General features: G+C 38.3%; 5 protein-coding genes and 1 pseudogene across 6 annotated transcripts; 3 read left to right on the top strand and 3 right to left on the bottom strand.

The window, feature by feature from the left end:
- The first annotated feature begins 6281 nt into the window (after positions 1–6281).
- LOC134670802 (transient receptor potential protein) lies at positions 6282–60689 on the top strand. Of its 2 annotated transcripts, none has more exons than XM_063528624.1 (21): positions 6282–6357; positions 29122–29285; positions 33010–33154; positions 37910–38005; positions 38562–38704; positions 41257–41458; positions 41918–42091; positions 44335–44433; positions 44836–44971; positions 45967–46119; positions 46732–46877; positions 53665–53905; positions 54207–54330; positions 55203–55398; positions 55701–55865; positions 56620–56842; positions 57910–58075; positions 58298–58458; positions 59048–59227; positions 59666–59767; positions 60090–60689. In XM_063528624.1, the coding sequence occupies exons 2-21, from the start codon at positions 29128–29130 to the stop codon at positions 60587–60589; spliced, it is 3510 nt and encodes a 1169-aa protein (XP_063384694.1). In that variant the 5' UTR covers positions 6282–6357; positions 29122–29127; the 3' UTR covers positions 60590–60689. The 2 variants fall into 2 exon arrangements, with proteins under 2 accessions (XP_063384694.1, XP_063384693.1); XM_063528623.1 differs by lacking the exon at positions 6282–6357 and adding an exon at positions 16853–16929.
- Positions 60690–68225: 7536 nt separating this feature from the next.
- Positions 68226–143951, bottom strand: LOC134670808 (transient-receptor-potential-like protein). The gene is made up of 27 exons (XM_063528630.1): positions 143925–143951; positions 137211–137270; positions 134426–134556; positions 133338–133575; positions 132136–132278; positions 131658–131838; positions 130992–131183; positions 130310–130544; positions 129566–129718; positions 126685–126827; positions 126239–126351; positions 125124–125257; positions 124272–124395; positions 112058–112253; positions 92446–92613; positions 89503–89634; positions 87832–87919; positions 86902–87097; positions 85169–85275; positions 84576–84722; positions 81434–81525; positions 81080–81201; positions 80917–80975; positions 80212–80306; positions 79317–79430; positions 78780–78956; positions 68226–68381 (listed from the first exon to the last, which is right to left on the bottom strand). The coding sequence occupies exons 2-27, from the start codon at positions 137235–137237 to the stop codon at positions 68226–68228; spliced, it is 3663 nt and encodes a 1220-aa protein (XP_063384700.1). The 5' UTR covers positions 137238–137270; positions 143925–143951.
- LOC134670548 (tektin-1-like) lies at positions 113819–115196 on the bottom strand. The gene has a single exon (XM_063528355.1). The coding sequence runs from the start codon at positions 115113–115115 to the stop codon at positions 113829–113831; it is 1287 nt and encodes a 428-aa protein (XP_063384425.1). The 5' UTR covers positions 115116–115196; the 3' UTR covers positions 113819–113828.
- On the top strand, positions 115251–116640 carry LOC134670862 (tektin-1-like; annotated as a pseudogene).
- On the bottom strand, positions 117956–119582 carry LOC134670804 (tektin-1-like). The gene has a single exon (XM_063528625.1). The coding sequence runs from the start codon at positions 119513–119515 to the stop codon at positions 118229–118231; it is 1287 nt and encodes a 428-aa protein (XP_063384695.1). The 5' UTR covers positions 119516–119582; the 3' UTR covers positions 117956–118228.
- On the top strand, positions 120751–122037 carry LOC134670805 (tektin-1-like). Its single transcript, XM_063528626.1, has one exon. It carries the CDS (start codon positions 120751–120753, stop codon positions 122035–122037), a length of 1287 nt encoding a protein of 428 aa, XP_063384696.1.
- Positions 143952–144179: the final 228 nt, after the last annotated feature.

Below are 144179 nucleotides of genomic sequence, written 5' to 3'. Positions count from 1 at the left end.
ACGAAGGTACGTGACAATTTCCGTACAACACAACGATTGTCATCTTGGCTAGACCCCACCTGAAAATATCAAGATATTAAGCTGAATCGAAGAAGTAAGACGAAACAGGAGCTGAGTTTTAAATATTTTAGGTAAATATACCCGTCTCTCTAACGGAAGCGGCTCCTAAAACAAGTGTGATAAAGACAAGGCGAAAAATCCTGCGTAAAAATCTCAAAAATCGAGGTTTTGTACACGACTGTTTGAGGAAACAGTCGTGTACAAAACCTCGATTTTTGAGATTTTTACGCAGGATTTTGGAGGCTCCAAAACTTAACCTATCGTAACCATATTTGGAAATCTAAATGATTATGAAATTATCTGTGTCGAACCGTTTTTCTTTTTTTGGTTAATTGATATCAGTTTTGAATACTACGCCTCTCATTGCGGCATAGTCAATGAGGCCATTTTGGCCATTTTTGAAGGGCTCTAGCGCCTTAAAAAACAAAAATATCAAAAAAAATCAAAACGGTCCGATACAGATATTGACAATATTAATCTGTGTTGAAAAAAACATTGCTCTAGCATTAAAACCCACGGAGGAAACAGTCGAGTACGTTTGTATGGAGAAATGACCACTCCTGTTGGCTCTTAAGGACGTATAAGAGTCAATAATGTTTCCAGGATGGAGCTATGAGAATTACGAAATAGTAACATCATCCGGTTGGCTCATTAGGAGCCTGTAACCGGCTAAAACAAATGACGTCGTATCCGGTCAAATGACTGTCTACCTCTATGAAACGTAACATACCTATCAGATTAGGTATGGGTCAAAAATAGCTACCATTCTCCAATATAGGTAATTGATAAATCTCTGTATTTAGAACAATTACACCTTGGCAGATTATTTTGAACGCAAAGTTCAGAGATATATCACTATTTTAAAAAGTACAGTGACATGTACTTTTGGCGCGTTTTTTTCATCCGCTTCTTATGATACTGACTGTACAATCAATTATAAATTAGGCGCTCTTAATTATCTGAACAATACTTCCTTTATTTTCTTATAAGTACGTATTAAACGTCTCTCACGAAATGCTCATCCTAAAAACAAGTCAATACTATACATATTTAAGCTAAAATATAACAGCTTAAAATATTCCAAAATTCATCAGTTGTAAAGCTTAATCCAAGAGTTTAATCTAATTAAAAAAAACCGGGCAAGTGCGAGTTGGACTCGCGCACGAAGGGTTCCGTATTACCATAATGCAAAAAAAACAAAAAAAAAGCAAAAAAAAAACGGTCACCCATCCAAGTACTGACCACTCCCGACGTTGCTTAACTTTGGTCAAAAATCACGTTTGTTGTATGGGAGCCCCATTTAAATCTTTATTTTATTCTGTTTTTAGTATTTGTTGTTATAGCGGCAACAGAAATACATCATCTGTGAAAATTTCAACTGTCTAGCTATCACGGTTCGTGAGATACAGCGTGGTGACAGACGGACGGACGGACAGCGAAGTCTTAGTAATAGGGTCCCGTTTTACCCTTTGGGTACGGAACCCTAAAAATAAAACGGTACCTAATATATATTTAACAAAATCACTGGTCTCATTCCCGTTACACGTCGATCAATACAAGGCATTAAAAGTCCATTAGTATCCTTTAAATCTTTCACACGATATATAATAAATTGCAAACTATAGTCCAAAAACCACCGCTATAAATTACCTACAATAACGTGAATTTGAATAAAATATGGCTTACTTCTCTGTCTAGCCAACAATGTCAAAAGGAGCCACTTTTTTACCCAATTTTTAAGGCTGGGCGTTCTCCAGCCGAAAAAGTGATTTCCATTCACTCGGGAAAATGGCATTGCCGTATCTGATTATCATAACATTTGAAAGATCGATGTAACTTTTTATTTTAGGTGAGAAATATGGTGGTTTTACCAACTGTGCCTTGTGGATTTTCCGGACGGAATGAACGTAATTCAAGATAAATATATTATTATAAGTACTTGTATTTTATGTAATTTTTCTCACTGAGAGAAATGTAAATTTCTTTGAGAAATAAAGTTTTTGATACCTACCTAATGAACGTCACAATCGCGGCAGTAAGTACACAACTATAAATTTAAAATTACCTAAAGGAAAAAAAATCAATAAATATTTGCTTCGGACAAGACAAACTTGCGACATCTTAGAACAGATAGACTACCGCGAACCACGTTCGACGTGTTATCTCCCTGTCACACCTACTTACGAATTTACAAGTAGGTCAGTAAATGAATGCTCAAAAAACGTTGTAGAGGGAAATGCTTGGAACACAATTTTTGACTCCGTAACTTTGTTTGGACTAGTTAGGAGGTGAACATATCAAAAGTCCCCGTTTGTAGCCCCGGTGCTGGGGGGTAGAGGGGGGTAAGAAGGTCGAATTTTTCGGTTTTTCATTGATATCTTGGAAACTTTGCGTCTTAGCGACATGACTACTAAGACAAACCGAAAGCTGATAAAATTAGTTACAAGTTTTATCCAGTCAAGTTTTTCGATATCTTGAATAGTTTTTGAGATACCGGCTCTTGAAAGTTTATTTAGGGATTTTAATTTTATCTTGATATCTACATCAGTGAAGCTGTTAAAGTGCGATAGAGAGACGTGGTTCGCGGTAGGCTCACAGGCCTGATCGCTCTTAATCAACTGAGCTACCGAAACTTATCAGAAGCGTGTGAATTTTTCTGCTATGCCAGAAACATACCGAGAGTGTGGGCTCTACGAGTATATTGACGTAATCTACAATAAAGTACAGATTGAGTAACCGTGTAAATGGATTGCACATTATGTGCACATGCGTGCAGGAGCTTCGTTTCCGGCCGTATTTAATCTTGTTAACCCTCTGCGGTGCTCAAACTGTGCTCGATACTGACCTATACCGTTGTTGAAGACAGGCCGTTGTCTCTATAGAGGTTCAGTATTAGCAGGCGTGGCTCACTCCGCTATTTCGTCGCTTTGCTACAGGTAGCTAAAAGTACATCCGTTCGACCCCAATTTTGGGTTTTGCCATAAGCCGCGCGTGGCGCTGTCGCCACCTAGCGGCCATATCTGTGCTGATCGTGACAGACGCGTTTTGTTAGAGAGTGAGTCTTCTGTACCTAGTACTATTATTTATTCTGTGGTATTAGTGGCGTGCATGCAGGTAGTACCTAAATACTAAGCAACTTCTGCCCAGCGTTGAAATAAGGGCTTGGAAATAACTTCTGAGTTGTAGTAGCGAGATCCATTAAGTTTAGTACTCTATTGAGATTGAACGGATATCAGAATTAGCCGCAGGAAAAATATGGACAGCTCTATAAATTGTATATGCAGATGTTAATTACAATGAAAAAATGAACGATTATCAACTCTGGCAAGCGTGGGACATGTGTTTTTTTTTATTAAATAAAGTGAAAGGTACTTTCTAAATACCTGCAATTCCTTTATTTTTGAGTAGACATACTAAACGCACCTTGCTGGATATGACCTTTAATAGAGATAAAATAAATGTTGGCGGCCGATCGTAAGATCAGGCAGATCGTAATGTTCCTGTGTATTGTTTTGAGGATAGTCACATTAAACCAATATATAGGTAAGATAGGTTCGTTAGGTTGCTTCAGATGCCCGAAGGGCAAACTGCCCAGAAATAGGAGCCCCGCTCGACTCAGGGAACGAGTCAAAGATTTTCACGTTTCACAATATGCCTAGGGATTTCACGATATGCCTGATCTTACGATCGGCCGCCGACATAAACATTCGTATCAAACACTTGGTTTCTGGAAGTAACATTCCAAAGTTTGAGAACCCCATGGAAATGCAGTGGAAATGTCAATGTTGTAGGAAATACAGGCACGGTTAAGGCCCCGGCCGCCATATTGCATTACCGGTTCTAACCAGATGTAACAATGCCAGGTGGATTACTGTTCATCGTCAACTTTTAACTTTAGTCTGCAACCCGCAACTTAGGTTTTTTTACTACCGTAAGACGGGGTGAGTAGGTTTCGCGGGGAAAGTTGGGTTATGAATGGGGAGAGAAGGTTTGAGAGGGGGGTGAGAAGGGATTTTAAGGCTACAAAAATAATGCATTCCAATTTAAAATGGGGCTATAGTAATACGCATAATAAAAAAAATCGATCCAACAATCTTCCAAAATCACCTTTGTATGGAAAACCCTCTCACCCCAAATACGAGGCACTACGGGGTGAGGTGGGTTTTCCTCTTTATCGTCAAAGTTATGAAATGGAACTACCCAAAATAAAATACAAACGTTTGAACCACTTATTATATACACCATTCAGTTTTCACATGTAAAAATAAAATTGTATCGATGTTTGAAAGTCAAATTTCACCCATCTCACCCCATTTTACGGTATCTACAAATTAACACAAGCACATCTGTGATGAGAAATGAGGAAATCAAAACCGAACAACAGATGAAGCTCACTGTTTTGGTAGCCTATTCAATCTTGTTTTAAAGATCATTTTGGCCTTCTAGTCTATCTATATTACAGACTATGGGCCCGATTCGGATTTTGAAATAGACTTCTATTAGATATCTTTTAGACACCACCAAGATACGATAACGATATGTTTAAGATCTAACCTGTCAAATTTGACATTTGCGCGATTCTGGAGATACTCTTGAACGATATCCTCAGGATAGGTATGACTTAGAGATCCAATTCACATCTAATAGATATCTTACGCTATCTAACGTAAAAGTGACATTGGTTGCCCGAATTGCGCTGCAAAAGAGAACTAGTTGATATCTAAACTATAACGTATCTAGAATGGATCTAGTACGTGTCGTCTCTTGTAAATGTCTTGAAGTTCGAATACGGCAGTATAGAAGCAGTGCAGGGCGGCAACGTTTTTCGTGGCTGTGTAAGCCAATACAGGAGCGGCAAATACGACCACAAGCCTGGCAGGTGTAATGTGCCCGTGGTGAATGGTTGTCGGGCTGAAGGTCTACCATGAGTTCCGTGAATGACAGTCGATAGTGAGAAAGTTAAGGAAAATGTATGGAGTAATTGTACATAACGCTTGGCTCGCTCACTTGCGAGTGCCTTAAATCAAGCTTCATCGTATTACGTCCGTCTACCTACATTTACCAATAAAAAGAAACAAAGGAAAACTAATATTATACAGGGTTTCTTATAAACCTAGATGACGTAAATGACTTATTTATTTATCATAGTAATATGTTAGCAACAACGTCAGACCATTGTTATTTATTTTCGCCACAATAACGCTAACGTAATCAAAGGGTATTCATTCGCTAATGTATTAATTTCTTTATGCGTGTGGATATATACGCTCACAAATTAGACGTATTGGCGAGCGGACTTACTTTAATGACATTAGCGTGGCTTGAGGCGTAGGGAGGGGAAAGTTATCGATAGATTAGTTGATGAGAGATTTATTTGTAGATTATACGACTCATTGCCGCACATATGCTACCTTTATTTTCTTGTGGCTTTCCACCATTAGCCACCATGTTTAGAGGGCATACTTGAGGGCTACCATAAGCATCAAATTTACGAAAAACAGAGATAGAGACATCGCCTAGAAATTACAGCCTAAAGTAATGTAGAGGTTTTCGTAACGTGTTTATGATACGTATCAGTCATGAAAATTGTTTCATTGGTCGATATTACTATCTGAAGGGCCAAGTATGGCGCTCGTATGGAATACCTACATCAATGGCCCATTGCCACCTATATTTAATGCTGTATAGTTTTTTTTTTTAAATTTGGGTATTTTTATGTTATTTCTACACAGAATCATGGGCTTGTTAGATCCCAATAGGATCCCTAAATTGCCATACATATATCCTTGTTTCAATTCCGTTACCATAAGAAGTCCAGTTACCATCATATGAAAAAGTGTATCAAAATGGATGTGAAAAGTTTGGGACACTTTTTTCCTGTTCCTGTTGGATCAAAAGAGTTCGTGATTATGAGATGAAATCGCATAAAATTCACCAAATTTGAAAAACAAAGTGTAGGTGTACAACATTATATAAAATGATCCATGCCTTATCTTATTTTCGCGCTCTTATTTTCTTAGCAAGAATATAATACAATTGTAACGAGGACAAAAGTAAACTAAGTATCTACATACCTACCTACCAGGTACCAACGTACCTGGGTACTTAAATGGTTACACCCAGTCCCGCAAAATGGCGACATCGATATCAGCTGTGCAAACCGCGGCCACCCCATCGATGAAATTCGATTAACATGGACACACTTACAATATTGTCCAGTGTCCCGCTGGACTGGCGAGTCCGCTAAACGGTGCCGGTTAAAATAATGTTCAGCCACTGGGATTCCACGTGAATACGGTAAGTCCATTTTATCTTTTTAATACGTGGGCCATACTAAAAGTTTCTGGATTCTGATATATGAGAAGACTTATTTTTTCTAAGTGGCCAGTCCAAGAATTTTCAGTAAGCCCTAAGTAAGCCCTAATAATATATAAGAGAAAGTTTATTGAAGAAGACTCTGCCCTATGAGCCAAGACATTGGATATAGTTTTTTAATTCTTTTTCTTTCTAACATTTTAAGCGACTCAAATCTTGTTTGCAATACGATAAAAAAAATCTTTAAATTTCGGGACTTTCCACGAGAGTCGATAACGAACGATAGGTATTAAATACTGAAGGGGCATTTCACAAAAAGGTTTAGGTACTTTGTCGGAAACGTGACGCATGTGGCTACCTACCTTAATAACCTGCAGAAATCTGTATTATATACCGTTGACTTTAAAGCTAAGTTATCGAACGTTATCCTGCCAAATATCGACTTCTTAGCTATATCAGAACTGTAGAAAAAATATCATCACGTGCCAGATACTTTTCTGGAACGCCCCTGAATTCGAGAATATTAAAATAGGAGCACATTTCTGGTTTAACACGGTTAAAATTTTAAGCCAAAGCGTATATGGGCCAAGCGGAAATTGGTTTCGTAATTAAATATTTTCACAGGTTGGTATTTGAGTCCTACGCATGAAAAAATACGAAAGTTATCTTTGTTCCAAAAAGTTTAGAATGATCCCTTACTTGTTTTGGACGGTGCTTAATTATTATAAAGATTGGAAGAGAACTGCTTTTACCTACGTGTATTTTTTAATTTTTCTGGAACAGAAGATCGAAGCGTTAGCGAATGTTTTCATTTCGGCTTGGGCAAAATGTTTCGTATGTCTTTCACGTGTCCAGATGGTCTCCCAATTCTCAACCGATTTTCGTGAAATTTTGTAAGCAGGTTCGATGTAAAACAGTTTTTTTTTGTCGATTCAGTTTTTCTATTATTTAAACGGCGGAGTCGTGTATGTACTTATTTGTTCAGTTTAAGCTATCCTCGCGAGGTCTACAGATCACGGAGCCCTAGTGGCTCCTAGGTAGTCCTATTAGGACCTAAATAAGTATTTGTTTGCTTGTAACATCTGCTTTTATTAATATATATCAAGCTGTTTAAACCAAAGCATAAATTCATCAGACCAGAACCAAAAATTGTCTTCCTTTCATTAAAAAAGCTAGAAATATCTACTTAGTACGCACCTACTAAAATACCACCATTACGTAAGTTACACTGGCAGAAGGCTCTAATAATGCGTCATACCTACAGAGATTTATGTTATGATTTCCTGTTTCCGAAAGTTAAAGACATGGATAAATCTATTGCCAACTATTTTGGTACAAGCCAAACTTATGAGCATTTTATGCTTACATTACTTACATAAATCACAAGAGTACCTATCTATTATACCTATAATGAGTTTTTGTTTGTTGCCAGCGTAAAAAAATAACCTGTATTTTCATGTTCCATAATCGTCTTTCGTGATTTCTGCGATACAATAGGCTACATTCCTACTAGTCAAATCAGCTTCTTTTTTAGAACTGTCAAAACAATTTGCTAATATCAGAGATATATATAACTCCGTATAAGATAAATAAAGTCTAAGAAAAAAACGTGCCTCGGATGTCAAGCAAAAGTCACTCTCGAATAAATGGCGCCATATACCTTTGGCCTATTGTCGTTTAGATGGCGTTGGCGACACCGTTTGATATTTAACAATTTTAACACGTATCAGTGAAAGAACATGGGTCAGTGTGGAACAATAAAAATTAATAATCATATATCCGTAAACATATTTTAATTCATTTATACATTTTCAATTTTATTTTAAGTTTTAATCGTGTGTCGATAGATGGCAGTTAATGTACCGTGACTACAAAATTTACTTTGACAGGACCCCTCTATACTATCTATTCTTTTTGCTAATATGGAATTTATATGAAAACGAATGTCGTGACGTCACAGTCAACTCACCTACTTTTTATATTTCAATCCGATTTATTAAATAGAAATAGTGCTTAAAAATAACCGCTGTCTATGTTTTTCTAATTATTATCTGGTGCTTTATTCCGTGCACGGTGTGAAATAATTTATTTTAAGTAGAGGAAACATCTCTATTAAATTTACGAAGCCAACTAGCCTATTGTTAACTACCAACACCCACACAATAAACCTGTTTCGGAACAGTCACTTCCAAACAGTCAGGAAGTAGCAATTAATTAAACTCAACTAACTTTGGTGGCTCCACGTCGGCTTCTATTACTGCATCAAACGCTACTAACTTGTTCTCAAGGAATTTGAACAAAAGTAAACTGTAGCAGGAGTTAATTGGATAATTATGAAGATTTCAAAAACATTTGAACAGTAGACATGACGTTAAGATAGAAATCTACAAAGTGATTCTTCAAATTAAGCGTATCACAATTCACCGTTGAATGTCAAAAATCGGTAAAGAAACATATCTGACCAGAGAAGGCTAATTATTTCAAAAGTTGGCGCATAGTTCGCCATAAAACATGTAGAAAAAACATGTTACAATTAAAGAAGAAACATGAAAAGAATAAAAATTAAACATACTTGACACTAAATACTTTAAGTAAAACTTTTAATATGCTTTCTTATCTGAAGCGTGTCGTTTACTTCAGTCACCTAGTACAGTCTCCATCAGATATTACGGGCGGTGAAGGTGTTCACAGTTTTTCTAGCAGCTTGGCTGCTGCGATATATCTGATGGCGACAATAGAATAACTCCACGGCTAATCTTTTTTTTTATTATTATTATGAATGGGCTTACTCATGGCCACAGACTAGCCGAGGCGTAGACGTGGCCTACGATGGTGCGAGCTCGCCCAGAAGGTACCTGTTCACTCTTGATTTGAAGGTCTAAAGGAAGGAATCTAGTTATAGTAACTTATACTCATATATTTTATTGCATTTCATTGGGCAGTGTAATGTATTATTGTCTGTAAAATAATCTTCATACGCTCAATTTCTTTTTTTGATATTTAAATATGTTTTTTTAAATCTCTCGCGACCTCTTTGAGGTCTTTCAAGTTCGCAGTATATGGAGGGAAAAGGTCCCGAAGAAAATTCTCCTATTGATGGGAGGCACGCAATATTTTTTTACAACACAGGGTTCGCGTCATTTATAATGATTAAAAAACACTGTTAGTACTGTTACGCTTGATGGTAAAAGCGGATAATTCCTTAAATAATTCATTTAGCTATGCATAAGTATGATAGCTTCCTTAAAAGCTAACGCCAGCAGACAAAATATTGAGTAAACACCATCATCGCTTGCCATTAACTGAAACGAGGTCAAGAATACGTCCTTCCTTTTAATCTAATATTCAGAAAATGTCAGTTAAGGTTTTGTATATAGGTCTCTATTGTTTCCCATAAAGTTTTAAGTCATACTTAATGTATTGTTTGTCCACATTTTCGTTAGTCATAATTTGGTTTTTCTCAGAAACGCGTATGTTTTCAGGATTGCCATAAAACAAATCTAACCTATATCTATAGTAGCATAACCTTACGAAAATCCAGAAAAGTTAACGGTTTCAGAATTATGACTAATGACAGTAATGATAATCTAACAATCATTACATTATGACCTTCAATAATTATGTCAAATAAACCCCTTTGTATATACAGTGTTGAAAAATATAATGAACCCTGGAGGGAAAGTGCATTCAGTTTTGTTTTTTTTTTAAATAAAAGTATGTTTTTTTAAGTAAAATGAGCTCACTTAAGGTTTTAAGTCACTTTCCCTTCAGGGTCGTTGTTTTTTTTAATTAAAAGTATGTTTTTTTATAAGTAAATGAGCTCACTTAAGGTTTAAGGCACTTTCCCTCCAGGGTCGATAATTTTTTTCCACCCTGTATACAAGTAAGATTCATCGCTAATAACATTCTTCTTACAACGACTTTAATACGAATGTAGGGATCCGATTCGGATTTTGAAATATACTTCTATTAGATATCTTTTAGACATCACCAAGATACGATAACGATTATGTTTAAGATTTGACCTGTCAAATTTGACATTTGCGCGATTCCGGAGATACTCTTGAACGATTTCCACAGGATAGGTATGACTTAGAGATCCAATTCACATCTAATAGATATCTTACTCTATCTAACGTAAAAGTGACATTTGATGCCCGAATTGCGCTGCAATTGCAGCAAAAGAGAACTAGTTGATATCTAAACTATAACGTATCTAGAATCGATCTAGTACGTGACGTCTCTTGTGAATATCTTGAAGTTCGAATACGGCAGTATATTATCCAAAGACGATATCTGAATTGATTCCGTCACCATAGAGATTCCGGTGCAAAATTACTATTACGATTGTACAAAATACGTGGCTACGAAAAAGCATTCTGACCTCCGTTTTGTATGTTTTCATAGAATCAAATATTATAAAAGCACCCACGTTAACATATTATTTTATGTTTGTTTACGTTAGCGGCCAAGATTTACGTGCGACTGGACCCGCCCAATTCAGATTCAACAACATGTTACGGTTTTGATCTTATTTTGACGACCTTGAAGATCGCTCACGCTGATTGGTGCACGCGAAATGATGTGAAAGTCGTGCGTGAGATGTGCGCCAATCATCGTATTAATACCATTTCAAAACCTTAACAAGTTATTACATCTGAATTGTGCTCTGGATATGTATTTTTACAAGCCCAATAACTATACGATTCTATTCTAAAACGACATATTTGCTTATTAATACATATAAGTTACATCATTTTGGTTTGGCTTTGATGTGTAACGTAAAAACCCATAGTTCCGGTAGATTAGTGCTAAATAAACAAACAGTCTCGAATAACCTCTGTACAGTCACCATCAGATATATCGGAGCGGCCAAGGTGTTCACAATATCTGAACACGAACTCTAACGCCTTGACAATAGAGGCGTGCTCAGATATTAATGACCACCTTGGCCGCTCCGATATATCTGATGGCGACTGTAAGTTCCCTATATTCAGTTGCATCAATATTGGAAGTTTACTTAATGTAAAGATTTAAGTAGTTTCCTTGGCGCCATGTTTTCTAACATCGACATATTAAGGCCAATTCACACCATTGCGAATGCAACACGGCTACGGCTTTCATAGACACGTGATATTACCTATTTTATTTGCCGGAAATCGTTTTTTCCAGGTTGCCATTTATGTCATTCGCAATTTTTATCACTTAATTTTTTATCAATAACTTCCATTGGCATGTTTTCCCTTTATATTTATTTTTCAATAGGTAGCTTATTTTCCTGATAGGTTTTCTAAGGGTCTCCCCAGATATATCGACGCGCATTCGGCAAAAGCCAATAGGAAAAAGCGTTATGTCTGCGCAATAAGAGCAAGGCCTGTTCACTTCCTAAGAAAGTTATGTCCCCAAATAATTGCGCATGTGTGCGCCTGAAGCTTCTATGTGTGCGTTGGCCTCCAAGAAAAAGTTACGAGTAATAAAAATAAAAACATTTTTCTACAGCAACATTGCTCGCAACTCTGATTTAAATTATCACGAATTTTATATATTATTAATCATAAAACGGGACTTAAAACGCTTAAAACTTAATTATACGCGATTAAGTTTTAAAATTGAATATTTGCTTCAAACTGCCTTTATCAAAGTCCATAAAATATATGGAGGGTAGGTACGGCTACCCACCATAATACAAAAATATATTTGTCAATGACTTTGTCCAACTGCTGTGGTTAAAGTTCATAACGAAAATTTTATTTATTAGATCTTTAAATAATAAATACAACGTAGCGGTACTACCACTTAAGACTGTAAGTCTGTACCTACATGGAATACAGCAATGCACATAGAAAATGTGCTAAATGCGGAGCAACGGCTGTTGAAGCAGCCAGAGTGAAATTTACAGCTTTAGTGGGTTCAGAAGGAACCGAGTCATAACGCATCTGGAAAGCGTATTAATTAACCGTGAAGAAATGTTGGAATACAAGTTGGAAATCGTGTAAAATGCCGTGTGTAAAGTGTAGTGTATCTGTGTGTAAAGTGTATAATAGGTAGGCATGCCTAATGTTATTTGTATTATACTGAAAACTTTGTGAATGCGCTTTATTAATGTCTATTTTTTATTAAGTTGCCAGTTGCCAGTTTTCAGTGTATATTTCTATATGTAAAACATTGTTTAATAATTAATACAATGTTATAAACATAAACATGCCTTTTATTTAAATCAATTGATAATACCACAAACAAGGGTTTATTTGCACCTTTCATATATTTCGTGATATGAAGATAACAAATATGTTTATCAACAGAATTACTATATACCTACCTATACCCGCCAGGCTAAACCGGTTGTCAACTTTAGTGTTTGGTACACAACGAAGGTGCTACTAGTATAAACGTATAAACGTTTGGGGACATTTTTTTGTATGGAGTTATCGTTCTTCTCCTAGTGAGTATTATATTCTTTGAATAAGAGCGAAAAAGGTCGGCGTTCGGCTCGGCTCATTTGACATTGCAGTCGACAGCTTTCTCGCTCTTATTGCGTAGACGTAACGCTTTATTCCTATCGGCTTTTGCCGAATGTGCGTCGATATATCTGGGGAGACCCTAATTCTAACCATTCGCGTACATTGGATATATTTTCTTATCTTAATAGAGACACAAATAACTTCTTTTTGTAAATCAATATTGTACAATAAAATAGTCTGTTGGCAGAAATAAATCCCAACGCCCGGCCAGCTTCTGGTGTTGCGGGTGTCCATGGGCGGCGGTAATCGCTTACCACCAGGTGATCCGTCTGCTCATTTGCCTCCTATTTCATAAAAAAAAATCACAACTTAGAAAAAAAATCTGAAATAAACATTCAGTACCTACACGCTCCCAACGTGTGCACGGCTGCACAAGGCGGCGATGTGTATTGGTCTTTAGATGTCAGATGCAGTGGGCCTTTAAAATTTATTTTTTTATACATTATTATGTGTAAGAAGTTAGATACGATGCAGTCAATCTGATATAGTAGCAAATGTATATTCAACTCTCAATAAACACCAATCTAGGTATAAACAGGCCCCAACGTCAAGGCCGGCCATACGGGTACGTAATTCGCCTTACCCAGCCAACAGGCACGTACGGGTATTGTACGGGTTCCCGCCAGTTTTAGGTTTTGTATATAGTTCGTAGTTTTGTAACAGAGCCCGGCGGCTAATCCTCTTGTCTATTGTTAAGTAAAACCGCACGTGCTACTTACCTGCAAAAAAGGGTCATACCTATTCTATTTGGCACCTGAACGTGGGCTAGTCCAACGCTCAAAAAACCAGTGTAGGTGCGCTCTCCGATAACGCGCCTTTGTTACGCATCTCGATGACACATTTTAGACTGGTTCTGTAGTGTTCGACTCGCCGGCACTCAGTAACCGAAGTACGCAGGTTTTTATGCAGGTGGTTGTGGCACGTGGCACGAGCGGTTTTACTTAACAATAGACAATATAATTAGCTCGGGCTCTGTTACAAAACTACGAACTATACCTAAATATACCTAACTACGTACAACTAATATACTTAAACTACGTCCAAGACCACCGGTGGACGGGCAGCAGCGTCCCTCAAATTCGGTGTACTCGACTGCGATCGCCAACCCGCCTGCCAAGCGTGGCGATTATGGCATTCACCCCCCATCATGCAGAAGGAGGTCCAAGGGGGAGGCCTATGTTCAGCAGTGGACGTCTTATGGCTGAGAAGATGATGATGATACCTAAATATTGCCTTGTATAAATAACCTAAACATACACACATAAACTTTGTCACACAAAGCAACACACTAACAAAGGAAAAGGCGACCCCTTTGACTTCGTAAACTAATTGCCTTCTAAACTAACTTCAGATTCACATTAGGGACATTCTTACGAGTCTTCGGAACTTCCCCTTAAGAAGTTCAGGAGGATGCGAAGTGCGAAGTGACTCAGTGACACGTCACACCTATTCCCGTCTCGTTCTATAAAATCGGCACTAAAACATCTTTGATCCAGACGTTATGACTAATTTGTTTACATTGCTATATGGCTCTTCGAATCGAAAAAACATACTGTAGCCTTTTGAACCTTAATGAGAAGACAATACGACCTATATTCGATTGGAAAATTACGTTACTTTTAAGAAGATTTAACAGTATATTTATAGGCCAGGTATAGTGATATATGGTGAGACTGATCGAGATTTAGATCTGGAACGTTGAAAAACGGTTTGTATTCAACTATTACGACTTAATGACTGATTGACAGACAATTAAAATTTGTAAACCATTAGACATAGTATTTTACTACATGTGAAAGTAACTATGTCTGTCTGTCCGACTGTTACCTCTCACTCTTAAACCGCTGAACCGATTTAAATGAAATTTAGTAAAAAGATAGTCTGAGGCCCGAGAAAGGCATAGGGTAGTTTTTATCAATCATCATACATACTCATAGTACAGTCGCCATCAGATATATTATATCGGAGCAGCCAAGGTGTTCACAAATATCTGAACACGCCTCTATTGTCAGGGCATTAGAGTGCGCGTTCAGATATTGTGAACACCTTGGCCGCTCCGATATATCTGACGGCGACTGTACAAGCTTTGCTGTGTTTGGGGCTAGGTCGATCTGTGTAAGATTGTCCCCAATCCCCAAATATTTATTTATTTAAGTACATTTAAACCAAAAACACAATTAACAGATACCAACCATAGAGAAAAAATACATAGAGTGCTCACTAAATACATCAGCAGCGGTAAGTATTGATAATTCCGCTACTCGATGCTAGATGTCGACTGCGAAAATAATAGTCGTTCTGGTATCAAAACGGATGTATGGAGTGAGCACTCTATTCTTACTATATTTCTCTATGGCACCAACTGACATTACTGTCAATAGTCGTTATGATAATAGAGGTCAGAATAGGGACGAGTACTTAATCGAGTTAGACCGATTAAGTTATAGTTCGCCACCAGATTTGCTTAAGGAGCGGCTTTATCGATCGGTATACTCGCAAGCCTAAGTGGATGCATTTCAAGAGAGCCCGCACTCGTGTGGAGTCCATAGCAAACAAATGTAAACATAATAATACATATAATAATAAGTCACCGTCTGCCGGAAATAAAATTGCATAACGTTTTATTAGGCAGGCGTCCGGTTTTTTACCCCATAACTCAGTACTTAGTTCATCGCTTTCACCCAATAACCTAGTTCATTTTAGATTCCATCAACTCTTAATAACCCTTACACCCTGGCGGGTGCGGCCTCTGCGTGCGTCCCATTATGACACGGGTAAGGGCAGCATCCGCTCGGTGTACCCCTTACGTTTCATTAAAGTGTCAAAAGGGACTCTACGTGTTGGCTTCGGCTCCGGGCACGCCTCCCAAAGGTCCGGAACACCATTGTTCCGTGATGGGAAAGACATAGGATTGTCATGCGAAGTTTGGAATATCCTGACAAAGGTCCAGACATCACCCTAAAAATATTGACATTTACTGAACGTTAATAATTCATACAACGACGACGGTAACGTGTACGATTTACCGTTACCACGATAAAGTATAAAATGTCCGATTCGAATTTTGAAATACGTCAATTAATAGATCTAGAACCGATATGAATTAGATATATGTCAGTGTCAAATGTGACGTTTCTTCAAACAAAAACGTCACTTTCGACTAGGGCCGGTCTCCAAAAAACATTTTTTGATATAGCGAATATTCACTTATACAACTAGCTATTATCCATATTTTGAGCCTTAATATATTAATTTAATTCAAATTTATTTCAATTCAGCATCTGATGTCACCCTGATCAGGATGAATTGCATAACTAAAACTATTAACTAATAAACTATATAACTAAAAAAAAATCTTAAAAAACCTCTCCGTCTATCTATGACACGGAGAGGTTGTTTAAGAAATTTGTCATGACCCTTCAGACACAAAGGTGATATTTTTGGCCGGCGCTGTAGATATAGATCAGTCTGCAGTAACTGTGTTTTGATTGACTCAGAGTAAGACGCTCTTTAGTGAGAGCGCACGCGCAGATATCCGGGAATCGGAGTGAGCCAAGATTTAGACGGGTTTTTATATGTTAAAAGTGAATTGTGATTACAAGTGAAATTGAGAAATTAATTTCAGTGCAAATAAATATTATATGTCTAAATAAATACTAAATGCAAAGTTTTTGAGCAAACCACATTTAAACCAATATTACCTAACCATCACTTGTTGTTTTTTTTAAATATGTATTATAAAGATTATAATGTTGTTTAAGTAATAATCATTTTTATAATTGTGTTAAAATTGGTTTAAATTTTAAATCTAAGACAAAGAAAAATAATTAGGTACTAATTGTTCATAATTTTAAATTTCAGCAAAGTTTACAAAATGACTTAGCGAAACAAAATACATACTTAGTTTTAAAAAAAACGTTGAAATTAAAGTGTGAAAAATGGGTTAATGTGCGAAAAGCTAATAAATAATACCAAGATGAGGCGACGGAAAAAAGAACATAAGGTGCGGGTGCGATTCAACGTCAACTCTTTGGTAAGATAACACTTTAAAACTCTCGCGTTTTGTACACATATTTAATTACACAAACGGGTTTACTGCGAAATAATTTTCATTTAATATATATATATATTATTTTAGTGTTTTTTGTTTAAATTTTTTGTGTTTGGTAAGACTCAAAGAAGAATAATATTATGTTTTGTAATAAACTGAGGCGTCAGTAACGAAACCACGAAATATTAAATAGAGGAAAATTTTAGTATCTGAGTTATTTTTGATTTTTTTCTTTTTATTGAACGATTCTTGGCTGACTTATTTATTTTTATTACTCAAAATATTGAGTAACGTGTCTTAATTATTGAAAATAAAATAAACGGATTTTATTTGTAACCCTTAAAAGAACTGAACTAAATAATCCTTACAATCTAAATAGGTTGTGACCTATTTAGAAACAAAAAGGGTATATTTCACGCAAAAATACAACTGCAGTTAAATATACAATAATAACATTTGGAACAATAGAAATTAATAAAAAAAAATACTATAAATTAACTTAGAATTAAAAATTAATAATAAATTAGTACCTACCTAGAATATTTACAGTATAAAAACTTAACCCAATCATAACAGATATGCCCCGTCTAACAGCTCGGACTGCGGCAAGGACCCCATTACACTGGCGGCGTTACCTCTCTGTACCGCTAGGGCGATTCGCTGAGAGAGGTACGCGCCAGCCCTACGGTCCCCTGTGGAATCGACCAGCCGCGCCGACAAAGCCTTCATGAAAAAATAATAAAAAAAACAAAAATAAATATCTATTTATACGCTTTCGATCCAATATCAATTCAATTGCGACTTTTGTAATAAAACTATGACAAAGAAGTAGTTTAATATTTATGGCACAAAAGATATTATATTACACACTATTACTCAAACTATCGAAAATAAATGTTGCAAAATTTCCTTAGCGATAACTTTGTCTTGCTATTACCATTGACTGTGTATTGTGTATATTTGTTTATCATTTGACCTACGTTTATTCAATATGTACTTTAGGTGTTTCGGCTTTTGGGGGAACGGCAGTCGGTCACCATTCCTTGACGGTTCTACCTCGCGAAGTGCTTTAGACTTGTAAGTGGTTCAGTGATATTGAAATACCGGATCTTATGGGCAAATCTTTTTTAAATGCAAGTACCTACTTTTTTATTCATTATAAATGTCAGATTAGATTGTTTAAAACCATAAAAGTAAAATATAAAAATACTTTATAAAAAACCTAAGCTGGGATGCCGCCGGCAGCGGGCCAGTGGGGAGACACTCCGGACTTCGGGCAAACTCGGCGCCGTTCTGCTCAGTATTGCTCCGAACAATTATTAGGGTTGACACAAATTGACGTCCCTTTGCGTGCACGACCACAGATAAGATAATTACTTGGATTTTGACAACCCTAAAATAGTCGAAAAGGATAGTGCCATAAGTTAGGAAGGGATATCATGATTCGACCCTGAATCCCTGTCAAACTTAGGAAGTATTAGGAAGTGTCTTTTCTGTACGGTAGTACTATTACTTAAAATTTTGTAGTTTGGTCCGAGATAGGACATAGGATTAGAGATGCACCGGATATTTGGTTACTGTCCGGTATCCGGCCTATCCGGCCATGATTTTAATATCCGGCAGGATACCGGATAGGGACCTACTATCCGGCCGGATACCGGTTAGTAAAATAGCTTGATTTTGGAATAAACAAAATTGGATTTAAGAAACACGGTCACGATCATAATCGTACTCGTTTATTATTATAAAACTATTTAAACATTCCACTGACTTGCACCCGCACTTATTTGAAACCTAGAAATGAGTCCGCGCCAACGTTCACTAGGGAACAGGTCAAATTAAAATTAAAAATAAATTAAATATCAAAACCTGCACAATGCGCACCTGATATACCGAAACGTAGGTATAGTTCCGCCGGCCGAATATTCGGCCGATGGGCAGGCCGGATATCCGGTATCTAGTATCCGGCCAAACAACTATCCGTTGCATCTCTACATAGGATACAACCTACGTTTTATCAATTATCATCGCCATCATCTTACGGAGACGAACTCCCAGACTGAAGCTGGTAAACCAGAGCCATCTTAAAGTAAAGAAAGCAAATTAAACTAACATTTTTCTACTATGATGATATAAATTACGAGTATGAGTAGGTAATCAAATATACTGTTATACAGGGTGGAAAGATAAGTCGGGCCCTACAGGGAAACTATCTTAAATCCTTAAGCTGTCTCATATTACTTAAAGGAGACATTCCTTTATTTTTAAAAAGAAACAAAACTGCATTCAAAGATTTTCTAAAACTCGCTTGCCTCGTCCGGGACTAGAACCGACTAAAAATTCCAAAAAATAAACACTCGCAATTTTAGTCTACTAGTCGATACAGTTAATGTTAATGATAACATTTCTCCAAGAAACATTAGGTCTTACACTCGTCTGTCGTATAAAATATCCATAAAATGTAATATTTAGTACTCAAGATTTTTTTAGACAAGCCAAATTTAAAAATGAAAGAAAACCTTTGAATGCAGTTTTATTTCTTTTTAAAAATAAAGGAATGTCTCCTTTAAGTAAAATGAGCCAGCTTAAGGATTTAAGGTAGTTTCCCTCCAGGGCCCGTCTTATCTTTCCACCCTGTATACTGTCTGTCCTTCGGGGCCCCGTGTGGTTGGGGGCCCTGGGCACGGGCCCCGTGTGCCCTTATGGTAAAAACGGTACTGCCTATAACGTAAGTACTTACCTTTCTCATTAATGAAAGTAATGGAGCTATAATTAGCTAATTACTTAACGGCAGGTTAAGTTAACTTTAATTTACATACGTCCATAATAAATTCATAATTAAGATATGAAAGGAATCTATTAATTTTATCATTGTGTTCAAAAACAATTTAAGCGAAGACGCGTGGGAAGACGTAAATTACAGTTCTAAACTAGACCGTTTAGGAAATAATCAAATTTTAGCTCCATTATTTAAATTCATCAGAAAGGTAAGTACATTATATTACGATAGATGTAACATGAAGGAAAGCTACCCGAAAGATTTATTGGAAAAGCCATAAATTAAAACACCATATATTAAACTCACGGCCGTAGTGAGTTCGTAAAAACCGCGTGAGACCTAAAATCCGACACATAAAATGTTATCCACAGGAAACAAGTACCTATCATCGTCCATACGGCGGCCGGGGATAAAATCGTTCATCGGTGTTTCGTTATTTGCGTCTCTATCACTCTTGCGTATTCGAGCGATAAAGAGGCAGATAACGAATTTTCAATTCTCCATGTTCGCGGTAGACCCTCTGTTAACTGATAATATACAAGGTGTCCAGAAAGGGTATCGGGTATTTGTTTTAGCGCCATATTCGAAACGGGGCCACGAAAGGGAGCGGGGAGGGGTTCGTGGCGTGCGCCATTTAGTGGAGTTTTAGCCACGATGGAACAGTACTCGGGGACGCATCGCGCATTTTGCGTACGAGCGTATTATCGTAACGGTGATTCAATAGTGACTGCTCAACGTCTGTATTGTGCGGAATATCATACACGCCACGCGCCAAGTGACGATAGCATTAGGAAACGGATCAGGATGTTCGAGAATACAGGTGCGACGGTTAAAATTCAAAACTGTATTCCCGAACATCCTGATCCATTTCGTCACTTGGCGCGTGGCGTGTATGATATTCCGCACAATACAGACGTTGAGCAGTCACTATTGAATCACCGTTACGATAATACGCTCGTACGCAAAATGCGCGATGCGTCCCCGAGTACTGTTCCATCGTGGCTAAAACTCCACTAAATGGCGCACGCCACGAACCCCTCCCCGCTCCCTTTCGTGGCCCCGTTTCGAATATGGCGCTAAAACAAATACCCGATACCCTTTCTGGACACCTTGTACCTTATTGTAAAGACATAAGGTAGTCAGTAACAGATAGTTTAGAATATGCTGTTAGTACTGGAGAGGGAGAATCACAGAAACGGTTAGTTTATTGACCTTTTGGCGTCCTTGTATGTGTTGATTTAAATATATTTATATCTACTAAACAGCCAATGGCGCATATTTCACGATACAGTCACCTGAAAACATATCTTGCGAGAAAAAATATCAATTAACCGTTGAGTATTATGTAAGGGTCTTATCATAAATGGAGAATATCTACATCATTTGAGATTTGCAGATGACATAGTACTATTGAGTGAGAATCCCACAGAGATACACGAAATGATCAATCAATTGGAGGAGGAAAGTAGAAAAGTTGGGCTGACAATGAATTCATCTAAAACAAAAGTCATGACAAATGGACCAAAGGCAAAAATTGAATTAAGAGGTACAAGCGTAGAGTACGTAGGTGAATATGAATATCTAGGCCAGACAATATCCCCAACGGACCAAATGGAAAAAGAGATCAATCAAAGGATTGGTAACTCTTGGAAACGCTACTGGTCATTGAAAGAGATCATGAAAAATAAGGAGATTCCAGCACTAGAAAAAGGCAAGATTATAAACACCTGCATAACCCCATGTATGTCTTATGGATGCCAAACCTGGGCCCTTACAAGCAGAAACATGAGAAAATTAGAAGTGTGCCAAAACTCCATGCAGAGGAGCCTATTAGACATAAAATTAAAAGACAGAGAAAGACTAACGGACATTAGACAAAAAACAAAGGTGATCCCCATAGCAAAAACTATCAAAAAACTTAAGTGGAGATGGACGGGTCATATGATCCGAGGCCCAAACAAATGGTCACAGAAACTAACCCACTGGTACCCCAGAGATGCTAAAAGAAAGAGAGGCAGACAGATACTAAGGTGGGAAGATGATATAAAGAAGGTTGCTGGACCAACTTGGAGTCGGGAAGCGCGGGATAGAGAGCGCTGGAAGGTTTTAGAGGAGGCCTATGTCAGTGGACAAGCTAGAAAAAATAAATAAAAAATAGAGGAAATTAAATAAAACATGAAACTACACATAATACCTAGCAATAAGGGCTATCTTTATCTTTATCTTTATTATGTAAGGCTGCATAAATAGGTACAGTCGCCATCAGATATATCGTAGCGGCCAAGGCGCTCACAAATATCTGAACACGCCTCTATTGACTAGACGTTAAAGTGCGTGTTCAGATATTTTTGAGCACCTCGGCCGCTCCGATATATCTGATGGCGACTGTACTGTTTATTTTGTCAACATCAAGGTGGGATCCACGCGGGAGCGAGGCAAATATTTTACGGCAATATTCAAAACGAGGAGTTAAGGTGACATGCCATTTCCAACTGCAGCTGCAATACTGATCATTTTACTATGGAAATTGACAGTGACAGCGACGCGTTTCCATAGTAAAATGAACAGTATTGCAGCTGCAGTTGGAAATGGAATGTCACTTTTATGCTCTCTATATAAAATAATGAGCCAGGCTCTATATAAGATAGAGAGCAATAATGAGCTAGTTACTTAGATAATATGACACAAATGACGGCGGGCATTGAAAATATAGGTACTCTATACTCTGGCATAGCCACTTTGTTTGTAAAAAAGGCGGCAAATTGAAAAAAATTAAGGCGTGAAGGGTTGATCTCCCATACAAAATTTGAAATTCGCGCCTTTTTTTCTGCTGACAAGTTACCGTCTCTTCAATTTTGAGTCGATACGAATCCATCAAAAATCGACTACGTGCGGATTTTGTGTTTGACCATCGACCAATCTACCAAAAATATGTACACATAGTCGGCCTTAGTATAAAGGCTAGAGATGCAACGAATAGTTGTTTGGCCGGATACCGGATATTCGGCCTGACCATCGGCCGAATATCCGATATCCGGCCGCCGAATATTCGGCCGGCGGACTATACCTACCATTTCGATTGTTCAGGTGCGCATTGTGCAGGTTTTGACCTATTTTGGTTATTCCAATTTTGTTTACTCCGAAATCAAGCAATGTTACTATCCGATATCTGGCCGGATGTTAAAATACTGGCCGGATATGCCGGATACCGGATAGTAACCGAATATCTGGTGCATCTCTAATAAAGGCAATAAGATCGATTATTTTACTAAATTGATCACATGTCTTAAATATTTACTGTACTAGTAGTAAATATATTATTTTAGCAATAGATTGGAACAGAAATGTCCAGAAAGCTACATTTAACAGTTTTAGTATCACAAAGTTGAGACAACTTCCTGTCGATCTTAAACTGACCAAATGATATGACCTACATTACTTTTGGCTCCGAATGTTATCTTAACTCGATGAAAGTCTGGTGTTACTCTAAATCATTCAACGAGATGGATTTGTATTCTATTCTCATTGTATTTGTGAGTGTGATTCTTGTGAGTGTACCTAAATGTGAGATTATAAGAGTTTTAGTGGTGACTTGACTGACGAAATTGCAATTGTGAGGACGAAAAGAGGGAATTAAACTAAAACGGGATATTATCAATAACACGTCTCTACGCTTACATTTATTATTTTTCCTGGCGTTTCAAGTGTAAACGTCTTTTTTAAAAGCTTTTATTATCTTGGCCTGTTATGTAGGTATGTTTTATTAGTGTAGGTCATGAAAATATTTTTTTCCAAAAACTTATTATGTCATGCTGTTTTTAGCAAAAAAAAACAACGGGTTGCACTCCGGGAGTGCCGACAGAAGTGAAGACTCAATGACTAGTCCAAAATGTCTGCAGCACTACACTATGTATACCTAATTATACCTAATTGGCCCATCCCCCTTTCTATTGAAAAACTTTAGTTCCGAAATTGTTGGTTAGTGAGCTTGTAAAGTTACCTTGCAGACCTCGCATCTAAATATATTTGGTCAAGATATTTTGAATTTTGTTCACCAGTACAATTCACTTTTATTAGCGATTTCATCAAGATGTAGCTTTATTGAATTATATTTGAGTGATATAAAGTTAGAATGTAACTGTGAGATCCTCGTATTTCAACCCGTTCAAGATTAGAACCTTTTTCATGTAATGTCATTGAGTTTTTGTTTATAGATTTAAATGCGATCTAAATGAGTGGCCATCTAAACCTTACGGTCACGTGATCGCCTTTAAGTGACATTCCATTTCCAACTGCAGCTGCAATACTGTTCATTTTCTATGGCAATTGACAATGACAGCGACGCGTTTCCATAGTAAAATGAACAGTATTGCAGCTGCAGTTGGAAATGGAATGTCACTCTTACGCTGTCTCGAGTTTATCATTTTTTCCCCACCTCAAAAAGTGCCCAGCGCCGCTAAAGAAGTTTTCACTTCAAAAGTTTCACTAAATCTTTGCTGCCTAGAATGGTAGATTATTCCGTTAACATTTAATTTCAAGAAATTTCATTTCATTTTACTGACGGCTCGGTACGGTCGGGTACAAAAGTATGTCGGTATTAGTGTACCCATTGAAATTGGCGCCTCTTTAATCTCTCCACGCGAGTCTATCTAATATCTTCCATTAAATGTAGCTTCCTCGGGACTCCTTGTTGAACCATTAATTTGATAATTTAAATGGTATGCGAAAATAACCCTGCCTTGAGAGCTTAGTACTGCGTTCAGCGGAAACTATAATTTATACGGTGAACATATACATTTTGTAGTGGAATTAATACGTTTAAAACTTTCGAGTTTTCTACACAGACATACTAAATAATATGTTAGCGTTTTAATTCGTTTACCTTTAAACCTGTGTCCGAAACATCGGAATTAATAGTAGGTAAACAAATTAATTCGAACCGTTATGAACATGTTATTTATAGATTACAATTTTATTTACGTGCTGAAAACAAATAGATTTTAATTATTTCTACGTAGTCATACTACACCTACACATACACAACTACATTAATCCCGTTTCATCTTCACGGAAAGCCAGATAATCCCCGAGCGGCAAAATTAAAAAAAAACCGGTGCTGAACTGCGAGTCTACTCGCGTTCCGAGGGTTCCGTACATAAGTCCGATTCACGCTTGACTGCACATTCCTAATGGGTCTCTATTGGTTCCCATAATTTTTTTGTTCCGATTTATTCAATCCATAACGTTTTCTATCATAATTTTTATTAGTCATATTGTCAATAGTCATAAATTTTAACAATATAAATTGCAGTTCCGATTTTTGCAGGTCATTATTATTGTTAGTCATAAAATTTGTTACTCATAATATTCAAAGTCCAGAAGGTATACCATTACATAATATTGAAGGCAATAAACTTGCTTACAATAATCGTTGTAAGGTCTTTTATCGCAGGTTATAATGATAAGTAGGGGCTCTATTGCATTTCCTAAATTTTAAGTTCCGATTTTTTTAGACCATAACGTTTTCCATCATAATTTTTATTAGTCATATTGTCAATTTAGTTGTAAAACTAAACAAAACAAATTGCATGCCTGTCTACCTACCTGGGGATTCTTTTTTATTTAGCTTACTGATTTCAGTGATTTCCCTTCCATTTCTTATTTTTCATGTAGCTTATTAAGCCATTTCGTCCCGCCAACGAGTCGACGGAGCCCCGCTTCGCGGGGCTCCTATTTCCGCTCTGAGGGATACAAGGTAACTAACGAACCTACCTGAGGAAACAGTTTTTTATTGTTTGGTTTACTGATTTCCCTTCCATTTCTTATTTTTCATGTAGCTTATTAAGCCATTTCGTCCCGCCAACGAGTCGACGGAGCCCCGCTACGCGGGGCTCCTATTTCCGCTCTGAGGGACACAAGGTAACTAACGAACCTACCTGAGGAAACAGATTTTTTATTGTTTGGTTTACTGATTTCCCGCCATTTCTTATTTTTCATGTAGCTTATTAAACCATTTCGTCCCGCCCATGAGTCGACGGAGCCCCGCTTCGCGGGGCTCCTATTTCCGCTCTGAGGGACACAAGGTAACTAACAAACCTACCTGAGGAAACAGATTTCATTTTTCTTTATATGAAGGATGTCATTAAAAATGGCCCTTTGTTTGACATAATTATTGAAAGTCATAATGTTTAATATTATAGCTCCTAAATATTAGAATATTATAGAGGATATTATTTTCTGACTATCGAAATTCGAAACAGTAAGTTTATGGGAAACAAAGAGATGACATAAAACGATAAGATTAACGACCATTAGTCCGATAAAATATATGCCTTAAAATATTTCTGAATAATTATTGATATACCTTTGAATGTTATACTCAACAATTTTATAACTTTTGTGATTATAGCGTTTAATATTATAGATATTTAACATTAGAACTATGAAACGTTATACTTAACAAAAATTATGACTATTGATGTTTATGTCCATAAATTATATGGATATCAATTTCTGACTATCGAAATTCGAAACAATAAATTTATGGGAAACAAAGGGATCCCCATTCCTAATAGGTTTTCCTGTTATCTATAGGTAAAGTACTATTTTGTGTATTTATTTCAAAATTTTAGGCCCAGGAGTTTCAGAGATAAAGGGGGGGAGGGAATGGTCGGACATACAGACAGACGCACGAGTGATCCTATATAAGGGTTCCGTTTTATCCCTTTTGAGGTACGGAATACGGAACCCTAAAAATGGATAAGAGCGAGTCGGACTCGCCCACCGAGGGTTCCGTACTTTTTAGTATTTGTTATAGCAACAACAGAAAACATCATCTATGAAATTTTCAACTGTCACTATCACGGTTCATGAGATACAGTCTTGTGACAGACAGACGGACAATGGAGTCTTAGTAATAGAGGGTCCCGAAAACAACGAATACAACTTCATACCGTTTGGCGTCAAATCCCGTGGCATTCGAGCACAGTTCAAAGGATAACGAAAAGTCTATTTTTTTATTCCGTAGAATAAAATGACATTTCATACTATGAAATTACATTTTATGTCCATACTAGGAAATGTCATTTTAGTCTGTGGAATAAAAAAATAGCCTTTACTGGCAAGCGTATAGCTGGACCTTACTATATACCCTTACCACGACTGCCTTAGTAGCAGTGTCAAAACTGTAAAATATATGTCAAACTGACAGGTATATACGCTAACGTCTGCGTAACTTACTCTCTCTGCCGCGAACCACGTTCGTCGTGTTACCTCTCTGTTCCACTTGTAAATTCGTACGTAAGTGTGACAGGGAGGCAGCACGTCGAACGCGGTTCGCGGTAATCCCTCTGATTGGTTCTACGATCAAGGTCGTATCATAATAATATGAATACTATATCAAATCGTTAGAGAATCGGCTTCCTGGCAGCTTCCTCGCTCAACGGATTAGTATTGCGATACAGCCGTGACATGCTGCCAGCATCTACGGAACCATGTCGCGGGGAAATAGTTTGTATCACTTTATTCATTTTAACAATAGTTTTTATTTTATCCGCCTAAAGCGGCATACAAAAATAACTGATTTGCAAGACCGAAGTGATCCCATAAGTGTTCCGTAAACAAAGTTTTGTACGGAACACTAAAAATGTTAGTCGAAATTGAAATCAAGAACGAAGGAAATTTATTTGATTTTTATTGTGTTTAAAAATGAACGAAAAAAGAAATGCAACTCTGATCCAATAAATAAATAGTTTTTAATTTTAATAGTTTAGTGTATTTTAATAGTTTATTTTAATAGACCACCTGGGGGGTCGCGAAGTCTCTGCCGGCCTAAAAACAATAGATAAGCGAACCATGTTGTTCGTACTAAGGGGTCGTGTCATAAAAAGTTTGTAAAACACTGGTTTAGTGGATATAGGTAACCATGGATGACTAATTCTACAATTACTAGCCCCAATGAAGTTTGTCTGGTTATGGGACTTTTTAATATAAGTAGGTACCAATTTTTTTACAAGAGTCCAACTATTTATAGACATTTATTTTTATTTGTAATTGGGAAAGAGTAAAATCCTAACAATCAAAACGCGATAAACCGTTTTGCTGGATCTCGTTTATTTTTGAGAGAACATTGATTTAAACTTTCGCGAATGGTGTTGAGAAAATAAATTACAATCTTTCAAATTGCGTCACCGGTTTTCTCGAATTCGTAATGCCGAAGTTATTTTTATGTAACCGATGTAAACTTTTTCGATTTTCACGTATTGAGTCATGTTTAGGGAAAATATCGTTTGTGATTGTTATATTTTGTTGCGAATACATGTTTGTAAATTGGCCAATTTTGTTTGTCAATAATAATATGGCTAGATAAATTTCTTCTGGCGCTCTTTTTTTAGCTTTCTACTTCATTTTGCTTGGGGATTAAACTTTTAGGTTGTACTTTGACTTTCAGTTATAGGTAAATTTTGAGATTGACTTACCTACTTGTATTTTGAGATTGACTTACCTACTTGTATTTTGAGATTGACTTACCTACTTGTATTTTGAGATTGACTTACCTACTTGTATTTTGCCTAAAAATGCGAATACAAACAGCAACACTCCTATAACTGTACATTAGTGGAACATATTACAAAAGGCATAAAGGGGCCCACTGATTAACAGTCCGCCGGCCGGTATCGGCCTGTCAGTTGTTCGGAACTGTCAAAATTTTGTTCTAACTGACAGGCCGATACCGTCCGGCGGACTGTTAATCAGTGGGCCTCTTTAGATCCATCGATGTACAGTTAACAGTGTGGGCGATGGTACAAGCACAAATTTTGACGTATTTAGATAACAGAAACCGTAAGTAAAATACTTTTCACCACACCAGCTCGGAAAGGCTTACTTTGCACTTCAAAAACTGATAGCAAAGTTGCATTTTATTCACATGTGAGGCAAAGTAATCAAATGCAAATTTTGAGTTTTCTTATGTTTTCTGGTAGAATTGACTTTTAAATGATGATTTTGGATAATAAGTATTTAATAACATTCATTTGGATTTGATTTGGTTTGATTTTGTTTGATATTTTACATTTAATATTTGCTTTGGGTTGGTGTGGTGAAAAATTTTATGTTTCACTCGGGGGCAAATTTTGTTTAACCCTCGTGCGTTGAAACCCTCGCAACGCTCAAGATCTTTCGCTTGCTCGGGTATCAATATTAGCACGAGCGGTTAAACAACAACTTTGCCCCCATGTAAAACATATAACTATTAAAGGCTCATTCCTTAAGAATATATCTGCGGTTACTTCTAATTGCAAAGACTCTTTAATACATTTTCTATTTAGACCGCAGACATATTTTATAAGAATGACCGTAAAAGTAGTTTCATTGTTTAACAATACTTCTTTTTCCAGGCGAGAATGAACAAAGGTTCAAGAGAGGAGCTGCTGGGCAGCTCGCAGGAGGCGCTGCGGAACAGCCAGCATGACCTGCGGCATGTTCTGGAGCGACCTCTCACTAGGGAGGAAAAGACGTATTTACTTCACGCCGACCGAGGAGACTATGCCACCGTTAAGAAGTAAGTACCTACTCGTCATAACCTAGAGCCATCTTCCACTTTAGGGAGAAAAGTTATCCTTATTGTTCCTAATCGTTAATTGTTAGAGCCGATCGAAAATCTTATAATTTATGGGTAATTTTATCGCGTCAAGTAAATTTTTATTCGCATTATTACGACACATTTTATAGTTTTCGATTGGCGTTTACGACAAACGATCACCATTTTCCGACCAAAGTTTTGTCACATGAAAACACGATATAGTAACAATAAGTTACTGAGCCATAAACAAAAAACTTAAATGTGTTAGTAAACGTGGGCGTAGACACAGTAGTTAAACGTGTTCTTAAAGGTAACTGTAGCATTTCAGTTTTCAAAAACCCAATTGTATTTCTACTTTGACTTGTGTACATTGTTAGAACGTTGCCTGCATTCGTTGATTACTAAAAAACTAGGTCGACATAGGAATCGAACACATCGACAGCTACATCCATTTATAAAAAAGAAAATGTTAGATAACTATAGCATTGGTACTTACTTGTAGCATCAAAACTTGAACCAACTTTTTACCTATTGTCCATTTGTCACCCCAGTTTTTTTATGACTGAGATATAAAAATACTTTGTAACAAATACAGTCGTTTGATTCAAAATTCCAAGCGGTCGTCAACGTAATAAAACACCTATTAAATTTAATCCGACGGGTCAGAACTCTTCAAATACTTTCCCGGATAATATGAGCCCGAAAACCGCCATTATAATTTAATACTTTTGACAAAATTATAACAAAAACTTGAAAGAATTACGTCCACTCGTCGCCATCTGGTTAATCTGTTCGGACTTCCCCGATTTTTGCGATTTGTCGTTAAGTACGGCGATCAGCCGAAGCCGCAAAAGTGCTGTAATCCTATTTAGTGTAGTATGTTATCACGATGCCTCCCGATTATTGTAGCTATGTTTGCTATTGGAGGCGAGAAGCCACTCAAATATCGGAGTTCAAAAGTTTTTACGGACAACCTTGTAATGTCAAATCTGCTATTTGGTACTCCTTCGCGCGTACCTTAGATATAGACACATCATCATCATCATCATCATCTCAGCCATAAGACGTCCACTGCTGAACATAGGCCTCCCCCTTTTGGGGGGTGAATGCCATAATCGCCACGCTTGGCAGGCGGGTTGGCGATCGCAGTCGAGTACACCGAATTTGAGGGACGCTGCTGCCCGTCCACCGGTGGTCTTGGACGTAGTTTAAGGACATACCCGGGTCCACATATATACTTAAATCAATTATGTAAACATATTCCTTTACTAGTTTAAAGAGCTCCACGGACTTGCAATCAAATGCATACGATGTTGTATAGGTAGTGCATTGCCTACTAAGTAGGTGCAACAAAATCAAATGCCGCAATGTCTCGAAAATAGACCACATCTATACTTCTTGTATATCAACTTTAAACTTCGATAGCTACAGATACCTATATCTATATTATTTTATTAAATTGTTATTTAATAAAATAATATAGGTAAATATCGGCTAGATTGTAAGACTTTCATGCTGTGCATGGACGGCTAAAAGGACGGACTTTCTTATAAATAAAATGTACCAACTACTGTAACTCCTTTTTTTGCAAATTAAATATTATGAATTATGAAGGCTACGACCGATAATAATACTCTTAGTTAGTTCTTTTTTTTTCACCCTGAAGTAAATATAAAACCATATGTATAGTATGAACACACACCTGGTTTCATTTCCCCCTAATTGGACCTACTCCAATGTAAATCAACTCACCCGGGTGTGTACTAGCCGTACTGTTTCCTATTGCCTAACTTCGCCCAACTTCGTCCGCCAATCCCGTAAATTTTTCCCGCCGTAATGTCAATTTGGTCTATTCAAGTTATTTCAGGGCTGTGTTCAGTAATTAATGTTGTATTGTACTTTCAATGATGATTGAAGGCTGTTTCAATCTGTCAGTAGGGAATCGAAAACTTTAGGTCTATTATAACTTTATTGTCTAAAAGAATTAAATTCTAATTCAAACTATCGTGAGACATACTACCTTTAAGGACGACACGCAAGACCGGGCCGAGCCTGGGCCGGGGCGTCATCGTCATGACGGCTGATCGGTGATCGCGTGGTACTTTCCATAGAAAACGAAGCGCCGGAAGTTCCGACCCAGTCCGGGCCCGGTCTAGCGTGAGTCATGCTTTAAGCTAATTTTACGGTTTCACTCACGTATGTTTCACTCGCGCGACATGTTAAATGACATGTATGTGTGTGTGTGTGTGTGTGTGTAAGTGACTAAAAATATGTGAGTGTATCCGTAAAATTAGCAAGGTATTTATTATAAATTCTCATATCAGCTGCAATTTGCGTTAGCCACTCTTAAGCAAAAAATACACAAAAAGTTTCACTTTAATAAGCCATATTTTAATAGGTGCCTCAGTTGAATTTATAGCGTAGAATTTAAAATAATACTGCCTTAAATGCAGCTTATACTCAACTGAGCAAAAGTCTGAAGAAGCGTAGGTTCCTTATAGACATTTAAGACCACTTGTTTTCTTCACTTTATGTATATTAAATCAAAACTTAAGTATATTCCTTGATGCTTCGTCATAACATAACTTTAAGTAGCTTTTAAACGTGAAAGAGTTCCAATATAACATGCATTAATAGTTTTATTGGGGTAGTAACTTGCTAGTAGAGATTGTTGACATCTTGTGCGTCCAACGTAAACGTCAATATATGTAGGTCAGTAAACAAGATTCAAGATTCTACAGATTGTTTTAAGGGGGTCACCTGTGGGAGGTAGGGCGATGGTTCAAAACAAAATGTTTATTGGCAAAATCCGTGTACAATTGCACGCGTAGTTCCTATAGTACCTACAACATTATTTCTAAGTCTATATTGTGATATTACAATCCTATTGTTAACCCTTAAATCGATAACGTCCACTATACTGGACATCCTAAGAAAAAAAAATCTGCACCAAATATTAAAGCATGGTGATACTTTCCTGGTAGCGTAAGAGAATAATATGATATTATTAAGTAAGTACCGTAAAACGGGGTGAGTAGGTTTCGCGGGGAGAGGTGGATTATGAATGGGGAGAGAAGGTTTGAGAGGGGGGTGAGAAGGGTTTTTAAGGCTACTGTTACAAAAATAATGTATTCCAATTTAAAATGGAGCTATAGTAATACGCATAATAAAAAAAATCGATCCAACTATCTTCCAAAATCACCTTTGTATGAAAACCCCTGTCACCCCAAATACGAAGCATTACGGGGTGAGGTGGGTTTTCCTCTTTATCGTCAAAGTTATGAAATGGAACTAACCAAAATAAAATAAAAACTAAAATACAAACGTCCGGAACACTTATTATAATACACCATTCAGTTTTCATATGTAAAAATAAAATGTTATCGAGGTTTAAATTTCAGTTTTGACCCTACTCACCCCATTTTACGGTAAATAAAAAAAATATTGGGAACAGTGGCAAAGTCCAACAGAACGCAGAACTTGCAAAAAAGCATCCGACAGGCTGACATTTTTCCCATATTTCAATATTTTTTACATCACAGTATTATGCAGCGTTAAATCATGTATATAACAGGTTACTATTTCTTACGCGGTAGTATGATTTATATAAAAATTTGTTGTATTTATCGTCGGGTACAGTCTATAATAAAACCAATTCCAAGTGGATGATAAACCTTTTTATAATTCCCTCTCTTGTCCACAGAATTATCGACCAGTACACCGGCAGTCCAGAGGTGTTCGATATCAACTGCGTGGACCCTCTCAACCGGTCGGCGCTCATCGCGGCCATCGAGAACGAAAACATCGAGCTGATAAAGCTGCTGCTGACATCGGGGATCAAAGTCAAGGTCAGTGCCAATATTGTCCACATTATCGACCAGTACACCGGCAGTCCAGAGCTGTGCGACATCAACTGCGTGGACCCTCTCAACCGGTCAGCGCTTATCGCGGGCATCGAGCTGATAAAGTTACTGCTTACATCGGGGATCAAAGTCAAAGTTAGTGTCAAGATCAATACAATAGCAGGCTATAGGCAGTAGGTAGGACCAAGCTAACTCTGCATGTCATTTGTAATGACAGTTTGGCATGTCATCATCAGTCATCATAAATGACATATCTTTGTTATCTCACTTTGTTGTATCAATGTCGTGTACCTAGCTGTAGAATTAGCTTAGACCGACACTAACAAAGTGTTTATCTTAAGCAACCACACGTGGGTACTTACGAGTTTATAGGCAGACATGAAAGTCAAGGTAACACAGAGGTTTTGAATAGGTTAAGAGAAGATCGGACCATAAGAAAAAACTGCTCACAAAACAACACTTGGTAAGCATAAATAAATAAATCTTACGAAAAATCTTATTTGATTCACTGAACAACCGCGTTGATTACCGTTTACCTTTATCAAAATAATAAAATTGGAGGCCTAGCCACAATAACACAGTACTTAATAAGGCAAATAAGAAACTACAAAATAGTGTTACATTCAGTCCCTAATGAAAAAATACTGTTGTTAGTGGCAGTTTTCTTTTTACGTAAGTTTTTTCCTTCCCTTCCTTTGGTTAACAAGATTTTACACTTGAAAGGGCCCGGAATAAAATATAACCTATACGTTGACATGTTGTAATCTCCAATGAGTAAGATTGCAATTACTGTGAAGCTTTTACCTAAATCTGACACTGGGATGGTATATTTAATTAATTAACAGGGTGGCCAATAAATAAGTGCATTCCCATTGCTAGAGAGGTTTTGGGATTATACTGAGCAACGTTTACTATGTGACCAACTCCAAACTCGCGAAAAAAAATTCACCCTCCCATAGAGAATTGTAATGATGGGACCCAGGACAGTAGTGAAACACAGGAGTGCCGAGTAAATACTGTCATTTATTCATTAAAACCTAGTATATGTAAACTTGGGAATTTAGGTCATACGTGTTTAGGTGGGGAGGCTTACACATGGTATCCAGTTCAGGTGTCCAGTAGCTTGACCTAAATTCCATTCCTTATAGTCATCTTACATAAATAAATAAATAAATAAATATTATAGAACATTCTTACACAGATTGACTAAGTCCCACAGTAAGCTCAAGAAGGCTTGTGTTGTGGGTACTCAGACAATGATACATTTAATATACAAATACTTAAATACATAGAAAACAACCATGACTCAGGAACAAATATCTGTATCATCATACAAATAAATGCCCTTACTGGGATTCGAACCCAGGACCATCGGCTTCGCAGGCAGGGTCACTACCCACTAGGCCAGACCGGTCGTACATGACTCTTCGTATATGGACTACATTCCTAACCTAATATGGAGGAGAGTCATATTACATGCCTCTCCTTACATATATGTACCTACTACAATAATAGATTATGTTATTTATACCTACATACCAGAATGGACCAGCCAAAATGTATGAATCAGCCAATTTTTTTGTGTGCTTGGGGTTGATCCAATAGTGGTGGTAAAAGTTGCATAGTATAATCCCAAAACCTCCCTAGTAATGGGAATGCACTTATTTTTTGGCCATTACTCGTCAAATGATGAGGAACTTATTTTGTTTCTTCTTTAGGGTGATATTCCACTTAAAATATGCTAAAAACATGTGAGACGAAAATGACGCAATGCACATTGAACAAAGATCTTGGACAAGTGTAATACCACCCTTATACAACTATTTATGGAAATAAATACCACGGGGTAAAAAGTAAGAAAAAAGCACGAATAGATAGATACGCATGTAGGTACCCCTCGGGAAATCAGCGCGGCGGAGCGGTTGATCACATCTTGTCGATATTTACATAATACCGTGCAGTAACTTACCTTACCGCTTTTAGGATTCCTTGCCGAAAGACATAAGTTTGGCAAAAACATATGGAGCATTTCATGAAATTGACTACCGTTTGTCCCGTACAAATGCGAATTTTCTGAAGATTTGCAGGTATAAAGGATAACTTATATTAGACCGGGCCTTGTCCGGGCCAGAGCTTTCGGCGCATCGTTTTCTATGGAAAGCATCACGTGATCGCCAGTCATGTCATAGAAAAGTAAGCGCCGGGAGCTCCGGCTCGGACACGGCCCGGTCTAACGTGAGTCATCCTTAAGAGTTTCTTTTTCTGTGACAAATGGTCAAAAATATGCACAAAAAAAAGGCGCTCAACAAGAAAATGTGTTTGTACGGGACAGCCCGTGGAATGCTCCATATTTGCTATATATAGTCTGTCAAATCAATTTGTGAGTAAGTAGAAATAGAAAAAGAAAAAGGCACGCGAATCATAATTTCAATGGGTTATTGATCCTTCGATTGATCCTTACATTTTTACATACTCTTTCTGACAAAGTTAGCTTGCCAGGGTATACTTACGTAGTTGCTCGCCGCTTTGAGGTCAATTTGAGCTTAATCAAGTGTCAATCGCTGGTAGAAAACACTAACCATAAAACTTAACTAACGTTTGAGAAATATTACGTGATACGCGCTACATTTTTTGTGAGATACCATCGACATTAAAGTCGACATTTTAGTAGGTATTAAGTTATAAAACAAAAAACAAAAAAAATTGTTTATTTCAGACCATGAGATCCATATTTTTGTTATAGATGTAGGCATTTATTGAAATATGAAATAAATGCCTACATCTATAACAATGAAATATGCCAATTTACATCTAGGTTGCTTCACATACTCTCACAAGTCACAATAAAAGAATAACTGGGAAAAAACATTTTTAACATAAAATTTAATTCTCCACCACGTCTCCGTTGTTACTAGGGAAATTATAAGGAAACCCTTGCCATGAATTTGTTCCAGCAAAAGTAGTTCCGAGAAAGTACAGCCTTATTAAGTTAAGCTTTTTATTGAATGTATGTTTTCCTCAGCGTTTATTTGGTATAAATTATTTAGCAAATAATGTCGCGAAAAATACAACAGATATATTTAACTTTGTTAAACAAAATCAACTCTTATATATTATAAGAAATTTCAAGAAATGTTTACCTAATTTTAAAGAAAATTGGAAGTGAGTAAGATGTCATACTAAATAATATAGACCAAATATATTTTTGCCAATAAATACTAACCCTTGTCTCACCTCATGGGAAGTGACGTCACGGCCAAAAATAAAGCTCGCTGTATATCGACTATACTGGAGGACTCGGTCATTATTAGGGTTCCGTAGTCAACTAGGAACCCTTTGTTTTATTTCCGTTCACTGGAACCCTTATAGTATTGAAACAGAAATAATTTTATTCGTGAGCACAAACACAAAATAAAAATTTATACTAAACAGAGAAACATAAAAAAGAGAAAGTGCCACGAAATGGTCTCACCTCAGCATGTTGCTGGCGACTTCCAGCGCTGATCTTCCGATAAGACCATTCGGTGAAACAATCACGACAGGTAACATGAATAACAAGAAAATCAATATATTAAATATATTAAGAACGGGTCACTCACGTATTTTAAGTTGAAAAACGCTCGACATGTTTCACTCCGTACCGAGGAGTGTCATCAGGAGCTTGCGTTTACGGTGACGGACCGGCGCAGACTGCGGGCCGCAGCTCTCCGCGCCCGATGACTCGGCGCAGGCGCCGGTGGAAAACTGTTTTGGGAACTACGTCGGTGGACAGTGTGGACGAACCATTAGCGAATGACGTAGTGAGTGTTGTGTGCAACCCATCATTTGACAATAATGCCATAAACGAGGGTAGTTTCTCGCTCCCCCTGCCGCCACCGGTGCCTGCGCCGAGTCATCGGGCGCGGAGAGCTGCGGCCCGCAGTCTGCGCCGGTCCGTCACCGTAAACGCAAGCTCCTGATGACACTCCTCGGTACGGAGTGAAACATGTCGAGCGTTTTTCGACTTAAAATACGTGAGTGACCCGTTCTTAATATATTTAATATGTCTGTGTCTCACGGAAGTTTTGTTATTAAAAAGAAAATCAATATATACATAAAGAATAACAACAAAATTAATATAACGAAAGACAAAGATAGTAATAAGAATACAAAAGACAAAGATAGTAATTAGTTAAGAATACATTACAATTATTATTTTGCGTGTCCGTCTGTCTGTCCGTCCGCGGTTTTGGCCCTGGTCATTATTACTAGAAGGCTGCAGTTAAGCATGGATAAATATTATAAAAATCTAAGTATTATTTTAAAAAAAAATCTTTTAAATGTGTAACGTGGGATGTCGTTGATTAAGTCTTTAAAATGAATAAGGACCTTTTATTGAAAAAGTGAATCTTTTTGGAAATAATCACTTCGAAAGAAAATCCGATTTCAGTAAGTAGGTATGCAAAATAAAAACGCGGCGGCGGTGTTAAATGTGTTACGAGTACTTCCCTGTTCTGCATTAAATAAGAAAGAAAACCATAATGTGGGTACAGTCGACGACAAAGATATGTTTACACTTTTGCACCTTACTCTCTTATAATAAGGTGAAAAATGTAACTGTGAAATGCCGTCGACTGTACTATATATTACACGAATGCCGGTGTAGCTTTATTCGAAGTTCATAAGCGCATTGTAATATATGCCTACTTGAATAATTTATCTTTATCTTATCTTATCTTCATCTTTATTTTTTGCCGCCAGGACGCGCTTCTACATGCTATCAAAGAGGAGTACGTGGAAGCAGTTGAAATGTTGCTGCAGTGGGAAGAGGAACACCACATCCCCGGGGAACCTTACGTAAGTGGGAGAGATATCTGTGATGAATATCCTAAACGTATTATAATAAACCTTTATCGAGCCTTTATTTCCTTAACTTACAAAAAAAAGTATTAGCCACCCCCATATAATATATCTCACGGGATTGGTCTAAATATATATGTGTATCATGAGTTGTGAATGTAAAAACCCATCTGGAAAATTATTATTGAATATATAATAATAATCAAAAAAAGAAAAAAAAAGAAAATATTGACTCACATTTTATAGACGGGTCTATAGCGAATTTATTTTATTACCTTTTATTACATTTAATATCAATCAATATGTCAATATGTGGTAAAAACGCGAAAGTTTTAAATATTATATTAATCAAAATGTCATGGATAAGTACATATGTACCTCGCATTGTTCTAACACTACGTACCTACTTTCGAATCCCATTGCGGTCGAATGATATAAAGTACCTACCTAAGGATAGTATTAAATGATTTTACGTTATGCATTAGGGCATAAAAAGCAACTTTATATGCGACTTAAGCACCAGCATGATAAGTGTTAAAGTTATTTTTGACAGAGTTGGGAGTCCGTGGAGCCGTCAGCAGCCACCTTCACTCCAGACATCACCCCCCTCATCCTCGCAGCCCACCGGAACCACTACGAGATCCTCAAGATCCTCCTAGACCGAGGAGCCACGCTGCCCGTACCTCACGACGTCAAGTAGGTACAGGCATGATTTACGTAAGTAGATATGCAAACTTAAATACGGCATCACAACTTTTTCCTAAACGTCCTGGAAGGCAGGATTGAAAAAACAAGAGAAGAAGCACCTAGAATTACTTATCTCAGCCAATTAAAAAATAATGTATCCTATGAGGAACTTAAAAGACTCGCACAAGCAAGAAATTAGTGCAATATTAACAAATACTGACCAAATGGAGTCGTGCAGACCTCTCTTTAACCCTACAATGCATGACTTTTTTGTTTATGGAAATAAAATTATATGTGATAAATATATGTGTTTACTATTAGGGAAAAATAATAAAAAAAATACATAACGCATATTTTGGAAAATAGAAGGTTTTTTATCTGTGTTCCATATGTGGAACACCATGCATTAAGGTATAGAGTATATACATTTAAAAATATATGGCACATTTTCGTTTTTAAATATTCCATTTCTTTTTGTAATGCTATCAACCTTTTTTATGGATGTGGATTGCTTTTAAGTGACTTTTGTGGATTTAGCGGCCTTGAATCATGTTTTTGACGAGATTTTTGTAATTTTACTTAGTCCTGATGAGGCCAGCTTGAAGCTCTACTGGTGATGTAATACCAGCATCAGCATTCCAAAAACTTCTGGTATTGTAGCTTGACTTTACAGAATTAAAGTGTAGGACGTGCAGATGATCATGGAACACATTGGTGACCTATTATTGAACTTGATACCAACTCCGAAATTCTGACAGGTGATTCCGATGTATGGAGTTGTGATATAGTTAAAAATAAGTCATATGTAACTGGCGTCAGCTCAACTAACTCGGGACATGACGACCGACTATTTTCTGAGTCGCTAAATTCTTCAGAAGCCTGATTTATTGTTGCCCGCATTATTTCAAAGACGAATTCACTATCGGCACTCAAATATCCCATCATCCAGATCCCAATCATCTTTACTTGCAAAGGATTGATAAAAATGATAAATAATGCTCATTATCTGCATTCCGTAAGGATTTACTTTCGCATCGTCTAAAAACTGTTCATAATTATTAATTAATCAGCTGTTGTGAGCTCTAAACAAAGGTTAACGATTTTGAGCCTTATGCCTTGGACAGAAGTTCTCAAATGTATACATATTTTAACGTGAGTGTGCCGTAAAACCATAAATAACCGTTCCTACAGATTACGCCAAACTAAAACTTATGCCAACGTAATAAAGACTCTGACAGGTGCAAGCGTGCCTTACTTGTTTTGTGTAAGCAATATGAACCTCAATGCATGGTGTACCATATCGGGAACGTTTGAAAAATATTGCTTGACGCTATCTAAACGTTGCAAAACTATAAAACTAAACTTACCATTGAGTAATATACAGATTAACAGTCACAATATATATTTTTTCTTATTCTTTAACTTTAAAATGATTTTTTTGTCGCACTTCGAAACTTGTCAAAACTGATTTTTGCACCTCCCGAAATTTGATCGATTGTCCGTCACCATGGATATTTACTGCTACCTAGCGGCAACACGCCGAACTATTATAGTAGCCTTGAGTGTAAAGTAACCTTCAAGGTATAACAGATGTCGCTGCCTACCTGAATCTTGACGCAATTCGCACATATTTCGGTTGTGCCATATATGGAACTGTATGCATTGTAGGGTTAAGAAACACCAAATACTTACTTTACCGTCAATGTACATCCTCGAGTCATGTAAATTTTTTAGAAAACATACAGAGTTGTTTACTCCGACAGCATCAAAAATCAAAAGGAACAATCGAAATTTAAATAAACTTCAATTACCCCTCTCAACACTAAAAATAGTCGCATCCAGCCCCCACTACATGCTAATAAAAAAATACAACCACCTACCGAACTCCCTTAAAAATACTGAAAAACAGCCGATATTTAATAAACGCTTAAAAACATTCTTAGGCCCACTTGCACCATCCCACTAACCCGGGGTTAAGCGGTTAAACCTTACAACCTAATGTCAAATTGTACTGGTAACCATGGTAACTCCAGGTTTAACTGGTTATCCCCGGGTTAGTAGAATGGTGCAAGTGGGCCTTAGTCGACAAATGTTACTACAATGTAAATGATTTTTTTAACGATAAACACGATTAATAATGTTAATCTATATGCATGTTAGTTTTAAGTATTGCTGTGCCCTTGCAGGGTATCACATGTAAACCCACCTACTTATAAGCTCCACCTAATAATGTGTAATGTGATTTGCAATAAACATTTTGAATTTTGAATTTTGCGTGGCGATTACTCCACCGACAAGAGCAAAGCTCTTAAGTTATGATGGTTGAGATATGCAAAGTCTTCTTAACTTTAGATCTAAATTGGAGAAATGCTAACAGATATGACGTTTTGTGTCTATGAATTTGTGATCACTGATCAATGAGTTTGGATGATGAATCGATTACATATTTCTGGAGAAGAGTAGGTACCCTACTCTCGAGACATCAAGCTTTGGTATATGTTGATATTTTGGCTCCCAAATTCATTTAATTTTTCTTATCTCATTTCTCTTTCCTTCTCCAGATGCGGCTGCGACGAGTGCGTGAAATCTTCCCAAGAGGATTCCCTCAGGCACTCACAAGCCCGTATCAATGCGTACCGTGCCCTTACCTCTCCATCCCTCATAGCCTTATCTTCAGCAGACCCGCTGTTGACTGCCTTCCAGCTTTCTTGGGAGCTGAACAGGCTTAGTAGAATGGAAACGGAGTTTAGAGTTGAATATAAGGTAAATGAAAGCATGAATCACCAAGCCTTCTACTCCTTACAGCAGGTTTGCTACTGGAAGGTTTTTACTCTCTTGGTTTAAGAGGCAGCTAGTTGATAGCAGAGCCTAGAGACGAAAAAGAGTTAAAGGGAGAAGAATGTATCTAAGAAGTGAAACTGCATTAAAGCTCTTGAACTAACTAAGGCTTTTCAAGGTGATACACTTTGGTAACTCTGAGTACAGTTTTTTGTCATTTTATTTATGTGTCACTTCGTGCCTTATCACAGTGTTAAAAAAATAAAATAAAATCTTCATAGTCATGACTTCAGCATATTTGATTCTTTGTTATGTTACAATAATAGCAGGCTATTTGAAAAAAATGTGCATCGAAACCACTGATGGCAAGGAAATTTTTAAATATTATATGAATGCTGTCTTCCGTTAGGCTTATTCTTCCTAATTCCAAACTTTCCATGCCAGGCTTTAAAACAGCAGTGCCAAGAGTTCGCCACCGCCCTCCTGGACCACACGAGAACGTCCAGCGAACTGGAGATCATGCTGAATTACAACCCCTTAGACATCGACTGCTGGGAGCCGGGGGAACGGCAGACGCTTGGCAGACTCAAGCTGGCCATCCAATACAAGCAGAAAATGGTAATTCTTTTACAACTTTAAAACAGCAGTGAACTACAACCCCGGAGACATCGACTGCTGGGAGCTGGGGGAACGGCAGACGCTTGGCAGACTCAAGCTGTGGCCGTCCAATATAAGCAGAAAATGGTAATTCTTTTACAACTTTAAAACAGCAGTGAGTAAGAGTTCGCCACCTCCCTCCAAGACCACACGAGAATGTCCAATAAGCTGGTGATCATACTGAACTACAATCCTGGGACAATAACTGCTGGGTGCCAGGAGAAAGGCAGACGCTTGGCAGGCACAAGCTAGCCATCAACAGACAGTTGGCAGCTGTCAAATAATTTGAAGATGTCCTCCAACGAAAGTTCATCATTTCACCACGTCAGACGTTTATGTTGCTTAATTTCCCGCATCACCAACTTCGCACATCGCACATACCTAGCCAATAGTTACTGTTCCTTTATGAGCGTTTCTATGAAATCATGCTAAGAAATAGGTAGTTTTTTATAGAGCATTTGGCTTCGTCTTTCTCTCGATTTTCGATGCCACCATAAATATGTTGGCCAAGTTTATTAACAATAATCATGTGATTTACTATTGGACTGCGTTCAAGTAGTACTTATAGCTATTACAATTGCCTTCAAAATAAATTCATGAACATGGTAAAGCCACCTGTTTCTTTCTTTGTCAATTTATTTCAAAAAGGCCTTAAGTTATTGAAACCTTTATGTTCATACAGCTTTACAGAAACAAGGAGCGATGAGGGTGTAAAGTTGGTGTAAAGCCATAAATTTTGTCACCCATATTGTAGTGAAAGTGTAAAAGTGTGTTTAACAAGTTACAAGATATAGCGAATTATGAAGTTAATTTTTGAGATTCAAATTATTTTTAGTTAAATTTACCTTGGTACAACTAAACGAAATTAATAACTAGCTTAAATCTAAAATAGGCCCCTGAGGCATTGTACCAAGGATGCTGGCGGCATTTCCCCGCTGTATCGCAATACTGATACGTTGTGCGAGGTAGCCGCCTCTGTATATACTATATTGTATGTAAATAAATGATTTAATTTACCTTTCATGATTATTTGATTGATAATTAATTAAATAAATTTGAAATGATTGGTTTAATAAGCCATTTGCCGGTTACCTGCCACTCGAAGAGGTATTCAATTAAATTTTCATCTTAGTTAAGGTAACCTAGTTTTTGCGTTGTAATTGATTGAAATATGTAATACATTATATGCAGTCCGTTTTTGAGCGCTAGCTATAAACGGAAGCTATTTCAATAAGTATAATTTATACCTGAAACTTTAAAATCCCGCTTATGCTCTAACGTGACCTTACCACATAACTTCTCATCCATTTGAGACCGCAAACTACAAGGTACTCATACGTAATGGTTACTTGCGAAACATGAAAAAGGATTCTGTTTATATCTATTTTTATTTTATGTTATGTGAGTAAAATGCATATTTATTTACACTCCTGTCAAGATGTATGTAGTGCACTCTTATGTTTATTTTATTTAAAATATGGGGTATATGTGTTGGTGTCTTCTTGAAATGCAGTCTTCTAAAAGTTCATTTGTAATGGTTTGGAGAATGGAACGTATAAGAAACGGTAAGAGAAGCGCGAAAAACAGACAACCAACTGCTTAAAAGTCGTCGAAGGAATAAGTTTTTTCTTAAACTGTTATTTACATAAGCTCTTAAACGATTAAAATGTGTTCAAGTAATTTTGTAAACACTCCCTTAACATCCTCTGCGATCCACCTGTAGTACAAACAGATTGCCTGGCCAAGGTTCCGTTACGATAACGAAACGCTTTGCGTCTCTCTATAATTCTTCCATATTATAGTGCGACACTGACACTTCCGTTTCGTTCACTACGGAGCATAAACGATTGGCATGTTGACTACGAACCCTGAGATCTAAGTATGAATTTAAAGGGCCGAAAGAAAAAGATAGCCCAAGGAGACATATACCTATCGTCTAGGTGTGTAAGCGAGTTAAGGATGAGTCACGTTAGACCGGGCCCTATCCGGCCCGAAACTTCCGGAGCATCGTTTTCTGTGGAAAGCATCACGTGATCGCCTGTCATGTCATAGAAAAGTTAGCTCCGGAAGCTCCGGCCCGGACACGGCCCGGTCTAACGTGAGTCATCCTTAAAGAAAAATAAGTAGACCGATCTGAAGTAACTGGGACTAATTATCCTTAAAGCAGTCTTCGACAGTATATTAATAGTGGTTATATATTCCAGTTCGTCGCCCACCCAAATGTCCAGCAGTTGCTTGGGGCGATTTGGTACGAGGGCCTGCCAGGATTCAAGCGGAAAAACATCGTCGGCCAAGCTGTGCAGGTACACAACACACCACATAAAAAGTATACCTAGATAAGTTTAAAAGGGGTCTCTATTGTTTCCCAAATAGTTTTAAGTCATAATGTATTGTTTGTCCGAATTTTCGTTAGTTCGTAATAGATTTTTCTCAGAAACGCGTAACTTTTCAGGATTGCCATAAAACATCTAACTTATCTATAGAAGAACCTTACGAAAATCCTCAATAGTTCACGGTTTCAGTTTTATGACTATTTAACGATAATATGACAAACAATACATTATGACTTAAAACTTTATGGGAAACAAAGGGACCCCGTTTAAAATATTTAAGCTCAAAACATCACCTCGTAAAAATAACAGAAGACCTTATATCTTTGCAATAAGGTTTATAGTCAGTTAACAGTGTCCTTCTTTTTTCTACAGGTCGCGAAATTAGGCGCCATGTTTCCCATATATTGCACAATATACATGCTAGCGCCAAACTCGGAGTACGGACAATTTATGAAGAAACCTTTCGTTAAGTTCATTTGCCACAGTTCCTCCTACATGTTGTTTCTAAGTAAGTAACATTAATAGTGAAAACATTGTTATGGCATTTGCCCGGACGTCTTTGCAATAACCCAGTTTCATTATCAACCCAAACTTCAATACTACGGCGCGATTCGGGAAATGAATTAGAGATTCACTAGATATGAAATAGTAAAGATATGTGACGTTCCACGGCAATAGGTACCTTATGGCGGCTGGCGCTTACACTATTATTAACGCCGCTCCAATATTCAGCCGGGGTAATGGTACCTTTTGTCGTGGAATGTCACATATCTTTACTATTTCATATCTAGTGAATCTCTAAATCATTTGCCGAATCGCGCCTACATAACAAAACATTACGATTACGATACTTAACCAATTTGGAAAACCCATCTTCAAAGTGTTCCGCGAACTATTATTATAAGTGGGAGCTATTGTTTGTGCTTTTATACTTCATGATTCAGCTTTGATCTATTTGTAGGTATCTACGAGTAAGTGTGTATGATCTTATTAGTTTAGGCTGAATTTATATTTCGATCGAAGAACCAAATACGAGTATATATTCAGAATAATATATTTATATTGTATACCGTTTTATAAACTGTTTGCTGTCAATTGATTCCTTTGAACAAATGTACTTAGGAGTAATTTTCACACTTACTGCCGCCGGAAATACTATGATATATAGACCGGTGAATCTTTTTTCCTATCTATTGTATGCCGAGAGGGAATTTATTTCGAAAAGATTTATTTAGAATTTCTAAAATGCTAAACGAATAATTCCTAATTCGATTTTTTTCCTACGAAAGGTTTATTTACCGTACACAAAAGTAATTATATGCACAAAAATATGGAAATGTTTTAGCACCTGAGTTGAATCGGATAGGAAATACGAATACGAACCATATTGAGAGTACAGTAATGGAACGCAGAGGGCGCTAGGGCGATCCTTCGTATATGACATCTATTTCAGTTCACAAAAATGTAGATAAGCCAGCTTATTCACTGAATAATCTTCGACAGTGCTCCTATCCCTCGCATCGCAACGCGCCGAGTTCTTAGTCCTGGAGTGGTCTGGCATCAGCTGGCTGCAAGAGCTGGTGGAATACTGGAAGGAGCACGAGCGAGGGGCCCTGCCTGGCCTCATCGAGTTCACAGTCATCATTTATATAGCTAGTGAGTTGAACCATATGACAGCAACGAAATGGCCAAGCCGTACTGTTAGACCAAGATGTTGGCTTCATACAGTTAGAGCTTATAAAGTTAAAACTTACAGAGTAAAAGTCTTGGTACCTACTACGGAATCTGATAACTTTTTAGTGTAAAAACTTTATGCTCCTAGTCTTGGCAACACTTTACATGAAAGTTTTTCGTGGGATCATTTATATAACCAGTGAGCTTACTTTCAGTTCACGGCTGATCACAAGTCGCTGCCAAAAATGCAGATATTTTTTTTTAAATGTAGCTGTAAAAGAGCCAGCTATCGGAGCGTAGTTGTATTTTTCTAGCATCTTGACTTATGCACTAACACAGAAGGTTCACATTCGTATATAAAAATAACGAAATGTACCCATTCTTAAATCGAGAATGGTCTTACTGAAGAATGACACCATCCGACACCCGTAGGTAAAGGGTTAACCATCATCATCTATGGTCTTTTTCAAACACTACTTATTCTTTACCTATCAGAATAACCTGGACTGCCGTCTGAATATTTTTTTAATAAATATCTTAACATTTTACGATCTTCCAGCATGAATGGTTACTGTAAGTTTCATTTTTTTGCAGGTTTAATATGGGCCGAATTAAGATCACTATGGACTGGTGGCATTATGGAGTACATCAGTGATCTGTGGAACATTGTCGACTTTATCACTAACATGTTCTATATCGCTTGGATTAGCTTGCGGGTCTCCTCTTGGTATATCGTTCAGGTATTAATCAAATTTAATATTTTTTTTATAATAAAAATAAATTTTAACTCATAAAATGTAGAAAACGCTTCTATAAATCTTGTTTAAATTTAGCTGAATAAATATGAAATACGGACTCGATAGTACAATAGTATAAAGCTCTTGTTAAATAATAAATTTAAAAAAGATACAAGAAAAATAACATATAACACGCGTTTCAGTGTTTGTTGGTGTGAATTTCCCGTGTATACGCTAAACTTTATGGGGATGCGGAAAAACTTACTTCTTAATTTTCTTGCACACAATTCGTAGCGACTTTTATTTTACGTGCATTGACATGATGTGTCACATTTTCTTTTCATCGCCTTGCCGATTTATTTTGAAAACCCGACAAGGAGGTCAGAATTCATAGGAGAAGTTTAAGTATTTATACGTGGCGCAAACATTCCCCCGGCCTTGAAAGGAATAGCTTTCAAAAAGTTATTTAAAATAAATCATTTACTACATAATAGCATCTTTATTGCTCAGAGAAAACTAAATTAACATAAACATATGAAGCCTCCTTAACTTGAAAGAGATAACTAATTACTAATAGAAATATGAAATTATATTATTGAGAAGGCAAAGGACATAATTTGACCAAAGGCCTTTTAAGTGTGCCTGATTTTGTTTTAACCAAAGCAACTCTGGCAATACCGTCCTTGCCTGGAAAAAGTTGAGTTATAAGACCTAACGGCCAATGTAGAGGCATAACATTATCTTGAAGGATGACTACAACTGTTCCTTCCTTAACAGGCTGAGAAGGAGTATTCCATTTTTGTCTGGCTTGCAACGTGTGCAAATACTCATCGCGCCACCTCTTCCAAAAGGATTGCGTTAAACGATCTAATAATTGATATCTTTGCAAAAGATGATCAGATGTTACCTCCGCAATAGACGCAGCTGGAAGATATTTCAAAGGAGTAACATTAAGAAAATGAGCTGGTGTCAATGCGGAAGGTTCAGCGGGATCAGAGCTTAACACGGATAGCGGCCTAGAATTTAATAAAGCCTCAATTTCACCTAGAACTGTCATTAATTCCTGAAATGACAAGATTTGTTTACCTATAGTACGATACAAATGTGATTTGACGCATTTGACGTTACTTTCCCAACATCCTCCAAAATGCGGAGCACTAGGGGGAATAAATTGCCAAATTATTTTATTGGCTGATAGTTCGTTTTCCCAAGCTTCTCGATACTCATTCGCAAGGAAATTGTGAAGTTCTTGCAAATATGTATTGGCTCCCTGGAAGTTGGTTCCGTTATCGCTATACATATATTTTACAGGACCACGTCTGGATAAAAACCGTTTAAATGCTGACATAAAGCTTGCTGTACTTAAGTCAGTTGCAAGTTCTAAATGAATTGCTCGTGTTATGAGACATGTGAATAAGCACAAATAAACCTTTTGACTCTTCACGCCTCTTCGTCGAACAGGTGTACAATACAACGGACCAGCGTAATCACAACCAGTATGTATAAAGGCCTTCTCAACTTGATTTACCCTACATGCTGGTAGATCTGCCATCATTGGATAGTTAGCCTTTGGCTTGGTCCGGAAACAGTAATTGCATAAATGAATGCGATGACGAATAATACATCGAGCTGCTACAATCCAGAATCGATGTCGCATAATAGATATTAGAGTTTCAGGTCCTGCATGTAAATGGTGTCGATGATAATAATCGACCAGTAGGTTAATGATGTGATCACGACGTGGCAATAACAAAGGATGTTTATAATCGTAATCTTCATTAGAATTACTGAGACGTCCTCCAACGCGAAGGATTCCATCTTCAATAAATGGCTTCAGGCTTGCAAAGGCCTTTGTAAACCCTTTTTTCAAGGTCATGTCTAAAATATGTTGACTGAAATAAACTCTTTGTAGAGCTCGTACGATTTCTAATTCGGCTGCTGTTAAGTCATCAGCACTAATGGGACCTTTAGGTAATCGTTTTATAAATTTCAAGATAAAGGCAACTGTGCGTACATATCTAATCCATGAAGAGAACCGTTTAGACAAATCATAAATTATGTTGTCGTTCGAATTGTCACAAGTCACCAAAGAAACCGTTCGTTCTTCAGGAACGTTGACTTCGTCTGGTATAAACGCCTGAGTCGGCCATTCGTTTTTCGGGAGTTTCATCCATGGAGGGCCTGATAGCCATAGAGGATGGTTCACCAGTTGAGCTGGAGTTAAGCCCCTAGACAGGCAGTCGCTTGGATTTTCTATTCCCTTAATATGATAAAAATGATCGCTGGAGAGGTTCTCTTGGATCTTGGTAACACGATTGGCCACAAAAGTTTGCCATCGATGAGGCGACGAATGAATCCAACAGAGCGTCACTGTTGAATCGGAAAAGGCCATTACAGAGTCAATTGGGTATCTGGTTGAGTAAGTATCAACCACCCTTTTTATCAGTTGTGACAATAGCAATGCTGCGCACAATTCCAGTCTTGCTAGGCTGACAACCTTTACGGGCGCTATCTTAGATTTAGCGCAAATTAAATTAATGACACCTCGTTCATCATTAGGAAAGGTGACGTAGGCATAAACCACTCCACCATAAGCCTTTTCACTAGCATCCGAAAAACCAACTATAGTTAATGAACAGTTTTCAATAACACCTAGATGTCTGGGAATGCTAATGTTAGATAGTAGCGGTAGTTCACTTTGGAACTGTTGCCATTGGCGTACAATATGATCAGGCGGCAATTCATCCCAATCGATTTTCAAAAGCCACAACTCCTTTATTAGAAGCTTAGCGAACACGATTACAGGGGCAACCAGGCCCAGAACATCGAATAGTCGAGCTACCGATGAAAGAATGTTTCTTTTACTGCACGGTCGATCGTCGGGACTAACCTGGAACTTGAATACATCTTCACCAGGATACCAACGCAGACCTAAAATCTTCAACGTTGTATCATCGTCGAAGGTGACACTTTGGGACAAATGTAGTTCTTTCGGTATTTCATTCAGAACAGCTGCAGAATTTGACGACCACTTTGCCAGTTGGAATCCACCTTTCAAGAACAAATCCAGCAGTTGTTTAGTCGCTTGTACAGCTTGGTCTTCGTTAATAACTGAACTAGCTACATCATCCATATAAATATCACGAGATGCAATTTCCTTTGCGAGTGGGTATTTATAACCTTCATCAGCTACTAACTGTTTGACAGTTCGCAGTGCCAGGAAAGGACTGCTGCGTAGACCGAAGGCTACCCTGTTATATTGAAACACTCTTATAGTTTCCTCAGGACTAAACCTATAAAGTATACGCTGATAAGGACGATCCTCCCCCCGTACGTCAATACACAGATACATTTGACGTACATCAGACGTGATAGCAATACCAAACAATCGTAAGTTTAGTAGAATGCAGAACAAGTCTGCTTGAAGACTTGGTCCTGCGTGAAGTATATCATTTAACGATAAACCGCTTGTGGTCTGTGCACTAGCGTCCAGGACAATTCTAACCTTTGTGGTTATTCTGTCAATTTTGACAGTTGCGTGGTGGGGTAGGTGATAAGCGTCATTTGACTTATCATTCGGAACCTCCGATAAATATTTTTTATCAATATGTTCACGGATAACTTCATCATAAGCTGGCTTTAATTCAGGTTGCCTGTGGAATTTTCTTTCAAGCGCTAAAAATCTGCGTTCAGCTGTCTTGTAAGAATCGCCTAAATTGCTTGGGTCCAATTTAAACGGAAGTGCTACTTCATAACGTCCGTCTTCCAAACGATTGATTGTATTTTTGAATATGTCTTCAGCTTGTTTCTCGTCTGGACTATGAATCACTCCTCCATCCAAATCTTCAATCTCCCAGAATTTTTGCATTAAATTTCCCACATCGACCGAAGTAAAATATCCAGCTGCTGAGTAGGAAGCGTTAACTGCGGGAGCATCGCCTAGTATGATGTACCCCAGTGTAGTTTCTAAAGCGTCAGGCATGCCAGGTTTGTTTTCAACTTTATCTGACATTAACAATTTGGTGAATAACTTAACACCAAGAAGTACGTCAATTTCACCTGGAATCGCCCAAGAGTCATCTGCTAGATGTAAATTATCAAACAGGTCAGTTGCAGATTGATCAATATGACAAGTCGGTAAACCAGGCGTGATCTCCTCTAAAACAAGCGCTTCGATAGTATATTGATGTTTAGGATCATATCTTGACCTAAATGTTAAGTTGACAGTTCCTCGGATGGGTTGTGTTATAGCTGTTCCACCTAATCCATTTATTGACGTCACGGGGCTGCTGTGTACAGGAAGACCTAAATTCTTGCAGCACTTCAATGTAACGTAATGTTTCTGTGATCCTGGATCCAGCAGACATCTCAAAACCTTGTCCTTGCCGTTACGCCCACTAGCGAGTACCTTAGCAGTGGCGAGAATTTCCGTCAAGGGTGATTTAGTCTGTCCCGATGCCGAATGAGTACATATGGAGGCACCGTTGTCCGTTGCGGATGAACTTGTGCTAGCTTCACTACCATCCTTAGGTGAGGACTTGGACTCGTTGCTATTCATTGCAGGTTTTGAGTTTTCAAAGTGTAACGTTGTATGATGTTTGCCTTTACATTTACGACAAGTTTTCTTGGAGGAACATTTCGAGGCAGTATGGTGCGTGTTTAGACAATTAGTGCACGCGTGAGTTTCCTTAACGAAATTAAATTTTTCGTTAGGCGTGAGTTTCATGAAATTATTGCAATTATAAAGTTGCGAGTGATCATTACTCTTGCACATAGCACATGGATTTCCGTTGTCATGCCCTTGCGTGCTAACATACGCTTGGGGCGTGCGAGGGAGAGGAGCTCGCACGCTGCTAGTGCTGGCAGCGGAGCCGCTTTCAGCCTTAGTTGGCGTTCGTTGCGATGTCCGATATAAAATCTTTACTTGTTCCCTAACGAAACAAATGAATTCATCATATGTAGGCATTTTAGAAGAATTCCGAATAGACATCTCGAAATTCTTTGTGGTATCTGAGTCTAATAACTTAAGACCCAGGTGAATGAAAATAAAGTCACTTAAGTTTTCGAGCTTGAGTTGTCTTATTGCTGAAATAGTAGCAGCAAACGAATCAATTATTTTTTCTAAGTTAGATGCCGAAGGACCATTGACGTTGACAGGTTTCATCGAAAACAGCTGGTTTAAATATGATGTAGCCAATGCGCGTTTGTCATCATATTTCGCGATCAATGCTTCCCAAACTGTGTTGTAGTTTTCTGCGGCAGGTATAACTCCCGCACAAATTGACTTTGCCTTTCCTGTCAAATGACTAAACAAGTAGTGAACACGCTCAGAATCCGTAAGTTTCTTATTCTCGTGTATGACACGCTTAAATGTTTCATAGAAGAATGGAAAGTTTTGAATATCTCCATCGAAAGAAGGAAGATCAATCCGTGGGATTTTAATGGAGTCGTCCTTACAGGAATGGCTCGAATCCCTGGATGTCGAGAGGCTCGGAGCAGGTGCGTCAATTTTTGAAATTTGACATTTGATTACGCAGTAGAGATCTTCAAAGGCATTCATTGCGCTGTAGTTGACGTTGTATTCTGGGTCCAACTCCAAGTTCAAAAGATTGACTTCATCCATCAACTCTATAAATTCTTTTCTCAGTTGATCGACCAATCGAGCTTGCGCGATGAACTGCGAGAAAGCCTTCTTGTCACTGCTTAGCTTTGGAATCATGTCATAAATATTTTGCAAACGCATAAAACATTGAGCACGTTTTGCTTCCGCGAGCTTAAGTTTCGTTGCCATGGTTACCTAGTTGTTACTATGACAGCATGAAAAAATATGAATAATAATTATTGTGCTAAGATGCACAAATAATTATAAATTATATTTAACTTGAATAATACCTTAATGCAAGTCGAAGGAAAATTAAGTAAATACGAATGTTCCGCTTGTATAATACCTTAATACAAGTGTAACCTTCGCAGTAGGTTAATTACAGTTTATGAAAAACTGAGGCTTTCAGGAATAATTTACCCGTAGTTTTCAGTTTAGTAAAATGTATTTTGTAACTTAAAATACACTGAAATTATATAACGAATATGGTGTGCAAAAATGTTCCGTGAAAATTATGACACAATATGACAGTTACAAAATACGAAATATTTTTGTAACGCATTTATGAATAAGGTAACGCGATGAATAATCCCACACGCTACGCGTAAACAAAATATTAAAATAACAGACAATAACAATAAATTAGTATACTGACTGTACTTTGAAATAGAATTATGACGGGAACATTTTTTGAAAATTTAAAACCGAAAGGAAATCCGAAATTATTTTTATATGCGATTCAGTGAGCAACAAGGATATTATGTAAACTTTTAAAGATAAATTTGCTATCCGGCTCGTTTGGGCCAAAAATGGGGATGCGGAAAAACTTACTTCTTAATTTTCTTGCACACAATTCGTAGCGACTTTTATTTTACGTGCATTGACATGATGTGTCACATTTTCTTTTCATCGCCTTGCCGATTTATTTTGAAAACCCGACAAGGAGGTCAGAATTCATAGGAGAAGTTTAAGTATTTATACGTGGCGCAAACACTTTATGTATAGCTAGTACGCTGTATGTCGTCATACCTAAATCTTAAATCTCGGCACCTTTCAAAATGAAACCGAATATATTACTAGGAAAGTAGTAGTTAAGTACTCGTAGGGTTTATTAAAATGTTATTTAACTTATTTTTGACATTGTATCATCCTGGCTTTGAATCTCATTTTGTGTTCAAATTCCAACAGAGGGACTACAAAAACGGCCTGGACCCCTGGTACCCCCGCGAGCGCTGGGACTCCTTTGACCCCATGCTGCTCTCCGAAGGCGCCTTCGCTGCCGGCATGATCTTCTCCTACCTCAAGCTGGTCCACATCTTCTCCATCAACCCTCATCTTGGGCCGCTTCAAGTGTCACTGGGAAGAATGATCCTGGACATCATCAAGTTCTTCTTCGTTTATATGCTGGTGCTATTTGCTTTTGGATGTGGTAAGTTTTACCATTTGATCTTTGTTTTTACAGTTTCTATTTAGTAATTTATTCAAATGTGTTTGTTGTTAGGTCTACTTGAATAAAGAATATTTTTAATCTTGAATCTAATGCATCCATATCCCAAAAAAACCTTGACAAACATTTTCACTGCTACATATTATTATTGATAATTTTCACAAACCTGTGCGTTTGTGTATCAAAAAAAATTTTTTCAACGCATTTTTGGGCCACCCTGGAAATCTTCAATATAATATATATGATTTAGTGCAATAGTAGCACTAATATTGATATTCTACAGGTCTGAACCAACTGATGTGGTACTACGCCGAACTGGAGAAGAATAAATGCTACCACACCCCCAACGGCGTAGCGGACTTCGATAACCAAGAACGGGCCTGCACCATATGGAGACGATACGCTAAGTAATAAGACCAGAGGGCCTACCGCGAACCACGTTCGACGTGTTGCCTCTCTGTCGCACATGTAAATTCGTACGTAAGTGTGACAGGGAGGCAACACGTCGAACGTGGTTCGCGGTAGGCCCTCTGACGCATCGAATGACACGTCACTAACAATATGTTGATTTAAACTATCTGTATAGCAACATCTCAATCGGTTCAGCCGTTAAAGCGTGAAGAGGTAGACAGACCGACAGATAGACTTATTGAACAATGTAGTTTCATCAATATAAAGTATAGGTATCCCGCAAGGTAAGGCACAAGGGGCCTAACTTTACAGATATACTTAACACATTCACTGCCCCCAACGCACATGTGCGTTCACCGTCATACAAGTTTGTTCCTAGGCCACGCCCCCTGGCAGTGAATGCGTTAACAATGTTCTAACTTACTCAACGCGGTAAAACATTTTCATTTTAGGATTCCGTACCCAAAGGGTAATTTAAAGCGGGACCCTATGCCTGAGACTCCGCTGTCCGTCTGTCTGTCTATCTGTCTGTCACCAGGCTGTAACTCAAGAACCGTGATAGCTACACAGTTGAAATTTTTATAACAACAAATACTAAAAACAAAATATTTAAGTGGAGCTCCCATACAACAAACGCCATATATTTTTGCAATTTTTTTGCGTAATGGCACGGAACCATTCGTGCGCGAGTCCGACTCGCACTTGGCCGGTTTCTCTTTCACAATACATGAGTTAATTTCACAATTCACGTAGGTTAATAGATCTTTAAGTGGCGTGCTCTTGTGTTGGAGGCCAAGACTCATTTTGGGTCACCGCGCCAATCAAGTATGTAAGTAATAGATCTTAAACAGTTCCTTCTATTTTTCAGTCTTTTCGAAACCTCCCAGTCCCTCTTCTGGGCGTCCTTCGGCCTCGTGGACCTGACCACCTTCGAGCTGACCGGAATCAAGAGCTTCACCCGCTTCTGGGCGCTGCTGACCTTCGGCTCGTACTCCGTGATCAACATCATTGTGCTCCTGAACATGCTCATCGCCATGATGTCTAACTCTTATCAGATCATCTCTGTGAGTTTAATTATGGTCGCTTTGAGTTTCTACTTTATTATGAAAATTCTCGTAGGATGACTTTTTTCACGATAAACGATTTTAATTTTTCTGTTTACTATCATAGATGCGTAAGGAATCATTATCCTTAGCCATTCACCATCAGTCAAGAGTCTAACTCGTATTTGTCTGGTTTCTCTCTTTAAGCAAGCATTTGTAGATATGTACTATTTTTATCAATGTTTCTGAGATACGTACTTACACTTTGCTATATTTAGTGCTATCTCAATAATGTATAATTTTCATTGAGATATTGTTTTCAGGAACGATCAGATGTGGAATGGAAATTTGCACGCAGTAACCTCTGGATGTCGTACTTCGAAGACGGCGATACAGTCCCCCCTCCATTTAACATCATTCCCACCCCCAAACACTTCTCTGGCTGGATCAAAAACTGTTGTGATAACAAAAACATGGGGTCTATTATCGTAAGTTGACTTTTGAACCTTTTGATTTTTATATTATATTATAAGAATATTCTTTAAACGTATACGGAATATCATTTGATATTTACCACAAGCTTTTCGATGAAGGAAAACATCATAAATATCATAATAAAACTTGCATGCATGCATCCGCGAAGAAAATCAAAAGGTGTATCTGAAGTCCTCAACCCGCTTAGGGCCAGCTTGGGAACTATAGCACTGGTCCCACCGCGAGCTAGTAAGCTATGAGCTATCGGCTATAAACACGACCAAAAGATAAGCACTCCCGTGTAAATAAAAGAGACACGGCGATATTTATAGCTCACCGCTGGGCGAGTAACTAGCCCAATGCTCTCACGCGTGAGAGGAGGCCTGTGCCCAGCTGTGGGACGTATATAGGCTGAATCATATATTGATTGGATAAAATGTGAAAAGTCAAAGATAAAATCCTTCACTCGAATTTGACAGCTGAAGAAGATGGCGCTGCTTTTGTGGTAACTAAAAGGTTAAACGTCAACTTATGACAACCAGAGTTAGCGCATATTCTATGGAGCCGTATAACGCTATCGACATTAGCTGTCAAATTGGACGTCTGATTTTACATATCTAATACAATAATTAATTTTGTTGTCTAATACAAGTTGTAGTAGTCTAATACAATAATTAAACTGCTTTATACGATTTGTAGTAACTTTGGTTAGTAACGTTTTTCAAGCCTTTTTTACTCTTTATCATTAACCTAAACCCAAACCATCAGAACAAATCCCGCGAGAAAGCGCGCCAACAGCACGAATCCGTCATGCGCGTGCTCGTGCGGCGTTACGTCACGGCCGAGCAGCGTGCGCGTGACGAGACCGGCGTGACCGAGGATGACGTCATGGAGATCCGACAGGACATCTCCACGCTCCGCTACGAGCTGATTGACATCCTGCACAACAACGGCATGAAGACTCCCAGGGTCACCATGCAAGACGCCACCGGTAAAGGTTGTTCAGATATTTTATTATTTAAGAGTGATCTTCACAAGTCTTTGGAGTTGTTCAAATCTGCACGTAGTTTTCTTGGGTATCTATAGTTTCCCAAATAGTTTTAAATCATAATGTATTGTTTGTCAGAATTTTCGTTAGTCATTATTGTTTTTTCTCAGAAACGCGTAACTTTTCAGGATTGCCATAAAACAAACCTAACCTTCTATAGAATAACCTTGAAAAGTTAACGGTTTCAGTTTTATGTCTAACATAATATGACAAACAATACATTATAACTTAAAACTTTATGGGAAACAAAGAGACTGCGGTTTTCTTCTGTTTGGGTTTTCTTGTTTTTATGAGACACCTAGCTTTGAAGTTGTGCCACTGATACCAGATATTTTGTTATTTAAGAGTGGAATCTTCACAAGTCTTTGGGGTTGGTCAAATGTAATTGCACGTAGTTTTCTTTTGTTTGGGTTTTCTTGTTTTTAAGAGACAGCTTTGAAGTTGTGCCGTGCCTTTTCTTCTGTCCTTTCTTGTATTAGAGAGGGTACTTTGTAATTTAAGAGCGGTCTTCACAAGTCCTTTTTACCTTTGTGTTGATTAGTCACGACTAAACTTTGCATGTTTTTTATTTTCATTTGTCTGATTTTTCTTGGTTTTCTGAGATGCCTTTGGAGTTGAAAACAACTTCAGTTTGTAAGATGTGAATGGTACCATACCAGGTTACTGAGACTGTTCAAATGTGAACTATTACAGTAAAGTTTGAAATCACGACTTTTTGCAAGTTTATTGTATATTTTTCACTGGTTTGTACACGAGTTAGCCTGTATTTTATCAGGCGTCTTTGAATATGAATTCACTTATTTCTTGGTCTACTCTTTTCCGGGTAGGTACCTAATATACTTAGGTTCTGACCGTGAAGAACACTAGTTGCGCATATGGATGCTTTGAACGAATTACTCAAATTGTGGTGGCATGTATTTCTTTACAATCTTTCGTTTTGTATATTTTAACAAAAGAAAAAAAATATAAAAGAAAAGAATAGAAGTTCATGGGGACCTTTTCTTTTGCAGTGGCCGGCAAGAAAGGAAAAGTCATGGAGAGGCGAATCCTCAAAGATTTCCAAATCGGTATAGTGGAAGGCATCATCAAGGACGTGCTGTCAGCCAAGGACAGTAAACCTAAAGATGTATTCAGCCAAATCGCTAAAGCCATTGGAAGGAGAGGCAGCACTGACAGGTAAGTCTTATAATTTTTAGTGTACAGACTTGAAAATCCAAAACAGTCACTCCGACCCTTAAAAAGCTGTCTTGGTAACTCATGTAAAATAGATTGATTGTTGAAATTTTGACGTAATATGCATGATTATCTAATCACACACGTCTTTAGACGTTTATGGTTGTTTTGCGTATTACCATGCGCTTAATAACCATTCATACTGTGTTTTTCTTTTTTTAATAGCAAGAAGCGCGACTGGAATGCTCTAGTGCGCACCAACACGGGCAAGCGCGATCCTATCGGTACAACCGAAGAAGCCTTGACTCGTCGCACCCGCCAGTCGCTGCGCGCCCACATCCTCGACAATGTGCAGGGCAGGACCATGGATCCAGAGAAGCTGCTGGGTAACTACGTGACAACTTCTCACGACTTAAAGCTTTAACCCACTTGCAATCTAAAGTAGCCCGGGCAATGTAATCCTAAGAATTGACACAGGCGCTTTATTTTATCTCAACGACTACTATCTGACCTTCCTCTTCTCTCCTCTGTCATATCGCTCTTGACAGCGCAGTCGTGGTCTCGTTGAGGCGTCCGCATCGGTAGTAGAGGCGGACACAGCTATTCGCACGATCTCCCGCCATCTCTCCCTGTTGACAGACTGTCTGGCACAGTCAGATACGCGGTTTCCCGCCTTCCTGCTCAGACCGAAAACCATGTTTTATTCCAATAAATACGTCCAGTTTACTCATGTTTTCAATCACTCAAAAAGAACTTGTATGAGTGTGATGTGTGAAGTACATAAGTTCCATCAATATCATCGGTACTAACCGTGGCTAAAATCCTTTTCCCTTTTGCGCTCAACCTGTGACGACTAGTTATGTTGTAATAACCTGAATGGAACTATGGCAATTCCACTAAAGCAACTGGCACAACGTAACAAAGTCCTCTAATTATTACGCCTCCTCATTCTTTATAACCTTCCACTTCTTTCAGAATTTAACCCCAAGCTGTCAGGCGTGACGCCGACAACGCGCTTGGCGTACGCCAAGTTCATGAGGAACAAGATCAAGGCCGACTTCACCGCTAGGAACGAAGGACGTGAGTCCGAGACAGACGACGGTTTGGTAGACGAGGTGTTCGAATCACCGAAGAAAGATCCGGTGCGGAGAAGCGGTGAGTGAACTTCGTAGATCTAGAAACTGGGGGTATTCACAGCGAGAAATGGAAGCCACGAGTCTGAAGGAAACGATAGCATGGTAAATGAGCCTACTAAGAAAAACCCGGTACGCGCCCGGTACGAAAAAGCGGTGAATCACGCGAAGTCTAGAAACAAGGGAACTTCACATTCGCTGTTCTTTGAAGGTGTTCACTTGTTAAGGTGCTAAAGGAACGGTGAGAATAAACTGAGAATATGCTGAGTTCACGGCGAGGGACTTATTAGTCACCCTAAGCAATACAGCATCTTCTATTGAACATCTGAAGGATCAAAAATCCATGCTTGCGACAGTTTAAAGTTTTGCTCCAATAGTTATGGGCCTTCGCTTAGTATTCATCGTAGCGTTTGTACTGATTACCTGTGTTGTAAGTTTTAATAACAACTTTTTTTTTCAGCTCGATCATTCCGAAGCAGTCCGATTCAAGAGATGTCAGATGACGAAGGATTAAAAGACAACGAAATTAAAGTAGCGGCTGACATTGAGACCGAAACCAAAGGTAATTAATCGACTTAGTATCGTGATCATGCAATATTCGATTTAATAGATGATAATAAAAAAAGTTATTACTTTTCATAATTATGTGTGTGGTGATCAAAAATCGTGGGAGCTACCCTCGGCCTATAGAGCAGAAAAAGTCTTTCTCGAAAAATAAAAAAAAGATGACTAAAAATCCACTCATGATCCTCACCATACACAAACAAGAGGTTGAAAGAAAGCTAACCGTTCTAAGTATCATATCTAATTAAGACAATAGTGCTCCCAACACGCTCCCTGTTTTACAAAATATCGTTAAGCATTTTTTAATTTATCCAATACAGAATCGGAAGGCGGCTCTGAACAAACGAGACCTCTCAAATCGTCCTCTCAAGAACCTTCAGAACCCTGTACTCCAGACTTCGATCCTGTCAGCAACAAGCGACTGCCATCGCCAGCGCAGCTCGACGCCAAGAAAGACTATGTTATCCAAATAGATGAACCTGAATCCCCATCTAAAAGCCTCTTCATCACAAAAGAAGAGGATAAGACTCTAGAGAAACCTATCACGCCAACTCCGAGCGAGCGCTCACAAGAGCAAATTCTATCCCCTGCGACTCTCGAGAGTCAACATCAAGATGGAACTTCCAGGGTAACACCCACCCCTGAGCCACAAGTCAGCTCGGTCTCTGAGACAGCCAAGGAAAAATCTAAGTCTTCCTTAACAAGCCCCCGATCTTCCAGAGTCAGTCCATCGCTAGCTCCGTCGCCGTCGCCTTCCATGATGAAAACTGACAAAGGAAAATCTAAAATCACGGGCAAAATAGTGTCCGGTTGGCTTTAGTTCCTAAGTTATTACTAGTGACGTATTAGTGAGAAATGCCTTATTGACATAGCAATAATTAGATGTAAGCATAGGAAATATAATGTGTGTAATTCACTCGAATCGAATTTAGCTATGTATACCTACCTATACATATTATAATATACAAGTGAAATAAATTTTTGCCGCTTTGAAAATTGCGGTAATTCCAAATATAACTAAGTAAGTAATGTATCGATTTTACATGAAATCTAGTAAATCGCCAAGGTCATAATATTTGGTATCAATAATTTAATACATATATATTAGGTAAAAAGGTGCCTTACCTTTCCGTCTGTTTTGGCTGAGCTACTGACTAAATAGTACTTTCATCTATCCCGATCAATTTAAAGAATTATTAGAATTAAACACTAGAATTATTAGAATTAAAAGGTAAGTCTACTACTTACATATACCGACAATATCAATTAAACATATCTGTTTGATAATAATTCTACAAAATAAAATAATAATACTTATTGTTAGTTGAGCTGGAATATACGCTCCTAATATTACCATTAAAAATGAAACAAATAAGGTCATTGTGATAAGGAAAAGACGTGAGTTCATAAGGCAGAGGCCACTATTATGAACAATGGGTATAAGTAATATCTGTTTTAGTTACTACCCCAATTTAACCAAATGGGTAAAAACATTTTTAGGATATAGGTCAAGTTCCTGAGGACATGAAAACTAAGGTTAATTTTCTGTTTTTTACCTTATAGACGATAGGAAATTCTTACAAACATGTACCCAGACCGTTAACTTTTTAATGTCTACAGGAAAGATGCTAGTTTTCCTGAACGTTTTTGACCCAAATATATAAAGTTCCTTAAAACGTAGCTTAGAGAAATGTGAATGTAATTTAAACCAAATGTGAATGTAATTTATCCTCGTAAGTCCCCGCGTACTTGTACAAGTACAAATTAAGGATAGCACTTCAGACCTGACATTTTAACCACGTAGATGGCGTAACTGCCTAATGTACTTACTCAAGTACAAATTTTTCATTTCCCATTTACCGGGTAGTTTTTTTACAACGGCAACACTGACACGGTCATTCTCATTCAATATTCTATGGTCAATTTCGCCATGTTAGACAGGTAAAGTCAACTGTCAGTGTCAGTGTCATTTTTTCGCAAGATGGCCACATAGTCAGGTCGCTGGCCAGCACGAGGTAAAATAATCGGTTTATATTCAAGTAATCACTTGTTTTTTCTGTTGTCATATGAATGTATTAGTATATTTAAATAATAAATATTGTCAAATAAACAATATTTCAAAGAAACCTGTATATTTAGGGGGTTCGTGATTGGTCAAAATAATTTGTACTTACGGTAGTACGTTCGGTCTAACTTACAAGTTTTTTTTTCTTATTCTAGCGTTTGATGAAAAGCAAATATTTCAATTTCTCAATGACTATGACTTCAAGGACTCTGATAATGAAGATATGTTTATATCTGAACCCGACCAAGCATCAAATAGGGACTTTTCTTCGTTTTCGGAATATGAAGATGGCGAAATAGAAGTTGCAGTACGCGTACGTGTATCTAGTCATCGATTTCAAAGTGCTCGTGGTCAATGAGGTGGGCGTAGCCGTGGTAGAAGCACAAGTGCACAAGGGCGAGACGTGGGAAAAATGCAAGGGATAGGCCTGGAGATCTAGTCTAGGCTTTGAACACCCAAATCCAATCTCCTTGGATGTAGTATAGTATTAAAATAATGAAAAGAGGTTTTTTAATTCACCTTTTTATAAGAAGATTAGTTATGTTGTAATAAAGTTTTTTTTTTTACTTTACTGATGTTTAGAGAAAATATATGATTTAATTTTAATATTAAATAAATCCTTTAATTTTTTTATTATACTGTGTAAAAACCTAATGTACTCACACAAGTACAAAATTTCCTTCATAAAAAGGTGCTATACATAATAAACATACCATAAAAATACTGAAAATAAAACCTCACTTCAAAAAATCTCTAAAATCGACATCTTTTTGTCTCGGTCTGAAGCACTATTCTTGGTTTGTACTTGGTATAGTACAGCCGGCAGATATGACTACTGCTCTCGAAAAAACACAGGACTTACGAGGTTAAACCAAATTTTGTCGCAACCTACAACTTTTAACAAAATTTTGGAAATCAGGTTTGTTTTAGGGGGTAAAAAAATCGCAGGGAGACAATCTTCTTATGACTACTGCCCTCGAAAAAACACAGGACTTACGAGGTTAAACCAAATTTTGTCGCAACCTACAACTTTTAACAAAATTTTGGAAATCAGGTTTGTTTTAGGGGGTAAAAAAATCGCAGGGAGACAATCTTCTTAATTTTATTGTTAGTAGGTATATCCAGGGTATACGTGGAAAAATATAAGAGGGAAGCCTTTGCCCAGCAGTAGGACAATATGGGCTCATAAAGTATATCCAGAAAAGACCTTCCGATTGTGACAAACGTTCAATATTTAATGTAGTTTTATATACGTGGATACAGTCGACGCCGAAGATATGTTTATACTTTTGTATCTTACTCCTATGTAAGTACAGTCACCTGCAATAATAATTATATTACACAACGAAGGCCGCAAAAATATCTGACACGATCTTATTTGTAGAGCCATAAGAGTGTGTCACATATTTTTGCGGCCTTCGAAGAGTAGGTAACATATTATTGCAGGTGAAAAATGTAAACATGCTTTGACAAATATGTTTTGATGACTCAAATGTACGACAAACATTTACTCTGCCACAAAACAAAAAAATAGATATTTTGTTGTCTATTTACTTTTATTAGGAAAACTTACAATAATGTTCCTATTTATTTTAAAATTGACACAGAGCCACAATGTTTATATTTTATCGAGTTTGTTAACATAGTATTATGTAATAAGAGAAACTCAGTGAATGAAATAAAACATTTGTTTTTATGTTTGCCATCGGCATGTTTCAATTTATTTAATTCCCAGTTCAATATAACTGTTTCTCGCCTTTATTGGACATTTCCCGGAAAAGCCTACAAGTACATTTCGAGTTTTAATTAAGAAATTGAGGTTATTTAATCGGAATAATTATTGTCTTAATAGGTATTAATATTTACAAAGGCAAAAGTTTCCTCATTTTTGTGGTTAAATTAAAGTAACTTAAAAGGAAAAGTAAGAACGCTTATAAGATCAGTCAATTTTTTTCCGTCTGTCTGATCTGAACAGTTTTAAGCAAAATTGTTTAAAATGAAAAGTCAAGTTGTAATAATGTACGTACTCGGGGCTGACTTCATTAAAAATCTGATTTATTTTAGTTATGTAAACCCTTTTGAATCATTTGTTGTAATTGCATTTCATTTTGCACAGGCAGGTAAGTAATTAGCGGTTTGGTTTAACAAAAGGGATTCAGACATTTTAAAACCACATGACTAGGTATAGATAATTTAAATGGATTGAAATCCATGTCAGTCACAAACTACGTTTACTTAAATACAAATAATAAATTGTAGACTAGTGGTAGGTACTTATGTGGCAAACTAACTAAAATAAATACAACATAATAATTGATTAAATTTTTATTCAAATCCGTATTACAATGTGGTACAAAATTCAGTTTCCAATTTTTATTTCTAGGATCAACCCTCCTCTCCATTTCAGCCGCGATCGATAAATATATAAAAATACATATATCTTAAATGACAAATTATTAACCCTATACAGAAAACTAACAATAAACGCGGAATTTATAAATAAGCAGAAATAATTTAACAGATAGGTAGTTCAAGAACAACGTTTAACCCTTTTAATGATGTGGCATAAGAGTGACGTAAAAGGACGTAACAAACTTCAAAGCTCAGGTTTGTAACTTTGACAGTAATTATATTATGTAGTTAGTTGGCAAACAAACAATAATACAAAACAAAGAATAATTTATTCGCAAAATAAACAGCTGTAAAATGTAGTATTTTATCAATAAATAACTGATTAAAGGATCAATCAAATAATCCTAGTAGGTACCTTTTAGATACAAAACGTAGGTACTTACAACTTATTTTATCTATTACGTCATAAGTTACGTCAGTAACGATGTGAAGCCGACACCGACACCGAATCGCCATGGAATAACGAACGAAGGCCGACAAGAGGGTCTAACAGAATGTTATGAATTTGACGCTCTGAAACTACGCACTCTGCTCGCGCCATTTGTTATCCGCGTATTCGACGCCGATTGGTGCTTTTTCTTTCTTTCATTATCTATCACAAGGATGACGTCACTCCTCCGAATACTCTCTTGGGACATATATTGATATGAGCGGAATGTGCCGTGAGATATTACGTAGGTAGATATGAAGAAAAGATTTTTAAAGTTCAGATGTCGCTTCAGGCGCGCTTAACCCTTCCAGTGGCAGGCGGCCGTCATGCGCGGTCGATAGTTAATTTAACGTAAAATATTTAGTGGCCAATTCTAATTTAAGTATTTTTTTTAATTATTCTCTGTTACATTTATCTTGTATACTTTGTTAAAAAAAAGTATCTTTAGTTAATAATAGGACTTAATTGTCGAGTTATATATGGTAAGGTTTATTTTATATTGGACATTTAATCGTTAATTAAGATCTTGAACCTGACCTTGACAAGTCCGTGACTGTATCTCGTCCGCTATACGTTCAATAAAGTTTCTGTTGTTCACTTTCACTGTTCTATACCCGGGGACAGTGCAGACGCATTAACCTTTCCACCGTATGCCTTATCCACCTACACCCACGCCTTGTGCACCACACAATTCGGACTGTAACTTACAATTTCAAGATTATTAATTCAGTAGGAAATTTTTGACAAAGGCAAATGAAGGGTTAACCACTTGTCTTTATATGATAAGGATGCTGACCGAAATTTTAGTCATCTTTCAACACTTTTTTCGATAACAATTTTTTTTTCCTTTTATACAGCACAACCAAGGTTTGAACTTGCGATTTTTGACCACCAAATTTAAAAGGTTAATTTATAAGTCACCCGTTGTTAATCCCCGTATATCCAGATACTAATACCTCTAAGTACCAAATAAGTACATTACAATATACACATTGTAAAATACATTAGCTAATTCCGTAATGCGTACCTATCTCGTGGTTGATATATAATAATAGACATCAATTACGTTTTATGTCTAAGCTATGAAACACTCCTTGACAAGGTCTAAACAAAACAATAATAAACATATTAATATCCCAATAACAAGTTATTAAGGTAGTATAATCTAAACACACATTATAGCACGCAAATCAATGTTTTAAGTAGAGAAAAGAAATATTACAAACTTTTCTATAACCGCATGGCAGTGTTAAAAAAATATCAACCTATAAAATATCAATGAGACAATGACAAGGTACTTATTAAAAAATAATAAAAATATTTAGCGATAGATCATATTAAAAATATAATTTTAATTTAATAAAAATAGTTATTTATTTCTTATTTCTATAACATATTTAAGTTCTCATTAACAAATTAATAGGTATTGTTATTTTTGAAGTAGGTACAGCCGTAAGTACAAGCTACTTTAACATAATTATTATGCATATTATGTACATAGGTAATTATTATGTACATATTCATAGCTACGTGTGTCGTGTATGTATGTATCGTTCGTAAGCGTTTCACGTAGTTAAGTATGGTTTTATGACATTTATAATTAAAAATAATACTACAGACATACTTAAACTGTTTTCTTTTGTCAAAATATTTCCAATTGTTATAAATTATAATATGATTCTGCAAAAAAGGAAAATAATTTTTATACCCTTAAAATGTTACTGGCTAAGCACTCATTGGGATTACGAAGCAAATCAATATTTATATAAATTAAAAGTAATGCAATTACTTAACGATATCCACTTTCCGAATTGCAAATAATTTGAAATCAGCAAGCACAAGCAATATCGGTAAGGGTTGTCGAACAGAAGACTGATACTACCTAATACCTATTTCTTTAGAGAAATATAATACATATCGAGAATGTTTTTGAGACATATGAATAGTTTAATATTAATGTCTGATATTGAAGCATTGGAATGATATTAAATACCATTATAAATATATGGTAAGAGTTACTTTCTAAGTACAGACTATTTTAGTAGTACCTAAAGTAAGTTCTTTCACTTTATAGGTTACAAACATAATTATGGAAACAGGGTCACAAACTTGGTGCTATATTTATCTCCTTACTGTCTATCACAAGTTCAAGACACTTTTACAAATAATTATTCATAAGGTATTAAGTTCGTTCAAAAGATTACTCAAAAATACACCTTACATTTTCAGCTAGAAGGTCTAAATTAGGAGTGAGTGAGTGCCTTTTGAAAAATCTCTTCTAAAGTGTTCTTGGTATTAATAGCAATGAATCGGCAGATTATTTGGCTCAAGATGTCAACAACCTCCACATACAAGTGATGAGAAGCATTAACCTGCTTCAGGTAAATATTATATTTAGATACATGAATGATCTTTAGATCAATGTAAAAAGTAGAAATTATTTATAAACCAGGAAGAAATGTTTAAATAGTATGCAGATTATCGACAGATTACAATTTTTTTGCAATTCTCTCAGATGACATAAAAATCAGTTGGCACTTCTAAATTGAGTAACTAAGAAAAAAATTAATAAAGCTTAGTGCTTTAGTTTAATTTTATTAATAGGATCTTGTATACAAGGATCGAAATGTAGATATTTTTTTGTGGAATTATTTTTTCGTAAGACCAAGACTTACAGGAAAACTTTTTTAAGTCTTTTGTGGAAAATGTAACATAATTTTCTTCGCTTAACTACCTAATTAATGTGTTCAAAGTTTATTCGTGTGTAAAGTGTGTGCCAATTAAAAACACATCAAAATAGCAATAGCCAATTAAATATTTCAATATACAATTACTTAATTTATCGTGTTGTAAACTACATATAACTTCGAAGGCAAAAGTCACTTCGTGCGTGTCTATTCCCACAAATAATAGAATTTATTCCATCAAACTAGGTTAATTAATTTAGATTAAATTAAAAGTCAAGCTTAATCGAATTTTTGTTTTGTGTTTTAAATATGTATTTTGTGCCCGGTCCATTTCGTTTATTCAATTACAAATGTTAACCTACTTGGTTTACTTCTGCGTAAAATTGTACATTTATTACTGTTTTTACTTATTGCTTTCAAATGATCTTTTATTTATTGTAAATTTGAAACATTCGTATTGTAATATGTATCGTCACACGTGCTTTGGCACGGCAACGTATTGTATATCTTCAAGTTCCTGTAATTGGCTCTGTATTTTGCTATTTAAAAATCTAACTGAATCGTAAAAACCGTTGGAATTCCTTACCTAAACATAAATGAATGAAAATAGGTTCTTAAACACTGAAACTAAATACAAAGTAAATAATTATATAGGGCCCGTGCGTGGACTATAGTCAGATTTTTGGCGCGAGGCGTAAATGTGTCGTTTATGGATCCGATGTAGCCCACAAGATGGCAGAATCTACTATGCAGAAGGAAACTTCCCGACGAGAACGGTAGATGGTAGCACTTGTTTTAGCAATGTGCACATATGTTTCCGATTCAGGCCACAAGATGGCAGACCCTCCAATGCGCACGGTCCCTATAGCCATCCATACTTAGTTTGCCTCTTGATGGTCTTGACTTCCTCGATCTTGACGTGCGGGCGGAGGGGCTCGGGCGACGGCGGGGGGATGAGTTGTTCCGTGCTTGACGTCGAGGACAGCCGCGGGGCTGACGCTGGAGGGGTGGGCGAGCGCTGGAAGGAGGGATGTTTCAAAATTTACGTTGCCTAGGTATGGATCATACACATTTTATTGTATACTTAAGAGCCAACGTGCACACTAGCGCCACTGCTAAATAATCGTGATTATTTAATTTTTTACGACAGGTATTTAAAAAAGGGGGCCGCTAATATGGACTGTATTGTATAATTAAGTACCTTTTGAATACATCAAACTAGTTTATATGTACATGGCGAAACTATAAGGGTTTCTAGTTGACAACGGAACCCTAAAAACTGTAACAAATATTTTTGAAAACGTTGGTGGCTCTTAGCGTGATTTTAAAATGAAAATGTTTTTATAAATAATTACTTTGAACTTATTATCCCTTTGAACAAAGGATGTTTCACGTCAAAAATAAGTATTTACACGGAAATATTTGTGGCGTTACCGAAGCGGCTGCTGGAGATTAACCCCCTTATTCATAAACGTTTACTAAAGTTGACAAGCCGATAATAATCGTTTGTCCCTTTCCGACGTATTGGTATGGTGGAAAGGGACAAACGATTATTATCAGCTTGTTAACTTTAGTAAACGTTTATGAATAAGGGGGTAAGTATTTTAAGGTTTTATACAAGAGAATGCCCAACAAAATATAATTAAACCGCTAACAATATACCGGGTGTGGCCTGTAACACGAGCAAATAATTATATAAATCATATATTATACTCCTCAAACCATAAAACTTTTGTTCAACAACTTTTAAAAATTATGAATCCTTTAGACTTCCTCTTTTTCATACAAAATAAATATTGCCTTCAATGTACGCTGACATCAGTGTGTTTGACGTAGGGCTCGCGGTCGGGTCCGGGTTTCGGGTACCCGTTGCCGGGGCCCCGTTCTCGTGCTACACGAAACCGGATTTGTGGCCCGTTCGGAACGGATAATTAGGATCCGTGTAATTAAGATCCGTGTACCCGTGTTACCCGTGTGTCCGGATCCACGGATATTAATTACACACGGGTCCGGCCCGTTCTCGACGTATAGTGACGATGACGATCGATCGCGTTCTTTATAAAACCAAAGAATCTTATACCTTTAAACGAGCAATTCCATTATATTCAAATACTAAATGTACTATTTAACTAAACAGACTTGTAACCATTGTGACCAATAAACTTTCATTTTAGTTTTTTAAATTTCTATCTATTTTTCGAGCATCTCGGAAATGGCTCTAACGGTTTCGATGAAATTTGCTGGGCGGGGGGAACAAAACGAAAAAAAAAACAGAACGGCAACAACTAGGTATGACTAAATGCTAATAGCTGAACTAAGATTAGATACTTTGACCGACTGAGTGGCAAACTAAAATTTAAAAAAATCCTTAACTGAAAAAATCCAATTCTTGTTTGTAAAACAGCACGGCTACTTCTTTAACTTTCCAAACAAAAGGTATGCCGGGTAAAACACCTGTGTCAAAATTGCCACGGTTATTTTATTGCATGTGCCGCCCGCAAACCATTATTATCTTAATCTACACGTGTACATTTCCATGAACTTAACACGAAATATAAATTATCTAAGTAATAAGTGGGAATGTGAAAAAAAAATTAGAGTCGGACAAAAAAAAGTCTTCAGCGGATTTGATAGCCCACGCAGTGCAAGTGTCATTTATACGTCATAATTTCATAGAAATTGCGATTGAAAAAATTTTTAGATTTAACCAAATCAATATGTTCATTTCATAAATTAACGTATTGATTTGGTTAAATCTACATTGTAAGCCTATGATTACAGTTCTTATTTACGTATTTATTATTTTAAGTGTTAGTTGAGTTTAAGATTATGTTTAGTTCATGCACGTTACAAAGTATGACGTTTAAAATAACTCTTCTACTGCGTGGGCTATCAAATCCGCTGCAGACTATTCTTGGTCTGACTCTAGTATCTTAATATTTATAATAAACCTACATGCTCATTATTAAATCATCTTTACAAGCAGTAACATTTAATATACAATTGGTGTCTCATTTAATATAATCCAACTAAATTACATTTCAGCAACACCTCCATATTTCACAAGATAAATCAAGACATTATCCACCAGTAGAATACCACCTCTTAAATATTGTTTAAACTCGAACCGGCCGGGGGAGTCGGTCCGCCGGCGCCGTGTATTCAATACCCGAACGAAGCCGAAGTCCGCGGCTCCGGAGCCGAGCGTAGATCCGGAGCCGAACGCACTACACGGGAACGGATCTTGACGGGTTCGTGTAATTCGGAGCCTTAGCACCGCCGGGGCTAAGAACACGGATACACGGGTTGGCGTGTAGCACGGATATCGGGAGCCCTAGTTTGACGTTGCTTGTCACGCTTTAAACATGACAAAATTTGCAATACATTGCGTCTTAGAATAAACTTTAAAGAGTAATAAAAATCAAACACAAGTTATTTTTAAAAGTCGCTGAACACATGTTGGTCCGTTTGAGGAGTACAGTCTACAGTTAAATTTGTTGCTCATATTACAGGCCACACCCGGTATAATAATTAAAATTAAGTACCTACTTTCGATTGATACCTAGGTATATCTAACAACATACTACTCTTTGCTGACGACACTGTATGTACAGTTACCCGCAATAATATGTTACACAACGAAGGCGCAAAAACATCTGACTCGATCTTATTTGTAAAGCTATAAGTATACTTAAGTAAGAGTACCTAAGCTTTAAAGGCTTGCTACACGGTCGCCGACAAGCCTACTAACCGTCTGACCCTGGTCTGTCCTTGGTATGTGGGTCCGTCTGAGTTGGCTGGCTAGACGGTGGCAGACCACAGTGTGTTCAGAACTCGCGGACGGACAACACGTATTGCAAGCGCACAAAATGGCCCCTAACCTTGCGGATTGCATTTTGTTTTTCTTCCTTGACTTCTGGGGCGGCAAAACTTATTGGCGGGGCGCCAAATTTCATAATCTACTCATACTAGTGCAATGACAAAAAAATAAGTTTTTGGCAAAAATGTCATTTTTGGTACCTACAAGCTTTTATCGCTGAATGTACTTTTTTTTCCACAGGCACCTAATTAAATACTCGTCGAGACAATTCTAAAAACCCCAAACACAATTAGTTCGCGTTGTTCTATCACAGGGTTCCTATGGCCACCTCCTGTCTCCATCATCAGATCAGCTATATGGTACCATAATAATGCATTGTCACCCGATTTATATATGTATGCACATGTTCAGCTCCATCGGAAACTAGAAAGTAGGTCTAATTTAACTTGCAAGATTTGACCCGTACAAACATATTTACATACTTACATTAGGTATATTGCAAGTTAATAAAAAGCTTGTAAAAAAAGAAAAGGGTATATGAATGAAACGCTGGCTCAAAAAACGACATTTGTTGAGTCATTTCAACTTGATGAATTTGCTGGACTACGCTACGGGGCCATACATAACTTTCTGAGAATGAAGAGAAAAGTATTTGATGAATTTTTAGAAATGCTACTGAGTACCCATGGCATGGCTATAACCACACGAGCGTGTGAGATACGTAGTATAAAAACAAAGATCACACTTACATTTTTACGAGATGGTTCACTTTTGCTAAGCTAATACGTACTTATATCGAAATAATAAGTTAGAACTGCTGTTCAATAACACAACTACCCTCCATGTATATTTCTTGACCATAACTGTCAGAACATAAGTAAGGTAAATAAAGTATTTTATAATAATAAGCCATGATATTAAATTTGTATTAGTTTGCGTTAATTATTCTATAATAAATTAAACTAAATGCAGCAAATACATTTGTTGAATTGAATTATTATAATAACCGGATGTGCAGGAAACATCTTATTTGTTATTCCCACCAAGAAGTGGTAGAAGGGGTGAAGTCTAATCGAATATAAGCAGGTGTCTGACAGTTGTGGGTCACTTCTCAGTTGGAGAGCTACGACGACGAACGAAGTTAAGTGTCAATTTTATTTAATTGTGATTTTATGACTTGTTATAAATTTCTGTATGTTTTCTTTGTGTTATAGTCTGATGGTATGTACGTTACAATCTTTAATGTGAATATAACCCTTTGATGAGTTTTTAATAGTTACTATGTAACGTATATTCCAACTGATTACGGTGTAATACATCATGTGGCTGATTGCTCGATCTTTATTACTATTTTAAACTATGCCAAGTGTGTACGTTAAGGTAGCCAGTACTAACTATTAAGCCACCAATATTTATTACGCATAAAATAATATTTTTGTGAATGATGTGATAATAAAGCCGATTAATTGTTCCGTAAATCTACAATATACTTTTACTTACAATCTGCTTATATAAATATATTACTTAAATAATGTCTACCATTTTTCATATTCTAAACCTTGTAGTTGTCGCTATAATAAATACATTACTTTGAGCAATAATTAACTAGTCTTAATTAAATACTGCCTTACATCCTTATTTCCTATTTTATCAACGATAATATTAAAGTAAATCTGACATCAGAAGTGGGATGATATTACACACATTCTATGCCTAGAAAACTAATGTTTCAGGAGCAGTACGAGTATAAGGACTGCTTATGCTAGTCAACAGCGGGACGCCATCCAACTCCAAACAGACACTGTAAGCCGCGCTATCCTGGACACAAGGACACTGGTGTTTCACTTTCAGTGAAAACCCCAGGTGAAACAAGATATTTGGTATACTAAGCATGATGCTTTTTATGGAGAACCGCAGCAAGCAGCTCAAAAGTACTTCGCAAAACAGAAACTGCCGCACCTGTGAGACGCTGCGGAGTGGCGCCTGTCTGGAAGGATGACTGATGAATGATGTTGTTTCTGGTATGTTAAAATTTGGTTACACTTAAAAATAGGACTGTATAGGTATGTTTAGATATCGAATCACATCGAATAGTTACAGAGTTAGATAAACGTAAACGTCTGTCCTTTTCATAACCTGTTATGTAACCATAATGACGCATAAATAAATATTTTCTAATCTATACTATTCTAAATGACGACTTAGTTAATGACTGAATCGAATAATAATAAAAAAAAAGAAGCTATTTGTGAAATTGGATTTTAGAAAAGCAGTTTGGTTTGAATAAGTATCCAAACGTTGGAATAACGTTATTTATGGCCTGGATAAATATTTTAATCGTGATCAGTTAGCTACAACTCGAATCTCATTATAAGATTTTGAGGTCTGCATTAAAGACTACGTTGGAAATTTTAGGCGGTTAATAACAATGGGCATTTTAATTGTAACTTACCGCGTGTCTTAAGTTAGGTACGTTTATCAAGTCAGGTTCAGCTGTCGGTTTAGTTACGAATTTGATACTTAATTTAATTGTCGCGGTTATGATATTTGTCGTCAGATTTGTGACTTTTCCTAACCGGCCGTTAACGGTATACAGTTAAGTGGAAATACCCTTACTTATACGTCCTTTGAATTTTTTTTGTCACATTATTTCTTATTTTTGTTACGATTGATACGAATAAATATTTATATAACACCAGTTACTTAGGTTCAATAGTCTGATATCGAAGGCACATATCTTAAAGATTCTATCTCACCGATCAGGATCTTATCAAGGAACTATTTCAATAAGTATAAAACAGTAAACAATATTAAACTGTCAGGTCGTTTTAAAACTGTAAAGGATAAAGTCAACACGCTTTTGGTTTTCAGTTACAAGCCCCTCGTAAGCTTATCGATATTAAAACAGTCGGTGGTAGTCGTGATACTTTCATAAATAGTAATAACGGCTATTTACAATTTTGCACCTACAGTGCTTATTGCGAGTTCTGTGTACAGATAGTAATACGCGTTTGGCATAAAAGCGTTTTTGAAAGTATGCTTCCAATTTGATAAATTTACTGATTGATGGATATTAAATGACTATAAAAAAAAAGGATATCTCAGTGACAACCTTAGATAATTACGTCATACAAAATAGTAGACTAGTCAGTATTGTTCTTGTGGTAATCAGAGGTAATTCAAGTCCCGTGTTAGTAAATTATGTTTTGAAACCGTGAAGTTGAAAGATTTTTGCACATGCAAATTAGTCAGTAAATAAAAAGCACATATTCTCTTGGTAATAAAAATACTTTACAAAAAAAAAGGGGTAAATATACAACATAGAGTACAATAAATGTGTACAAAGTAAACGTATTCCTTTAGGACCATTCATCTAGGTGACCTGTAACTGGGTTGCCAACTTTTTTTTTGGTGGAATATAGTATTTTCCAGAATAAGGCATCAAAAATATAGTACATTTCAAAAAAAAATAGTACTTTTAGATAAAATACTAAACATGAGTGTAATATACTTTTTATCGGAAATATAGTATTTTAGCGTACTATATATTTTTCCAAAAGTATATAGTACAAAGAGCCAAAATATAGTACAATACGATATAATATAGTACGGTTGGCAACCCTACCTATAAGGAATATAAAAAAAATATATACACGGTGTAACATGAGGGGGCCGAATAGTTTTAGCAGCGTATTCCTGATTATATTTAGAGACAAAGTCCTTTAAACCTTTTTGAAATTCGCCTAGTTTCAGAGTTCATTTAATACAAATACAAAAAAAAAATTAAAAAAAAAACTAGTTTTCTTTTTGATGACGATGTTACTACTATGGGACGTAGTCTAAATATCCTTATCGATAGATGTCAAAAAGTAACAAGTAACACTTTGCAACAACTATGATTTACGAAAAAAAATTTGTAAAAATGCATTTTAAGTGACATGTTTACCAATAACATATACGTTTTAATGTACAAGTACATTAAAAAGAAAATTTTTTTTTGGGCGAAATTGACATATACACATATTACATTATTTTCTCTCTTTTGACCTCAGAAATGCGTGGTTAAGGTCTTTCGCATTCCTTGTGAGCACCATGTATATACGATATTTTAAACTGTTATATACTTTACCAGTTCTCGTAGTAAACTCGCATAAGCCCTTGGGTATATGTACCACCATTTACCTGGTCTGGCGGTAATTAAATATGCTGCGGTAATAAAATGCCTATAACAATGGCAATTTTGTACCTATGATCTTCTGGTTCATTTTAATGTTTGTTTTAATTTTGGTACATACAAGAAAACATAAGACCACCGGAATACTGATAAAGCCAAGTGGAAGGTAGATAGGTGAATTAACCTTTTGGTGCCACTTGTTGCTATGAGTGAGCTGTTCAGGAATAAAACGAATCGTATAATCCTGATTCTATAGTATTTAGCAAACATCAATTTTTATTTTTATTTATACCTAACCTATTGCCATAATGAAGCATGACTGATATAAATAATATGTCTTCGAATTAATTGTGTCCTACCCAGAAGCCCAAAACATCCTAGACCCATCCTAGAGAACAACTTTTGTAAGATGAATCCGCCTTTGTACGATAAGTTAAGATTCAACTAGAAGAATATCGCGTTATCTCCTGCGGTTTAAGGACAGTTACGATGGAAGCTCCAAAATACCATTTCATAAAAAGAAATACGTTGCCTATTATTTGTAACCACATTTTTATTTTGCCACCGAAGCTTCAGCTAAATAAAAGATAGATCTATACATATTGAATACATTATAGATAATACTGATCACTGACTTTTAAAATAGTTGTTTTGTGGGATGGCCGAACGGAGTTTAAAATTCTGTTACATTAGGTTTATATAATTCATGGGAGTGCCCAACGTAGGAAGTTCTAATGGAATGAAAAAAAAAAAAAACAAAAAAAAGAACGAAAAAAAAATGATAAATGTTTATTTCTGTTAAACGATTCAGGTTAATTTATAAAATTATTAGGATTAAGAAGTTTTATATACTTAAGGTAATTTATGTATTAAAAAAAAAAAAAGAAAAAAAAGAAAAGTTTATAAAGTTTACTTATGTGAATGAGACATGAGTTGATTATCGATCGATTGAGAACTTCCAGTGTACATCATTCCAGTGTAGTTAAAAAGCTTATTTGACAAAATAATAACCGATTAATAATTGCTGCCGAGCCTGCGAGCTCTCACTTGATGTAAGTGAAAAAGTAGCAATATAGGGACCTGCTGCAGAGCCTGCGTGCCCCACTTGATGTTATAGGTGGACCAGTAGCCAACTCAGGGCGATACATGCTACCGAGGCTGACTTGATGTGATAAGTGCCCGTAGCATGGTGATTGTAAGTAGGATAATTGCTGCCGAGCCTGCGAGCTCTCGCTTGATGTAAGTGAAAAAGTAGCAATATAGGGACCTGCTGCAGAGCCTGTGTGCCCCACTTGATGTTATAAGTGGACCAGTAGCCAACCTAGGGTGATACATGCTACTGAGGCTCACTTGATGTGATAAGTGAAACAGTAGTATGGTGATTGTAAGTAGGATAATTGCTGCCGAGCCTTCGAGCTCTCACTTGATTAATGTGATATGTGATATAGTATCTGACTAATAAAAAAATAGTCATTGCATATACTAAGTTTAATATAATAAATAAATAATAATAAATATAGAAATAAGGTACTTCGAGAACGAAGCACCTGTCAGTATGGCCGTGTGAGATACGTAGTATAAAAACAAAGATCACACTTACATTTTTACGAGATGGTTCACTTTTGCTAAGCTAATACGTACTTATATCGAAATAATAAGTTAGAACTGCTGTTCAATAACACAACTACCCTCCATGTATATTTCTTGACCATAACTGTCAGAACATAAGTAAGGTAAATAAAGTATTTTATAATAATAAGCCATGATATTAAATTTGTATTAGTTTGCGTTAATTATTCTATAATAAATTAAACTAAATGCAGCAAATACATTTGTTGAATTGAATTATTATAATAACCGGATGTGCAGGAAACATCTTATTTGTTATTCCCACCAAGAAGTGGTAGAAGGGGTGAAGTCTAATCGAATATAAGCAGGTGTCTGACAGTTGTGGGTCACTTCTCAGTTGGAGAGCTACGACGACGAACGAAGTTAAGTGTCAATTTTATTTAATTGTGATTTTATGACTTGTTATAAATTTCTGTATGTTTTCTTTGTGTTATAGTCTGATGGTATGTACGTTACAATCTTTAATGTGAATATAACCCTTTGATGAGTTTTTAATAGTTACTATGTAACGTATATTCCAACTGATTACGGTGTAATACATCATGTGGCTGATTGCTCGATCTTTATTACTATTTTAAACTATGCCAAGTGTGTACGTTAAGGTAGCCAGTACTAACTATTAAGCCACCAATATTTATTACGCATAAAATAATATTTTTGTGAATGATGTGATAATAAAGCCGATTAATTGTTCCGTAAATCTACAATATACTTTTACTTACAATCTGCTTATATAAATATATTACTTAAATAATGTCTACCATTTTTCATATTCTAAACCTTGTAGTTGTCGCTATAATAAATACATTACTTTGAGCAATAATTAACTAGTCTTAATTAAATACTGCCTTACATCCTTATTTCCTATTTTATCAACGATAATATTAAAGTAAATCTGACAAGCGCACACGGCGCGTCCTCCAAGCGAAATGGCCTAGTGCGGTCGGCGACGGGCGGCTACACGGTTCCGGACCGACCGCTCAGACCGCGGTCGCTGGCGCGCGCTCGCATGCCAAGGGCGTCCGGAGGTCAAACGAAATTTTGTTGGTAACAACTGTCTACACGGTCCGGGACAGACCAAGGCCACGCGGTTTGGGGGCTTGTCGGCGACCGTGTAGCAGGCCTTTTACAAAATACTCCTATGTGAATGCTTAGTGTCAGGGACGGGACGCTAACATCTGTTATAACAGCCATTGGAAAACCAGGCCGCGTAGGCAAGATGCCGATCGCTTACGCTCCATAGCGATCGAAACGCAACTGTCACTGTCGCACTAATATTTGCCCTCACCTTTACTCGCACCTTTGAACAGTGCGGGCTCGGAGCCCTAGGTTCCGTGACCAACGGAAAGAGTGACTGAAAGCCAGGCTTCACGTGGAAGATGACCAGCACTGTAGGTGCCACGTTGGTGAAGCCTTGAGGAGAAACTCATACCTTACAAATGCGGTAAATTCTCGTAGATGTCCAAATCTACCCGGGTATGTCCTTAAACTACGTCCAAGACCACCAGTGGATGGGCAGCAGCTTTCCTCAAATTCGGTGTACTCGACTGCGATCGCCAACCCGCCTGCCAAGTGTGGCGATTGTGGTATTCACCCCCCATCCGGCACGTATGGAGGTCCAAGGAGGAGGCCTATGTTCAGCAGTGGACGTCTTATGGCTGAGATGATGATGATGCCCAAATCTACGATCTCGGAAGCACGCGCTGTCGCTGATGGCGTGGAAGACTTGGAAGATGAGCTAGAATTTCTTTGGAATTTATAAACCCTGAGAATAAAGTTGGGTAGTAACTTACCGGGGGCGCTGAAGTCTGCGGGCTTGGAGCCCTCACCGACGGAGCAGGGGACTTAGGGGGCGAAGGGGGCTTGGCCGACGGCGCGGGGGATTTAGGTGGCGAGGGGGGCTTCGCTGACGGCGTGGGGGACTTCGCTGGCGTGCTCGGTGTCACCTCCATTGTTGGCGCTGGTGGAGCCTGGGGATGAAACTTGTGTTTTATTTAGGTGTTTTTTTATAATGATACTTTTTACAAGCTTTTATTTATCTTGCCCTGTTAGTATGTACGTATGTTAGTTTGTTAGTGTGGGTCAAGTCTTGGAAGTATGTAGGTATGTTAGTTTGTTAGTGTGGGTCAAGTCTTGGAAGTATGTAGGTATGTTAGTTTGTTAGTGTGGGTCAAGTGTTGGAAGTATGTAGGTACAGTGTGGGTCAAGTCTTGGAAGTATGTAGGTATGTTAGTTTGTTAGTGTGGGTCAAGTCTTGGAAGTATGTAGGCTGTATGTTAGTGTGGGTCAAGTCTTGGAAGTATGTAGGTATGTTAGTTTGTATATTTTACCTTAGGTTTGACCGGCGCGGGTGGAGGTGGTATGGCGCCTTCTGTAGGTTTTATTTCTGGGGCCACTGGTCTGGCGACTGCTATATCCTCAGGAGGCTTGTCTTCTGCTGGCGCCTGTTCAGACAAAACAATAACGTCTAAGTTGGCACTCGTTTAGAACAGTGTTTTTCAAACTGTAGGTCGCAACCCCCCAGGGCCTCTGTCAGACTTAAATCATTACATAAGCGAAACATTTAGTTCGTACGAAGGGTTTCAAAAATACTGGTTTAGATTAAAAATTATATGAGGCATGGCGCAAATTTTCATTTGTGAAATGATATCTAGAATACAATAATAATAACTTCAAATGTATATTTGAAACGTAGGTATTTGGAATGATTACTTGAAAATCCGTAGTAAAAAGTACAAGTTTATTAATCTACAAATTTGTTAGATTAGGTACATTATAGAATACTGTTAAAATAGTGGAAACATTAAAGCTCAACGCCTAAGCTTAACTTGATAGTATTGATTTATATACACGTTGAATGTGTTATTGTTAGATATAATACCTAAGTAAAATATTTATTTTGACGACCACTCTGGCCTAGTGGGTAGTGACCCTGCCTATGAAGCCGATGATCCCGGGTTCGAATCCTGGTAAGGGCATTTATTTGTATGATGATACAGATATTTGTTCCTGAGTCATGGTTGTTTTCTATGTATTTAAGTATTTATATATTATATATATCGTTGTCTGAGTACCCACAACACAAGCCTTCTTGAGCTTACCGTGGGGCTTAGTCAATTTGTGTAAAAAATGTCCTATAATATTTATTTATTTATTTATATTATTATATTATATTAATATACGGATTTAATGAAATAACAATAACGCAGGATGACCTTGCCTTACCTGGTCATCTTGCACCAGCGGTCCCGGCGGTTTCCTCTTGATGACCTTTGGTGGTGTGTCGCCTGGGGCATGCTTTCCTATCAATGGCGTTGGTTCTATACAAGAATAAAAATAATAGATAATTAAAATCAATTCTAACTAAAAAAACATTTCATATTAGTTTTCGATAGGATATACCAGTAAGTGTTTAGGTAGTCACCAAGGTCATACAATTTTGTAAAAGCACAGGGGCATTACCATGATGTCCTTATTGCGATCCTTTTTAGGACCCAAACTGAATTGCTACGGGACGGAGTTATGCAACTTATATAGCTCCGTCCATTAGCAATTCAGTTTAGGTCCTAAACAGAATCGCAATAAGGACATCATGGTAAGGGTCCCAGGTCGGGTAATCAAGAGCATTATAGTTTATTTTGACCGAGACAAGAAGAACATTGTTTTTTGTGCTTCTGGCACCGTCCTCCTTGAATTGTTTGGCACCAGACTGAGAACCTACGTAGTGGCCGTCAGTGATGATTTAATAAAGATGTATTATAATAAACTGAAATAAATGTCATACAGGTACTAAGACAAAATTACCAAGGCCTCCATTGCCCTAGGCTGGAATCGAACCAAAGTCCTCTGCTATCTCAGCATGTGGTATGTGACAATAAGTATTACCAGTCTGTTCTTCTGGCACCGGACTGATGGGCCTCCCTGAAGTGCTTGGCACCGGGCTGGGGCCCCGCGGAGTGGGTGCCGACGATGGCACCGGTGAAGGCGCCGGTGACGGATTTAATGACTACTATCCCCCGTTCACCCTTTATTTTAGTCAAGTCTACAATAAGTAGGGGTTGGTATGTGACAATAAGTATTACCAGTCTGTTCTTCTGGCACCGGACTGATGGGCCTCCCTGAAGTGCTTGGCACCGGGCTGGGGCCCCGCGGAGTGGGCGCCGGTGATGGCGCCGGTGAAGGCGCCGGTGACGTCCTTGGAGTTATTACTATCCCCTGAAGAAAACAAGAAATAAGTTAAGTTTAACCTCCTGAAACTAAATGTACATTACAATAATCGTGCAATCCAATTTAGAACTTTCATGAACCAAATAAAGTAGCATTTCTTTTGTTTCATTGCTTTTTAAAACAAACGAAATTCGTTCCAAATTACTTGTACAATAAGGTTTAAAAAATATTTTCTGAAAATAATTTAATTTGTTCTAATACTTCTAATAGTATAACGTACCATATTCAGCGGGACAGATGTTGTGGTTCGAGGCTTGGGCGAGCTGCTTCGGCATGGACTCTTCATTGCAGCGCCCAGTAAAGCACCAGCGCCTGAACAAATCATAATACGATATATGCCTTGCTTCTTTTAAAACTAACCGTAAAGAAAAATAATTGGCCAAGCACGAAGTCAAGACTACGGTGTTCAGAGCACCGTACGACACATCCCTAGGTGGTTTTAAGTTTGGATACTAATACTAATTTATCCCATAAGTACATTTTATTGACTAGGAAATAAGAAGGTAATGTCTGGGAGCTCTGGGACCTTGGAGTTTGGACTTTTATTAAAGTCCTCTGGGCTAGTATAGGTAATGTAGAAGTTACAAAGCTTCTACCTTAGATATATTTTTTAGAGATTAAAGATTTTATTTACCACCTTGTCGGGTTGATTGTATATCCATACCAAATTACAGCTTTCTAACACTAACAATCAACCTCATCTTGGAGGTGAAAAGAGGAAAAATCGTAATCCCATTTCGGCCAACCGAAATCAAGAACGTTTATATAATATAGGCCTAATACCGTTTATCTAAAACGTTTGGTGAAGGCACATTTCTAGTAGAAACAAATTATTATGAATTTCTCTGTAATTTGTACAAACCATTTCGTAAACTGACATTCCGCTAAACTGTTGTTTTTACATCTTACTAGTACTAGCATCCATAACATATTGAAGTATGATATTCTTCCACTTGTCTGAACATTTTCATTATTATTGATTCTTTTTTGGAGAATGGCTTTTTCTGCCACGGCACTTTGCCAATTATTGATTCTTTCAAACACCAAAATAGTTGACAATTTAATATACGTCAGAGTTGACAGGCAACTTCGAGCATGAAAAACTAAATCCGTCAAAAATACTGGGTATACATACAACCTCATAATCTTTGATATAGTCGCAATTGTTGTATTTTAAACTTGTAGACTGGGCAGGCACAGGCTTGTTTCTGACTCAAAATATAATTAACGTAAAGTATTAATCAATTTGCTCATGTTTCATATAAGTCACAGAAATAAGTACCTAATAATAAATGTCTAAGTTTTAGTACAAATAGGGTAACTGCGTCAGGTTGCCGTCCAGTACCTGTTTCCGTCCACTTGGCGGAGTTGCTACAAATAATTGCGTATAATTTGAATATAAACCTAACATACCGGACAATTTTGGACTTATTGTACATCAGTTTTTAAAAGCAAAAATATTTTAGTAGAACTGGAATTCATGAGTACCAAATCTTAACTGACATTTTTGTCACTCAAACAAGTTTGATCAAGATCGGCTTACTTTATATTTCGTCAACTTTACCTTTGTTTCCAAAAACTGTGAATTATTAAATTTAATTTTTTTTTCGTAACAGAACAGTATCTAGTTGCTGCTCTCATAGATCGGTTCAAAAATATACATACTTTATACATAAATGTAATGGTACTTAATGAAAAGGAATAGGTACTGTTTCGACGAATCAGATACTCTCAGTAAAATCTATAGGTAGATGACGCCATAGCTGTTAATAAATATTGAATGACTTTATTATCTCTATTCTATCGCTTTACTAACTCTATGTGCTCTAATGTGAAAAAAAAACACAACGACAGTGAAGAACGGAATTCTTAATTTAAATTTGAACTGATAAACTCCAATAATAAATATGATTCTTACTGAGCACACTGCGATAGTCCATTGGTTGGAAAGCCCGTTCGAAATTTAAACTTATTTGCTTTATAATAAGGTTGCATTTTGCAGATCTTTTACTCTCTCATACTTATAGTAGGCTATTCAGAAAACAAATGAAATATCTCACAAAAGTAAGTAAGTAGAATTAAACTTTGTATCAAAGACATAAGTCATAAATTTCAATGCCAAAGTTTTAAGTAAGGATCTTACTTACTAAAACTACTTCTTAATATGAATGACCAGTGTAAGCATCACTTAGCTAGCCCTAAGCAACCAAAGATCAGGCTGCAGTTTAAAAACTAATAAAGTTAGAGTTAACCTGATAATTTTCCCGCCGTCTCCATACTCGTTTTAGTTGGATATTGACTGGTCAGCTGCCTGTTAGCTATAGTTTTCCCGAAAATCGCCAGGACAGAGGTGAAAATTTTTGTATGAAAACTTGCAACTTTAAATGCATTTTTTATCGAAACTATTGCATTCTAAAATGAAGTCAAAATCAGTCCATCGACTCAATTTTTTGCAAGCTTTCTAATGGTACCTCACACGATTCTTACAATTGAAAATAAAATTCAGCCTACCCCTCTTAACCCCTAAATTTCCCCCTAAAATCAGAAATAAGCAGTTTCGATTTATTCACAGTGTTAGTGATGGTACTTGCCATAACTATTCCAAATTTCAGGTACCTACATCAAACGGTCTTTGAGAAAAACGCATTTAACCGATTTGCAAGACCGAAGTGATCCCATAAGAGCACCGTGAACAAAGTTTTGTACGGTGCTCTAAAAATCACCAATTAGACAAACATAAAATGAGAACTGTTCACATTCAAAGTCATAGTCTAATAAAACATGGTCTTCTCTTCCCAGAGTGACACAAGCCTACGTCACAATAACATTGCCACTTTATATAGCGCTATCGCATATTATCATATAGCGCTGTCGCATGATGACGTAGGCTTGTGTCAGTCACGTGACCACGAAAAGACGGGAAGAGAGTACCAGGCGGAGTATATTATTATACCATGTTCAAAGTATAGAATGCTCGATTTATTACTGTCACTGTACAGTCGCCATCAGATATATCGGAGCGGCCAAGGTGTTCACAATATCTGAACACGCACTCTAACTCTAGGCCTTATTGGGATTAGTCCGGTTTCCTCACGATGTTTTCCTTCACCGAAAAGCAACTGGTAAATATCAAATGATATTTCGTAAATAAGTTTCAAAAAAGTCATTGGTAGGTACGAGCCGGGGTTTGAACCCGCGACCTCCAGATTGAAAGTCGCACGCTCTTACCGCTAGACCACCAGCGCTTCAACGATACGAGTACAATATAAATCAAATATTAGTGATATATAATGATAACCTAGCAAAGTGGCTCTATTTAGAAATTATAGATTCCTTAAGAATTAGCAAGGCACGATGCTCACCAGGTGGTTTCCATGGCGACTTGTTCAATGGCGTGGACCCTCCATCCGGAGAGGGTCCCACTTCCTCGGAGATATCCTTGATCAGCTCGAGCAGGGTGTGGCCAGGGGTCGCTGGCATTGAGATGGGTGATGCACCTCGAGAGTTCTCTGCAACAAGGGATAGAAATTTAACGGCCTTAGTCGGGCAGTGACCCCGTCTGCGAAACTCTGGGGGTCTACAGCGAACACCGAAGTACGCAAATTGCGACCAAGTTTCTCTATCTCTAATCACACCTCAATTTCAGTAAAAGGGAAACTCTGGTGTACGCGGTAGACCCTCCTCTGTTTGTTCACCATGTATATTTGTTCTTCTTATAATTATTTACTGTGTTTTCTATTCAGAATCACGAGGTCTATTGATCCAAAAAAATGTGTCCCAAGGTTTTTCTTTCCATTCCGTTAGCATTGTTCATAGACTTTCTATGAAGGTAACGGAATGGAAAGAACGAGAAATTTATGGACATTTTGGGACACTTTTTTTTCTCGTGTTCCCCGCCCCGGCCCGTATAAGTACCCCGTATGGACCGTCTAAGACTTAATTGTGTAATACGTACCTGTTATTGGCGACCTCATCACCAGCTTTCTAGCTTCGTCCATAGCGCGCTGGAGGTTCTGCTGGTTCTTGAAGGACGCTCTGCTGCGGCAGCGGCCGATTTGGGACCTGTTGTAATTATATATAATTACTTTATCATTATTCTATTATTTATTCATCATTTTGTGAAATACCCTATCTAGGTATACTCTCATAGAAAATGGACTAGCCAAAATGTATGAAACAGCCAAATTTTTTTTCACGATTTCGTGGTTGGTTAAAAGTTGCTCAGTATAATCCCAAACCTCCCTGGCAACGGGAATGCATTTATTTTTTGGCCACCCAGTATACGTGTATTGCCGTAAGCTATAAACGTGTGTGTATGAAATAAATACAGTACAATTTTAATGGATAATGAATGGTTTGGCATAAAAAGTCGATCTTTCACTTCGCCCAGATTTCCCGACGTTCACGCTTGACCGAGCACACTTTGACGCATTAAATGTGATTTATACGTCGTGTAAATATTGTGCTCATGTGCTGCAAAAATATGTGACGCGCATTTATGGCTAATAAGATGGTCTTATATATTTTTGCGGCCTTCGCTGCGTAACATAATATATTATTGCAGGTGATTTAGCAAGGCGTTCTATACATCTCATAAAACAAAGTCCCCCCGCTGCATCTCTATATTTGTGTGTTTGTTTGTTCGCGATAAACTCAAAAACTACGGAACGGATTTTGATGCGATTTTCACCTATCAATAGAGTGATTCTCGATGAAAGTTCAAGTGTATAATTTATTAAGGTTTACCCGTGCGAATCCGGGGCGGGTCGCTAGTAGTTTATAAGACTGAGGCACCTTAATTACTACTAACTACTAAGCCAATTGTTATTCGTTACACATCACAATTTCTATTGCGGCTAATGAAACATAATTGTATTGGAATCGTAATTCTCTAGATACCTAATAAGTAGTAGTCTAGTAGGTAAATAAAATAGACTGACAGTAAACAATTAACACGTTGTATGGGGGCCCATACAACACAAAATATTTATTAGTCTCTGCCAATAATTAATGTTCCAATACTCATTCGTTGCGGTTCATGTGGTCCGATTGGTAGGCCAAAGGCAGTAGGATCACGTGGCCAGAAGGGTTTAACGCAGGTGCACGAACCGGGTGAACAAAAAATAATATGAGAAACGTTAACTGCAGCGGACGCGCGCGCACAAGAGCGGGTGCATGCGACAGATATTACACATGATGGTACTCGCGGGCGTGTTCCCGCTCCGTGTATAGTTCGTAGGTTTCTAATAGAGCCCAAGCCGATCCTATTGTATATTGTTAAGTAAAACCGCTCGTGCCATGTGCCACAACCACCTGCATAAAAAGTACAGCACTTCGGTTACTGAGTGCCGGCGAGTCGAACGCTACAGAACCAGTCTAAAATATGTCATCGAGATGCGTAACAAAGGCGCGTTATCGAAGAGCGCACCTACACTGGTTTTTTGAGCGTTGGACTAGTCCGCGCTCAGGTGCCAAATAGAATAATTATGACCCTTTTTTGCAGGTAAGTAGCACGTGCGGTTTTACTTAACAATAGACAATAGGATTAGCCGCCGGGCTCTATTACAAAGCTACGAACTATAACTGCGCAAGACAGCGGAGGCACTTAAGCTTATGTTGAAAGTTTCTGTCATCTCAAGAAAATCTTCACTTACAAAAACGAGTTAGTAAAAATGAAAGGTTACTAACGATATTCCGGTCTGCATTAACGTCTGATCCCACTTGGACGTGCTGGTGGACGCCACTGCGAGCTTGGCAATCCTCCTGAACCTGGACAGCCCATCTTCTGGCGGCTTCTCTCCCTCTTCCTCTAGAGCTACGGGAGCCACGTGGAAGTCCTTCATCAGACGACGCTCCCAGACCTTCATGCGTTTACCAAGGACCGCTGCAGAAGACGATGGTTATTAGAGGAAGAAAATGGAGTATGAAATTTGCTATGAAACTAGGTATTTAAAATTACGTATCATCGGCCACTCCTACAATAAAAACATAAATCCGACGATTCGTCCAGGCTATACTCATAATGGGCCGATGAATGGGCATACACGGCCAGAAAATTTACATAGAGGCGAAAAACATCTGCGATAAAGCATTAAAAATTAAGTAGCGATAAGAAAAGGCAGGACGGTAGCTAGTAGTAGTCTCACTCCGCGATTTCGTCGCTTTGCTACAGGTAGCTATGAGCACATCCGTTCGGCCCCAATTTTGGGGTTTGCCATAAGCGTGGCGCTGTCGCCACCTAGCGGTCATATCTGTGCTGATCGTGACAGACGCGTTTTGTTAGAGAGTGAGTCTTCTGTACCTAGTACTATTATTTTATTCTGTGGTACGGTGGAGATACAGCGATCGCCACCCCGTATGCGAAGCGTGGCGATTACGGCATTAATCCCCCCCTGGAAAAGTCACAAAAGGTCGCGGGAGTCCGCTGGATGCGGGTGGCGCAAGACCGGTCATTGTGACACTCTTTGGGGGAGGCCTGTCCAGCAGTGGACGTCCTCTGGCTGATATGATGATGATGATAATGATGATGATGATGATGATGATGATGATCATGATGATGATGATGATGATGAATCATTACAACAGCTCTGCTCGCCTAAAATATCACGCTTTACTTACTCTTTTCTTTGCGGTCGGTGAAAGACACATCCATTCCGTTCTTCTCAAAGACCTCAAGCAGCTCATACCGAAGAGCCGACACGTCACCCTTTAAGTAAAATTAATTAACTTTTCTTTAATTTTCTACTACGACGTAAAATGTACTTATACTCCCTCTTAAGCTGACATTACTTAAGTTTGATTGTTTGTAAGTTTGTTCGCATATTATTATGTTACTTTTTAGTCTATTCAAACCGATGTAAATTATTATGCCTTTTGTTGAGAGGTTGATGACCTGCTAAAAGGTACTATATGGTTGCCTAGAAACGTTTATGTTGTCCTCTGTGACCAACCATCCATCTTGCGTATGACATTGGCAACGTATTGACGTTGCGCCACACTAAAACACATAATAATCAATTAAGGCGGTGTAGCCGCGTTATACTAATAGTTACCTTCAGCTAGTTGACGTTTTTCTGTGTGACCATTTGACCAATCGTCCATCTTGCGTATGGTCGACACGTTGCGTCAGTCTAAGGCTCGCATCACAGCGGTGTAGCCACGTTATACTAATGGTTAGCTCATTGACTACGTCCTTTGCTTAGAGAATATAACCAACGGAGTGGTCATTAACAGGCGTTCCCCTCTGTCGAAAAAAGGCGGCCAATTCAACCACATGTCAAACACATATATGGACTGACGTTTATCTGACATGGCTATGCTATGTTGACACTACGTATACATTTGATGTGCCCCTCCCCCGCAAAAAACGGCAAACTATTTTGTACCGAAAATTATAGACATGGCGTCTCCGTTGGTTATATCCTCTAAGGTCCTTTGTACCAATCATCCATCTTGCGTATGGCCTACACGTAGCGCCAGACTAATACACGTATCACGGTGGAGTAACCGCGTTATACTAGTGGTTACCTTCAGCTCATTGGTGTCGTCCTCTGTAACCGGCTCATCGTCCATCTTGTGGTGCATGGCGGACACGTAGCGCCAGACTAGCGCTCGAATCACAGCGGTATAGCCACGTTATCAGTGGCGGCGCGTCCATAAAAGCCGATTCCTACCGGCTTTCCTGTTTTTGGACTTTGAGCAGAGTTGTAAAGGAAATATGTAAGCCAAATTAGCCCCGGCTTGCCTGTGGATATGTTTGACGCGCCGCCACTGCACGTTATACAAATGGTTACCTACAGCTCGTTGACGTCGTCCTCTGTAACCGGCTAATCGTCCATCTTCCGGTGCATGGCGGACACGTAGCGCCAGACTAGCGCTCGCATCACGTCGGTGTAGCCACGTTACACTAATGGTTACCTTCAGCACGTTGACGTCGTCCTCGGTAACCGGCTCATCGTCCATCTTGCGGTGCATGGCGGACACGTAGCGCCAGACTAGCGCTCGCATCACGTCGGTGTAGCCACGTTATACTAATGGTTACCTTCAGCTCGTTGACGTCGTCCTCGGTAACCGGCTCATCGTCCATCTTGCGGTGCATGGCGGACACGTAGCGCCAGACTAACGCTCGCATCAGGGCGGTGTAGCCACGTTATACAAATGGTTACCTTCAGCTCGTTGACGTCGTCCTCGGTAACCGGCTCATCGTCCATCTTGCGGTGCATGGCGGACACGTAGCGCCAGACTAGCGCTCGCATCACGGCGGTGTAGCCACGTTATACAAATGGTTACCTTTAGCTCGTTGACGTCGTCCTCAGTAACCGGCTCATCGTCCATCTTGCGGTGCATGGCGGACACGTAGCGCCAGACCAACGCTCGCATCACGGCGTTGTAGCGGACGTCGAGCTCTTTATCCACTTTTTCCTAGATAAAAATGGATGCTGGTAAATAATTTTAGACACATAATTAATTAATGACCAACTAAATGTGACGTTCCACGGAAAAAGGTACCTTATGGCGGCTGGCGCTTACGTCACATAGCGCCGCAATAATATTGGAGCGACGATAATAATAACATAAGCGCCAACCGCTATAAGGTACCTTTATCCGTGGGACGTCACAAATAATGAACTGTAACATACAATAAAATTTAACAAACGCTTTAACGGTGTCAGACTGTCAAACGGTTTAGTACAACCAAACATTAATTCGGTCAGAAAAAGGATGAAAACAGCATTCGTTTCCACGATGTGACTTAAACAGAATAATCGATTTAATTATAATGACGTTCAATTAATGTACTGCGTAAACACGCAATATACCCAAAACCGACAAAGTTTATTATCCGGACAGTTAGTCCCATAAATTCTTTAATTAGACTTATTAAAAAGCTCATGCTGCGTGAGCATCTTAATTAAACTAAACCTCCGAGCAGCTCGGTTTATTAAGTGAACATGTTCAAGTTAGACATGATCATTTATTCAAAGGTTAAATTGCAAAATGGACTCTAATACTACGGAAATGGGTCGATTTTTATTTTGATGTCTAATTTGTTTTCTTCTAATTTCAATTAAATTTGTTGGGTAGAAAGAGGTTCCCCATAGGTTCCCTATTCAGTACATTTTAAGAACATTTCAACGATATGAATTTGTCGTAAATAATATTCCTCTGAGTTACAAAAACGTATAAGTATAGTGTTTTCGGAACTCAACCGAATATTAGTACACATTGTTTTCGGGAGAGTTTTTGGTTTCTTATTTACTTATTCCTACCAGAATAAAGGTGACAGTCCGTTTCCAACGACAGCTGCATTACTGTTCATTTTACTATGGAATTTGACAATGACAGCGACGCGTTCAGTACCGGTAGTGCAGCTGCGGTTAGAAATGGAATGTTACCATAAGCAGCTTCAACCCAGCCGAATTGTTTCCAAAAACGGAATATAATTAATACAGTATGTGTCTGACCATGGGGCTTTAATTCCAGGGCTTGATTTTACTCGCTAAACTGAGCTACTTTTACTATAGGACCAACTCTAAAATCGGGGAAATTTTTTTGGCTTTTCCATAGAAAACGTCGACATCTGATCAGCCTAAATGTATGAAAAAGTAAAAATTTTTTTCGTGATTTCGGGGTTGGTGCCATAATAAAAGTACCTCAGTTTAGCGAGTAGAATCGAGCCCTGGATTTAAAGCCCCATGGTCAGTAACACCCTGTATAATGAATCCCAGTTATGAAGTACACGTCCTTTCCTCTTTTTGGTCGAATATTAATACATTAAAATTTGAATTTAGGTAGGTACATACATAATGTACATATTTTGTTAGTAACTTTGACACTAACTTTCTGCCGCTCAAAATATACAGAACTACGTAAGACTGAACGGTTATTAATTAAATTGTTTGACTCAAAACAGAGGCTTGGTTGTTATAAACGAAGCCTCCTCTCTCAGAACTGGGCTATGACCGCGAAAATCGAAGTTCGCAAATGCGGGGATTTTTCTCTGTCACTCTAATTATTACGCCTTCGTTAGAGTAAAAGAGAAAGATCCCCGCAATTTGCGAATTTCGGTTTTCGCGGTAGCCGCTCTGAAGCGTAATTTACTTTCTGATTAAATTATAAAGAATAAATTGCACGTGACATATACGATACAGAGCGACATCGTCACAAAAGTGACTAAGCTCTATAAATAAAGAATAAAAAAAAATGTATTCGATACCGCCTTTGGGGATTGTGTTCCTTTACCTAGTTATGGCCTAAAGAAAGCCTAGTCTTATATACCTATGTAAATACCTATGTAAGCATGTACTCGTACTTATGTTAAGTGAAATGAAATTAAACTCTATAACTATTTTACTAGGAGGTAATTAGACCATAGGCAAATAGTCTATGTTGTTTTCAGCCATTTCAGTGTTCTCATGAACTTTACCGGTTAATTACACCCCACACCCATACCTTTTCAAAAGAACCAACTTTATTCTCCACCTCTCTCAAATTACTGAATTAATTAATAAAGTTAAAAAGAGCGTTTCCCGAAAAAACAGTCGACAATATTTTACACCAAATATTTTTACGCGGAAGTTTACATATCATTAAATTTTACAATTTAATGGCGCTCACGCTTTTCGTACTTAGGTACTTGAGGGTAATTTTATTATATAATTTTGAGTGACGCTATGTTTGCCTTTAATTCATAATGAATTAAAGGTATTTTACTGTACGAAGAAATAAGGCAATCAGAAAAGAAACTGAAACACAAAAAACAACTCTATCATTATGAGAAAACTATTTATTTCGTTTTATTTTACTTGTACCGATAAATATAATTTTTATTTTGTGTGATGTGTCTGAGTATCACATAAGAGCTATTCTTAAGGAAATCTAACTATACTTACCTCTATATGTAAGAGGATAGTGTGCGATGAAATTAATCTTATATCTATAAACGAGCAATTCTTGTATATAAATTTATATATTTTAGGGATCTCGGAAACAGCTCTAACGATTTTTATTAAATTTGCTATATGAGGCTTTATGGGCTTTATTAGGGGCGAAAAATCGATCTAGTTAGGTCTTATCTCTGGGAGGCGTTTTTGAGTTTTTATATGTTTTCCGAGCAAAGCTCGGTCTCCCAGTTATTATATAAGTACAATAAATGTATAAAAAATACGTTCTACGATCATATGGAGGAGCTGTCACGTGACTTCGTCCCCTTTCGTCCTAATATTTACATACCTTTAACTTTTCCTTCGTCTTTTGATCCTTCTTCCTCAGACCCAGCATTTTAAGCAGCAGTTTGGGGGTGGGGAAGATGTTGAAGGGGGGAGGCAACGTCGCGCTCTCCTCGAAGTAGCTCATCCAGAGACGAGTTCGAGCGAATTTCCATTCAACGTCAGAGTGTTCCTGTAAAAGATTTGTCTTTTTAGTTTCTAAGTTATGCGAGAGATGGCGTTGTTTGGGCGTCCAAAAAAAAATTAAATCTATTTATTTCAATAATAAGTGAAAAATCTCTAGAGATTATGTGCGCGGTCACTGACCTCGTGTTTTGTTGTTAACTAATACATTGAGTTATTTAAACTATAAATAAGTACATTAATTTAACTAATGTTTTTTTTTGCCAGTAGGTATATTTTTTAGATCCTTTGTTAAATATTCTTTAAGAATTTTATTTAGAATTGTGATGGTTTTCTGTTTTCTAATATAATAAACTAATTCCTTAGGTATTTAAAATATCTGGGAAAATATAGGTACCTACTAACAAGTTCTTTTGCCATTATACATTATAAAATTTGCTTTCGGCATGTAGTTGGAGTTGTACTTCAAAAAATTTATACTTACTTCGCTATGTTAATGTTATACTTGAGGTGTACGAAGTAAATCCAATAACTAATTATACAAGATGGCTAAAAAATATCTGCATTCCCATTGCCAGGGAGGTTTTGACATTATACTGAGCACCTTTTATTTACTATGGGACCAACCCCAAAATCGCAACCTCAATTTTTTTTATACCGAGACTGACTGAAATAGCAAGACACGTTCGTACGTTACCGTGAAAATACGATGGAATATAATTATGCACTACATCTAAAGGGGCCCACTGATTAACAGTCCGCCGGACGGTATCGGCCTGTCAGTTAGTACAACATTTTGACAGTTCCGAACAACTAACCGGCCGATGCCGTCCGGCGGACTGTTAATCAGTGGGCCCCCTAAGTATAAGCGTGATTGTCTAGATACTGGGTGAAACCAGTCGACAATGGGTTCGCTATATCCCGCATCCCTGCGTCATTACTCATTAATAATGTCATTCTTACTGATAGTGTCAGGACCGCAATTATCCTAAGATAAGGGGAAATCCATCCTAACGTTATTTTACCGGAGTAAAAAGAGTTTAGGTAGAGTTAAGTGTAAAAATTAGAGATGCAACGGATAGTTGTTTGGCTGGATACCGGATACAGGGTATTCGGCCTGATCTCGGCCGAATACCCGGTATCCGGCCTGATTCCGGCCGAATATCCGGTATCCGGCCGCCGAATATTCGGCCGGCGGAACTATACCTACATTTCGGTTTTTCAGGTGCGCATTCTGCAGGTTTGACCTGTTTCCTAGTAAACGTTCGCGGGGACTCATTTCTAGATTTGAAATAATTTTTAAGAAAAAAAAACCGACTTCTTTGGGGGCCGGTGAAAGATTATTGTAGATATACTGGGTCAAGCAAATCTTGTCAGTAGCAAACGGCGGCAAATTTGAAAAATCGCGGGTTAGCAACACTGTGTTCGAATAATTCGAAAATCGCGTGTCATCTGTGCTTTATCTGTGGAATGTGGATCGTGAATGACAGCCATCATCTTGTTTGTTTACAAATGGTTTACAATGTTTTCATTCTGAATCGATTCTATTTCAAGAGATATTTCTGCTGTGTCACCATTAAATACCAATATATTAAACAAGACTGTGCTTAATTAAAGCTAAGGTGCCTACAATGCTTACAGTGCCAACTGAGAAATCTAATAAAATATGAAAATCCAGTATGACATCTACCTGCTGAAGCAATGATTTTATTCATACATTCTTGTTTAACGGCATAGTCCACTTACAATTTTATTTTGAGATCTTCAAATTAGTTAATTATTTTTATCAACATCACACACCGCTTTTAAATTGTCCGTCTATACGTATTAATAACAATTTCAAACATTTTCAATAGAGAATCCGCGAGTGACAATTTGAATTGACGTACGTGACAAGGCGCGCTCAGCGGAAAAAAAAGTTTTGGTTCGATGTACATTATACATTGGTGCTTTTCTTAGCGCAATACTACTCTTTGAGTGTTGCCCTACTTTAGTTTGCTTTACATTGCTACTGACAAGATTTGCTTGACGCACTATAGTACACTATGTAGAAACGGAGGTAAAACCACCCACTTTTCTACTAGCATTTCGCTTCTGTAATGGCTCCTCTACAGGATGGGCCAACGCCGGCCACTCCAAGGGGCGCAGCCTTGCGGTAGAATGAGATAGCAATATTACTTGCTCCCTCTAACGCATAAATGCGTCCCTTGGAGTGGCCGGCGTTGGCCCATCGTGTAGAGGAGCCATAAGGGTCGTAGTTCTAGCCTAACCTAACCCACTTCTCAGATAGCAGTTCGGTTCTGTGAGGATCGCAGTTCGAACCTAATCAAACCCACTTTTCAAGTAGCATTCCGTTTCTGTAAGGCTCGCAGTTTCAACCTAACCTAACCCTTGTTCGGTTCTGTGAGGATCGCAGTTCAAACCTAACCTAACCCACTTAATGGCGCATGCGGTGCGGTGTACGGGGGTTTAAGCGGGAGGGGTTAGTAAGATTGGCATCATCATGCTTTATACCTACATTTTATGGTAGGTAATCATAGTGGTTAATTTAGTTAAGGTATCATAGTGGTTTTCCGGGCCAAGGTCCGGGTCCGAGTCCGGGTCCGAGTCCGAGTCCGAGTCCGGGTCCGAGTCCGGGTCCGAGTCCGAGTCCGAGTCCGGGTCCGAGTCCGGGTCCGAGCCCGGGTCCGAGTCCAGGTCCCAGTCCGGGTCCGAGTCCGGGTCCGAGTCTGGGTCCGAGTCCGGGTCCGAGGCTGGTCCGTGTCCGTGTCCGGATCCCAGACCGGATCCGAGTCCGGTTCCGAGTCAGGATCCGACTCCGGGTCCGAGTCAGGATCCGACTCCGGGTCCGAGTCCGGGTCCGAATCTGGATCCGTGTCCAGGTCCGGGTCCGGGTATGAGTCAGAGTCCGGGTCCCAGTCCAAGTCAAAATCGAAATTCGTTATCACCAGACGTGTACCATGCGTCGTTGAAGAGTTCTGTTCTGGTCACCATCAGCAGTTCCACTTCATCAAATGCGACAGTTTTTAATGTAAATGCTTGATTTTATCATGAAAATACAGAAAATTCTATACGTATGCCTTTAAGTTAATTTTAGTTGTTTATATGTATACTCTCTTTGATATAGTACTTGCGTGAGCTGTGGTCACCTATAAGTGGCTAAGCATCTGTTAATGTTAAATGTCCTTGTTCCTATGTAATTGTGTAGATGTATTATCCGTTGGTGATCCTTAAATAAATTAAAAAAAAAAAGATTTGAGGAGTTCCCTCGATTCCTTATGGATCCCATCATCAGAACTGGAGCTTGACAAAAGTGTGGCTTAAAAACTTAACTTGCTTAACGAACATAACGAAGAGGAAAAATCGCCAAACGTGAACTATGCGTCGTTGAAGAGTTCTGTTCTGATCATCATCAGCAATTCCACTTCATCAAATGCGACAGTTTTTAATGAAAAAGCTTGATTTTCTGATGTAAATACAAAAATCTCTATACGCATGCCTTTAATATTTGAGGAGTTTCCTTGATTCCTCATGGATCCCATCATCAGAACTCGAGCTTGACAAAAATGTGGCTTAAAAACTTAACTTGCTTAACAAACATAACGAAGAGGACAAATCGCCAACCGTGAACTATGCGTCGTTGAAGAGTTCCGTTCTGATCATCATCAGCAGTTCCACTTCATCAAATGTCACTTTTTTGGATGTATATGCTTGATTCGTTGATAAAAAACCAAAAATCACTATGTGTATGCCTTTAAGATTTGAGGAGTTCCGTCGATTCCTCATGGATCCCATCATCAGAACTGGGTTTTGACAAAAACGGGACCAATCTGTATGCATATACATTCAATCAAAAAAAGAATTTTCAAAATCGGTCCAGTAATGACGGAGTTATGGAGTAACAAACATAAAAAAAAAAAAAAATAAAAAAAAAAAAACATACAACCGAATTGATAACCTCCTTCTTTGAGATTTGGAAGTCGGTTAATGAGTGCGCGTGCAAGGCAGTGAAATGATTAAATTGTTTTAAATTAAAATAATAAACAAGTAGGTACGATTATGACCGTGTCTGTTTCTTAAATCCAATTTGTTTACTCCGAAATCAAGAAATGTTACTATCCGGTATCCGGCCGGATAGTAGGTCTCTATCCGGTATCTGGCCGGATAGTAAAATAATGGCCGGATAGGCCGGATACCAAATAGTAACCGGATATCCGGTGCATATCTAGTAAAAATATGGACACATATTAACTTACTCAAAAATATGTCCCATACTTCTTAATTCGCTGACATAAGAGCTATGGGACATATTTCTGAGTATGATGGTGCACCCATACTTTTACACTCGACTGTACCTACTGACAAAAGTAAATTCGAATGTTATCTTATCACCATTAAACTCATTTGAATAAAATTTGTATAATTACGGGCTTAATTACTTCAGTTAAATTAAGTAGAAAAGTAGGGATTCCAGAAAGTAATGGCGCCTGTGACAGACGGCGCGATTCGGGAAATGAATTAGAGATTTACTAGATATTAAATAGTAAAGATATGTGACGTTCCAAGACAAAAGGTACCTTATGGCGGCTGGCGCTTACGACTCATAGCGCCCCGATAATATTGGAGCGGCGTTAATAATAGCATAAGCGTCAACCCCCATAAGGTACCTTTACCGTGGGACATCACATATCTTTACTATTTCATAATTATCTAGTTAATCTCTAATTCATTTCCCGAATCGCGCCGAGAGAGTTTTATAGTTTACAGTATTGTTTAACCAAAAACGCTTTATACCCTTATAGCTCCATGTCGGTAATCCTTATTATAAGTATATTACATTATGAATATTATGATATAATAAATAAATAAAAATAAAAATCATTTATTTCAGGTTACCAGGACCCATATTACATTTACAAAAAATGATTAAATTAAATTAAATTAAATCAAATTAAATTAAATTAAATCAAATTAAATACATTTACAAACTAAGTACGCTACAAACATTTACAAATAACAAACAACATACAATACAAATTACTATTAGCGACACTGGGTAAAAATCATCACTTTGTCTGACCAGTGATGATATACATACTTACATAATGACATTGAATAAATAAATCAATATTTGGGGACAATGTTACACAGATCGACCTAGCGCCAAAGCAATACAGTGTAATATACATATGTATTATGCGACGATATACCTATAGATAACATCTGTAGTTCGGGAACAAATATTCGTGATACGCACACAAATAGAGTCAGACTATGAATAGTCTGCAGCGGATTTGATAGCCCACGCAGTGAAAGTGCTATTTTAAACGTCAAACTTCTATAAAATGATGACGTATAAATGACACTTGCACTGCGTGGGCTATCAAATCCGCTGCAGACTTTTTTTGGACCAACTATATGTGCCCTTACCGGGATTCGAATTCGGGACCTCTATCGCAGGTAGGGTCATACACACGATGTACCTACCACCTACTTAATACCTTCATTATACATACTTTTGTACTTTTTAACATAATGTGTTTTCCTTTCCTACACAGGTATTTAATGAGGTACCTATATTATACTTTTTAATTGTATAAAACCCATTTAAACAAATCATATTAATATTTATCTATGAGCAAAACATAGGGTAAAAGACCCTTTTATGGGCACCCAATTTTACCGGCACTATTGCTAACAATAAATATCTACACGTCCACAACTAGATGGAGACTAACTAAAAACTACAACTAACAAACCAACAACAATGAACAAGATTGTTATAACAAAACATAAACAAATTACGTATTCATTAACTTTCTTAGGCCCACTTGCACCATCCCACTAACCCAGGGTTAAGCGGTTAAACCGTAAACCTTGTGTCAAATTGTACTGGTTACCATGGTAGCTCCAGGTTCAACCGGTTAACCCCGGGTTAGTGGAATGGTGCAAGTGAGCCTTAGGGTGAAAAGTGGAAACCTGAGTAGTGCATAAGTAAGTTCCCAACTTCTGTTTTAATAATACACGTACGTACGTAAATTTGAGGTCAAGTGTAAATTCGCTGACATTTAAGATCTATGAGACATATTTTTTAGATACCTACGATTTGTGCACCCATATTTTTACACTTGACTGCTCCTAACAGGTATTATATGATAATTTATTTAGTTTTCAATCATATACGGTATGACTTGTATTACGGCGAATAATTGAAAGAAAGAATCCTTAAATATACAGTTTTCTCAAAATTCTAAATTCTGTATATTCTTATATAATATTTATTAATATTTGAAAATATAGTTGTCTGTTTGAATTTTGAACATCACTAGATATTTAAATATTCATAAAAATCATTAATATCAAGATTTATCGTCAGGCTGTATTAATAATAGCGGTTATTTAAATCCATTTATCCAGGAAATAGCTTGTGTTTATCATTAAAAATGTGTTATTTATAAAAATAATCCACAATTTCAACATCCCACACTCGAACACAAACAATTTCTCTTGTTACATGATCGTTATTTAATTTTCGCATCTTGTATCTCAAAGCTTAGCCTCGTCACGTCTTTAAAACTTCCTTGCCAGTTATTCTCTTAAGAATACAACCATTTTCGCTAAAGATAATTAATCTTAACCGCCTACTCCCTCTGAAGTTATTATTAAACAATATTAAAGTTTTACCAGCTATTTTAATCATGCATTTGTGTAGTTTTAATATTGTTTGTAGTTGGTTTTAATTTAAATTAACAAACATGAAATATTTGAATGGAATCAGTACGGATATTATGGTCGCTCTTGTCTATGCCGCGGTGTTAAAAAGTGACAGTTGTTTTAGCATGTAGATAAAACCATCCATAATACGCCTGCAGGTTATATTACATTAGGATATAAACACATAAAAGAATAAAAGACAGCCCGTATTATTGTTGTCAACAATAGGAATGCTTACCCTATACGCTTAATGTCATCTTTAATAATACCTAATTCACGAAACGTTTCGTTTCAAACTTTGAACCAGTACAAGTTGAGCCCCGTGCCCTTAATGCAACTTAAGTAACGGGAAATCACAGTGTTACTGGATGAGTTAGCTGCATAATATTTATTAAGTAATAGCAACCCTGTTCAGTTGCCAAAATTTATTTTATCTTTTGGCATTGCATTTACTCGGTTTACTAACGCATTCGCCAAAAAAGCAATTACTAGAAAATACTGAAATAACATTTGAAACAAGTTAACGATATTTCCTAATGTAAGAAATTTTACATCCTTTCCTTAGCGTCTAACTTACACAGCAAATGCTCGTTTAAAATTTCTTGCACGGTCAGCAGCAATCAGCAGCAATAGTGCTAAGCGGGCGAGGTGTTCAAAATGATCTTGACGCGACTTTATTGTTAATCCTGGCTGTGCACACTCATCGAGACACCCCGAGATAGGCCGAGAACGAGTGTGCATACACTGTTCCATTCTCGTCTCGTTCTTCCTCGTCTCGTCTCCCGATTCTCCGATTGGATCGGAGCGGTGCCGACACTCTCGGCGAGAGCCTCTCGACGAGTGTGTACAGCCGGCATAAGAGTATAAGAGCGCTGTGACGGTACGGTATTACCGTTCCGTACAAATCTATATATACATATAATATTAATATGGTTTTATTTATATAATCAATTATGTGTTGCATGAATTCATGATGTATTGATTTATTACAGAAATCACTCACTATTCATCAAATTAATACTATTTAAAAAATTAAATAAAACATAATACAAAACATGTCGATACTCGGTCGCGCAGTCAAATTGCACCATATTAACCGCAGACCAATCATAAGCCAGGAAGCTTAGCGCATGATTTGTGGCCATATAAGGTAATAAAAGTGCGAGCGCAGGACGCATGGCCATATAAGGTAGTAAAAGCGTGTTAGGGAGTTAAAGTACTGTCACTAAATTAGGGTGAGTAAATTACGACAGCTCTAAAAGCTAACAACCGTGGGGAATATTATTGATATCTATAGACATACATGATGATAAAGGCAAAATACTTTGAACAAAATATAATATAATCAAGAGATAGTTAAGAATCAATAGAAGTCAACATATTTTGATACAAAAGTTGCACCATAGTTTGCTACTCGGATTGTAGCAGTGTAGAACGCGGCGTGAGTTTGTTCTGCGCAGGCGCGAGCCACATAGGTTGACAAAAAGCAGTTGCGCGGGGGCCTCGGGGCATTCGTTGTCTGACTTTCGTAAGAGTACGTTCGAAGTTTGTCAGTGGACGGAGTGATTTACTAGAAGAAGTTATTAAAAGGAGCTTGAAATAGACGGCGTCAGATAATAGAAGACCTAGGACATCTAAACACGAGCTAAGTACCAGTGTTTTTATCATTTGAGTGTATAATTACTTGAACCTTTTTGTCAGTTCTGGTTTGTGTTTGCTGTTTGTTCGAATTACGTACGCGTGCATAACTAACAAATAATAATCCTAGTTTACCGCTTAAAGCTTAATAGCACAGTAAAAGTTTAATACCTACATTTAATGTTCTCGGAAGCCAACGTCGCTACAGTTTGTTTTAATTTACGAAGATTTCTCACTAACAAATAAATAGTTCCCGTTCGTGGCGAGGAGACAAGATGGCTGCCATGCGAGACGATCGCGCGAGTGTGTAGTACGTGGCAATAGATATTTCATTTAGCTTTATTATCAAATAATACGTGTGTCAGTGTTTTATTAATAGTTGCAATAATTATAAAGTACAAACACGATGTTTTCCTAGTGTATTTTAATAACACAAAGTAATTTGGAAGGATATTTAGTGAATGTGTCGTACCGTCGTGTCTTACGTCCGTGAAATTATAGGACATTTTGTTTTATTAATACTTATGGTCGTTTCTCAAAAAGTTGGCACCGCCAGGTTAACGTTAACGTTTTTCAAAAATTTTGCATTTTCGCATTTTTTTTTATTGGGATCGTTAAAAGGCAACTTTAACTATTAGAAAATGTGGAAGGGAAGCAATTCCTTCAATTAGTTTAGGAGATATAGGCGTTTGAAATTCAGGTTAATGATATCAAGGACAGGTGAAAGATATTTTGTCTCCAGGTTATCGATAGTAGAAGCAGGTTATCGAGAAATAAGTACAAATTCCAATGAAAATATTGACAGGTTATCGAGAGGCGTCATTAACCTGTGTCCGTTGCCGTTAACCTGGTTTCTTGTCATCGTTCACCTGTAATGAGTGTCATCCACCTGTCCACCACATCATTTTCAATGCCTTCTAAAAATAATCGAAAAATGTGTCATCTTCTGTAAAAAGGGTCCACCATGATGATTAAAATTTTGGATTCTGACCCACCTCACACTACTAGTGGAACTCAGGTTTGGTCCAACATAGGCACATGCAGTTTTGGTCATCCAACTCGTCTTGGTGAGCACTTGGGAGAGCAGAACTCAAGATAGAGCTGATGCTGGACCATCGCAGTACCTAGTGGAACTCAGGTTTGATGCAACATAGACACACGCTGTTTTGGTCATCCGACACGTCTTCATGAGGACTTGGGAGGGCAGTACCCAAGATAGAGCTGATGCTGAACCCTCGCAGTACCTAGTGGAACTCAGGTTTGGTGCAACATAGACACACGCTGTTTTGGTCATTCGACACGTCTTGATGAGGACTTGGGAGGGCAGTACCCAAGATACAGCTGATGCTGAACCCTCGCAGCACCTAGTGGAACTCAGGTTTGGTGCAACATAGACACACGCTGTTTTGGTCATTCGACACGTTTTGATGAGGACTTGGGAGGGCAGTACCCAAGATCGAGCTGATGCTGAACCCTCGCAGCACCTAGTGGAACTCAGGTTTGGTGCAACATAGACACACGCTGTTTTGGTCATCCAACACGTCTTGATGAGCACTTGGAAGAGCAGTATCCAAGATAGAGCTGATGCTGAACCCTCGCAGTAACTAGTGGAACTCAGGTTTGGTGCAACATAGACACACGCTGTTTTGGTCATTCGACACGTTTTGATGAGGACTTGGGAGGGCAGTACCCAAGATAGAGCTGATGCTGAACCCTCGCAGCACCTAGTGGAACTCAGGTTTGGTGCAACATAGACACATGCTGTTTTGGTCATCCAACACGTCTTGATGAGCACTTGGAAGAGCAGTACCCAAGATAGAGCTGATGCTGAACCCTCGCAGTACCTAGTGGAACTCAGGTTTGGTGCAACATAGACACACACTGTTTTGGTCATCCAACACGTCTTGATGAGCACTTGAGAGAGCAGTACCCCAGATAGAGTTGATGCTGAACCCTCGCAGTACCTAGTGGAACTCAGTTTTGGTGCAACATAGACACACGCTGTTCTGGTCATTCGACACGTCTTGATGAGGACTTGGGAGGGCAGTACCCAAGATACAGCTGATGCTGAACCCTCGCAGCACCTAGTGGAACTCAGGTTTGGTGCAACATAGACACACGCTGTTTTGGTCATTCGACACGTTTTGATGAGGACTTGGGAGGGCAGTACCCAAGATAGAGCTGATGCTGAACCCTCGCAGCACGTAGTGGAACTCAGGTTTGGTGCAACATAGACACACGCTGTTTTGGTCATCCAACACGTCATGATGAGCACTTGGAAGAGCAGTACCCAAGATAGAGCTGATGCTGAACCCTCGCAGTACCTAGTGGAACTCAGGTTTGGTACAACATAGACATACGCTGTTTTGGTCATTCGACACGTCTTGATGAGGACTTAGGAGGGCAGTACCCAAGATACAGCTGATGCTGAACCCTCGCAACACCTAGTGGAACTCAGGTTTGGTGCAACATAGGCACACGCTGTTTTGGTCATTCGACACGTTTTGATGAGGACTTGGGAGGGCAGTACCCAAGATAGAGCTGATGCTGAACCCTCGCAGCACCTAGTGGAACTCAGGTTTGGTGCAACATAGACACACGCTGTTTTGGTCATTCGACACGTCTCGATGAGGACTTGGGAGAGCAGTACCCAAGATAGAGCTGATGCTGAACCCTCGCAGTACCTAGTGGAACTCAGGTTTGGTGCAACATAGACACACGCTGTTTTGGTCATTCGACACGTCTTGATGAGGACTTGGGAGAGCAGTACCCAAGATAGAGCTGATGCTGAACCCTCGCAGCACCTAGTGGAACTCAGGTTTGGTGCAACATAGACACACGCTGTTTTGGTCATCCAACACGTCTTGATGAACACTTGGAAAAGTGGTTACTAAGCTAGAGCTGATGCTGAACCTTCGCAGTACCTAGTGGAACTCAGGTTTGGTGCAACATAGACACACGCTGTTTTGGTCATTCGACACGTCTTGATGAGGACTTGGGAAAGCAGTACCCAAGATAGAGCTGATGATGAACCCTCGCAGTACCTACTGGAACTCAGGTTTGATGCAACATAGACACATGCTGTTTTGGTCATTCGACACGTCTTGATGAGCACTTGGGAAAGCAGTACCCAAGATAGAGCTGATGATGAACCCTCGCAGTACCTAGTGGAACTCAGGTTTGGTGCAACATAGACACACGCTGTTTTGGTCATCCAACACGTCTTGATGAACACTTGGAAAAGTGGTTACTAAGATAGAGCTAATGCTGAACCCTCGCAGTACCTAGTGGAACTCAGGTTTGGTGCAACATAGACACACGCTGTTTTGGTCATTCGACACGTCTTGATGAGCACTTGGGAAAGCAGTACCCAAGATAGAGCTGATGCTGAACCCTCGCAGTACCTACTGGAACTCAGGTTTGATGCAACATAGACACATGCTGTTTTGGTCATTCGACACGTCTTGATGAGCACTTGGGAGCGCAGTACCCAAGATAGAGCTGATGTTGAACCCTCGCAGTACCTAGTGGAACTCAGGTTTGGTGCAAGGTCAGGTCAGGTTAGGTCCGGGTTCAGGTTCAGATAAGAGCCGGGATCCAGGTCCAGGTCCGACTCCGGGTTTGAGTCTAGGTCCGGGTCTGAGTCACAGTCCGGGTCCGAGTCCGGGCCCGAGTCTGGGTCCGGGTCCCAGCCCCAGTCCCAATCCAAGTCAAAATCTAAATCGCCAAACATGTACTATGCATCGTTGAAGAGTTCTGTTCTAATAATCATCAGCAGTTCCACTTCATCAAATGCGACAGTTTTTAATGAAAATGCTTGATTTTCTGATGTAAATCCAAAAGTCACTATACGCATGCCTTTAAGGTTTGAGGAGTTCCCTCGATTCCTCATGGATCCCATCATCAGAACTCGAGATTGACAAAAATGCAGCTTATAAACTTATCTTGCTTAACAAACATAACGAAGAGGACAAATCGCCAAACGTGAACTATGCGTCGCTGAAGAGTTTCGTTCTGATCTTCATCAGCAGTTCCACTTCATCCAATGTCACTTTTGTGAATGTATATGCTTGATTTGTAAATAAAAACACAAAAATCACTATATGTATGCCTTTAAGATTTGAGGAGTTCCCTCGATTCCTCATGGATCCCATCATCAGAACTCGAGATTGACAAAAATGCAGCTTATAAACTTATCTTGCTTAACAAACATAACGAAGAGGACAAATCGCCAAACGTGAACTATGCGTCGTTGAAGAGTTTCGTTCTGATCTTCATCAGCAGTTCCACTTCATCCAATGTCACTTTTGTGAATGTATATGCTTGATTTGTAAATAAAAACACAAAAATCACTATATGTATGCCTTTAAGATTTGAGGAGTTCCCTCGATTCTTCATAGATCCCATCATCAGAACTGGGTTTTGACAAGAACGGGACTAATCTGCATATACTTATACTTTTTACAAAACATTTTAATATATGTCTAAAACTAAAAACCCTCATAAGGTACCTTTTCCCGTGGGACGTCACAAATCTAGTTTGAGTATATGTAACGTGGATTTTAAATAATTATCGATCACCTGTCATATGGCAGGTGAAGGACGCTTCGTTCACCTGCCATTGCATCATTCACCTGACTTTTTTGGACAGGTTAACGAGACTTAAGACAAAAGTACAAAAATTTCAATAATATGCAGCTTTAACAGACAGGATAGTTTTTATTCCTAAATTAACACACAAAAGCCATATAACCGCTATATAATTATATAGTTACGAGTATTAGTTGTGGTATCAGTGACATTAACCTGCCGCAAAATCTCATCCACCTGGCAGTTTTAGCCAGGTGGACGATATGCAGGTGATGGGGAAAATGGCAGTTATATCGCGAATACACAAAATGTATTAGCTTGATGAACTCCATACTTAGGCATATAAAACTAAACTATTGTTTACGTTACATATCTTGATAGTAATGCGATAGGTTACATAATTAGCAAGATATCGACTCCAGGATAAAGAGTACTTACCCATTACAAACTCCAATATCCGATACTTTGTCGTTTGTGTTTTATTTGCGAAGCACAATAACCACGTCTTCGTCCTACCAGGTGATAGCTGATGAGTGACGGCTTCAGCTCGTGCGGAGTGAGACGGGAAAGGTGCGGTGGGGGTTATACAATCGTCGTGAATGTGACGCGCCAGGTGACTGTTAAGAATTGCCTTGGACAAACTTTGAAGCCGAATAACTTAAAATATAAGTATAATATTGTTATGCGATAGTAATACTTTAAAACTTAAGGATATATGTTAATAAAATACGGTAATGCCGTTAAATTAAGTTAATATTTTGTGTGGTTTTCATAGCTCGGAACATCAGTACCTCGCGTTGGGACACGGCAGGTTAACGGATAAACGTAGTTACAATTTTTTTTTTTGTAATCAATATTTATTAAAAATTTTTCAAAGTATTAGGCCTCTGTGTAAAAAGTCTCTCTAAATATGTATTAATTTTTTATATATAAAAATAGTACATAACGAAAAAAAAGTTCTAACATAAACCTATTTACAGGTGGCGGTGCCAACTTTTTGAGAAACGACCTTATCTTACCAGTATTAGTTTACGTCAGTGTTTAATTATTAGTTTATTAATTTTAAAGTACGTATACAATATTTTCTTAGCGTAATTTAGTAATGGAAATAAATTGGTTCGATCTTTATTGAAAGGGATGGTATTCTGTACCAACGCTTGCGTATTTATGAGAATAGTGTTTACTTGTTAAAATACCTATCAGTGATATATTTTTATATGAAGATTACGATGTGAGAGTAAATGAAGTATAAAGATCCCTACATAGAAAAAGGGAACGTTCATGTTTCATGCCGCAATGCGACGCAAGTACCTACCTACATATTATGAATAGATGTTGAACTAAATTAGTTTGATACTTACTGAACCTAATTATATTGAAAATTGATGTTTTGGTGGAAGAAAAAGAAATACTTAATGTGGGGGAGGATATGTTTACAAGCCATTATTTTTATGAAGTTAAAATGATTTTATTGAATTAGTAGTGCGATATTGGTAATTATGGCTCAAAGGTGGAAATAATTACAACTTATATTATTTATCTGTTCTCGATTTAATAGAGATTGATATACTACCTATTGAATGTATTTACATGAAAAGAAATATTATTATCGACATTCCTAAAGAATTATTAACATTTTGAAGTATTTGATTCCTATTGATGGCATGAAGTAGATACGATCTATACTATATATTTATTGGTTATTGACAAATTGTTCAGGTGAACATTTTTATGGTTAATTTTGCACTAACTGATCGCAACGTAAAGTTAGGAGTCGTACTGTATACTTGGAACGCAGTCGATTCACGCAACTTGAACCTAATGAATTGTATTCCTGACTAAGGTCATGATTATAAATTAGGCCAAGGCCTATCACATTTATTATATCATATTTAAAGGTTAAATTATCTATGGACTTGCCATCAAATATAGTTTACAGCTTATGGGATGGGACTATGGGTTCAGTATTCTTAGCTTAGTGTGAAAAGAAGTAGGTAGAGTGGCTGATGGAATACTTTACGTTTCTTTTCCTCAGATACCACTTAGGGTTTGTGAAACGTATCTAGCCTTTCGCTGAGTCTTAAACTCCTAGGAATAGGGAGGTAGGGGAAGGAAGCCCAATCGACGGGATCTCCCACAGGGATTGGTTTAGGATGACTCCAAACCCCATCAAGCATTGAGGTAGCATAGCAGCTAGCATTCAGATGTTGTTAGGTTGTAAATATAAAGTTTCCCTTAAGTAGTGACTTAAAGGGCTTATCCCAGGAAAAATGCTCCTCAATGTTATCCGGAGTCCAATAGGAGTAGGGGATTTTTACAAAAAAAATATTTTTATTTATTTATATATTCTACTATTCACTCCACTGAATATAGATGGACTGTGAGTACTTCAGCGAGGCAGAACTTCTCATTGCTACTCACTAGTATCCAGAAAGCTCATTATCAATTGCAAGCAGTATTACAATATTTAAAATACTTTAATTCTAAAATAAATTATCATTGTGTTTGTTATCTTACCTTTATTAAAATATATTCTTTAGTACATTGCATTTCTCATTTACCTACTTTTATTAGTAACCTTTCTTATTATGCTACTGTTTGATTCCTATGGGTTAATATCAAATTATTACTGTGCTCTTCATTTAGCTAAGTTAGTTTCCGGGTTTATAGTTTTGTAACTCTCCTCTTTGTAAAAGAACCAGGGGTTATTACGTACAGCTACGAGGTCCTACCATTTCCTAGACGATCACATCACTTTTATGGCCAAAAGTTTTAAATGCAAGACAGAGACAAATTATATTCTTAGGTAAAGTAGGTTTGCTTTGAGGGTTGCCTTAGATATATGGGATAGGAAGGTTTGAGTGTAGTGTATTATAGGGAGAGTCATTCTTGACCGTTACAATTTGGTGCCGTGACCAGGATAAATTTAGCTTCACCAGGATAAAACCAGCTTCACTGTGTATTTATGTGAGTAGTTCGTTAATTGAGTCTGTCTTGCTAGTGGCATGCGAGTGCCACAATTTGTTGCCGTGTTATGGATGCAAGGAGTTGAGAGTTACATGTTTATTATGTTAAATTATAATCTTTAATTTTCAGTTTATCGTAATTACTTGTTGTGTGTATAAATGTGGGTCAAAACTTTACTGAAAGGGGGGGCACGTGAAAGAGCGGCGAATTTGACGAATGAAGTTGCAATATATAAACGGGATTTATTTGTGTTGTTTTTACTCTTATTGTTCTATGTTATTTACTTTTGTTATATTTAATTATGTTTTTCTTTAATTTGTTTCTTCTTTTAAAGCGTAGGAAAGATAGAAGCCTATCAGGCATGATTCAAGGCAAACTGTGAGTAATGTCAAGAACTGAAACTAGCATTACAATTGTTTCGAAGAGTATAAGAGATGATTGGATTGGTAAGACTAGATGAAGAAAGAGTTGTATAGTATTTTTTTAATATCATAAAAAGGTATGTGCGCATGTTAGAAATAATTTCAATTTGATTTGTAACTTTGTGTGTTAATTTGTTTTTCTACAGGGTTAATATTGCTATATTAAAGTAAATTAGATTCATTTCGTGGTTTATATTGCTGCATAATCGACGTGTTTTAAATTTCAACTAACGGTAAATTATTTGATAGAAAAGTTTCTGTATTTTTTTCGGTACATTTCATGTACAAAAACAAAATGTCCTATAATTTCACGGACGTAAGACACGACGGTACGACACATTCACTAAATATCCTTCCAAATTACTTTGTGTTATTAAAATACACTAGGAAAACATCGTGTTTGTACTTTATAATTATTGCAACTATTAATAAAACACTGACACACGTATTATTTGATAATAAAGCTAAATGAAATATCTATTGCCACGTACTACACACTCGCGCGATCGTCTCGCATGGCAGCCATCTTGTCTCCTCGCCACGAACGGGAACTATTTATTTGTTAGTGAGAAATCTTCGTAAATTAAAACAAACTGTAGCGACATTGGCTTCCGAGAACATTAAATGTAGGTATTAAACTTTTACTGTGCTATTAAGCTTTAAGCGGTAAACTAGGATTATTATTTGTTAGTTATGCACGCGTACGTAATTCGAACAAACAGCAAACACAAACCAGAACTGACAAAAAGGTTCAAGTAATTATACACTCAAATGATAAAAACACTGGTACTTAGCTCGTGTTTAGATGTCCTAGGTCTTCTATTATCTGACGCCGTCTATTTCAAGCTCCTTTTAATAACTTCTTCTAGTAAATCACTCCGTCCACTGACAAACTTCGAACGTACTCTTACGAAAGTCAGACAACGAATGCCCCGTGGCCCCCGCGCAACTGCTTTTTGTCAACCTATGTGGCTCGCGCCTGCGCAGAACAAACTCACGCCGCGTTCTACACTGCTACAATCCGAGTAGCAAACTATGGTGCAACTTTTGTATCAAAATATGTTGACTTCTATTGATTCTTAACTATCTCTTGATTATATTATATTTTGTTCAAAGTATTTTGCCTTTATCATCATGTATGTCTATAGATATCAATAATATTCCCCACGGTTGTTAGCTTTTAGAGCTGTCGTAATTTACTCACCCTAATTTAGTGACAGTACTTTAACTCCCTAACACGCTTTTACTACCTTATATGGCCATGCGTCCTGCGCTCGCACTTTTATTACCTTATATGGCCACAAATCATGCGCTAAGCTTCCTGGCTTATGATTGGTCTGCGGTTAATATGGTGCAATTTGACTGCGCGACCGAGTATCGACATGTTTTGTATTATGTTTTATTTAATTTTTAAAATAGTATTAATTTGATGAATAGTGAGTGATTTCTGTAATAAATCAATACATCATGAATTCATGCAACACATAATTGATTATATAAATAAAACCATATTAATATTATATGTATATATAGATTTGTACGGAACGGTAATACCGTACCGTCACAGCGCGTCAAGGTAATGTTGAACACCTCGCCCGCTTAGCAACTTCTGCTGCTGACTGTTATTTATCACAGCAGAGGACTGTCATCGCACCTAGTGCATAGGTCTCCAACTCTCCGCCCGCGCAGCTGAAAGCAATCCCATTAAGGAAACTGCACGGAATGTACACCGTTTGTTCTGATTAAAAACCGAATTGAATTATTATAGTAATCCTGGATGAAAAGGAGTAAATTGATATTTGCGGAAGCGTAATTTATGAGATTAATAAAAGGCCAATTCGAACGTGCACTGACATCGATACTATAACTGCTATAGGTACTAGACAACGATATTAAAATAAATGATTATGTTCTATTTTTTGTCAAAAATTTCATTTTTATTGGATGTTGTTTCTTTTCGAAAATAAAGGAATGTTTCTTTTAAGTGAAATCTGCTATCTCCACTATTTAGACTATGCTTTTCCTCCAGGTATTAGAAAATTCCACCTTGTATACGATATATACTATCAATTTCAAACAACTTTGGTTTGGTTCACCGACACATTTCCGACCTCCATCAGACTACGAGTAATGTCAAAGCACATTTGTCATTCTGTAAACAATTAGCACGCAATTAGAACTCAAATCTAACCGGTTAAATGATTCATGAAGACACTAAACCAGAGATATATATAACTCCGTATAAGATAAATAAAGTCTAAGAAAAAAACGTGCCTCGGATGTCAAGCAAAAGTCACTCTCGAATAGATGGCGCCATATACCTTTGGCCTATTGTCGGTAAGATGGCGTTCGCGACACCGTTTGATATTTAACAATTTTAACACGTATCAGTGAAAGAACATGGGTCAGTGTGGAACAATAAAAATTTATAATCATATATCCGTAAACATATTTTAATTCATTTATACATTTTCAATTTTATTTTAAGTTTTAATCGTGTGTCGATAGATGGCAGTAAATGTACCGTGACTACAAAATTTACTTTGACAGGACCCCTCTATACTATCTATTCTTTTTGCACTAAACTGACTGCGAACTAAGTTTAAGAATAGACACTAAGTTAAATATTAATGGCAACCGAGTTCTAACAGGTTCTAAATTTATTATGATAATGTCGAGTGGCAATCCGTCATCTCTGCTTACCAAGAAACAGATTTTTAAATTATTTATTCATTATAAGTGACCGACTTCTGGTCTGTCGTGTTTCGGAGGTTCCGGGGCAAACTGCCGAATCCGACACAAGACCAGAGGGCCTATACCGCGAACCATGTTCGACGTGTTGCCACTAGCGACCCCCGTGCGGGCAAGGCAGCTTTCTCGCACAGAGAATTGCAGGAACGCTGCCTGCGTGTTGGGCACCCTGCCGAGGGCACCAAATATTGATAGAAATTTTAAATTATTAGTTTTAGTTATTTTAATTGTAGTTAATTTTACTTTTATATGCCTGTTCTTATTTATATTGTTTAAATAAATAATATTTAATAATGTAAAATAAACTTAATTGTTTGTTAAGTGGGCCATACTGAAAGTTTCTGGATATGAGGAAAGTTATTTTTTCTCAGTGGCCAGTCCAGGAATTTTCAGTATGCCCTAAGTACTTACGTCAATCATAGCATAAGAGTTGGACATCATAGCGATGAGCAGATTCAGCAGCACAATGACGTTGATGACGGAGTAAGAGCCGAACATCAGCAGCCCCCAGAAGCGAGTGTAACTCTTGATGCCAGCCAGCTCGAAGTTCTCCAAGCCCACCATCCCGAACGACGCCCAGAAGAGGGATTGAGACGCTTCGAATACGCTGGTGGTAAAAAAAAGAATTAAAACACCGTGTGACAAGGATTTCAAAAGTAAAGACCGGTCCGTTCATATAATTACGAGCGAACATGGAACATGTGTATAGTCAGCCAAGAAAGGCAAGAAAGTGGTCTACCACTTTTCGACTCTATCATCTGATTGATATATACGGTCAGTACCTACCAACGAACTAGAAGTCGGACCAAGAATGGTGTGCAGAGGATTTGATAGCCCACGCAGTGCAAGTGTTATTTATACATCATAATAAATAAATAAATAAATATCATAGGACAATTTTACAAAGATCGACCAAGTCCCACAGTAAGCTCAATAAGGCTTGTGTTGTGGGTACTAGACGACGATATATATAATATACACATATATATTTAAATACTTATATGTTAGAACAAATACTTTAAAAAATATTTATTCGTCAATATTTTAATATGTAAACAAATTAAAATGTTTCAAATAAGTTTTAAATAAGCTTAGTTCTTTGTGGTTCAGCCAAAAAAGGACCCTCTAAATAATTAAAAACCTGATAAATTATGTGTCTGTTGACTGTTCTAATGGCCCTTGCACATATCGAAGATATTTATCCATTTGTATCACATAATACGAGTACCTACCTAATAAAAATAGTTCCAGATTATCTAAGTCTTCTTCCTCGTGTTATCCCGGCATTTTGCCACGGATCGTGGGAGCCTGGAATCCGATTGACAACTAATCCCAAGAATTAAGACGAAAGCGACTGCCATGTGACTTTCCTACCCAAAGGGGAAACTAGGTCTTATTGGGATTAGTCCGGTTTCCTCACAATGTTTTCCTTCAACGAAAAGCAACTGGTAAATATCAAAATGATACTTCGCACATAAGTTCCGAAAAACTGGTTGGTACGAGCCGGGGTTTGAACCCGCGACCTCCGGATTGAAAGTCGCACGCACTCACCGCTCGCTAGCGCATTCCCTGCCAGGGGGCGTGGCCTAGGAACAAACTTGTATGAAGGTACGGGAAGGTACGGGTAGGAAGGAACGCACAATGTGCGTGGGGGGTAGTGAATGTGCTAGCTAGGCCACCAGCACTCTAAATTATCTAAGTGTTTCAATCAAACGAAATCTAATAAAACAGACTTTAATCATTTATTCAACGGTTCCACAACACGACTAACAACGGTTTAACTAACATATACGATAGTTATAACACAGCAATAATGCAAATAACTCACTACCTTAAACTAAAAATATAGCAAAATAAAATAACTGTAAATATCAATTTTAAATAAAATAATTAATAATAACAATTTTAAATAACAATAAAAAATAAAAATAACAATTTTAAATAAAATAATTAGAAATAAAATAAATATAAAAAACTATACAAGCGCTATGAAAATCACGTTCAGATTTGCGGATATACTTATTGTATCCATGAAGCTAAAAATTGTAGGTAATAAATTACCCATTTGGCTTAATAAAGCTCTTCGAAAAACATTTTTATATTTACGAAGTACTCTACCCGATTTTTTGAAAAACTCCCATATTGAAAAAAATTAAAGTGTACCAGCAAGCAATTGGCATAATTAATAGGAATGATAGTCCATAGTGGCTCTCAAAGTCATGCAATCCACCTCATCAATCTTCAAAGTATTCATCTTGACGTTGATATCTTCTTCCAATTGGATTTGTGTCTGCAGCAAATAGCGCAGAGAGGCCGTGGCTTCCTGCAGCATCTGCTGGAGCTGCTCCACGCTTTGCCGGAGGCTCTCACACTCGTAGAACAGGGACTGCCCCGGAGGATCTTTCACCAACTCAGCGCCTGCTCTCTGAGACCTCCTACCGAGTCTCGTGTGTGCCAAACCTATGTACCCCTCCTTTTCAGCTAGGGCCTTCTGCAACTCTACAATATTATTCTGCATGTCAGAAATCTTCTGCGCTGTCTCATGATGCATCTCCTCCAGCCTCCTTTTTGCAATATGAGTCTCTTTAATACGCTCATTGAATTCGTGGTTGCATTTTTTATAGGCTGTCAATAAATCATTAATAACTTGTTTGATCAATGTATCAATGTATACACGTATCGGCCGAGCGGAAGACACTTCTCGTGCCGCCTGCTGTATGTTCTTGGCGGAGTACGCATTGTACTCTTCAGCTGAAATATCAGCAGGGTCTAGATTTGAATAGCCTTCGTAAATGGACAGGCATAAATCAGTCGGTTTTAACGTGAGTGACCCTTTATCGGAATCGATGGCAGCTTGCTTGTACTGTAAATCGCGATCTAGTAGGTACCGAACGGAACGCAGTCGTCGCATCTGTTCGTTCAACTGCTCTAAAGCTCGATTCAAAAGACTTTGACCCCCGAGGATTGTAGTTATTTCATTTTGCAGCGCATCTTCAACATTATCGACAGCCAAATCGATTCCTAACCGGCCGTCTCTCAATATGAGGCATTTTCTACAGATCGTAAGAGCATTCGCTTGCAGTGAAGCTAAGCAGTCTTGCAGCCGGGTCTTGTACATACTTAAAGCTTCTAGCTCATTGCAAATCTCTTTTCTTTGTACTTTCAACTCTCCTTTATTAAATTCAACATCTCCAATTCGTTCTTCAATGCGCCGGTCGGTGGTTTCTTTTAAGAGTTTCGCGCTTTCTTTTGTTTGGTCGCGGACTCTCTCACATTCTTTAAGGATCCTGTCGGCGAGTTGGGCCTGGTCTTCGGCGTTTCTGTTTCTTGCGCCGTTGGTGAGCTTCCACTCTGCGAGAGTGAACTTAGCAGACCTGGGGGGTATGCAGACGATCGCCTGCTGCGATAGCCGCGTGGTGGCCACCGGGGCACCAATTACGTTGACCACACCAAATTGTGCTTCGGACATTTTGCTAAATATATTTCTAAAAACTATTTGTAAAGAGGCCACAAAAATAAGAAAATATTACACAATTAAATCATTCCGTTATCAAATGTTTGTCAAACCTGTGACAGCGAACAAGTGTTTTAAAAATATATTCGGATGTGTGCAAACGAAGGTTATATTAGTGACCCTTGGTTTATTTTAGAGTGAGTCAGATCAAGAAAAGTTTGCACCGATTTTGATAGCGCACGCAGTGCAAGTGTTAATTTAAGCGTCAAATTCTTCTATGAAATTATGACATATTAATAACACTTGAACTGCGTGTCCTGTTAAAATCGTTGCAAATTTTTCTTGGTCTAACTGTGAGATTGCCAGAGAGTCTAATACGAAACAAAGCTACTTCTGAAAGGCGCATTGAGGAACGTATATCAGATGTTGAATTTAATAAGAAGGAGTTATGTCCACAGAGAAAAGAAATCTGCATCGAACTTGAAGCCATGAGTGTGTATAAAACTAGGCTGCAAATTGTCTGGCCTCTTTAGAACAAAATGCTTTAAATATATGTAGAAAATGTCTCATGCTGCGAGACGGCAGGCTGGGAATCGATCTAGTGGTCGACAATGTAGAAGCTGCTTTACAAGAAGAAATATCAACCATTCTTGGCGCCAAAAGCCTATCGGAGCGAGCTCTTGAGCAGTTGAATGAACAAATGAGACGCCTGCGTTCCACGCGATAACAGGTCGATCATGATTTGCAATACAAACAAGCTGCTATTGATGTCGATAAAGTTTCGCTTACATTAAAACCAACGGACATATGTTTACCTATTTACGAAGATTACACAAATCTGGACCCAGCAGACATATCAACCGAAGAATACAATTTCTATTCCTCTAAAAACATACAACAGGCAGCGAAAGAAGTGAGTTCCGCGCGCCCGATACGAGTATTTATTGACACGTTATTGAAACAGGTCATCGACGACTTGTGGGCGGTTTATAACAATTATAACAAATGCAATCATGCATTTAACGAGCGTATACAAGCGACCAAGCTCGCTAAAGGAAACCTGGAGGATATGCATCGTGAGTTCACAGAAAAGGCCCATGCCATGCAAAAGAATATTGATTTGTTGAAGAAAGCCATAGCTGATAAAGGAGGATACATCGGTGTGGCGCGTACGAGGCTTGGGAGAAGGGCTCAGCGAGTTGGCGCCGAGTTGATGAAAGGTTCTCCAGGTCAAGCCCTGTACTACGAATGTGAAATGCTTCGCCACAGCACTGAGCAGCTGCAGAAGATGCTGCAAGACGCCACGGCCGCTCGTCATTATCTGTCAGTAGGGAATGCAAATCGGTTATTTTTTGTATGGAAATAATCGGTTTTTAACCGAAACCGCGGTTATTTCCATACAAAAAATAACCGATTTGCATTCCCTATCTGTCAGACTCAGATCCAGTTGGGAGAGGACATCAATATAAAGAATACCTTGAAGATCGATGAGGTGGATTGCATGACTCTGAGGGCGACAATGGACTATCAGGCATATTAAAGAGAATTTGGCACATATTCGAGAATATGGAAGTACCTATTAGTCATAGTTTTGATTTTATTTCATGAGGTACATTGATTAACCGTGTTTCTGTTTACTGGCATTCCGAACTTTTCGAAGTCTTTCTAATGAAAGTTTTTCTATAATACCTATATCATTAAGTTGCTGAAAATATCTATCTATCAATGATCTAATTCCTTTAAACAAGCAATTCTTGTTTAATTATTTATTTATATACAGGTATCTCGCAAACGGCTCTAAAGATTTCGATGACATTTGCTATATGTGGGTTTTCGGGAGCAATAAATCGATCTCGCTAGGTCTTGTCACTAAGAAAACGTGCATTTATGAGATTTTATATATTTTCTGAGCAAAGCTCGGTCGGTCAGATATTATACTTATTATCAGACACCGTAAATTTTATAGCATTTTTGGAGTTACAACTGAAATGGTAAACTAAGGTTAATATAAAAAAAAGAAACGGAAATGGGCAGGGCATGTAGCAGGAGTGACAGACGACCGATGGACCTTAAGGGTGACATTGAGGAAAAGTATCGGAAGACCGCGAACGAGAGGTATCGTCTTGGGTCGTCCCATTCGTTTTTCGTCAAGTTATTAAATTAGAATCTCGCGAACGAGATGGGCGGACGAGTTAACCAAAATAGCTAGTCCTAACTAGATGCAAATAGCCCAGAATAGAGCAAATTGGGGATCTTTGGAGGAGGCCTTCACCTGCGGAGGGGTTCTTGCAGATAACTATTTTTAGTCTCAAAAAAAAATTGTTAATCTTAATATAAAATTAGTATTTAAGTAAAAAATGTATTACGTTACGGTTGCAAGAAATAAAAGCCTATTTTATTTTTATTTTATTATAATATAATGAAAATAACTAAAAATATACCTTATACTAAAAAATATAGCAGAATAGGATTAAAAAAATTATACAAGCGCTAGCTAAGAATAAGTGGCATAAAGTCTTTCCCATTTCCGATTGCAAATGTTAACGAGTACTTAACTCATTTATATTACTCGTTACAGACTTTCAGACGTTTCAGAATAATACCCACGCGTATAAAAATATGGAAATCATGTTCATATTTGCGGAAATACTCAGTGTTTCTATGAAGTATAAAAATGGTACCTAATAGATGTTTTGTTACCCATTTGCCTTCATAAAAAATTTCGAAAATAAATGTTTATTTCGGAACTATTTGTAGGAAATTACCAGTGAATGAAAAGTGAAGTAATTTCAAATAAAAATATTGTTATATACGAATTACTAGCCGGAATTTTTAAATAACTCCCATAATTTACTAAAACTCCCAGATTACAAAAAAGAGCCATACGATCTGTGGTCCAGGTAGCACAGGAAACCTCAGTAAGACCATATTTTAAAGAAGTAAGAATATTAACTCTGCCGTCGATAGTAATCTGTCAGATAGAAAAGAAATAAATTAAATAGATAAATAATTATAATATATGATGTACCTAATAATAAATTGACTCGTAATATGAATGATACCTATTATAAATAAATGAATATGAATACTAAGAAACATAAAAGTGTACCAACAAGCAATTGGCATAATTAGTAGGAATGATAGTCCATAGTGGCTCTCAAAGTCATGCAATCCACCTCATCAATCTTCAAAGTATTCATCTTGACGTTGATATCTTCTTCCAATTGGATTTGTGTTTGCAGCAAATAGCGCAGAGAGGCCGTGGCTTCCTGCAGCATCTGCTGGAGCTGCTCCACGCTGTGCCGGAGGCTCTCACACTCGTAGAACAGGGACTGCCCCGGAGGGTCTTTCACCAACTCAGCGCCTACTCTCTGAGACCTTCTACCAAGTCTCGTGTGTGCCAAACCTATGTACCCCTCCTTTTCAGATAGGGCCTTTTGCAACTCTACAATATTATCCTGCATTTCACAAATTTTCCTCGTCGTCTCATGATGCATCTCCTCCAGCCTCCCTTTTGCAATATGAGTCTCTTTAATACGCTCATTGAATTCGTGATTGCATTTGTTATAGGCTGTCCATAAATCATCAATAACTTGTTTGAGTAAAGTATCAATGTATACGCGTATCGGCCGAGCGGAAGACACTTCTCGCGCTGCCTGCTGTATGTTCTTCGCGGAGTACGCATTGTACTCTTCAGCAGAAATATCAGCAGGGTCTAGATTTGAATAGCCTTCGTAAATGGACAGGCATAAATCAGTAGGTTTTAACGTGAGTGACCCTTTATCGGAATCGATGGCAGCTTGCTTGTACTGTAAATCGCGATCTAGTAGGTACCGAACGGAACGCAGTCGTCGCATCTGTTCGTTCAACTGCTCTAAAGCTCGATTCAAAAGACTTTGACCCCCGAGGATTGTAGTTATTTCATTTTGCAGCGCATCTTCAACATTATCGACAGCCAAATCGATTCCTAACCGGCCGTCTCTCAACATGAGGCATTTTCTACAGATCGTAAGAGCATTCGTTTGCAGTGAAGCTAAGCAGTCTTGCAGCCGGGTCTTGTACATACTTAAAGCTTCTATCTCATTGACAATCTCTTTTCTTTGTACTTTCAACTCTCCTTTATTGAACTCAACATCACCAATTCGTTCGTCTATGCGCCGGTCGGTGGTTTCTTTTAAGAGTTTCGCGCTTTCTTTTGTTTGGTCGCGGACTCTCTCACATTCTTTAAGGATCCTGTCGGCGAGTTGGGCCTGGTCTTCGGCGTTTCTGTTTCTTGCGTCGTTGTTGAGTTTCCACTCTGCGAGAGTGAACTTAGCGGACCTGGGGGGTACGCAGACGATCGCCTGCTCCGATAGCCGCGTGGTGGCCACCGGGGCACCAATTACGTGGAGCACACCAAATTGTGCGTCGGACATTTTGCTAAATATATTTCTAAAATATTTGTAAAGAGACAACAAAAATGTTATGATAGTCAAAGAGATTCAACCACTACGTTAAGATAGTCAATTTGAATATTTGACAACTAAGTCATTTCGCGAACAAATGGTTGTCAAACATGTGACAGCGAACAAGTGATTTAAATTTTTTTTTGCTGTGTAAGTATGAAGGTTATATTAGTGGCTCTCGATTTCTTTTATCTATCCTTAACAAATCCATATGTATACATTTTGATGCAATTTTTTTTGAACAGGTATATGCAGCTCGGAGTAATTAACAATGGAGCCGCCATTAACAGGCGTTCCCCTCTGTCGAAAAAAGGCGGCCAATGGTCAACCACATGTCAACCATATGTATGGACTGACGTTTATCTGACATGACGTACCTATACATTTGATGCTCGGAGTAATTAACAATGGAGCCGCCATTAACAGGCATTCCCCTCTGTCGAAAATAGGCGGCCAATGGTCAACCATATGTATGGACTGACGTTTATCTGACATGACGTACCTATACATTTGATGTGCCCCTCCCCCGCAAAAAACGGCAGACTATTTTGTACCGAACATTTTAGACATGGCGTCTCCGTTGTTAATTACTCCGAGCATTTGATGTGCCCCTCCCCCGCAAAAAACGGCAGACTATTTTGTACCGAAAATTTTAGACATGGCGTCTCCGTTGTTAATTACTCCGAGATATGCAGGGTGAAGTGGTAGCAAGTGGTCCTTAATTAATTCAACTTAGCAACTACCTGTTTCTCTATTATGGCAAAAATAAGTACCTACCTACTTAGACTTACAAAAGTAAATAAGTACCTATATACCTACTGCCGCATTCCTGTTTGTATACGCGTGTTGTTCTTTTTATATTCGAAATCCATGAAAGAACGGAACCATTTACTGACTCGCAGTAGGTTGCGCCCGGTTTTATTGAAAAGGGAGGGGGATTATCTCTACTTGCTGCACGCACAGCAACGCCTTAATTGTTCCCATGGAGACAAACAGTTAAGTCGATTACTAAACTTAGTTCGCGTTACGTCTTAAGAATCACACATTTATTCTTAACTAATTGTGAGTGGTCATCACTGTTAACTGACAGTTTGTAAACATTATTACAAAAGGCATATGGTCCACGGATGGTCGGATAAGAGCGTGGTTAAAACTCAGTGTTATTCGTGATTTGTTAAGATTATCTAATTGTAAATAATTCAACTATGGCCGACACCAAGTTTGGGATTCGCCATGTTATCGGCGCTCCAGTGGCAACAACAATGCTATCGCAACAAGGATTGGTATGCATACCTCCCAGAACTGCTAAGTTTACCCTCGGCGAATGGAAACTGAACAATGACGTGAAAAGCAGGATCACCACGGACCAGCAACAACTAGCAGACAAGGTCCTCGGAGAATGTCAGAGAGTCCGGGAAGAAACAGAAGACAGAAGCAAAATATTACAAGCTACTTCCGAAAGGCGCATTGAGGAACGTATATCAGATGTTGAATTTAATAAGAAGGAGTTATGTCTACAGAGAAAAGAAATCTGCATCGAACTTGAAGCTATGAGTGTGTATAAAACTAGGCTGCAAGATTGTCTGGCCTCTTTAGAACAAAATGCTTTAAATATATGTAGAAAATGTCTCATGCTGAGAGACGGCAGGCTGGGAATCGATCTAGTGGTCGACAATGTAGAAGCTGCTTTACAAGAAGAAATATCAACCATTCTTGGCGCCAAAAGCCTATTGGAGCGAGCTCTTGAGCAGTTGAATGAACAAATGAGACGCCTGCGTTCCATGCGATACCAGCTCGATTGTGATTTGCAATACAAACAAGCTGCTATTGATGTCGATAAAGTTTCGCTTACATTAAAACCAACAGACATATGTTTCCCTATTTACGAAGGTTACACAAATATGGACCCAGCAGACATATCAACTGAAGAATACAACTTCTATTCCACTAAAAATATACAACAGGCAGCGAAAGAAGTGAGTTCCGCGCGCCCGATACGAGTATTTATTGACACATTATTGAAACAGATCGTCGACGACTTGTGGGCGGCTTATAACAAATGCAATCATGCATTTAACGAGCGAATACAAGCGACCAAGCTCGCTAAAGGAAACCTGGAGGATATGCATCGTGAGGTCACAGAAAAGGCTCATGCCATGCAAAATAATATTGATTTGTTGAAGAAAGCTATTGCTGATAAAGAAGGATACATCGGTGTGGCGCATACGAGGCTTGGGAGAAGGGCTCAGCGAGTTGGCGCCGAGTTGGTGAAAGATTCCCCAGGTCAAGCCCTGTACTATGAATGTGAAATGCTTCGCCACAGCACTGAGCAGCTGCAGAAGATGCTGCAAGACGCCGCGGCCGCTCTTCGTTATCTGTCTCAGACTCAAATCCAGTTGGAAGAGGACATCAATATAAAGATGAATACTTTGAAGATCGATGAGGTGGATTGCATGACTCTGAGGGCGACAATTGACTATCATGCCTATTGAAGGCACTTTGGACATAAGGAAAATAATTTCTAATTTAGAATATGGAATGTAAGGCGTTTTGATTTTATTTCATTAGGTACATTGTATAATTTTGTGTTTCTGTTTAGTTGTTTACTGACATTCTCAACTTTTCGAAGTCTTTCAAACGAAAGTGTTTCTATGACATAGTAAATGTTTAAGAGCAAAGTGCTGAAATGAAAATATCAAATGAGAAGGGATACAATTATCTTTGTATTCACCTAAATTAACTAACATAAGTAAGTAGGTACCTAGCTATAACTAGGGTAGGTAGCTGGGTAGGTAGGTATGTAGGTTTTGTAATTAATATGCATACCTAATGCTAGTCGTAGTACTTATTTTAAAGATAAGAACATAGGTAATAATTACCTACTATCTAACATCGATTACTTATTATTTGTTTCTATTTCAATGTTATGATTACATAGTCGATGAATTGTAAATAGTATTATATTTCGCAAAGAATCCCAAGCCATATTTTTTTGTCTGGTACCTGACGAAAACGGTAACACTGTTTAATACCAACAAAAAATGTAAGTACGCTCGTAAATAAGTAAATAATGAACCCTAAATAATGAAACCTTGAACTCACACGGCCTGTCGGCCGCCATCGGCGTCCCCCAGGGATCGTCCCTGTCAAATGTGGTATTCTCCATCTTACTTAATGATCTACCTATGGCAGTCAGTGAAGGTGAGGTCTATATGTACGCGGACGACGTTGCGGCAATTGTAACTGCCCCAAGCATCGATCAACTAGAATCGAAGCTAAACCTAGTAGCTGGACAACTTTCGAACTGGTTTGAACAAAACGGTCTCATACTAAACCTAACCAAAACGCATTTCATCCAGTTTGATTTGTCTGGGCGCAAGCGCCGTCCGTTGCATGTAGGCCTCGCCGGCGGCACCATAGACCAGGTTAAAAGTACCTCCTTTTTGGGCTTCCACATAGACCAAAGCCTAACATGGGAGAGTCATATTAATTCCCTGTGCGGCAAATTGGGAAAGGCATGTTTCGCCCTTGGCAGGCTGATGACAGTACTTCCGCTTCAGGCAGGCCGCAGCTGTTACTTCGCCAGCATACAGTCCATCGTTCAATACGGGCTTGAGCTATGGGGACGTGCGGCCGATTGGCTACGTGTATTTAGGCTCCAAAAACGAGCTATAAGGGCTATTGCTCGAGTTCCATGGTACGAGTCTGCAAGGCCTCACTTCACCAACCTAGGGATTATCACGTTGCCAGGTCTCTTGATACTGCAAATAGCCTCATACACGCGAGAGAATTTAGATAAATACCACAGGCGGGGTGACAACAGCGACCGTATTACACGATACGGGCATAAACTAGCAGCAGTGCCCCGAAGCTTAGCAAAGACGGCAAAAACTATACACGTCATGGGCCCCTCTGTGTATAATAATCTACCAACAGTAATAACAGACGCACCTAGTTTGTTAATTTTTAAAAATAAACTTAAAGCTTGGCTTGTTGAGCGGTCGTTCTATAATATAGAAGAATTTCTGACTTCGAAATATTAATGATAAAAATAGAAATCTACGCAAGTAGCTAATGTATTTAATTTTAATTTTTAATGTTATTTGTACTAGTTATGTAAGCTGACATGTAATTACCTATTACCAATAAAGAATGAGTATGAGTATGAGTATGAGTAATGCTCATAAAATTCGGGTTAGCGGCCAAAGAGAATATAACCACTACGTTTGCAGTAACTACGATGTGAACAGCAGTAGCCAACAATGGAATTTTATTAAGAGGCAATCCTTGCAGATTCCTTATCAGGTAATCGCGTATAAATATATAATATTTATTATTTTCGTACAAATAGTTCACTATTATTTCATACCCCATTTAATTAGGCAGCCTTCTCACTAAAACGGAGATGAGTAGAAACATGCGCAAATTAACCAATAGCATTGCTTGTAATCCACATCATGTCTCCACCCCGCTGGATGACAACCAATGCTGGTTGATTCCTGCACGTCACCTCTCATCTCCGCTTCAGTGCAAAGACAGCCTTAACTTAGGGATAAAGCATTATGTGACTCCGAATGAACAAAGGAAATGCAAGTTGATTATGCTGGCCTAATCAATAGGACAGAGTGGCGCTCTCTTGTGTCAGAGGCCAAGATCCTCTTTGGGTCACTGAGCCAGTGATGTATGTATGTATGTAATGTATGCTAGCCTAAGGCAAACCTCTTACTTTCCGAAACTCCTCCATTTCATACATGAGTCCCCGGCGTTGTCCCAGTCCGGTAGACCCCCGGGGAGGACGTAGCATTTCTTCTTCTCCAGGTCCGCGAAATACCAGAGAAGCTGGTTAAGACCTATGTGCCGGTAAAATTAAGCAATACATATATACTAGCATCATAATTGCGTACCTAAGGCATCTCTAACGTAAATAAATAAATAAAAATGTGTCCTTGATTCTTGTCCTTCTAAAGTTGAAAAAATTCTCAGCTACCTCTTGTAACAACTTGGTGGTAACTAGTGAAATAGAAATATAAATTTCTTAGAAATGTGGTAGGTGCAGAAATAAGGTTAACGTGCAATTTTGCGAGATTAGCATATTTGGCCATTTGGCCAATAATCTAGGCATGCAAATAATGTTTTGATTTAGCTATATTATACTATGTATATATAATAAACTATAACCCAAAATAGAACCCTTACTCAAACCTCTTGCACGGAATTATAATAAGTATTTCATTGCACGCTGCACAGTTGAGTTGGTCAAGGGCCAATACTTACACGTGGAATATCTTTTTAGCTCTAATCAAACTATTACTATATTGTTATTCTAGTTCATTAGATTGGAGACCTTTCAGCCAGAATATTTATAATTTAACTAACCGCAAGAATTCGTATTTGTCACAACCAATATATCTATAAAGAAACACAATAAGGGCTGATTTAGAAGGCGCACGAACTCCCATGCGAGTTTAGTTACATTGCGGACTTTTGGTTACGTCCAATTCAACCGACCGATCAAAAACCGCAATGTAATTAAACTCGCATGCGAGTTCTCACATCGTCAAATTGAGCCCTAACTTACCGCAAGCGAAGGCGAAGAGCACGAGACTATAGATGAAAAAAAACTTGACGATGTCTATGACCATGCGGCCCAGGGAGATCTGCAGCGGCCCCAGGTGAGGGTTGATGGAGAACAGGTGCACCAGCTTCAGAGCACTAAGGGATAGGATCATCGAATTTAAACTGTTGTGAGACATGTACAATGTAACAATGTTAGTTGTTTTTAGTCACTCGCGCGACATGTTTCGGAGAGCCTAGGTATCCTTTTTCAAGCACTAACAGTGCGAGCAGCTTTCACGACGGCCGTGTATTACGTACAAGTGAGTCTAAACCGTAAAATTATTCAAGGATAGGATCATGATTCGAACAACTTATTACAAGCCAATTTTTTTTCCGACATCATAATAAACAGTCTGTCGCTATTTTTTTTTCGATTTGGAAAATCTCTGCATCTGGCCAACCCGCCGCGAACAGGTCGCTAACTGATCGCGTGTATTATGTTGACGGTACAGTCGCCATCAGATATATCGGAGCGGCCAAGGTGCTCACAAATATCTGAACACGCCCCTATTGTCAGGGCGTTAGAGCGCGTGTTCAGATATTGTGAACACCCTGGCCGCTCCGATATATCTGATGGCGACTGTACGATATGGAGCGGGTGCGCAGTGCGTTTCGCGAATGACGCATTTGCCAGACCCGAACAAATCCCAGTGTTAGACAAATTCTCAAAATTAAGATAAGAAGTTACCTACACCTAGTTCTAGTTTTAATATTGTTAAATACATTTTTTAACTTCACCACTGTATGAAAGAGCGAATACCTCCTAACACAAGTGCCAAACTTAAAAGGAGGATTCGACACTTAGGAAAAACCTTGTACAAAATAAACGAATTTTGAATTTTGAATGCTTGAAGAAGAAAGAGAGTTCTTTTCCCAAAATTTTGTACAGGTACAAACAGCATCAAACAGATAGTGATGGCCAAAGTTTCCAAGTATATCGGTACAAGGTGTGTTACGATATAGGAATTTGGCCATTTTGGGATACACTATCTATTTGCTGCTGACTGTAGGTAGGATCCATAGGATCACACTGCATAATGCAGTCAGGAACAGGGATGGACATAATTGAATAGGTACCTGAAAATGTTAGCAGCAGCGAACAGCCCCTCAGCGATCAACTGTGGGTCAAAAGCGTCCCACTGCTCCCTAGGTATAAACTTGGTTTGCGGATCCCTCTTGATCTCCGTGATCTGTTACAAAATACATTTGATTCAGAAAGTACTACTAATAATTACATTAGAATTTTTCGTTGGAACTCACGTCACTTTTTACGGCTATCAGTTTGACGATCTTTTTTTACAACAGGTACGGCACATCATTACGCTTGACACTGAAATCAACCTGCGGTAGGTAGTTGTCTGCCAATAGGTGTATAGATTTAAGAATATGTAAGAGGTATTATCTGTTGGTTATCCTAAATAAAGCATAAACAATTGTGGAATACAAATTGGAAAACGAGCCCCAAGTCTTCAAAATTTTTATACCTACTCGTAATCGTAAAACTTATTGAATTTAAATATAACCTGTTGCAGATAGGCCGCTATCCGGAGCAATGCCACGGTCACATAGAGGAAGTTGCGTGTGAAGTCGATGAAGTTCCACATGTCTCGGAGGTACGCGCGAATGCCATCTGTGAAGATCTCATGTGTTTCTTCCCAAATAAATCCTGAAAATTCAATAATTTGATGGGGTGGCTACAGATGTGCAAGTTGCCGAAAGTTTCCAAAAAGTTAGAAGAGCGTAGGGTAATTTCAGAAATATTTCACATGAAATAAAGGAAGCTTTAATTTACAAATGAAATACCTATTTCGAAACCCATACAAAATAGAAAATGGACGGCTAGTCTATCTCGCGGCCGAGATACTGTCGCGCCGCTCTTGTGCTATAGTTCGTTTTTTAGCATTTTTTTTTTTTTATTTATTTATTTAATAAAATACAAGATATTCTTAAAGATAGGCATAGCCCCGCAAAACTCATCAGTGAGTTTGACTGCGGGGTCATCAGTCTCTAGTTATTAACTTAATTTGTATGTACTTAATGTTTAAATTATTACAATATATTATTTTATTATGGTAGTGTTTTTTTAACATAGTTTTAAATTTAGGCTTATTATTTTCACGTCTTATGGCTTTAGGCAAACTATTAAGTAAGTATGGAATTATTTTCCTAAGTGTTCTATCCCCGTAGTAATTATTAATTCTAGGAACGGATAGTTTACCTGAAGTCACAGCCTTTGTGATGTATATGTATGATTAACTGGTGTTAAGGAATCAGCTGAGTTAGGCTCTTGGTAACTATGGTTATTGACCGCAAGTAAAGCCTAACAAGTTCCTTTTTAGCCCTCGCCACGTTGCGGATTTTCGATGGAACTAATTTATTTTAATGGCAATTATTTTGTTTGACATCCGACATTGAAAGTCATTGAATGTCACCGATGTAAACAAATCGAAAATGATTGTAAATATTTCAGGATAATAATAGATTTTGCAATCAAAATGCCCAAAAAAATTCACACCGATGCTAAACAAATAATTTTAAATACATTAAAATACTTGCGACAGAAAAAGGATACGGGATTCAGTAGCATTCCATTAAACAATGTTGTGAAATTATTTGTTGACATGACGGGTACTGATTTTCATAGTGAGTTTGTAATAAACTGGTTAGTTTTGTACTAAATATGAATATTAATTATTAAATTATTATTTTTCTCATTTAAGGCGTCTTTAGTGCTATAATCAAAAATATTTATTATAAGAATGAGCCATTACCACCACGAGTGACTGAATCTGGTAAATATATATACGGAGGTCGAATATTTAGAATCAAATTATGGCGGATAGGTAAATTATTCATACTTAATTATCAACTAAACATGCTCTTTCGATTGGGTTTCGATTGGGAAACATACTTCTACAACTCACATGTACATAATTGTATACCTCACTCGCTCTTGCACGATGCCAATACACACTGTCCCGACTATTCATGACGTACACGTATTGTTGCTATATGTAAGCTGTTTGTAGCGACATTATATCAGGGCTAAAAAAGAACTTGTCAGGCTATAAGTATTTATGTTTTAAACTGACCGGTAAAATATTGCAAATTTTGAAAAGAAGTCTGTAGTTACCTTTACATTTGAGTTTAGTTTTATGGCTGACAAGTAATTTTAAAAATCTAATCTGCATATTCTTTAATTTATCGATATTGGTCTTAGTTGTGAGCCCATAGCTGTCAAGAGCATAACTCAGTATTGAATCTACAAGTGACACATACATACAAGTGAAACATTTAAGAGTGCTAATAGGAACTTTGAATTTTAAGTGAAAGAACTTACCTAATAATACTCTAAGTTTTTCATAAATAAAATTAACATGATATGACCAGGAGAGGTGTTCGTCTACTTTGACTCCAAGGTAAGTAATACATTCTACTTGTTGTATAGGTTCACAGTTACAGTTATAGTTGTTTAGGTGAAAGCAATGGAAAGTATGGGCATATAATTTGGAAGTGTTATTCTTAATTGGTAAGTATGGTGAGTGAATTAATAAGAACTTGGTTTTATTAGAGTTGAGAACTATTCCATTGTCGTGAGACCACTTAACGACTGAGTTTATGTCTTCCTGCATTAGACGAAAAGTGTCCTCAAGGTCAGTGCCCGCGCGCAGGGCGCATAGGTCATCTGCGAACATGTGCGCTGAGCAATGCTGCAGCACACCGCACAAGCTGTTAACGTGCATCAAGTAGCAAACAGGACCACAGCCCGAGCCTTGAGGCACCCCACACTCCACGGCACACTCACGACTATAGGAGTTCCCGACTCTGACTTTGTAGGAGCGCGAGGTGAGATAGTCGCGGAACCATGTGTTCAGCGGCTCGCTCACTCCGCACTCGTGCATAGCCTTCAATAAGGTGTTCGATTCTAAAGTATCGAACGCCTTTTTGAAATCAAAGAATACGGCTAATACTACTTTTTTATTATTTAGTCAAGTTTTTTAAACCGTGTTGACTGGGAGTTAGGACATTATTTTTACTAAGATAGGGACTAAGCTGATCAGTTATACATTTTTCCATAATTTTATCGATACTGGATAATATTGCAATAGGTCTGTCTGTAGTTAGAAAAAGATGTACGATCTCCTTTTTTGTAAATCGGACGAAGTATAGCTTCTTTTAGTTAGAAAGAACTTCGCAGAAGTACGCTTATGGTTCCAAATCCGGCACTTTTAGCGGTAATAATTTGAAGTGAATTATATGTATTGACGCTACATTAGATAATTCAATAATTATTAACAATTAAAGAGCCTGATAAAAACTGCACGCTTGCTTCTATGGAGTTCTTTCTAATGCTAAAACACGAACTATAGGACTACTGGATAGCGGAAAAGGAAATAGTCTTACCAAGAACATAGACCACAACGACGAGTTCCAAGTATGTCGGTCCGTTTCCTCTCTGCTTCAGCAGTTCTTTTTCAAGCTCTTTCACCATCCACTCTGGACCGAACAGTTGTATCGCTTGCACTTCAGCCCTTTGTGATACCAGGATCAAAATTACTGAAACAAAGTGATTGAATGAAACCATCGTCATTAGTAGCAACCACTACTGAACACGATGAAGAATTAATCAATTACTGAATTGATTGAAGTTCATTGAACATTAGCTTAATCTCAAGGATATTCCGTTCTCTCTTTCCCTCACTTAAGGATGACTCACGCTAGACCGGGCTGTGCCCGGGCCGAGGCGTCCGACATCTCATATTCTATGACGGCTGATCGGTGATCACGTGGTGGTCACGTGGCTCCGTAGAAAAAGAAACACCGAAAGCACAGAATAAATAATAGTACTACCGTACAGACACTTTCTACAAAACCGAAGTTTGACAGCGATTCAGGGACGAATCATGTTATTTCTTTCTAATGTATAGCACTATCCCTTTCGGCTATTTAGGGTTGACAAAATTCAAGTTATTACCTTATCTGTGGCCGTGCACCCAAAAGGACGTCAAGTGGTGCCAACCCTAATGCTCGGAGCAATACCGAGTTTGTCCGAAGGTACTACCGAATCCCCACTACCGAATGCTCCGGCCCGGCCCCGGCCCGGTCTAGCGTGAGTCATCCTTTACACATTTACAGAACTATACTTACGCAGAAAGAACAGGTAACTAGACGCATGTATCAAGAACTTCATGAAAGGTTTCCTCATCAGTTTGCCAGTGGCACAGTTCGGAGCCACCATGTACAGTGAACAGTAGAAGGGGAAGAGCATCGCCACGCGGCAGATGATGTTGATCTTCTCCATGGCTGTCTTGCGACGGAATCCTGGGACCCCCTCGTACCAGAGCGACGCTAGGAGCTGCTGGATGTTTGGGTGAGCTACGAACTGAAAAAGAGATTAAGTTTGTGACGTACGTAGTATACCGCCATACCTGGCATACGTGGCCGCCCAGTAGGAAGACGTCCTATTGGACGCCTCAGGTATCGCTGGTGCGATATGGTAGAGGCGGATCTGCGCGAATTTCGAGTCAACAATAAGCGGGAGGTCGCACAGGACCGAGAAAAGTGACGCTGTCTTGTGTCGGAAGCCAAGTCTCATTTTAGGTTGCTGAGCCAACGGAGTCAAAGTGTCCAATAACCAATAAAGTTGTATTAGGTACAAAACATTTTGTATAGTATAATCAACTTAAAAAAAATAAAACCTCCTCGTCAGGCTTTTATTCGTTAATAACTTTGATGAATACCGCTTGAGAACTGCTGATCTAATTCTACGCTAGTGAAATCACATGTTGATCTTTTTTGAAAAATTTTAAAGACTGACACAATCAAGTACCTTTTTCTGCTTAAAGTCGATGGCAAGCTCCAGCCTTGCTAGCTTCATATGCTCGCCGTCCGCGAAGGGCGGCTCGTCGGGGTCGTGGTTCAGGATGATGGCCAGCTCCTGCGAGCTGCGGGACTGGTCCAGGAGGTCCACCCCGAACTGCTGCGCTTGCCGGCGGAGCTCGAGGTATTCTGCTTTGCTTTCCTGTAGGAACAACGGAGGATTCACGACTGCCGAATTTATGTCAAGAAATTATCGGATACCTTTTTAACATACCTATGACTTGACTTGTGTGAAGCTTCTTACTTGATTTTGGTTACGTTTAGCATGAGTACCCGGGCCATCGTATCTTTTAACTATTTAATCGGTCAGAAAATCTAACCTAACTGTTGTGCATGCCAGAATTATTTCAATGACGATTTTGGTTGGAAGATTACAAACATTTCCTTTTAATCTTTTCGTGGCGTGGATTTTAGGCCAAGGCCAAGCTTGAAAAGAATAAGCAAGTGTCATGGAGGTTTGCATTTTCCCTCAAGTAAATGTCCAAACGCAATCTTATTTGCCATGACAAACGAAGTCTAAAGGAGACCCAGTTCAGCGAAAGCCACGTTTCATGTGAAACTCAAGAAGCTAATTAGGTGTTCAATATTTTCAAGGGTGTATTAAACACAAACCAACCTGTTCAGCAAAAGCCAAGTTCCTGAGCTCCCACGAGAGTTGGAAGGCTGTGAGGATAGGGTCGGTGGAAGAAAGCGCGATGAGAGATGGAGAGGCCAGGGCGCGGTACGCGTTTAGTCGCGCCAGAGAGTGCCGGAGGGAGTCTTCGGATGACTCGCGGATGCAGTCGTCGCAACCACATCTGCGAAAAATAGTATTTTTAATTACTCAGTGGCTGCTAAAGCGGAAAGGTCCTTGAGTGATGAACCGAAAATCACAGCAAGAACCGAGAAATTTTCGGGTAGTTATAACATTTATTGGTTAAACGGCCAAATTCAAAACTGCCTGAATCTGTAACTAAACGACCTGACTTTAACCTACATTATTCGATCGTGTAATGTTTTCATCTACCCTCAACTGGCTTAAGGAGCTATTTGAGGGTAGATTTTGTTTACTTTTATTAAAATACCTAAAGATACAGAGTATAGTATCTGCCTACCTGACGTCGTGAGGGTCAGGCAGCGTGGCTCCGCGGTCCAGAAGGATCTTGATGATCTCGTAGTTATTCTTGTGAGCTGCCAGCATCAGCGGCGTGACGTCCGGCGTGAACATGGCCGTATTCGGGTCCACTTTCTGCCAACTCTGTTTTAGAAAAATTGTAGACTAAGAGTTAATCTACAAAAGAAACTAAACGTATCAACATTTTAAGTGTTTGTGATCATTTCTCAAGCGCTGATTAGTATTTGTTAACATGTGAACTTAAAGTCCAAAAGTAGGTGATAAAGCCTATTATACCCTTGACTAAACAAGCTTGTTAAAATTCAGGACCCCAGTGGCCTATTTTATAAAGCTACAAGTTACAATTTACAAGCGGAAGTCTCGTTCTAACACATAGGGTTAGAAAGAGACTTCCGCTTGTAAATTGTAACTTGTAGCTTTATAAAATAGGCCACAGGAGTCAAATCAAATTACACTCCATTAGTCATTATTATTTTAGGGACGCGACATTTACCTTAGTTGGGAATAGCGTGGGTACCTGCGCTCATAAAAAACCAAGGCTTTTAAAATGACAAGGCAGGTTTGATGATATTGATGAGTATTTATAATAAAATTTATTCTTATTCTTATGAACATATTCTAGCCACTCAACCGTCCGGCCCGCGAGACAGTTTTCCTGTCAACCGTCCGGGGTTTTTTAGCGACGGACGCCCCGCGCAGCGCATTCACAACTTTTTACAAAAATTATAACTACACTGCCATCTAAATTTTTTTAGAGCTAACTATTTAGTTAGGCTACGTTGTCGCATCAAGAGAATTAGTAAATAATGCCGAAATATTCCGTTAGATGGCTCTGAAATGAATTCTTTCTTCCACCCCTTTGGATAGTAAGGTTCCCGCGGACGGTTAAGAGCATATTTTTTTCGGATACTATGCTATCGTCGGACGGTCAAGTGGCTAGAAGCAAATCCACTGTCCCCATGTCTCGTCCCTTGCGTCTGTGTTTCTTTACAAAGGCGTAGGTATCATTGGTTGGTAGTTTTAACGATGACGCACGCTAGGCGGGCCGAGGCATCCGACATGTTCTATGGCAACTAATCGGTGATCACGTGGTTCTTCCCATAGAAAACGAAGCGCCAGAAGCTCCGGCCCAGGCCCGGTCTAGCGTGAGTCATCCTTCAGTTGGAAGTTTTATATACGTACGTATGGTTCACCAGGCTTATAAATAAGCTCCTCATGCTCCAGCAGCAGCTCCACCGCCTCAACAAACTCGGCGTTAATGGCCTGCAGCAGAGCATCCTTCGTTTCCACGCCCATGACCACCAGGAGTTCCACCATCTCCATGTTCTCCCCGTCTATGGCCAGGGTCAGAGCTCCGCGGCCGAGGGAATCCACGCAGTTCACGTCTACATTCTTCTGACGGTGGGCTCGCTGTAGGATCCTAGGAATTAAAAAATCCTTAGATATGTAGAAGGTCGCCGGGTCGAGGCAGCCGACACTTCTATTTCTATGACAGATTAAATAGTTAGATAAGTAGAAGGATAAATAGACATTAATTGAAATTAAAACTCCTGGCGCCTCGTAAAGGAGCTGCGTTCTTCTGAAGCTAACGAATACTATCCGTGCCTAACATTTCCATCATATTGATGACTTAATGAAATTATGTAGGTGTATACTTAACGTTTCATTCGTCGTCAGTACGAAAAATTCTTAAATATTCCGTGGGAACGATTACCTATGTCGGCTTATTGGAACTAAAGGGTTGGTGGCCTAGCGGTAAGAGCATGCGACTTGCAATCCGGAGGTCGCGGGTTCAAACCCCGGCTCGTAGGTACCAATGAATTTTTCGGAACTTATGTACCTACGAAATATCATTTCATATTTACTAGTCGCTTTTCGGTGAAAGAAAACGTCGTGAGGAAACCCAACAAGACCTAGTTTCCCCTTTGGGCTGGATGGTCAGATGGTAGTCGCTTTCGTAAAAACTTGTGCCTGCGCTAATTCTTGTGATTAATTATCAAGCGCACCCCAGGCTCTCATGAGCCGTGGCAAAATGCCGGGACAACGGTGCTGATTGGAACATAAGGGAAGGAATAAAAAGACTCGCGAGATTCTGGTAGGCTTCCGTGGCTTAATTGGTTAGAGCTAACGCACGGATTGCGGAGATTGCGGGTTCAAGTCCTGACAGAAGCGTAAATTTTTCGATTTTTTCCTTTAATATAAAATTTTTAATATATAACAATTTTCAAAGGGTTGGCAAAGTCGTGTCGCTACTTGGTTCGATGACTTACCTCCGGACATTGGCCATGTCTCCCCGCTCCACCGCCAGAAGATACTTCTTCTCCTCATAGGTGAGGGCCTTCGGCAGCGTCGGCAGCTCCATCATCGGCCGCACCCCCGAGCATTCGAGCGCGGGGTCCCCCTATACATCATAATGTGATCAAAGTGGTAAAACTCGGCAGCGAACATTTTAGTAGGCCACCGGGTGATTGAGTGTACCCACCCTCTGGTGCACAGTGAGTCAATTCCCATTTTTCTTTGAAAGCGTTACTGGTACTGAATGGTAAGAAATTTAGATTATGAAGTATAACTTGTATAAATTATATCTCCAATACAAATACATACATACATACAAAATATATTTGATTTATGTTTAGAGTCTGGCTACTGAAATTTTACCTAAATTTTTGGCGGGAAATTCAAAAAATCTTGGGCTGGTCACACTTTGTGTAGTAGGAATTATAGTTTTGATACTAGACAATATTTTTAATATTCTGTGCCTAATAAAATAAGTTAGTGTCCGACCGAAGGTTCGGTTTCGGTTTCGGTTTCGGCCAGTTTCGGCCAAAAAATCATGTTTCGGCTGTAGTTTCGGTTTCGGCCAAAAAACGGCCGAACCTTTCGGCCGGGCCGAAACTTACGAAATGGTACTTCGGACAAAGGCCAAAAGTTGGGGAATAAGTAGGACAACAATATTAATATCTACATATACTGATTCATGTATAGGTACAGAAATTAATTGGTTTATTATAAAACACAATTCCACTAATGAGGGCGCCACTGGACGGCCGACGCAGTCTTAAGAGGCTGTCAATACTTATAACGCGCACACTGTCTAATTGTATCGGAGTGAATGAGATAGCACTGTCGCATGTTACTGGGCCCTGGGCATAAGAAAACTCATCAAGTCATCATCTTCCTCGCGTAATCCCGGAATTTTTGCCGAGCCCTGGCAATGGGAATGGGAGCCTGGGGTCCAATAGACAACTAATCCCAAAAATTGGTGTAGGCACTAGTTTTTACGAAAGCGACTGCCATCAGACTGACCTTCAAACCCAGAGTGTTAACTAGGCCTTATCGGGACTAGTTCGGCTTCCTCACGATGTTTTTCCTTCACCGAAAAGCAAATAGTAAATATCAAATGATATTTCGTAGGTAAATAAGTTTCGAAAAACTTTTGCTTCGTCGAACGTCGAACGTCGACGAAACTGCGGTCTTGTTTTTTAATACAATGGACATTGTTTGGTGTCTGTGCTCAACTAGGTACTTAGCCTGAAGCCTGAAGCACGGCTTTGACTTCGCATGAAAGTTCGCCTCACTGGGGCACTTCGGACTTTTAGGCCCAGGTGAAGATCGGTACCCGCCCTTGCGATATTGTTAACAAAATATTTCGCGCTCGCTGCGCTCGCGTTTTTGGTTGGTGTTTTGGTTGACCCTGTATCTACATGTTAGCTTGACTGGTGACTGAATAGAGTTAGACCAAGAAAATTCTGCAATGATTTTGATACGCAGTGCAACTAGTGCAAATGTTATTGATACGTCATAATTTCATAGAAGTTTTGACGTTTAAAATAACACTTGCACTGCGTGTGTTATCAAAATCATTGCAGAATTATCTTGGTCTTAGTAATTTTCTTAAAAAAACTGCTTAAGTAACATCAATTTCAAGGACATTCGGTGTTGACAGCCCCATAATATGTGTATAAAAGCGGTTTTATGACATTTTTCAACGATTTTATCAAGTCTACAAAAGTTTCGGTTTCGGTTTCGGTTTCGGCCGAAACTAGAGCCAAAGCCGAACATTCGGTTTCGGTTTCGGTTTCGGCAAAAAAACATGTTTCGGTCGGACACTAAAATAAGTTAAATAAACGTTTACGTGCACTCAAAGTCAGCTCACATAATTTCTACCACTATTTAAAGTACAGTCATCGACAAACACATATGTTTACGTTCCAATATTTAGATGTTATAGATATTTTTCAGAACTTTTAGTTTATCCGTTTCTTTATACACTTGTCCTATTTATGAGATTCAGGCATTAATAAATTCACGTACTTAATCAAAGTAATAGGCAAATGTTAGAACTAGTACTTAAAGTATCAAAATATTTATAGAGCACCAACCTCCTAATTTGTTTACATTTGGTTAGGAGTTGTAAACATTGCAGTTTTTCGTTATACAACGCTACACGTCGACTTCGCACATTGTCGTAATTATTTACGAGCTTGAATAATAGTTTGCGAACCTCACTCAGTATAGAAATTATTAATATTATTTAAAATAAGCCCCTTATAAACGGCAAACAATTTGAATGAATGACATAAATTGACAACTGACTTTTGGCTTTTTTAAAATCATAGACAATTGGTGATACAACAACGAAATATCTGTCAACAAATTTTGGCTAGCCAGACTCTATGAACAAACATAAATCAAATATATTTTGTATCACAGATTTTTACTCGAGATTCGAGCATTAAGCCTCCTCCACACTAGTGCGCGAATCGCGGCGCGAAGCCGCGAACGCGAGTGTGGCGTCGATTTTCGCGGACAGCGAAATCGACTCCACACTCGCGTTCGCGGCTTCGCCCGCGATTCACGCGCATAGTCTGGAGGGGGCTTTAGAAAATGGAGTGATCCGGTTTCAACCATCTTACCCTATACAAAGGTGGTCAAAAATAGTACTTCTGCTGTACCTGTATTTTATTTTCCGAATAGGGTCCGTGTAACCTAACTCTTTGATACTTCAAAAAAAAACCATTAAAGTCAAATAAAAAGATAAAAACTAGAACTTACGCTCTCCAAATCCTTTTTGTCCCCCATGATGTAGAGCGCAGAACGCCCCTTCAGCGGTCACTGAAACAATATCCGCCATTTTGGAAACGTAATAGGTACGCCATTTTGAGAATGTTTTCACAGGATCATAATGTTTAAGTATATTTTTAAGGGACTGAAACTGAAGACGGTTTCAAGTGCGGATTGAAAGGGTGATGTAAGAAAAATAGATGTGTTTTAAGATTGTTAGTAATGCCAATAGTGCCATGGAAAAAACTAAGTAAACTTAAGTGTTTGAAAACCAGTTACCTATAGTAAGTTTTCTCTCCAAATAAACTTATCCAAAGGTTGTCTGGAAGAGATCGCTTTTTAGCGATAAGACCGCCTGTTGTTACCGCGTTCTATTGTTTCATTAAAATTTCTTTGTAGTTCTAAATGTATAATTATTGGTGCAATAAAGAATATTTACTTTACTTATCGAATTCATTTAACAGTTTAAGCTCGAAGAGGTAACAGACAGACGGAGTTACATTCACGTTTAAAATATTAGTAGAGATATTGAGATTCTCAAAAAAAAAAGGTCTATCAAAAGAGATAAGCCTCAATTCTAAAAGTATTAGAGTAAGGGCCACTTGCACCATTCAATAAACCTGGGTTAACCGATTAAACCTGGAGTTACCATGGTTACCAGTACAATTGACACTAGGTTAACGGTTTAACCGGTTAACCCCGAGTTAGTGGGATGGTGCAAGTGGAGCTAAGAGTATACATATTTGACGTTCCACGGAAAAAGGTACCTAATGGCGGCCGGCGCTTACGTCGCATAGCGCCGCAATAATATTAGAGCGGCGTTAATAATAGCGTAAGCGCCAACCGCCATATTAAGGTACCTTTACCAGTGGGACGTCACATATAATTGATACTTTTGAACGCGTACTGTAGAGGTATGTATCTCTATGTTTTTGTTCATGTGTTATTAGAGGATAGTAAGGTTTACTCGGGTAATTCCGAATGTCGAAAACTGTCGGATAATTCCGAAAAGAGACTTTTATTATGATGGAATTAAGGGTGATTTTCATCTGAATTTCGGAATTATCCGACATTCGGTATTACCCGAATACACCTTAATACTTTTGGCGCCTTGATTCATCTGCTCTATTGATAACGTACTTGATTGAAACTGTATTGGTACCAGCCTGAAAATAAGTCACATCCAGACATCGTAAATTTTATAGCATTTTGGTGCAGCGGAGTGTTGTTAACGGAATCGGTATAGATTGTTCCAACTGAAATGGTAAATCAAGATTAATATTAACGTAATTAACGCTAATTAATCATTAGGGTTGAAATTGTTTATAGCAATTCCGTTAACACCACACCGCTGCACCGAAAATGCGATAAAATTTTCGATGTCTGGTCACATCTAACATCCATCTAACATTCTTAGGCCCATTTGCACCATTCTACTAACCCGGGGACAACCGGTTAAACATGGAGTGCTGGAGTTACCATGGTTACCAGTACAATCTGACATTAGGTTATTAGGTTTAACCGCTTAACCCCGGGTTAGTGGGATGGTGCAAGTGGGCCTTAAATAAATTATAGCTACATTAAATTTATTTATAGAAATATCATTTGACTGTTGCCGTACCGACACTAAGACCGGCGAAGCCCTACAACTAATCCTGACGACACCGTCCGTCACCCACATATGACATAACCTTATCGCGGGTAATTTAATTGTACACGTAGGCTTTTGTTTGTTGTGTGTTCTACAGGTCTGAGTTAGGGATAATGATATGAGTATCCATAGACTCAGCTTCTAAAAGCCTAACCAGTAATACATATATGATCACGCGCCATGTTACGGAATTTCACTGGAACTAATTTTTTCATACTATACTGAACTGTCACCCTATACATGACAATTACAGCGCCCTCTTGACAACGATCATATATAACTGGTCAAGCTTTAGGTAGTGCTAAACTTAACTTTAGCTACCTATGTTCTAAACGGCCTTCTAGCCTTGTCGGTAGTGGCCCTGACGAAGCAGGCCGCGAAGCCAAGATGCCAAACGCTTATACTGGAGTCAGTTATGTAACGCTGCCATACATGACCCAAAAATTTTTTATTAAGCTATGAGCTTCATCACATCTGATATTTGAGTAATTCTAAGCATTTCTAGCCTGAAGTGGGGGGGAGGGTGGGGTACAAAGACGGCCGCCATCCGTCATCTTTAAAAAAAATCTACTCTGATCCTGGTGGGTACTAGGGCAAGTTTGGTATCATTTTCGTATAAACCAAAGACGTAGAATTCATTGCTGATATTTGTTTTTTCAATTTCATAGTAATTTTACAAGAAAAACGTAAAAAGGTGAAAAATTTGGTTGGAGATTTTTGCTACGCGGAGCCGAAACTACAAAAGATAGAAAGTTGAAATTTGCACACTAGATTACATTTATAAAGTGTACAAGAGATAAGAAGCGATTTTGAGAAATTCAACCCCTAAGGGGGTTAAAAAGGGGATGAAAGTTTGTATGGGGTTCAAGTTTTATTTTAAGCTAGGAATTTGAAACTTCGTAAAACGATATATTATTAAAATACAAGAAAACTAATTTCAGCGTTTTTGAAAATTCATCCCCTAAGGTGGTGAAAAAGGAGTTGTAAGTTTGTATGGATATCAAAAAAATTTTCGAACGCGGGACTTGAATCTTTGTATTTGGGGATATTATTAAAAGACAGGAAAAGTAATTTCAGCGTTTTGTAAAATTCATCCCCTAACAGGGTTAAAAAGGGGTTGAAAGTTTGAATCCATTACAAATCCGAGTAGACACTAGACACACATTTCTTATTGGCTCCCAGGTTTGAAATGCTTAGAATTACTCAAGGAACATATGTGATGAAGCTCATAGCTTAATAAAAATTTTTTGGGTCAACTTTATAACTGCTTCCGCTATTACGCTGATACGCTCCGTAGCGATCGAAACGCAACTGTCAAAATCGCACTAATATCACCTAATATGGAAGAGTGATAGAGACATAAAGCTTTTCGTTGCGTTGTCGTAGCGATAGCGATTGCAACCCTGGCTAGGCCGGCAGGATGGCCCGGCGCGGGCCCTGATCCTAGTAAGGCTATTTTTTTATGTGTGTGTTTATCATAAATACTTGCGTATTTTAAGTTATGGATACTATCTGTGTATGTTAGAAATATAAATAGGTATATTAAATATCGTAGGACTATTTTACACAGATCGACCTAGTCCCACGGTAAGCTCAATATTAGCTTTGTGTTGTGAGTAGGTACTAGACGACGATATATATAATATATAGTTATATATAAATATTATATATCGTCGTCTAGCACCCACAACACAAGTCTTATTGAGCTTACTGTGCGAGGTTGATTATGTAAAATAAGACCAAGACCTATTACAATACAAAAGTAGGATGGTGCGTATGTTCTTAATCAAAACAAAAGACGGCAAACAGGCCGAGAACCGAGGCCATTTCCAACAACAATGACAAAGCAAACTTCGGGGGATAATTCCAACGTAAGTATATGAACATCATAACATTTTGCTATATCATCCCCTTGAAGTAGATCTTGGGTCACTTTTGACATCACATCACCTACATTATTTTTGCCGATTTAAGGCGAAGGTCTCCGTTTCAGCTATATACTTAGTTACCTACCTATTATTTCGTGTGTCTGTCCGATGTCCTTCTGTTTTCTACATATTAAATTACATTTAGAAACAGGTCTATCGCGACGGATTTTATCATACACTTTTCGTTGGGTATTAGTTACACAAATATCTGTTTTGACATTTTGCTGGGACATCAGTTACCAGTGAAACTGTGTCGAAACGTCGGTAAAAATTCACGATAGACCCAGTTGTAAATGTGATTTAATATATATGTATGTGTTAGCGAAAGTTTTAAATGTTCTCTACATGTCGCATTTATCAACCGATTCGTGAAATTCTATTTTCATTCAACAATATGTTCTTGTTTTGAACTGGTTTCGATACGACCTAGTGAACCGTCTTGGTGGTTGACGCGAGTACTTCCGCACGACTTTCTTCCCAAAAAAAAATTATTTTTTTCTTCTACCCAAGCTACGCCAAAACATAAATGTTTTGTGTTTTCTATTTTCCCAACTAGAAAAAGCTATAATTTTCATTCAGATTTTTAGGCAAAATCGTCTAATCAAAGGGGAGTATTTTGTAAGTACATGAACATTTGCAGCGCACATTTTTTTCAACAGTTGTGGTTTAATAAAACAGTTATTAGCAGAATAATGAACTTTTTCGGGCACAGTTACGAGTAAGGTCGTATTTGCTACATATTCTGGTATCGTCTTGGGTCGTCCCATTCGTTTTTCGTCAAGTTCTTAAATTAGTCCTATTCTGCTTTCGTCACTTATTCTACAGTGAAAGCCACGACAGCAGAATAGGACTAATTTAAGAACTTGACGAAAAACGAATGGGACGACCCAAGACTATACCCATATTCTATTCGGGTATTAAGGGCCTCGCACAAGTGGACGGACGGTGCTAGGCTACATTAAACATTCTCGACGACCCTCCGTTGTTGGATTAAAATGAACTTAACCTATTTAACTACTTAACCTTTTCGACGCCATGTCAAACACAAAAGCTGTCACTCGGACGCCACGTCACCCAAGTGTCAAAACGCCAGACAAAGACTGATTAATCGGTCACAGACTACAGAGTAACATAGATCTACGTGCACATGCATAAAGTTCAATTTGAAGCTTTATGCATATGCACGTAGGTCTATGTTGCTCTGTGGTCTGTGACCAATTAATCAGTCTTTGGCGTTGAACCTGCGGTGCGGATATATCGGTCATTGGCGTCCTAAAGGTTAACCTACCTACTTAACCCATTCCACAGACGATATGAGTAGATGTAGATGACGCTGAAATCGAATTCGAAACGTATTTGTCAGAAGTTCTGCCGTGCTAACAACATATGCAGTAATCGCAGTTGAAATGTCATGCAATTGTTAATCTTGTTCTCTTTGAATAAGTTATTTATTTAAACGATGATTTTCATGCAAGTACTGCAAATACAATAAGCAGGGCAGAGTTGTGGTTTTGCTTTTGATGCAGGTTTTTATCGCGATTATTTTACACCCTGTAAGCGCCACTTCACTAACCCGGGGTCAACCGGTTAAACCTGGAGTTACCATGGTTACCAGTATAATTTGACACTGGGTTAACGGTTTAACCGCTTAATCCCGGGTTAGTGGGATATGCAGCAAGTGGCGCATTATAGGCACACCACACGATACATTTTAACTACCTATTTACCCCGACGTATTAGTATGATGGAAAGGGACAAACGATTTATATTATCGACTTGTCAACTGTAGTAAACGTTTATGAGTAAGGGGGTTAGTATTTACTGTATCTCTTTTTCCTTTGTTTCTTCTTTCTGTCTTTGTTTCTTCTTTTTCTCCTATATTTCAGATACTCCTCATGCCCTTTCTGAAGCCCAAACTCGATTTGGTTGCATTTTTCTGCCGGGAAGCTTACTTTAGCCACCCTACGACTGCATCATCTGATTAGCCCTATAGTTATGACTATGTCGTATTATAAGAGTATATAAGTGTTTTGGCATAACACAAACTTATACTTGTATTTATTTAAAGAATAAAGAATTATCCCTGTACATAGACTAGGAATCCTCTAGACCGAGTTTAGAGCAATTATTTGATGCAACCGATGATGCCAAAAATGCGGGGGTGCGCGGGACGAGGTGGGCGAAGTCCCGTGCCGTGATTGGTCCGTTCAAACACACGGACGTCACACAAAGACGCTGTCGACTCGAACATGGAGTAAAATTACCGTATGCGTGGCAGAGGGGGTAGCGCGATTATGCTCAGTCTGGTGGATGTCTTGTCTGTGGCCCTGTATTTCCTGTGCATGTGATTTTAGTTACATTGCGGACCATTGAAGATACATCAAAATTCAGACGACCAATCAAATAACGCAATGTTATGATTTAGTTATGAAACACGCACACGCATGCGAGTTGTTGCACCGTCTAAATGAGGCCAGGGGGCCGATTTTTTTAATTCGACCGCTCGATTTCGTGTATTTCGTTCAGTAATACGAGTAACTCCACTACTAGGCATTTAAATTCTAGTTACTATAGTCGCACCAATAAAAGTCTGCAGCGGATTTGATAGCCCACGCAGTGTAACTGTTATTTATACGTCATAATTTCATAGATGTTTGACGTTTAAAATGACACTTGCACTGTGTGGGCTATCAAAATCGCTGCAGACTTTTTACGGTCTAATTATAATAGAATTGAAATCGAGTGATCAATACCACTAGATTCCAAATCTTGATCGCACGTATTTCAAAAATTAGCATTTCGCCGTTTTCCACCGATTTTCGAGTGACGAAATCGTGCGATCGAAATTCAAAAATCGGCCCCCTGGTACGTGAATAATTGTTGCGTGTTTTGGTATCGTCTTGGGTCGTCCCATTAGTTTTTCGTCAAGTTCTTAAATTAGTCCTATTCTGCTTTCGTCACTCATTCTACATTGAAAGCCACCGACGATTGTGATGAATGTAGAATGAGTGACGAAAGCAGAATAGGACTAATTTAAGAACTTGACGAAAAACGAATAGGACGACCCAAGACGATATACCCGTGTTTTGATCACTTTCTTAACTAAACTTAACGTAAAATACTCACCGTACGAACGCTGAGGCTGGCGCGCCGCCACTCCTGCGCTAGTCCGCCCTCCTACCCTTATATAGGGGGGTGCAGCTAAACCAATTACTCTGAGCCGGAGCGAGGCAGATATTCGAGCGATTCGCATTTGTTTAATCGTCACGTGGTTATGTGTTCACGGTTCCGTACCCAACGGGTAAAACGGGACCCTATTACTAAGACTTCGCTGTCCGTCCGTCCGTCCGTCCGTCCGTCCGTCCGTCCGTCCGTCCGTCC

The sequence above is a fragment of the Cydia fagiglandana genome, chromosome 14 (assembly GCF_963556715.1).
Source record: "Cydia fagiglandana chromosome 14, ilCydFagi1.1, whole genome shotgun sequence".
In the NCBI taxonomy this organism is placed as follows: Eukaryota; Metazoa; Arthropoda; class Insecta; order Lepidoptera; family Tortricidae; genus Cydia; species Cydia fagiglandana.
The sequence above is the reverse complement of the archived record's forward strand: the minus strand, read 5'-3'. Positions and strand labels throughout refer to the sequence as shown.

What these genes read in the sequence shown, in the direction of transcription:
- LOC134670802 (XM_063528623.1), top strand. Translation starts at nt 16,873, where the DNA reads ATGAGGCGACGGAAAAAAGAACATAAGGTGCGGGTGCGATTCAACGTC. An exon ending in AAAACATGGGGTCTATTATC is followed by an intron (nt 55,866 to 56,619) that starts GTAAGTTGACTT and finishes CCAAACCATCAG; the next exon opens with AACAAATCCCGCGAGAAAGC. An exon ending in CACCATGCAAGACGCCACCG is followed by an intron (nt 56,843 to 57,909) that starts GTAAAGGTTGTT and finishes TTTCTTTTGCAG; the next exon opens with TGGCCGGCAAGAAAGGAAAA.
- LOC134670808 (XM_063528630.1), bottom strand. Translation starts at nt 137,237, where the DNA reads ATGGGGGACAAAAAGGATTTGGAGAGC. An exon ending in ATAAGCCTGGTGAACCATAC is followed by an intron (nt 132,279 to 133,337) that starts GTACGTATATAA and finishes TTTCTAAAACAG; the next exon opens with AGTTGGCAGAAAGTGGACCC. An exon ending in GCTCTTCGCCTTCGCTTGCG is followed by an intron (nt 124,396 to 125,123) that starts GTAAGTTAGGGC and finishes ACCGGCACATAG; the next exon opens with GTCTTAACCAGCTTCTCTGG.
- LOC134670804 (XM_063528625.1), bottom strand. Translation starts at nt 119,515, where the DNA reads ATGTCCGACGCACAATTTGGTGTGCTCCACGTAATTGGTGCCCCGGTG.
- LOC134670805 (XM_063528626.1), top strand. Translation starts at nt 120,751, where the DNA reads ATGGCCGACACCAAGTTTGGGATTCGCCATGTTATCGGCGCTCCAGTG.
- LOC134670548 (XM_063528355.1), bottom strand. Translation starts at nt 115,115, where the DNA reads ATGTCCGAAGCACAATTTGGTGTGGTCAACGTAATTGGTGCCCCGGTG.